We start from the raw sequence: 140,325 nt of genomic DNA, 5'->3' as shown, positions 1-140,325 counted from the left end.
TACAATTGTGATTTGGGGGGAACATATGAAAGTTGTAGCCATCGGGGTCCTTTACCCCTTACTTCTCCAGCATGCCGCTCCTAAGGGCAAGAACATTCTCTTGCATAATCGTGGGACGGCTCTTTCTATTACCTAATATCCCGTTCACATGCAAATTTTCCACTAGTGCCTCCACACGTGTACACACGGCTGCTTAGTCACAGACATAAATACATTTCTAAATGGTGAGAATGTTTATTTGCCTTTTTATACTTTTTAGAATTCTGATTTTTTGTTTCTTTTCTTCCTGAGGTCATAAAAATCACCTTCAGGATTAGAAGGGACCATAAAGGTATTGCCTTTCGGAGAAAATTATGAAATACAGCTCAGAGAGGGGAGTTTTTGTAAAAAAAAAAAAAGAAAGAAAGAAAGAAAGAAAGAAAGAAAGAAAGAGAGAGAAAAGAAAAGAAAAAAAAGAGAGAGAGAGAGAGAGAGACCAGAGGCGGCCATTAGGCCCTGTTCCTGCCCACACCCCTGCCCAGGAGAGCTTCTGGTCTCCCTTTCTTGGGTGGGTGGCAAGGGATCTCAGCAGAGAAGTTTCTTCCTGGCTCTGTCACGGGAGGAGCCCATCTGTTGTGCCAACCTCACTGAGCTAGACATGGAAAACTGAGGCTATCCCATTCCTGCCTGCATTCCAGCTTGGCCCACCTGTTCTGCATGTCAATGGAAGGACCCTCCAGCAACTTGAGATTACGGACTAGATAGAAGTCTTCTCATAAAGTATCTTTTTTTGACAGATTGAGATAGGATGTAGAAGAAAATTCCAGTACCTCCGATTCCCACCCAGGAGACCAAGGCGAAGTCTCTAGAACCACTGGAGAGGACAGGTGCGCCCTCCAACCCAACACTTCCATGCCTGGGTTGTTTCCTAGAGAAACTCAAGAGCACTTGCGCCAGGAGAGCTAGCCAAGAGTGTTGTTTTTATATAAGGCGCAAACGAGAAACAGCCCAGAGGCCCAGCCACAGTGAGATGGAGAAACGTAGTATCCATACAAAGAAAGTCTCTGCCCAAGGAAAACTGGGGTGTCCAGCCACCGGTAGACATGCCGGGGGAGCCTCACAGATAGCTTGTAGCAGGGGAGAAGCCAGACCCAAGGAACTCCTGGGGCATGGTTGCATTTGTAGAAAGTTCAAAAGTAAATGAGACGCTATTAGATAGGGCTCCCTAGTGCTTGGGGACACTTACAGAGGAGTTCCAACTATAAAGAAAAGTGAGAACATGATTCTCCCCATAGCCAGAGTAGTCAGTACTTGTAAGGAGAGAGAGCGGGGTCCTACGGGACATCAGGGGCGCTGTGTCCTGCATGCTGTTAACACTGAAGTCCACTTATCGGTTAAACTGTGTGTATCCTATGCAGTTATGTTTCCTGGAACAAGCCCAGAAAACAAAGCACGGTGCAAAAGCCTGAAAGCAGCCCCTGAATCCTGGCTTCCACAGCATCCCGGGAAGGGCGTCTGGCAGGTGCAGCTTTCCCGCTCATTGCCAGCTGCAAGACACAGAATGTCGGACCTCGTTTAAGTTAAATTGATCAACCACTCCGGAGAACGCCGTGGGCCCCAGGGTTGGCGGAAGGTTGCCAAAGCCACGTGAGTGAGGAAGACACGACTTCTGTCCACAAGAAGACTCCCATCTAGAGGGGCAAGGGAGGCACCACAGTATCACACAATGACACTTAGGATGGGGCAAGTTCAAAGAGCTGGGACACAGCCTTGAAGAAGAAACAACCCGATGAGAGCGAAAGAGCCAGCGCAGTGAATCCCAGGATAGAGAAAATGGAACCTGCCGCAGGCAGAGATAACAGTGCACAAAATTTCCAGGGACGGGGTGCAGGGCAGGGAAGGCAGGTCATTTGATGAGGCTGGACCACCGGCTGTGGGCTGTAGTGGAGGAGCAACATGAGAGACGGGAGCGCAGAGGGCAGGGAGGGCCCAGAATAGGAAGTGTTTAATGCGAAGGCAATGGGGAGCCATGGCAGGTGATAGAGCAAGGGGTGTCTGATGGGTTTAGGAGCAAGAAGTAGGGTGGTGGGGTGATTCAGATGAGAGATGACAATGGCTTGGTCTAAGGCCACAGAAGGAGATGGGGAGTCTGGGAAAGAAAAGGCAAAGGAAGCCAGTTCTTTTCTTCCTTTCTTTTTTTCTTTTTTTAAGATTTCATTTATTTATTTGACAGAGAGTGACATAGCAAGAAAGGGAACACAAGTAGGGGAAGCCTGCTCGGCGGGAAGCCTGATGCGGGGCTCGAATCCAGCTCCCTGCGATCATGACCTGAGCTGAAGCCAGACACTTAACAACTGAGCCACCCAGGCACCCCAGGAAGCCAGTTCTGAACATAATTCGAACTCAGCAGGGGAAGCAGGTTGAGAATTCCCACATTTACAGACCCCGCAGGAGCACAGGGGGAGCTCTCCTGCTGGTCCGGGGACCACACCTGGAGTCGCAGCTAGGTTCTGCACGACCTGGGCAGGCTGTGCCGGGTATCCTGAAGGTGTCTCTAGCACCACTAATCTCGATTCACACCCTGGCTCTGTCTACCAGCTCACGGCCTCGGTCGTCTCACTGCCAAGTTCATCTTCCGTGTTCTCACCGGTACTAGAGGCCAAAAGCACCGATCTCAGTGGGGTTGCTCCAGGGTCATGTTAAGTCAGGCCATCAGAACTTGACCAACAGCAGCCCTGGTGTTTGTTTCATTAGCTCTAAATGGCCAAATCCAGCTGCTTTTCGGTGGCCCCAGGGTCTCCACTCGGGCTGATGGGTGGCGAGCAGCAGATTCCTTAACAGACTAACAGCTAAGGAAAGAAAATATCAGCCCGTTGACCTCAACAAAAAAATAAATAAATAAATAAAAATAAAAAAGAATTCATTTGAGACTTTTGACTCTTGGGGGATTCTCTGCAATGCTGGTTCTCCTCGATGAGTGCAAGTGTATTTATATAAAGCTTCTGGGTTTATTAGCCTCAGCTGTGAGGCTGGATACACGCAGGCTTCCCTGACCACTTCTTAGGGGCCTCCCTGGGGCACTGGGTGACCAACTGTCCCAGCCTCGGAAGTGGGGAGGGGATGTCTGGTCCGATAGCCCTCCTCCAGGATTTTTTAAAAGACAAATTTTATTGGCTTTGATCTTTTCTTGTTAAAAAGAAAAAGTATACATTTCCCCCCCACACACACACCTTTTTTTGTATAAAGTAGGCTCCATGTGGATCCCAACACAGGGCTTGAACTCATGACCCTGAGTTCATGTCCTGAGCTGGGATCAAGAGTCAGATGCTTCCCCGCCTGAGCCATCCAAGGGCCCCCGAGAAAGAAGGCATTTTGATGAGATTGTTGCCATTTATGGAGCCTTTATTAACATGCTTTGTTTTCCATTTCTTACCTCTTCTAATCGTTCCAAATCCTCACGGTGGGGTCCCTGCATTATCATCTCATTTAGCAGATGATAGAACCAAGCTCAGAAGATGATCTTTGCCTATGTTCACCCACGGAGGGAGCTGCGTACTCAAGGCCAGGATGCCCCACCCCCACCCCAATTCCCAAACAGGGGCAGGGACCTCCAATGAATGCATCACCTGAGAATCCCTGAGACGCGTAGAAGAAAAATGAACCCTATCCAAGGACAACCCCGGGTGACATTTTGCTGTATTTTTTCCCGTGTCTTTGCATACACATTCTTTTAAAAATTAATTTGGTAGCATACGGTGTATTCAGACTTACTGAATATTTTTGGAGTTCTTTTAATATTATAAAAATACTTTTCTCCCCCCCTTCAAGTCAAAGAATATGCAAAAATATGCAAGTGAAAGAGAAAACTCACTGTTCCCTGACCCTCACCCCTATCCCCCCGGGGTGCCCTCACTGGCTACCCTTCTGTATCTTTCTTTCCATTGACCAGACAGATATTTACCTATGTTCATTGCCAGATCCTGCCCTAGACTTTGGGATCAAAAATGTGTAAGGAAGGTAAGGATCACAGGGCCCTTGCCTCTCACGTCCGGCCAAGACGGGAAGGTTCAGACAAGGCCATAACATGACCTTAACCCCAGGAACATGGATTAAGGGTAGCAAGGATAAAAATAAAAGGAAAATGAAAGGAACATGTCTTGCTGCCCTATAGGTAAGAGGGAGCCTATCAGTGGGTCCAGGGTATCTGGATGAGGTCCTCCCAGGGGTCAGACTCATGAACCAGCTCAAGATTCAATGAGTGATTGGTTCACCCCACAGATCACACACGGCTCCTTGGGAATGAGATCTTCGCCTGGAGTAGCGTGCTGGTTTTTTTGTGTGAGAGGATTCCCACCACCACCCCTGCCCCCACCCCCACCCCCAGCCAGGGGACATGTGGCTGTGTCTGGTCATGTTTTTGGTTCTCCCAAATGCGGGGGAGAGGGTGTTGGTGCTGGTATTTGGTGGGGGGAGGGGGGCGCTGTCAGCATCCTACAATGCTCAAGAATGATCTGGTCCAAAATGCTAAGAGCATCCAGACAGAGAAATCCTGGGCCTGGAGAGGTAGGTTAGGAGGCCAGGGTCCTCCCAAGGGCAGATGCATGGGATCAATCTGGGATGGGCCATGTTGTCCCTAAAGCATCTTGAGAAAACCTTCACTTCTTTAAATCTCAGTTTCCCACTCGGTATCACGGGACACAGTACCAGCACCCACATCCCAGGCTTGCAGGAAGGATGAACTATATGGAGAAATACTTAGTGCTTGGCACACAGTAGGCACTTGGTAGGTGTTAGGCATTTTTTTCAAAAGTGAAAGTGATGGACGTGTGGATTACAAAGATAAAAGCGAGATTTTTTTTTTTTAAAGATTGTATTATTTATTTATTTGACAGAGAGAGACACAGTGAGAGAGGGAACACAAGCAGGGGGAGCGGGAGAAGGAGAAGCAGGCTTCCCGCTGAGCAGGGAGCCCGATGTGGGGCTCAGTCCCAGGACCCTGGGATCACGACCTGACCCAAAGGCAAATGCTTCATGACTGAGCCACCCAGGCACCCCAAAAGCAAGATCTTCAAGTGCCCCAGAGAAGAGTCTAGACTTCTGTTTGCATGTTGAAGGTGTTTGAATGTGTGCAAAATTTTACATTCAAGAGAATTCACCTTATTTTATTTTATTTCATTTCACTTTTTAATGTTATTTTATTGAGTGATAGTAAAGTTCATTGAGCAACAGTACAAAGTTCCCAAAGAGGGAGGAGACCCGAGAGGGTTACCCAAATTTGCCCAATTTTATTTTATTTTTAAAGATTTTATTTATTTATTTGACAGAGAGAGACACAGCAAGAGAGGGAACACGAGCAGAGGGAGTGGGAGAAGGAGAAGCAGGCTTCCCGCCAAGCAGGGAGCCCAATGCAGGGTTCAATCCCAGGACCCTGGGATCAGGACCTGAGCCAAAGGCAGATGCTTCATGACTGAACCACCCAGGCACCCCTGAATTCACCCAATTTTTAAAAAGATCCTCTTCACACATGGACCCCTGTTACTCCAAGGAAACTGGAACATGGGGGGTTCTAATAACAAGACACACATTGCTTTTGCAGTTACAGGATATAATTTGGAGAGCATCCAATTATGGGGGGAAAAATCTTTAAATGGCAAAACCAAAAAAAAAAAAAAAATGCATTACAAATAAAATCCAGAGCCAAGATAAAATAAATAAACCTCTAAAGACGATTTACTTATCTTTCCAAAAGTCTTTTGGCCACAGCTAAGGACATCAATCCTAGAATCGTTCAGTGACAACACACACGCATATTAACTTTAATGGCTGCTTATAACGTATTTCCAAGAAAAATACGGGACTATACTTCTGTGGTTTTTCTCTGCCCAGCACTGAATCCATGGCTCATTCATTCACGTTTTGGTCATGGCTAAATTGACTGCCTTGCTGTTTTATGAAAAAAAATCTAGAGGCTCTTGCTGTGGAATCCATCCTTGATGGCGTGAAGAGAGATAGTATATATTCCCTAGTTACTTCCAGGTGGTTCTCAAGTTGGGTTCGTCCAATGTAAGCCAACCACCAAAGCACAGGAACCACTAGGGACCCTATCCTACACAGCTTTTCCCATCTCTCCAGAATCTTTGCATGCACGCCAATGCCAGGGAGGCTGGCGCCAGCACCACAGTCCTTGAATTCCTTGTCACCTGCCGACAGCTTGGGACCTGTTTTCCTTAGAACCAGCGAAAGGTGAAACAGCTCTTTCTTGAAAGTCCTGGTTTCCAACAGATTTTAAATACAAGACAATTTGGGGATGATGGTGGGCAGCAGGATGTGGGGCGGGGGCAGTCACACAGAGGACTAAGGACCAGAAGTCGGAACCCACTGGCTAAGTGGAGAAATTCTGGGCGTGTGTCCTGGTTCCACCACTTGACCTTGGGTGTGTTTCTTAACCTCCCTGAGCCTCGGTATCTTCCCCTATCCCAGGGGTCTACGGTCAGCCCCGGCAGGCTGTTGTGAAAGTAGCGAGAGACAAAGGAAGCTGGAGAGTTCTGGAAAATGCCTGCTAGGAGGTGATCACCGTCACACCTTCTACCCACTTTGCCCTCTGGGCAGGCAGGTTAGGCTCCTCAATCCCTTATCAGCCCGAATGCCGGGAACACCCAAAAGAGAGCTGGTTGAGGCTGTCTTCCCCCGCGTAGCTCACCTGGCGTTTGAGGTTTGGGACAACTGGGGGATTCTTGGATTCCATCTCCTTTGAAAGGGCTGGTGAGAGGCAGTGATTAGCTATCGGGAGCACCCTCTGCATATGCACATACTAGAAATTTGGAAAACAACCCACATTAGAGAGTCTGAGGTCAGGGCCCTGAAAATGCCTGTCCAGCAAGAAATTGAGAAAAGCCCATGAAACCCCAGAACATTTCCCAAGAGATGCCCAGGCCTGAGGGGGCAGAGCCGCAGAGAGGCTGGGGGAGGGGGACCCCAGAATCCTAAGACGGAGGCAAGGAAAGGCATGGATGAACAAGACTGGCTTTTATAAAAGCCATGCCTCTCGGGAGGACCATCTTGTGGTTTTCTTTGGGATTTTGACTTTCGGATGGCCTGTTAATCCCCCCGACCCCCTACCTTCCCACCCACCCCCACCACTGTCTTTTCCTTTCTCAGGGGAAGAGAAAATCCTTCCCCATCTAGAATGAGGGCACTCCGCTTACTTTGAGTAGCAATTTTGTGCAACACATTGTGCTTTCAATCTATTTTATCATTCTATCCTCATTAAAACTTCTGTCGGCGGGTGCCTGGGTGGCTCACTTAAGCATCTGCCTTCGGCTCAGATCATGATCCCCAGGTCCTGGGATCGAGGCTTGAGCGCCTGTGTCTGGAGCCCAGCAAGGAGACTGCTGCTCCTTCTCTCTGCCTCTCCCTGATCAGGCTCATGCTGTCTCTCTCAAATAAATAAAATCTTTAAAAAAAAGATTTGGCACAAAGAGAGGGAGAGATCACAAGCAGGCAGACAGGCAGGTAGAGAGAGAGGAGGAAGCAGACCCCCCGCGGAGCAGAGACCCCGATGCGGGGCTCAATCCCAGGACCCTGGGATCATGACCGGAGCTGAAGGCAGAGGCTGTAACCCACTGAGCCACCCAGGCTCCCCTCAAATACATAAAATCTTAAAAACAAGACAACAACAACAACAACAAAAACCCACAAAAAACCAAAACTTCTGCCCAGAAGGAGCATTCCTGGCTTCAACAAAGAGATGAGGAAAGGGTATTTACTCCTGGGATTACAGGAAGCCATTGCAGGGAGGGTATGGAGTTTCTGGGATATGAATTTCAATTTGGGGTGCTGGATGGGTGAAGGGGGAGGGGACAGGGAGCCAGACCCAGGTAGCTGGTGACCGTGGAGCCCCTCCGGGGAGAAAGTACCCATCTTAGAGAAAAAGAATGGGTGAGTCAAACGGAGAAAGTTAAACGTGTTGCCTTGAGGTCGTCAAACCATCAGAGGGAGCGGGAGATTCTTGACCTTGCTGGCCAATAATCTAACCCAACAACACAATTCGAACAGCTAATCTCTGTAATCTCCAGAGGCCTGCCGGAGTCAGGTTCTACATAAATAAATCCAAGTATCCCCTTCTGATCTCCAGGCAAACAAATGGGATTAGCACATCAAAAGCTAGGTTCTCTGTCCCGTAGGGAGTCCTGCCCCAAGGTGAGAGGTGGGCCAGAAGGAAGATTCAGGAATTCAGAAATTGTTTTCCCGGGGCAGATTTCTTGGGCCTCTCTCTTGACTCGCGGGGTGACCCGGGACGAGTTGAACCCCCGTACACCTTCGTTTTCTCCTCTGCGAAATGCGATCAGAACACGTACCTCCTAAAGTTGTCGTGAGAATGAAATTAAAATGACATTCTCGGGGCGCCTGGGTAGCTCCGTGGGTTAAAGCCTCTGCCTTCGGCTCAGGTCATGATCCCAGGGTCCTGGGATGGAGCCCCACATCGGGCTCTCTGCTCAGCAGGGAGCCTGCTTCCCTCTCTCTCTCTGCCTGCCTCTCTGCCTACTTGTGTGTCTGTCTGTCAAATAAATTTAAATAAATAAGTAAATAAATAACCATGATTAATATGTTCAAGAGACGCAAAGCCAAAGAAGGAGAAAAGAGTTGAAAAGTGAATTTTACCAGAGAATTGGAATCCATGAACTTCCTAGTTCAAAAGACTAGGACATAGAGAACTCACTTGAGTTTCTCATCGACAGAGGGCTTTTGAAAATGCTGATTCTGGGGCGCCTGGGTGGCTCCGTGGGTTAAAGCCTTGGCTCAGGTCATGATCTCAGGATCCTGGAATTGAGCCCCACATCGGGCTCTCTGCTCAGCAGGGAGCCTGCTTCCTCCTCTCTCTCTGCCTGCCTCTCTGCCTGCTTGTGATCTCCGTCTGTCAAATAAATAAATAAAATCTTTTTTAAAAAGTGATATTCTCTAGGGGGCGGTCAACATAGGCCAGATCCCGTTCCCGGCTCACTTCTCCTTCGGTCTCATAACGACCCGTGTATTAAACGAGTCATTACAGAAGGGGCGGGGGACAATGGTTTCATGATTAAAATGATGGCCTGATGGATGTGAACATTGTTTAGGGACACACACACACTGAGTAAAATGACAAAAGTAGTAATTGCAAAATCCAATGTACTCGAGGTCAAGGACTTCGAATTTCTGAAGGCCAGGACAGGAAACACGGAAAGGCAGACCCCCGAGTTTTTGGTAAAATTGTTTATGGGTCTCGGGTTGCTGTTAGGTGGTTGTTTTTTTTTTTTTTTTTTTTTACAAGAAATGAAATTAATGTGTAATATTTAGATTCACACATACCAATGAGCTGGATAAGGTCTAACAATTGCACACACACACACACACACAGCTCTCTAATTGCAGACCTATGTGTGTGCGTGTATATGTATTTATTTCTGAAACCTTGTCCAACAGCTCTTACCACTTTGCACTTTGAGGAAGTTTGCCAAGGGGCAAATTCTGTAGAAAAAATGTTGCTGGAATGGCTTCATTCCCCAGTTTGGGGCGTCGCAGGCCCTTTGAAGACCCCCAGGAAGGTTTGCCATTCTCCTCGCAAGAAAATGCCCTTTCTCAGAGCCCAGAAGATAGGGGGCCTCCCCTTCAGCAGAAATTCATAGCTATCACCCCCCAAAACCCACCACTGACCACCCTCCCCCCACCCCTCGGGGCTCACAAGTGAGGAACTCCTTCCTGCTCGCAGTTAGAAATTCTTTTTTTTTTTTTTCCCCTTGGTAAATGTTTATTGAGCACATAGTAGGCTCCAGACAGCGAGTAGGTCAGGTGCCGGAGTCCCCATCGGAGGGTCACCTGCTAGCATTCAGTATTCTTTTCTCCGTCATACTCCCCTGCTCACCTACTTCTGGCCGCCTTTGTGAACGCAGCAACCAAGATCAAAGAATAAGTAACATCTCAGGGAGACATCACGACTACAAGAGGACTCCAGGCAACTTACTTGACCTGTGGCAAGCCTGTGGGCCACTGCGTCCGTAGGTCTTACTTTTATCTTTGCTTAAACAAAAAGAACACAAAAACTCAGAGACAGGAAGGTGAATGACAGGTTTATCTGCAAGCAGAGGAGACAAAATTCTGAACCCAGGGGCTGGGTTTTTGACGGCGGAGATCACATGAGAGCTTATCGGTGAGGGGGTAAGACCAGAGTTTGGATTCAACTCCAGCAGATGCTGTGTGATCTAGATGGGCTAGTCTAATGCTCTGAGCCCATATTTCCTTATGAAGACGCGACATAATAGTGATGCAGGCTCATTAATAAGAACAACAAACACAATGGGAAGAGTAATAATATCCCCTAGCAGCAGGGGTGAGGGATTGTCATCTGTTTATAAAATGGTGACGGCCAGGACTTCAGCGTAATCCATGGCACCGAGCGCTCAAGATAGGATAGCAAAAATAAAGGTGGTGGGTGCCTTGGTGGCTCAGTGGGTTAAAGCCTCTGCCTTCGGCTTGGGTCATGATCTCAGGGTTCTAGGATGGAGCCCTGCATCAGGCTCTCTGCTCAGCGGGGAACCTGCTTCCCAACCACCACCCCCATCGCCACCGCCTGCTTCTCTGCCTACTTGTGATCTCTGTCTGTCGAATAAATGAAATCTTTAAAAAAATAAAGGAATAAAGGTGGTGAAAATCTCCCATCTTTGATATTTTTTTTTCATCGGTCCTAGAAGTCTGGGTTGAATCTTTGACAATTCCTCCTCTAGGCCCCTCCGCCCTAAAGCCCCATTATCATAAGACGTTTTAAATTAGTAAAATCTCTCTTTTTGTTGATCTGGATGTCATTTTGTATGTCTGAAATGGGGCCCATCTCACCTCTGGACAGAGGGTGGGTCCTTTTCCAAATGGAAATGAATGCTCGGGTATGAGGAAGATGGGGCTTTAGGTCGACTCGCCAAAACTCAACTTCATTAGCCACAGAAAACTGTATTTATTATGTAACGTGCACATTTTAAGGTGTGGCGTGAGGGTCCCCCCCCCAAAGCCAGAATGCTAAAAAGGTCTTCGTCCAAAGTTAGGATGACTGTAGTATCTGGTTGCTAGGCACTGGGGAATTCATTCTATTTGGGAATGTTTCAGACTTTCCAAAATGTATTTTAAAGACCCTTGTCCCCTAAATTCCAACCCCTCCCCATTCTTCCCTCCAAATGACCTTCAGCTTAGTGGAGTTTGACGTATTTCTTATTTTGGTGAGTCTCTTCCTCCGCTCCTTAAGCCTAAACACGGTTTGGGTTTGAGATCGCAGGAGACAAGAATGAATAAACAAATGTGTGTTTCTTCCTCTTTTAAAATTCCGGAAGGCACGAGGTGGCAAATGAGTAAATGAGGAGCCCTTTGGCAGGATGGGACTCAGGAGCAACCACTAGCCCCAGCAGCCTCTTACCTTTGTTTTTCTAAGACTCTGGGGCTGTCGTCCCCAGTCCCTTAGGAACTAAGCGATCCCACCCTTGTTTTCCAAGACTGGTGGTTGCATTTCAAGGTCAAGGAAGGTCTCCCCCCACCCTGGGAGACCCGACCCAGTAGCAACGCCTGTGCTGACAAAGACAGGAGATCATTAGCCCTAATTTAGTCCTCCCCAGCAGGCAGACTGATGGGGATCCTGGGATCCGAGGAAAGAACTCACTCCTTCCCTCCTTAGTAGGAAAAAGAGAATGAAGGGAGAAAGGTCTCTCTGGACAGGCTCTTCCTTTGGGAGGGTAAACCCGTGAAGGTCAGTTGGGTGAAACGTGTCATAAACCTTAAAAAAAAAAAAAACCCAAAACCTAGTATCTCACCTCCTGCTCTCCCCCACCTCTTGGGATTGATCCCTGGAGGGATCCCCTAGGTGGAACTGCCAAAAGGAAGCGGACAGGGGTTTAAAGAGGAGAAAAATGAATTCACTTGCAAAGTAAATACTATTCATATGGGTATAATACTTAGATAAAAGTCCTGATCTTGCCCTGCTTTGCAAGTGCTAAAATGATGGAGAGGGAGAGGCATTTGCAGGTGTGGACTTGGGAAAAAATGGTTTTATTATTCTAAAGAAACGAATTCAGGGCACTTGGGTAGCTCAGTTGGTTAGGTGTCTGCCTTCAACTCAGGTCATCATCCTGGGGTCCTGGGGTCTGAGCCCTGAGTTGGGCTCCTTGCTTAGCAGGCAGCCTGCTTCTCCCTCTCCCTCTGCCTGCCACTCCCCCTGCTTGTGTGCTCTCTCTCTCTGTCAAATAAATAAATAAAATCTTTAAAAGAGAAAAAGAAAAAAGGAAAGAAATTTGATTGCAAATCAGTAATATTTTTACTAAAAATAAACCATGCCAGGCTTGTACTAGGCACTTGCTGATGCATTATTTTATTAAACCTTTTTGTTTTCAGATTTAAAAGAAAGATCCTGAATGGCATTTTAATGACAACGAAGAGGGAAGTTATCGGTAAGGTGTTGTGATTTTGATCTGAGCCCTTCCCCTGGCTATCTCCTGTGGTGCGACATCACGTCCAACGTCATCTCCTCGAGGCCCTTCTGTGGGATTTGGCCCCTCCCTGCCTCCCGCCTGCCTGTTGACGTCCTGCTTTGCACTTATCACAATCCGTGTTTATCAAGTGCATTTTTCACTTGGTATTTCGCTCTCCCTGCCCCCTCTGCAGTGTGAGCACTGACCTTGACCATCGTGTTCATGGCAGAGAGTCCTGAGCCACCATATGTCATGTATAAAGTGATGAAGGGCGGTTTATTAACTATTGTAGGGTAAGTAAGCGGATGACGACACGAATGAGCACGTGTGAGAGAGGGAGCGGAACTGGACGTCGGCGGGACCCTCTGCACATCGCTCAGCGATGCGGGGCTCTCCCAGACCGGGTCGCTGTGTACGGGGACAGTCAGAACGTGAGGGACAGAGGGACATCCCAGGAGTCTGGAGCCCACCTCCCCAGGCCCCTCCACCTTCTTAGCTGACTCCGATGGAGTAATGCCAGTAGGAGCGGGTCTCTGTCCCCAAGGAAGAACCTCTCACCAGTGCTTGGCACACACCCCATCCTTCTGCCTTTCATGATGACTCTTGGGCACCAATGTTTTTTTTTTTTTAAAGACACAACAAGAGAAGGAACACAAGCAAAGGGAGTGGGTGAGGGAGAAGCAGGCTCCCGCTGAGCTGGGAACCTGATGGGGGGCCCCATCGCAGGACCCGGAGACCATGACCTGAGCCGAAGGCAGACGCCCAATGACTGAGCCACCCACCCCTCCCTGCTTGGGGACCAATATTATCACCCTTGTTTTAACTGATGAGGAAGCAGAGACCCAAAGAGGCAAAGTGTTTTGTTCCCATTCATGGAACCAACACATGGGCTCCAGGCCTGGCCTGTGTCTCAAGTCAGAGGGAGGAAGGGGACAGCTTTTCTAGAATGTTTGTCTCCTCTCATCCGCGCAACAGGACTTCTCACTTTCCAGCCACATTCGGGATGGAGGGGGAGAGACACGAGGAGCCAAGAAAGAAAAGTCTCAGGGAGAGAGAGCTCTGGGAAGCTCACAGTCTCTGAAAGGCTCAGGACAGACTAGCTTGAAGGGGAGATGAACAGACCAAGGACGCAACAGAGGGAAATGACCGGGAGTCTGCCCTCAGGGGTTCGGCCGAAACTCACACCCCATCACTCCTGCTTCCCTGTGACTCTGTGATCATCGGCGAATGACTTCAATTTGTCTGAGCCTCAGTTTCTCCATCTGAAAAATGAAACCCAAAGGCTGGCCTTGAGAGTTCACGATCCCAGAGCTCCCGTGTTCAGCACGTGTCTGAAGACGCAGGGGTTCGGTCCTCAGGAGCTGTCAGGGGCCTCCTGTGTCGCTACTGGGGAGTTATCGTCATTCTGGTTCAACTCGCTCATTCGGAGCCTGTACGCAAGACGCCGTTGTGCAGCGAGCTGGGGAACCCGGGACATCCCGGTTCAGATCTCGTTCGCTGGACCAGATGCGTGACTGCGGGGCCGGGGGCGGGAGGGGAGGCGTTGCCACCTCGCTTACCAGACCGTGTCCTCATCGGCGAGGTGGGGAGAACCCCTCGCAGGAAGTGCTCAAGCTTCCACGGGGAACATTCCCGAGGTACGGAGCCTGTCTGTCGGAGATAGTGGCCTGACGAACTGTATGCATATTTGTGCTTTATACATAAACGGTAAGATTCTTGCCCCCCAACCCCGTCCCGGCACCTCACCTGGAATCCATCAGTCTTCGACCCCACTGAGAACACATGTCCGGGCTCACTACCTTCACTCTTGTGCTAATGCTGGTTGGTGGGGAGCTGGGGGGAGGGATATTTTGGCTGCCCTGCCCCCCTAAAACATACAGACCCTCGTTAGCTACAGGTCCTGTCCCAAGAGCACATTTAGCCCTCTGTGTTCAGGAAGTGGGATTTGTCCCTAATACCAGACATTTATCATCTAAGTCTGGTCCTTGGCCCAAATGCCTCACGTCTTGAGATTTCAAGGGTGGGGAAGGGTGGTCATTAAAAAAAAAAAAAAAAAAGGGAACAGTGTGAACGCTTCTTGATTCCAAGTCAAAACCTCGCACCCTCAGGAGCCCTGAGGCGGGGCCCGAGCTCTCACCCCACTTCCCACTTGCCTTTCACTCATCTCTGAAGACTCCGGAGTCTGTCTGAAGTGGATGTCAAGAGCCTCGTTGAGGGGGGCAGTCCCAGGGGGCCCACTCGAGCCTCCCCAGCATGGACAAAGGCACAGCATTCTTAACCCCACTTCCGCTCCAGCCTGTGTCTCTCCTGACCCTCAGAAAAGGGACTGAACACAAGCCCCTTGGGGGGCAGGGGGATGACATTGTAATGCTGGCCTCGGTGGCCTTCCCAGTGTCAGCAGGATCTGCTCCCCTGCGCCCTCCCCGCCCCCCCACCCCTGCTCTCGGGCACTTCCTCCCCACTCCCATTAACTGATGTCAGTTCAGAAAGGATGGATTGTTCTGGGTCCCGCCTGGCGGCAGAGCACACAATCCAAGCCTGGGAGAGAGAGGGTAGGGAAGCAAGGAAGCACCCACCACCCCGAAGACGGAAAACTCATTAAACCTCCTGCCAAAGACGCCCCCATGTGCGGGCGCCAGTCCCACCATTCAACAACAAAGCCCATCCTGGCATTCCTGATGAGGGAGGGGACACCCCCCCACCCTCCCAACCCCCGGCAACCCCCGCTCCCGCCCGCCCCAACCCGCAGTCCTTGCCGGGCTCGTAAAACGAATACTGCCCCAGAAAGGAAATGGCACGGGGGTGTTTTTGAAGTCAGGAGGAAGGAGCACACGATAGTTACGGGGTTCCTTGGCTGTAAATGTGTGCCTTCCTTTTTCTGTCAGAGCTCCCATGGCGGGCAGCCAGTGAAACACAGAGCTCCGTGAGTGAGACCGGAGTTTGGGGGTCACTGCAGCAAATCTAGAAGCAGTAGCTACCTGACACGGGCAAGACACTTGGCCTGGAGTCTTGTCGCCAAGAGCTTTGGGAATCTCACTGGTCCAGTGTGCCCATTTCCCAGGGACAGAAATGGAGGCTCCAAGGAGAAGAAGGGCTTCCTTGAGGCTGCCTCCCAGAGCTCGGCACTTGGTACATTCTGGTTTCCCAAAGCACAATGCCTGCTTCCGTCAACAGGTGTTTCCTACCCAAAGCTCTCTGTCACGCTTCATGTTCCCTGTGGACAGAACAAACTCGGTCCGATGGTGATGGTGCCACAGAGGGAAGCAAGGTGGAAACAGGGACTCTGAATTTGACGCTGCTTTGTAACCATGTGGCTTTGGACAATCGATCTAGTTCTCCCAATCCCCGCCTTCTCCTGGAGACAAGAGAACTAACTGCTTTCCCGCCTTCACGGGGTCACTGGGAAGGCTAAGAGTTAGGGTGTGTGACAGGTGCTCCCAACACCCAGCGTGTTCATTCACAAGGGTGACTGTCACCAAGTCAGATGTGTCCATCAGAAATTATGAATCCACGAGGACCTTCACAGTTGCCAAGGAAAGAATCTAGGTCCCCTGTGCAAACCATCCTCTTCTTGGGAAAACAAACAAACAAACAAACAAACAAACAAACAAAAACAACTCCTGGGGGAAGGAGTTGAACAGTTGAAGTTGCCTGGTAATCGCACACTCAGAGCATGGAGTCAGGTGGACGAGTTGAGATGGCACCAGGATTCACAGGGCTGACAGCCTGGTCATCACCTTCACCTTGGACATATCCTCTAAGTCCAAATAATGAAGCTCTTAAGAAGCATATTTCTTTCTTTCTTTCTTTTCTTTCTTTTTAAGTCTTTATTTGAGAGAGAGAGAGAGAGCACAAGTGGGAAGAAACGGAGAAGCAGACTCCCTGCTAAGCAGGGATCCTGACACGGGACTTGAACCCAGAACCCCGGGATCATGACGTGAGCCAAAGGCAGACGCTTAACCAGCTGAGCCACCCAGGCACCCAAGAAAAGTATTTCAATATACTTAACCAAGTATGTGATTTCCTTTGAAACGCTGTGTATTCCATTTTGTCCACTTAAAAGCCTCTGTCTGAGAAGGGGTTCTCCAGCTTCCCCAATGTATCCAATGTGTTTATGGCTTTAAAAAGATTAAGAATTTTGGAGGCGGGTAACATTCCTTCCTTTAAGCAGGAACTGAAGAGGCAATGAGCCCCATCACTGTAGGGTCTGGTCATCACTGAACAGGGCAATGCACAGAGTAGAGGCTCAATAAACACTTACAGAACCAATAGATAAATGAACTTCATTCTATTCTTTTTTTCTTAAAGATTTATTTATTTTGAGAGAGAGAGAGCAAGAGAGTTGGGAGGGAAAAGAAAGAGAGAATTTCCAGCAGACTCCCGGCTGAGCATGGAGCCCAATTCAGGACTCAGTCTCACAACCCTGAGATCATGACCTGATCATGACCTGAGCCAAAATCATGAGTCAGATGCCACCCCAAGGACTTCTTGAGGAAACCTTCCCACATCTTCCCGGGATGTCCACGTTGATCTTGGACTTCTCATGCACACGCGTTTGTCCCAGGTGGGACTGTGAAGTCAGTCTGTTGTGTCTTTACCTGGGACCTCAGACCCTTCTCTCAGAGAAACTTACAGTATGATGGTCTGTAGCCATCTGTGTGTTTTCTTGCTTAAAGACTGTCTTCTGTGGGCTGTAAATGCCATTGGAGTGGAGATATATCGGCTTGGGGCAACTCTGGCTGGATTCCTAACCCTTCGCATAATGCCCAGCACAGAGGAGGGGCCCGGGAGGTAGTTCCTGGAGGGCTGGAAGGATGGAGGGGTACCGACCAACGATACAGCGAATACGGACGTGGACATGCTCGGTTCGGGGCAGTCGGCAGCACGGATATAGGATTCCGGTTGAATCTACTGCCATTAGAAGTATGATTGAAATGTCTAGGTAGAGACCGACAAGGTCCACGAGCCCGGAGCTCAGAAGAAGGGTCTGCCCAAAGAGGGACCAGTTTTGAAATGGCTGACATGCGGATGACTAGGGAGCCCTGGGAACAAGGAGGAAAGCCGAGGAGGGCTGGCTGAACGTGGAACTTTCCAGGCTACATCATGGAACAGATGGGCGAAGAGGAAGACCCCACAGGTGCACTCAGCAGGAAGGCGGTGGAGTTGGAGGGAGAACCAGGAGGCCTTGGGATCAAGGGAACAGAGAGGCTTCAAGGATGCATGGGGCCAGGATGATCAGAGAAGGTAAGGCCGTGGCCTTGAGCAGTTCGGACCCTGTGCTGGGCATGTCAGCAGTGGATTCGGTAGCAGGAGACAGAGTCTGAGCCCCCTCCCCAATCTGTTCCTGGAATATACTCACTCTGACTTCCTCTGGGTGCACTGACTTTGAAGCTTTTGGGGAGAAGGGCATAGCTTTCCCCTTCCGTTGAGCATTTGCTGAATGCCACGGGCCACCTTGCTAGAACAATGGACAGCTACGCATCGTCAGCAAACTAAGGCTCCAGGGTGTCGGGGACCCACTGAAGATAGACCCCAGGGAAGAAAAATTAATAAACATTAGGGCTAGGATTTCAGGGCTTCTCTCTTGTTTTCAGTGCATCTTTTGACTCGAAAAGCCGAAAAAAAGATTAATTTTCTGTTTTTCACTCCTAAACATGACTTACTAGACATTAGGAGTACCTGTAGGGATGACCAATAGCTCCAAATGGTTTAGCTATTCTTTGGGACCCTTTGGAGAGCTTTCAAAAAAAAAAAAAAATACTGAGGTCAGGGATTATCCCCCAAACCCCAATGCAACCAGCCTGGGGTGGGTCCTTGAGATGTATCTCGTGCCCAAGTGGGATACGAGTGTGGGTCCTGGATCGGAGGTTGGCGTGGCCATGAAGGGACCAGGGACAGTACACCTGTCTTGAGTTTACCGCAAAAACGTCTTTATTCACGCTCAGCATTTTCCTGCTCCTCTTTGCTTGCTGCGTTGACTCCGCGCTTACTGAGCGCCAAGTTCTCTGGTTGTGACATGAAGCCTTGACCTTCCCCGCCCTTCATTTCCTTATCTCTCATCAGGAAGGAGCCCTCCGACCTCCTGCAGCCCGGACTGGCTTGAGCAGCAGCAATAAATGAGAACAGAGGCAAGAAGCTTGTGTACTCTGGGCTCCTGGTTCTACTTGATGTCATCGGACACCGGTTTGCTTTTCTCCAGAGCCCGTTTCATTTGAACCGGGCTACTGCCGTCTATAAAACTTTAATGCACGGATTTCCCATTGTTCGGGTGTCCGTGGGGCACATGCCTTCCTGTTTGGTCGGTGGGCGTGCCGACCGGGAAAGAAGCCGGCTGGGAGGTCTGGAGGGTGGTTGCCTCGTTCCTGGAAATGCTTGTGATTACGTTCGCGGTAGCAGATGGGACCCCAGACCCCATCAGTTATAACGTATCAAGCTTAACAGGGTACCAGTCCCGGGCTCTCTGCGGGGTCTGTACTGTCTCCCAGCAACCCTATAAAGCCAGGGTCATTATCAGCCCTGTTTTAAGAGGACGAAAGTGAAGACCCCAGGAGTTTAAGCTTTTCTTGGGGTCACGGAGCTCATAAGGAAATTGGAAGCATGGGTCTGGGGGGGTGGGGGCAGGGATGGAGGGGATCCCACGTACCCGACTCCAAAATTCACTCTCATTTCCTAAAAAAAAGTTACACAAGACTTGATTTCAGTGTTTAAAAAAAAAAAAAATCTCCTTTAGTTGCTTTTTTTTTTTTTTTTTTACACAAACACACATGGGTACACACGTGCCCTCGCTTCTTTGATGTTTCCTACGTTGGGGGCATGTTCGGGGAGTTGGTTAGGGATTGAGTGTGCCAACTGGATGGGGTTTTTATGGAAACACAAAGGTGATTGACCTCAATCGCAAATTGGCTCAGCCCTCCGGAGTTCGCCCGGCCGCCTTCAGCCCTCTCTCCTCAGCTACTGGCCTTGTTCAACCCGGACAAAACAAACAGGGGTTGTCGTGGGGAGAATTGCCTCTTCAACCTCACAATGAGAAGCAGGAGTGGAAACAATTACTCCAATAATTCAGACACGGATGTTAAAACACTCACCACACAGCCCCAACGTTTACCTAAATTATCTGGGTAATTGCCTGCATTTTCAGCTTGGATTTCGGCTCTGGAAATCCTGGGGCTTCAGACGATAAATAAGGAGGCTCTTGTATAGGCTGAAGCAGAGAGGGAGGCGAAGCATCATTATTAGAGAAAGGACACGGAAGGGGAGACCCCCGCTTTGTGACGCAGTCGTCTTGGACGCAGAGCCTTGGGCCAGTCCTTCTGTTCTCTGAGCTCCCTGGAGTGATGGCCAGTTATCTGAACTAGGAAGGGAAGAAAGGAAGGAAGGGGGGGGGGGAGGGAGAAAAGAAAAAAATTTAAGAACATAGTTGTAGCCTCCTTTGTATTGTGAATTGCTAAAGCATTAGTAAAGAAATACCTCTGCCCCGGGCTCAGATCATGATCCCAGGGTCCTGGAATCGAGCCCCCCACATCGGGCTCTCTGCTCAGCAGGGAGCCTGCTTCCTCCTCTCTCTCTCTCTCTCTGCCTACTTGTGATCTCTGTCTGTCAAATAAATAAATAAATAAATAAATAAATATCTTAAAAAAAAAAAAGGAAATTAATAAATAAACACAACTTTTATGTTTTCTTTCATCCAAAAGAAAAGCGAATCCCCCAGAACGTCATCCCTGAGGGCTCGGCTTGCTTTCCTCCTCGTCCTGCACCTTTAGGCTTTCTGCTTTTACTTGGCGGAGAATGGGGTCCAGCACAAAGCTGCCTTCCTCTTGAGCGTGTCCGAACCACCCCCATTCACTGTCCTCTGACTCTGGCAGTCTGTCCTTTTTAACCTTGGGCGGAGGCATTTTAAATGGAAACTGCCTCTCTCTTGCCTTTTCTTCAAGATCCTGGGCTTCTGCCCTCAGAGGCGACCTTTTGTGAATGAACAACTTTTTTTTTTTTAATTTTTAAAAAAATATTTTATGTATTTATTTGTCAGAGAGAGAGGGAACACAAGCAGGGGGAGGGACAGAGGGAGAAGCAGGCTTCCCGCCCAGTAGGGACCCCGACATGGGATTCACCTGTGCGGAAGGCAGACTCTTAAACGACTGAGCCACCCAGGCACCCCTGGACACCTATTTTACTGAGTGCTGGATGTCTTCGCGTCCTGGAACTTGTCTGCATTTCAGAGCGACTTCTCAATGATCATTGGCTTCATTTAATGCGTTTGGAGTCCAGCCGTCAAGAAACTGGGCCCCCGTCTCTACTTTCTTTTCCCCCTCCATAGAACAGAAACTGGACCCCAGACTTTCTGGGGATGGGTGGCTCTTCTCCATTCAGAGAACTGGGCGCAGTAGCCACGCCTCCCCGTGGGCTTGGGGTGGGGAAAGCTGTTCCGCCCAAGGACGACAGGAAGCATGTTGGTTTCTGCAGCTCCCGCCGCTCACTCCAGCATCCTAGCGAGAAAGCCGTGGCTTGTATGTGTGGGAACGGGTGTAGAGATTCCGATAAAACTTCATTTATGAACACCAAAATTTGCTCAGCAGGTCATTTTCACATGTCATAAACCTCTGATTTTTTTCTCCTAACCATTTAAAAACATAAAAACCTTAAAATAAATAAATATATACACACATGCCTTTAAAAGATATATATATATATAAATATATATTTCCTATATTATTATTCCTATATATATTTCCTGTTATTTATATGTATAATATATATAAATTATATATATGTGTGTGTGTGTATATGCCTTTCCATGCTTACAGGCAGTATGAAAACAGGTGGCAGGCTGGACAGGGCCTGCAGGCCACAGTCTGTGGACCTTGGTGACATCAGCTTTAGACCATCGAAGCCTCGAAGCCTCAAAGGACATCAGAGAGAGGCTGGAGTGACAAGTGGAAAAGGTCCCAATTGCCCAGCAGGTGAAACTCTGCAAACACAAACCTCGAGGCCAGCCAGCCTTTATCAGTAGCACATAATTGTACCAGAAAGCCTTTTTTAATCGCCTACCATTTTCAAGGCTTCCACGGGGCTGAGGAGCTCCGTGAGTAAGGCCCCCCAGGTCCCCCTCTGATTGCTTACATTCTCTTAGGGGAGAGAAGTAGGAAAATAAAATCCGTGATCTACGTTGTTTTCTGCTCCATGGAAGAGGGCTTAAGGGCTCTGAGCGCCTGCAACGGGGTGGGGGGGCTAGTCTAGTCTGGGAGGTCAGGAAAGGCTTTTGGAAGGAGGGGCACTGATCTGAGTGTCAAGAAAAGGAACCAAGGAGACAGATGGCCAAGGCATTCAGGAGAAGGCAGCTGTGTTCTGCGAGAGGTGATTTCCTCCTTACCACCCACCCCCCAGGTCACCTAGCAACACCTGCAGACATTTTTGCGTGGTTTGACTGTTACAACTGGAGGACATGCTATTAGCTTCTAGTGGGTAGACTCTGGGGACACAAGCAGCTAGACATCCCAGAAGGCGCAGGACAGCCCCCTACCACGACAGAGAATTATCCAATTCAAAATGTCAGTAGTGAGGAGTGCCTGGGGGGCTCAGTCGGTTCAGCGTCTGCCTTTGGCTCAGGTCATGATCCCAGGATCCTGGGATGGGGCTCCCATGTGGCTTTGGGCTCCCTGCTCAGCAGGGACTCTGCTTCTCCCTCTCCCTGTGCCCCTCCTCCCACCCCTACCCTGGCTCAGGCTCTCTCTCTCTCTCTCTCTCTCAAATAAATAAATAAAATCTTTAAAAAAAAATGTCAGTAGTGAACAGAGAATTCCCTATTAGGGAACAGTATATGCAAAGACCTTCAGTCGGGTAGAAGGAGTAGAGTGGCTTGACCATTATAGCTTGATTTTCTTTTCTAAAGATTTTATTTATTTATTTGACAGAGAGAGGGATTGCAAGTAGGCAGAGAGGCAGGCAGAGAGAGAGGAGGAAGCAGGCTCCCTGCTGAGCAGAGAGCCCAATGCAGGTTTCGATCCCAGGACTCTGAGATCATGACCTGAGCCGAAGGCAGAGGCTTAACCCACTGAGCCACCCAGGGGCCCTGTGTGGCTTGATTTTCAAGAACAGGGCAAAGTGAAGTTGGGGAGATGAGTAGGGGTCAGGGCAGACATGCCTCTTGGCGTCACTGAATCTGAAGCTGCTGAGCGTCATTCATGAGATGAGTCCTGCGACCCTGTGGCCAGTGGATTTGAGGAGAGGCAGGCAGGAGCAGACATAAGGATTGCCACCAGGTGAGAAAGGATGGTAACCACAGCTGGATCTGTCATAATCACTGGGGACAACTCTCCATACGTGTGTGACCCGCAGGAGGGCTCAGAAGGAGGATGGGGAGCTGGAAGACCAGCTTCATCTCATTCCCTTTAGACTCTTTTAAACCCAGACCCGAATCCCCACTCAATCAACACTCGTTGAATTCCATTGCTGGTGATCATGCAGCAGAGGTAAGGAAGCAGTATTCTGGAACAACCCAGAAGAGAGAGAAAGTATATAAATAAACCCTGCTTTTGTTGAAATTTAGTCGCATGATTCCAAAAAGGGAAGAGAATGGGAATATGAGTGGAGCAGGTGCTTTACAAAAATGATTGATCCTTTGCTCTGCCTAGCGCACCTGTTTGTGCATATCATTATTCCAGTTTTACTTGGAGGAACTGAGACCCAGCAAAGTTAAGCTGCCTGGCCAAGAGGCACCCAGCGAATAGAGGGCAAATTCAGAATTCTGAGAAGTCCCACTTCTCCGCCTCTGAATTCCGGCTCTTTTCTCTGACACCTTACTCCCTCTGTATCTTACTTTCAAGGGATGGCCACGAAGCTTGCTTTACTGGAATGCAAATCTCAGGAGAACCGAGACCTCAGCCACGACTATTTGCTGAACGAATTAGAGAGAAAGGAACAAAGGAAGGAAGGATGGAGGGAAGGAAAAAGAGAGAGAGAGACAGGAAGAGAGGAAGGCAGGAAGGCAAGAAGAAAGGAAGGAAGGAAAGAGGAAAGAAAGAAGGAAATGAAGGAAGAAAGAAAGAAAGAAAGAAAGAAAGAAAGAAAGAAAGAAAGAAAGAAAGAAAGAAAGAAAGAGAAAGAAAGAGAAAGAAAAGAAAGGTCTTGCAAAACGCATGCACTTCCTCGAACAACCAGCAGATGGCGGCAAAGGAACGGCCAAGCAAAGGCGCAGGAGGCCGTTGGGGTTTAGCTGCGTTTATGGATGGATGTCCCTTCCCCGAGCTCTGCAAAACAGGTAGCTTGACTCCCCCCTCCCTGCATCCCCCCACCCCCCCGCCGCCCCGCGAGGAACCTAGCGTTACTGTTGATGGACTGCAGTTCCCCCTTCCTGTTTACGCTCTCTCACCTCAGATCTCTGCTCAGAGACCAGGATGGATCAAGAAATCCGGGAAATAACGCCAGAAGGGCTTTCATGTCAAATAAAACCAGCACAGAAATGGCCCATTTATCAGCAAACAGAGAAAAAGCGCCACGTCCTCGGGTCCCTGAGACAGACCCAGGTTGTGGTCAAACACGGGCCTCATCATCCTCCCGTCTGTCTTGTGATGTGCCTGCGAAAGCCCTGGGGGTGGGGGTGTGTGGGGTGGGGGGGTCTGGATGAAGTAGAGGCGGGCAGAGGCTTTGCTGATTTGGGCCCCCTCCCCCAGATGGTGGCGACCCAGAGAAGTACGGAGCCTCAGCTTACAACATCTTGTTTGAAATCAATCTTGTCTTGACGCCAGGAAGAAGTCCCTCCCTAAGTGGCCAAGGTCAACCAAAGAGGACTTATTTAGGCAGGACTAGGGGTGACAGGGGGCTTCCCCGGGGATCCCATTTTATCGGAGGAGAGGAAGGAGGGACGGTTCCCTCTCCCCTTGAATATTTTGTGAAGTCTAGGATGTCCTTTTGAGTGCTTGTGAATTTTCCCAGGCTGTGGAGGCGTCTGCCTGAGTAAAAACTGAAAGACATGAGAGGGAAGTGGTAGAGAGGCAGGGGGCTTTCAAAACAGACCTACTCCCACCTCTGCCTTCCAAGCTAGTGGGGTCCCTGAGCACCTTTAGACTTGACCCGCATACATGATTTGGGTAGCTGTCCACCTTGTTCTAGGCTGAGCTGGGCAGTCAAGTTCAAAAGAATTCTCAGCATCCACCAAGGTCCCAGCCTTCACCTTGTTAATGTTTGCCCTGAGAAAAAGGTCCAGGGGACCCTCAGATTCCAGAGCCCCTAACAACACATACACATCTGTATTCCAAAATTCAAGCCCCTGATTCCACCAGATGGGACTTTAATGGAAAAACTAAGTAAATCCTACAAAGATGAAACCTGACACATATATATATATATATATATATATATATATATCCGTATCATTGTGATGTCTGTGGAGGGGGTACAGAGATCCAGGAGCCCCCAGCCTGTCCACAAAGGGCACCCCCCACTGCTCCCCCACCCTAGATCTCCAGGTGGGAGGGACGTAGTAAAAGCTAATCGTTTTATGAAAAGTGGTTTCCTTTTATTGCCTGTGAGCCCATGGAGTGGGGGTAAGCCTATCAACAGGAGATGAACACAGACTTCATTAGGGGTGATAATGATTGTTCATAATCATTTGCCTGATGAGTTAATATCATTAATTAGTCCACTAATTAGACAATATCCGGCTGTGACCCTGGGGGTCTGGAAGCTTTGATTCAAAGAAAGCAAGGAAACAGTGTCCTTCTAGAAGGTGAGAGAAATGGAGTTAGTCCCTAAACTAAATTCGGCCTGGCCAAAACAAGGGTCTCCAGAGACCACCCCAGAACTTCCTGTCATTTCTTTTTGTCCCCAGAGCAGGGACAGGTCCCTCATCTGGTGGGGCTCACGCATCTCTGAGAACCTGAGCTTAACTGTAGGGTTCCCCCCTTGTCCCCAGATCCAAATGTATGCACAGTAACAAACCTCTGTGTGGGATTTTTGCCGAGTCAGTGAAGCCAGAAGGTCTGGCCTCGGTTAAGGGCACCCACCCTAGAGACTATCCAAGTGGGGCGCCACGCTGAAGGCCTGGAGGCCGGGAGGTGACTGGGATGATGGGGACACTTTTCGGCTGGCTCCCCTAACAGGCTCACGCCTTCGCTCTCAGCCTCGGCATTGGGAGGACTAAAGTAACAGCCCCAAGACGGCCGGCGCTGTCCGGGTGCTACCGCCAAGGTGCCGGCGCTGGGGACTGGGGCGAACCGCACCGCAAAAGGGGCGAAAAGGAAGTCGGCGCACGCGCGTCAGTTCCGTGCCTGGGTGTCCTTGACGCTTTGGGGACCTCGCGGGGGCGGTGTGGAGGGGCGCACTCTCCTGGGCCCACAGCGCCAGCGGGAAGAGCGCCTAGGGGAGGGCTGGCTGGCTCGGGGCGTGAGGAAGCAATCTTCATCTCCTGATGCGACTCCCCAACCCGAAACCGGACCCCGGGTCATTAGCGGGAAACCCGAAGTGGTCCGGGGATCGCATTTCAAACGCTCCAATAGTCTAGCTGACCGGGGACGTTGGACTGGGCGGCAGTGGGGTGGGGGCGGAGAGGAGAACCGGACAGCTCGGATGGTACCAATATCCCCCTCGCTAAGCCCTCACCGGTCCCCCGTTCCAGGGATCGCGCTCAAGCTGAGCGATGCAACACCCAAAGGCAGTTTGACTGCCTCTCAGGGGCCGGGCGGAAAGCGCGTGGGGCAGAGAAGAAGGGTCCCTGCTCCTCACCAGGCAGCGCGTTGTGCCACCGCTGCCCGGCCTGCCGCCCGACCCCGGCCTTGGCTCTCCAGGTGCGTGGGGCCTACAGCTGCCCAGGCCGCGGGAAACTGGGCCGCGAACCAGAAGCGGCATCCCCTTTCCTACGCAGGGCTGTGCTCTCCACACCCCTTCTTCCCGCTTCCCAGCAGAATCTGGCTCCCCCCTGGCCCAGCTCCCAGCTGAGGCCAGACAGTTGAGAGGAAGAGGGCAGGAAAAAATAAATTTGCTTAGAGTCCTGGAAGCTGGGCAGGGTGGAAGCAGGACAGAATGAATGGTCCTTGTGCGGGCAGAGTCCCCACTGCCGGCGGGGCCTTTGCTCCTGGCCAGATGGCACACCGAGAGTGGACGGACGTGGGGAAGGATCCGAGGCCGGCGGTGGGGTGGGAAAGGGGGCTCTCCCATCCCGCGGGAAAGGGACCCTCTGGAGTTAGCCCGGGTCGCCTTGCCCACCCTGGCACGCGCTAGCCCTTTTGTCATTCCCGCTCCCTCCCGACTCAGATCCCGAGGGAGAACGCTGTCTCGGCCCCAGCGTCCCGCCGCTGGCATATTGTCCCCAGGCCACCTCTCGTTTCATCTGCTTGGGAACAAAGGCCCCAAGCCTTGGGTCCTCGCCCCGACGGGTCCTCCGGGGGAGAAAAGGCCCCAGAACGGGGACGCCAAAATAGGAGCGGCGCTCTTCTACGGCACGACCGGGGTGGCCGGGAAAGTACAGTGTTCTCTTTTGCAGAGCGCTCGAGACACACACAAAAACCCGGAACGCGCCCTTAGATTTCTCTACATCCGGGACATACCTACTACAGGTACGTACGCCGCCACCTGAATTACGTATGGCGACGGTCAAGTGGCTTCTTGGCGCCCATCTCGGCTGGAATTCTGGCTCCGGGTTTCCCCCCGGCTGATCTCGGTTAAGCGCCTTAACGATCCGGTGCCTCAGTTTCCTCCTCTGTCAAACAGGGATAAAAGTCCGGTGAATTGAGAGCATGAAAAGAGGTCACCTTTGTGGGGTGCTTAACCGAGTGCCTGGCACGCGCACGCGCCTCTTTCACGCCAGCTCTTTTTATTATCGTTGTTACGTGTACTTTGAACGCCGACATCTGCAACATATACATCTTGATTATACGCATCTTGATTGTAAAACAACCAAATGCATCGACATCCGGAACTGTCTGGCGCGTGCACTTCTAGGGCTAAATTGGAAGAGACGTCTGCAGACGGAGCACGCACAAGTGCACGCACACACGCACACACACACCTGCAGGTCCTCGCCCTGGAGCGCCAGCACCCAAAGAGCTACCCCTGGGGACGCACATCTACGGCTCTGTATAGTAGAGCCCACGACGCGGCCCGGCACCCACACCCCCGCGGCCTCTCTCTTGGCTGGTTGCCGCGAGGTCGAATTTGGAAACCAGCGAGGCAGAAAGCGCGCGGACGCCAAGCGTGTCAAGCCTCTTGCAGCGCCCGAAGGCGGCTGCCTGTCTGCTGGCTTAGGGGAAAGGTCAGAACAAGGGTTTTCCTTCTTGGATGGAGGTTTTTTTGTTGTGGTGGTGGGTTTTGTTTTGTTTTGTTTTGTTTTGTTTTTGAGGGCCCACGCGCGGGAACTTACCCCACAAAGAAAGAGTGGGTTCCGGGACCGCGGAGACCCAGAGGGAGGCTGTGTGTGTGCGCGTGCGCGTGCACAGACACACACGCCCGCTTGCACACACCTCGCTCCTTCAGGCTTGCCCGATCCGGGAGGAGGGAGCGCACAGGGTCGTGACCCCTGCCTCTGCCGGAGCGCGCCCTTCGGCCCTTGCAATTAGCGCCGGGAGGTCAGCAGGAACCCGGACGCCTTTACCCGCGGCTCAAAGCACAGCGAAGGCGACCCCACCCCCGCCCCTCGGCCGGCCTCAGACGCCAGGGCGCAGCCGGGCTTGGAGCCGACCTCCCCCAGGGGCTGGGGCCGGAGGGCTCCGGCCAGCACCCGCATTTGTCACCTTAAATCTACAAATCACGAAGTCGCTCGGCCCTGCAGGCTGCCGCAGCTGACCCCCGCGCGGGCCCCTTACGGACTGCTGCTCCCTCGAGCCGCGGCCTTTGTCCCTGTAGACGCGGCCAGGATAAAAACCGAAACATTCCAGAGTTCTAAAGAAAGAAAGAAAGCGCATCCAGGCAAAGGGAAGTCGCATCCAGGGTAGAATGTGAATTATGTAATTTGGGGGAGGCGGGAGTCCTTGTTCCCTCCATCTGCCCACCGAGATCGCACAGGTTATCCCCTGCCTGGGTCCGGGCGGACTGCGGGGGATTTCTACGCCAAGAAGCAGGGTGCTTGGCCAGAAAATGATGAGAGGGTCCCCTCCCGGAATTTCCTGACTGTTTGGAAACCCAAAGACGGGAAGGACTGTTTTTCTCATCTGGGGCCCAAAGAAGAGTGAAAGTGATACCCAGGAAAGACAGCCCGGCTTCTTCCGATGCGGGGGGCTGGGGAGCAGGGGTCCGAGAAGGAGGAGAGCGCCGGCTGGGGTGGGGAGGATGAGAAGGGGCAAAGGTGAAAAGCCCAAGTTCCGGAGCCCGGGAGGCGCTGGAATGCCGAGCCAGCGGCGGCGGCGGCCTGGGCGCATTCGTGGGCCAGACAGATAGGTGGCACTCGAAGCCCGGAAAAAAGCCGAAGGCGCCGGCCCCGAGTGGCCTCCGTGGCGGCCGCCGCCACCATAAAGCCCGCGGCGAGATTGCGACCGGCGCCAGGTGAGTAATAGGCAACGAAATCCAGAGAGATTGCGAGCGGTTCACCCCCGGTCCATCAGCGCCACAAGAGTTATTCATTAACATCACTACATACAAATAAGATACACAGGAGATTAAGGGGCGGGGGACAAGGCTCGCCACACGTCTGAGCACTGTCCGAGAATTTCGGGGTGGGGGGAGCAGATATGGGCTGAGAGAAAAGCCTTCCCTCCCTCTCCCAGGCCGAGGCTCTCTGCTTCTGCCCCCCTCCCCCAGAGGCAGAGCGCGCTGGGCCCACCCTGCCCCCGGCCACCTTTCAGGGGCGCAGGCTCCGCCCGGAACCCCTGGGCCCGGCCCGCCCCAGTGGGCCCGCGCCCTGCCATTCTGCCGGCTCTCAAAGGTCCCCGGTTCCTGCAAGAACCCCACCCTCCAGCTCCGACCCTGGTTGGTTGCCCTCTCACCCCGGGGGACAGCCCTGGAGAGGGTGTGGGGCTCCCCATGTGCCTGGATGCAGAAGCAAGGGGCTCGGCCCCCCTCTCCAAAAGGTCCCGACCTCGATCCCCTTCCAAGTACAGGAATAGGGAGGGGAGGGCGATCCTCCTCGCAGGCCATTCAAGAGGCCCGAAGGTGACAGGGACTTGGGGCCGGGCTGGCGGGCTCCAGGGAGGGGGGGAGGGAGGCAGCCGCCAGGCAGGCTCCGGCTGGGTCCTCACGTCACGGCCCCCAGGGCCAGAAAAGGCCGCGAGAACCTTCCCTTGCCCCCTCCCCCCGCACAAATACACCTCCGCCGGGGGTGGGGACGCTAGGAAACCAAAAGACGGTCACGGCCGCGCTCTTCTTTATTGAATGTTTCAAAAATAAATTGAGCTTCAAAAGGCAACTGCCCAAACAGCCCGGAGGCTGGCTGGAGGGGAGGGCTGCAGGAGGGTGCCTTGTCCCCGGGAGGGGGTGTCAACTATACTTTTCCCTTGCGGGGAAAACCTGCCTCCTCTCTCGCGTGACACAGCTAAGTCTGCGCGGAGCCGACCGCACTCCGCAGGCACGCCGGGGCGCCTAGGGTCAGCGGGGTCCAAGTCGCGACACCGGGGACCTCGGGGGGCGTTCGGGCCCGGCCGTTTCTCCCACAACCCGGAGGGTCCCTGCCTTGCCAAGCCAGGTCTGGCAGCGAAAAGATTTTTTTTTTTCTTTTTTTGCACACTGGTTCAAGATAGCTTTGCCTTGCGTTTCCCATACCGACGTGCGAAGGGAGAGCGAGCCCAAAACGAAAACGTCCGGAGTCCTCAAAACTTATTCTTGGTCGGATTCGTGTGGGAACCACGGACTTAGGGGAGCAGAGCATTCTTTTTCCATTAGAACTTAAGTATCTGAAATTGCTGTTCTACCCAATTCTAATCAGCCCTCTTTCCGTCTCTCGTTTTGCTCCCTAATTTAAAGGAAAAGTAATTTCAGATTGAAGCGGCTCCCTTCGCCCCAGTAAGGGACTTTTGTTTTTAGCTTTGCCACTTGAGTGACAGCTCATTTGGGTTCCGTGGGGGCGGTCTTAATGACTTAAAGGCAAAGCAAGGGGGGGGGAGAGGAAGCGAGCACCGACAGAAAGACTCCTCTAGCAGCAAAGTTTTCTCAAGAAAACACTTAACACGAGGCCCAGAGACATTTCAATAAAAATTTATTGAAATTTCAATAATGTTTTAAAGAGGGAAGAAGAAATACAGAAAACCAAAGAACTCATCCACAATTATAACACAAAATATACCTTCATGAATTTGTCTTTAAACCATCTCTCAGCACCTGACTTGTGAACTGTGACTCTCTATAGGCACCAATTCAAAACACCACCAATACTGAAGACAGTAGTCAATCCCACTCCGTTTTGAAGAAATCAGACTAGCAAATACAAATACAAAAGAAAAATTAGAAAAGTCAAACCACAGCCTCTGCACTCCCCACCCCCCCAAACCCACCCCTAAGCAATCTCAGAACCACACTTGGGGTGTTTTAAGGAATTTAAGGTGAGCTGGGATGTGGCATCACCTCCCCAGTTTGGGGTGACATAGGCAATGGCACCTTCCACCACTCTTGGACATTAAAAAAAAAAAAAAAACAGCTTTTTTTTCCTTTTCTTTTCTTTTTTTTTTTTTTTTTTAGGCAACTCTTCAAAGTGTGTTGGTGTCGGTGCAGGAAAGTGTTTTCTGGTTTTAAAAGCGATCCTTTACCTTGAAATAAAACTGACGAAAGCAAAACAAGACGACAAAACCTGACAGCTGCGACCCTATTTACATAGAGCTATGTACAACGTCAATAAATTAAAGGTTTAATTTTCCGAGCATTCATATTCTACCTATTTACAAGAGTTATCAAATAATTACATAAATACTTTGTCTAATAGTCTCGCTGCTTCTTTATTATTTTTCTTAGAACCTTGTTATTGCATATACAGGAAAGAGAACGAACTGACAGAGGACATAAATCCTGCTACATAGCTTAGATAAAATAAATTCATTTTTTGTGTTTTCCCCACCCCTTCCCTTTAAATCCTCCCCCTTGGGATTGCTGTTGGGAGGGCAGAGAAGGGGGGAGGGGAGAAAGGTGTGGGGTCATGTTTTCTCTCTAAAAGCAAGCATTTCAAAATAAAACCCACAAATACATTACTGTGGAACATGCAAGGAGAGACCTATAGCGGCTCTTTAAACATCACAAGAATATTAAAAAGACACAGATTTCCTTAATAGAGACCAAACAGGGTGGCAATGACTTCCCTCCGCACACAACGCTGCTCAGTCATTTATTTAGAACTGATACGCAAGTCACTATAAAGTTTTTAATCTTCACAAACAGAATCATGTTTATGTATTCATTTGTCCCCAGTATATATATATATTTTAAATTTTCTTTTTGTTTCTACTTGACACGGTGAAGGAAAAAAATATATAAATCTGCACTGGGGGAGAAACCTTTCAACACCTCCCCTCCTGGTGGGCCTGGTTACCTTTTGCTTCCTTTCCATAGCTGCCAGACCAGCCTGGCTGCTGGAGGTGCTCTGGTCATAAAACGCTTTTGCTCCCACCCCAAACAGCTCCACGAAACAGACATTTCTGAGCCCCCGAATCTGAACCAGATCCCGGATATATAAACCACGCCAAGACGACAGGGCCTGTTTCTAGCACATTCTCTAGAGGGAGTCCGGCACCCCTTCCCAGGCAGGACTGCACAAAGCAGCGGCCAACCCCTCTGAGCGCCCGTGGTTTATTTTACATCCAACAAAGTGCACGGCAGACTGGACTGGGCTGGAATGAAGATATTTTTCTAGGGAGGGGTTTACGGGGACCCGCTGCGGGACCTGTCCGGCTTGGCTTCCAAGCCGCTGACCAACCGCTGGATGTTCTGCAGTTCGCTGGTGGCCGCCTCCTTCTCGGGGCAGAGTTTGGGCGACAAGGACACAGAGCTGGAGGAGAGCGTGGAGGAGCGGCTGTTGAGTTCTGAGCCTGAGTCCACGGCCACCGAGGCCGGGCTGGCGGCCAGCGCGGCGGCTTTGCCGTCCAGGGGCCCCGCGGCCGCGGCCATGGACGGCAGGGCGGTGGCGAGCAGGCTGCTGCTGTCCGGGACCGGCATGGGGATGGAGTAGGGGCTGTAGCGCAGCCGCGGGCGCATGGTGTTCAGGTTGAGGAAGGGGTGACGGTGCACGGAGCTGGAGGCCGCGGCCGAAGACGCAGCCGCGGCGGCGGCCATGTACGTGTAGGGGTAAGGGAACAGGCTTCCGAAGGGCGACATGGCCAGGCCCTGCGGGGAAGGGTGGGGAGGAGGCAGGAGGAGAGAAACGCAGGCGGTGAGCAGGGGTTGCGCGACGGGGAGGAGCCAATCTCCTCCGTCCATATACCCACCCCCAACCCCCAAGCCCACCACCTCCACCCTGGGACCTCAGGCAAATCCTTGATCTCTTGGCGCGGTGGTTGGGGGGGGGCACTCAAACTTCCTTCTCTAGGTCCACCTGACTCCCTAGGCCTCCGCGTTCTTGGGGGGGGGGGGAATCCAGAGCAATACTAAATAGTTCATGCAGTGATTGGGACTCTGGATATTAAATGAGCTGAGGCCTGCAATGTGCTCCACGGGGCACCTGGCCAATAGAACTGCTAGAAATTCTCCCACTGGGGGGTCAGCTGTTGCACCTGTTAAATGGGGCGGCAGTCTAGGCCAGCCACAGCTAACGTAGCTGACTGAAAACTGCCACAGGGCATACATTATGGGACATACATTTCTTTCATTCTTCCTCCCCTCCCCCAACACAGCCATCCCACTCCAATTCCAGAAGTTTCTCAAATGAGGGAAAAAAAATCTAGAGATGATCCTTAAGCTAAAGGAAATTGGGGGTCGAGGGTGCAAAAGGCATTTGCTCTAAAGACAAAGAAATCACCCAGCCTGATACTGGTGTTTCAGATGGAGAAACTGAGGTGAGCCCCAGAGGAGCAGAAAGTCCCTCCCTCGGTGGCAGAAGAAGAATTTAAAATGTAGGCACCCCAGCCTGGGCTGGGCTAGTTCTCTCTGACCCTGGCCTTGGGGTACCATTAATACTTGTGTGCCCAGGCAGCCTCTCGCCCACCTGTCCACAGCCCACTTAGGACAAGGTGACCCGGGAGGGGCTCACAGACAGGAGAGCAATGGGAAAAGGCCAGAAGCCAGCCAACCCTGTTCTCAGTTCCCCCATCCCCCCCAAGAGGGGAGGACAACATTGCTTCTTGGCTCAGAGAAGGGAGACGAATGTACTCAGACAAAACAAAGGAAAGGACGTGCAGAAAACCCCACAGAACCTCGTCGCTGGGTTCAGAGCGTTTCCAGAGGCCCAGGACTTTTCCCCAGCTGCCCTGCACCCCAGCACAGCTGTCTGAACCACACAGAGGCTGCCAGGCCTGCCCCTATCCTGACATTTCCCTCTAGGCACAAACTGTTAACCCTTTGGGGGACAAGGTTCCCACTGGCAGGAAAGGTTCAGGACTCAACTCCCACCCTAGGAGAGTCAGCTCCCCCCCCCAGGCCATGGTCCCCCCCTTGTCTGATTCCTGGTGGCTGGTTGGCTAGGAGCCATTTAAGAGATAAGAGACATTCCCACTTTGAAGCTAGAATCAGAGACCCTGAAAAAAGCCCTAGGGTAGAGTCTCTGCCCCAGCACTTACCAGCTGTGTGACTCTGGATAAGTTACCCAACATCTCTGGGCCTCCGCCACCTCCTCTATTAAGTGGAGGTGACGGTAGGGCCACTGAAGTCAGAATAGACCACATGTGACCTCAGTGCTAGGTACAGCTTCACTATCATTACTACTACCCAGCTACTCTACCGTAAACAGTCCTGAACTTACGAAAGAATTTTTTTAAGCTTTTGGGGAAAGTGTGAGATTATGCCGAGTCCGTGAGGTTAACTCTTGGCCTTAACGATTATTACCAGTACTACTATCACCGTTCTTCTTCAAAGCTCCTTACCGAGGGGCTCTGGGTGAGGGTCTGGGAAACCATGGAGAACGGGGGTAGAGCCCTCATTATTACCTGGGAGGCCAGGACATGCTGCTGGAGGTGGAAAGGCAGGGTGGCCGCCGACGCCCCCGACAGTCCCTGCGCCGCGGCGGAGGCCATGGCCGTGGAATCCAGGCCCGAGACGCCGGTGGAGGCCCCGGACACGGTGGCCAGCAGGGGCCCCATGCCCGCCGCCATGCTGGAGAAGGCGCCCCCCATGGCGAACTGGCCGGGGTGCAGGAAGAGCGGGTGCCCGTTGAAGAACTGCTGGCCGGCCAGGCCCGGGGCGAAGCCGAGGCCCGGCAGGGGGCCCTGGCCCAGGTGTGCGGCGGCCGCGTCCGTCTGCACCGTGAGCGGCGCAAAGGCCTCTTTGCCCGGCAGCGCGCGCGCCTCCTCGGCCTTGGACGTGGCCGCGCCCTCGCGGCCGGGGCTCCGGCGCTCCTCCGCGCCCAGGCCGCGGGTGCTGGACGAGATGGTGGCTGGGCTGTGGCGCGAGTCGGGCGACGCCTTGTCCAGCCGCCCGGCGTCCCGAGGACGGCCGCCGGGCTCGGCGGCGAAGAGGTGCGCCTTGACCGCGGGGCTGCCCTTGTCGCGGCAAGGCTCCTCCGACGTGGTCGTGGAGATCTTGGCCGCGTCGCAGGCCTCCGGGCCGTGCTCCTCTTTGCTGTCGGCCTCGGCGTCGCTCTCACCCTCGCTGGGACACAGATCTACCAGAGGACACGGGAACAAAAGCCAAGCGGAAGGACGTGAGCTCCAATCGGGGCCAGTGGGAACTCCAGCCCGGCCATTTACAAGCTGGGTGGTCCCTCCGCACACCCCTTAAGCTCTCTGTGCCTCAGTTTCCTCATCTGCAAAGTGGGAGCGATGATAGCTCCCAACTTTAGTGGGATGTATCAATAAACTAGCAATGAATGAGTTTAAAATATTTAGGTCGAATGAACCCCTTCTCCCAATCGCTAGTGGATTTTCCTATTTTTTACAATCATCCATTGAGCTCCTCCTGTGTCAAAGCTTCCCCGCCCACCCCCGTCTTTCCCCGACTCCACTGCATTTCCTTTTCTTAAAAATTAAAATCCTCCTAAAACTCACTTTGGGAACACCTAGTTACTCTTCAGAGTCTTTGTTCAGTGAGTGACCAAGAATGATACCTTCCACAAATTTGTGAATTCTTTCAGAAGGATTCGTTTGAACCCTGGCATCTGAATTGGTAGTGGCAGAAATGAAAACCCTCCCCTCCCCCAACACACTCTGCGGAGCCTTCTGTGTGCCCCTGTCCCCGCAGACAGAGATGGGAGCAGCCTGCTGCTCACTGCCCAGAGACAATCACAGATTCTCTTTTGCTGTCACCACACCCTCTGTGGGTGTCCTACCGGAAAAAAAAAAAAAAAAAAAGAAAAAAAGAAAAGAAAGAAAGAAAAAAGGATCCAATTTTATGTGTAAAGTTTAAAAGGATGGCAGTCATAATGGGCTTTCATTTTGATTAACTTAAAAACAGGTTTCCTCCCCTTGAGAGGGAGAGAAATAAATAGTGCTTGCTCTTTAAATACAGGAACTAACTGGGGATTTGAACCTTCTTGTCCCCTCCCCCTCCCCCCTCCCCCTACTCAGATCCCTAGGGCTCTGATTGCTCTCCCAGTGCCCACTGCTGCTCTGGGGCTGGATGTTTTCTCAGCCACCTTCCTTGTTCCAGGTGGCACAAAGAATCCCTTGCCTCTCCCCCTATGTGCCCCCCAACACATTTAAATCTAGAGCTCAAAGATAGTTAAGACGTCAGCAGTTGCTTGGTTGGAGACAGTGGAGGGACAGAGACCTAAGTGCTTGACACAAGTTTTCAAGGCTGGCTCCACAGAGTTGAAACATGCAGACACCCCACCCTCAGCCAAATCAAGGTTTGGGGGAAGGGGTTCTGAGCTCTCCTGTATACAATTTCCAGAGGGGGACATACCTGGCCACATTTTTGGAACTTTGGCTCTTGCTTAGAAGCTTCTAGAAGCACCTGACATTTTTGAAGGGCCGGTTCCCTGGTGGGCGCCCTGCCCCCAACTCTCCCAGATACCCACCCCTCACTCCAGCACCTCCCCTCACAGACCTGGAGTGGAGAAAACCAGAGGTGACCAGGCCTACCTTTGAGGTTCGAAGTCCCTACAGTGGAGACAGCGGGAGATGAGGACTGAGCGAAGCAGTTGAAGGCTGCCTGTTCGCTGGAGGACTCGTCTGAGGTGCCATTCTCCTTTTTGTGTCTGTCATCGAACACTCTCATGGACTGTAGGGTGAGCTGTTTTCTGTGGCAGAAGCCCACAGCCGTCATTACAGACCAAAGGTACATCTAGATCCCTCCCCCTTGTTTGCCTCACCCTCTCCAAAAACCCGGCCTGCGCTCGCGCACGCACACACCTCACCCTGCCCACCACCCATGGACAACACATCAAGTGGTCTCGGACACCTGCTTGCTCCAAGGCAGCCACAGAGACCCAAGCATGGTTCTTGACGCTGTAACTAGGCTGAAGAGTGTGGCACAGGATGGGGAGGGGTGGGGGTTGGAGGAAGGGGCCTTTTTTTTAGGGAAAAGCCATGGGCCAGAGACAGGTGAATGGCAGGCCTTACAGAAGGAGGGGACCTGGGTGCCCAAACTGGTGAGCACCAGCAGCCTACGCACTCCTGACTCGACTCCTTGCTGAGACTGGGAGGAAGTGGCTTCCTTCGTGGCCCACTTTAATTGTTTTACCAGCGCATTAATTAATCGTAACCGGAGTAAAAAAAAAAAATCCATTTAGATGTTAGAAATTCTTTTTGCCATGCTCACCCCGACCCCGCAAGGGGATAGGTTAAAGATCTAGACTGATTTACTGGATTTTAGAAATTCTTTGAAAGCTGGTGGGGGAGGGGAGAGCGTCTTCCATACACTCCCCAGCTGTCTGCTTCATGCAAAATGATACATATACCCATGAAGGAGGGAGCCACAGACTTCTCAAGGGGCCTCAGTTCTGTCTGATGGTATTTGCAAGACAAGACTGCAAAAATTCCCAAGTATTTTGTGAATGGTTTAGTCCTTTCCTGGGACCTGCCTGGGATGAACCTCAATTAATTAGGAATTAACAGGCATCTCTATATAATTTGTTATCCCTGACACTTTTCTTTCCAGAAACGAGAATGGCGTGGCCTAGTTCATCTCCTTTAAGGTAACCAGTAGGAGGCAGGAAAAGTACAGTGTCTTGAGGTCCACAGGCAGGGGGAAGGGTGGGAGTAAATTATTTCCCACTCTCCCCACCTCCAACTACTACAGATGTGCCTGCATCCCACTTCTAAAGGATGAGATCTGGGCCCCAGAAAAGTGATTCTCCAAATTATCTGAGAAAATAATACAGAGTGTCCCCACTCACCTTTTTTCTCTCCTGCCATTTCCAGTGTCCCGGAAACCTTTTGCAAAAGGGTTGTTGTCTATTTTTAGCTGGGTTATCTAGAGAAGGAGACACAAGCAAGCAAGAGACATTGGCCTCATTTTCCAGAATGTGGTGTTGCCCCCCAACTCTTTCTACTAGAGATCTGACGGCCCGAAGAACTCACCCGGCTATGCCGGGCTGAAGACAAGATAAGAGGACATCACAGTCTGCCAGTCAGAGGGGACCAAGAGAAAAATCAAAGCAACTGTACCAATGGCTTGCATGTCCCGTAGGAAGCCAAACCAGGGATTCCAGACTGAAATGAGACTGTCTAGGAAATGCCTCATTCTGTTCTGTAGCAGCCTTGAGAGCATGCACTGAGAAATGGAAAGATTGTCAAAAGCTGTCCACAGGACAACCTGTAGATCTTAAAATTGTGCTTTCATTTTTTTTTAATATAGCACAATTAATCATAAAATAGGTTATGGCATATTTCCTACCCCCCCCAAACATCCCACAGCACGCACACCAACTTTTTCTATGAAATCTAATTAAATGATTTATGGGGTTTTCACTACCCCTGTGCCAGAATGGGTTTGATTTTTTTGCTGGGTTTTGTGGGGAGGGGGGAGGGTTGAGGAATTACAATATTGACAATTACAGATGTCGAAGGACTGAATGACCACTGGAAACATTTGCTTTCATTTATCTGCTCTGCCACCACCATTAGGTTGGAGAAGGCCTCTGGCTTCTCTGTCTGATCAGAAATGGTACATTTTATTATTACATTAACAACTTACATTCACAGGGTTCTGGGTCTAGAGGAAGCATGTTATTTTGTTTGCATGCTGGGGCAAAATGCCATAGTATGTAATCTTTCAAAGCCCTTCCCTTTGAGGGGGGTCAAAAAACACATGATATACACAGCCTTCCCCAGAGGTGGGAAAAAGGCCCCTTGGATGGATTCTTGTTTCTTGGAATAAACTCCTGTATTTAAGACTGCTGGTGTCTCAGTCTCCGGATTAAGGAAACATACCTGAATATCCCCACAGGGCCAGCCAGAGGACCCACCCACGGTGACCCTGAGTTCAAGATACAAGGTGTTGTCAGATAACCAAGAGTCACTTTCTCTCTGTGTCTCTGTGCACATGCCCATGACCTTCAAACCACCATAACTTTATATACCAGGGGCTGCCTGCTGTTCCATTTGGGGGGTACTCCTAATCCCGGGTCTGAGGCCCAAGGGAGGAAAAGCCTTCCAATGAAGTGATTTTGACTTTGGTCATCTCATAAGCCTCAGACAACTCGATTAGCATGACCCCTGTGATCAGAGAAGGTTTTTCCAAACACACACACACACACACACACACACACACACACCATAAAAAACACAGCAGCATAAAAAGTAATAAAAACCAGACCAGCTACTCGGGATTTCTGGCTAGGGGGGAAAAGCTGCTCTCCAATGGGATTCTCCTTCCAAAATCCCAAATGGCTTTTACCTTCAATTTTTAGAGGGGTTCCTTTAGAACCTGGAACCTGATATTTGATCCTTCCTCCTGGAGGAGAAGGGGCTGAGCCTCAAAACAAGAGAAAGCCCCCCCTGGGGGAGCGGATGTCAGCCCAGAGGAGCAAAGTTAGTCTGACCTCTTTTCGCTCCGTGTGGGATTCCTAGCTGGTCAAGTTTTTTGTTTTGCTTTGTTCTGTTTCTTCCCTGCCTCTTGGGATGGCCCAGACCCCCTTTCCCCAAAAGCTCCATGGAAGAGCCAAATCACGGAAGAAAAACCTCGGACTGCCATCCCTAATCTTTCCTAACTTTCTCCACCTCACCCCGGAGCGGCCTTTGGCGGGAGGGGAAAAATACCACCCTTAAAAAGAAAAGCGCCTTTGGTTACCTTATCGTTCTGGTATGCCGTCACAGCGATGAATTCGGTTTCGGGGAACAAGTAAGTCCGAAATGTACTATAAGGAAGTTTCAAGATGTCATTGGCTCTCACAATGTGGAATCGAGGCTGGTATTTGTGCATGGAATTCAATATTGTCTGCGGGGAGAAGAGGGGAGGCAGGGACGAGGGGAGACATCAGAAAAAAAAAAGGGGGGGTGGTTTAGTAGGACCAACGGGACCTCAGGACCCCTGCCAGGCTGACGTCTACCCCACCGACGGCTTAGGCCAAGCCCACCTCCTCGGAGCACCTCTTTGGGCACATTCCGCTCCACAGACATCCTCTTCTGGAGAATCCAAATTGCTCTTCAATTTCCAAAGGGTACCCCCCACCCTCACCACCTAAGGTCCGTTCATACCTTGAACCCTAGCCTACCTGAGTACCAAAACTATAATTCCCCTGCCACGTTGCGTGATCACTTGGGAAGGCCAAAGTCTTAAAAGATAGAGAAAAACATGCATTTTAATTTACAAAATGATTCAGTCCTTTAAGCGCCCACTAATTGACGAGCCCAATCCACTTAAAGCCCTGAAAGGTTGAACTCTAGAGAGGGAATATTTATGCCTTAATCAAATCAAGGGCTTCAAAGGCAATCCTGGCCCGCTGAAGATACTTCCGTGCCATTCACTCTTCTGGGGCCTAATCTCTCTGCTGATTCCTCCCTTATCACTCAGCTTTATTTTACTGAAATGTTGGGGAGAGGTAGGGGGCTGAGGGCAAAAGGTGTTTTGACTTTTATAAGCAATTCTGGTCTCCTAAAAGTTTCTAAGGACTCTCCCACGGAATCGATTTCTATACACTCCCAATACACACAGACACGCACAGCAATTTATCCTGGAGAACTCCAGCCTCATTTCTAGTAAACCTGACTTCCACCTCAGGCCCATATACTTTTTTTCACAAAAGAAAGAAATCTTTCAAAAAATGCAGTCACCCCTTTAACAATTGTAGCCCTTGGTTAAAACTCCTTAACCTTAAAACTCCCGCGAGAAATAATATGGCTGGGTTCAAAACAGAAGTTTTCAGAGAGCTCAGCACCAATCCCTGGAGAACACGGAACTTTAAAATGGATTTTGTTATCTTAACTGGTTTTTAACTTCACTGCCAGCCATTTACCAAGATCTGGGACTGCCACAGAACGTGAGCGGTCAGTGTTCTGGCCCTCGATTCTTTCTTTCTTTTCTTTTCTTTTCTTTTTTTTTTTTTAAAGGAACGCCAGGCCTTCCATTATCCGAAGAGAAACACTCGGGAATCCTCTCTCTGGCTGTTTCGGATCGAACAACTTTGCTATGCTTAGCAACAGAGAGCAAGGGAGAGGTCTGAGCAGAAACTGGTGATTTTTGCAAGGAGAGGGGAAGCACTGCCTTTGCTAGGGTGAAGAAAGAGGAAATTTTACTGACTAGAGCGGGAGCGGTGAAAACTTACAAATCCGTGTTTGTCCGAAATGTTGTTGGTGAGTTTCAGTTTGTGGAAAGTGACAACTTTGGACATCCACTGTTCCCCCGTAGCAGGGCTGTCTGGGTGAATGTACATTCTCTTTGGCATTTCAGGGTCAGCCTTACCCGCCACCATCCACCGAGAATTATGAAATTTATATCGACAGTCATCAGCAGCTATAATGTCCATCAACAAGATATATTTGGCCTTTTTATCCAACCCAGAACATCTTACTTTAAATGGAGGAAACATTCGCCTACAATTGGAGGGAAGAGAAAACAAGAGAAAAGAAAAAGAAATCACTCAGACTCTGGGGTCGGATTCCTTATTTACCCTAAAATGTTTAAATCAAACTTAAAACTTTTCTATTGTGATTGACTGATGAGGCTTTGGTGTCAGAGGAGGGCTACTCAGTGCAGAATCGTATCCCTTCCACGTCCCAAGCATTGCATATGCCCAGTTTCTCTATCCGGGAATACCCCAAGGTTCAAAACAAGTGAATATTGCCCTACAATTCTCTGCAGTGTTTAATACTTTCTCCACAATTTTTTCCTCTTGTAGGACTTCACAGATGGCCCTCTTTGCAGACAAATTCTTGCCTGTGCTCCTCCCCTTTGAGTGTCTACTTCTAAACAGCTTGGAGTAGCATTTTAGTAAAGTTGAGGTCAGTCAAGGCTAGAATTTTCCACCACTCCACTGATGAGAATATGTTAAACTTATCAAGGAAATATACCGCCAACCTCCCCTACGGAACAGGAATCCCGCCGCTGGCGAAATGAAAGCGGCCGTCAGTGAGTTCTCAAAACGAATTTTGTAGTGCAGGCTGGACTCCTGGGCCTGATAACTAATTCGCCTAACACGCGGGCTAACCGCGTTTCTCCCATGGCTCAGATCGGCCCCAAACTGACTTTTCCTTCCCAGGAGTGTTGGCCTTCTAGAGTCTCGGCTGAAAAGGAAGCACTTCGATGTGAAACTGAGGAAACGTCTCCTGGGTTTGAGAAATTTTCTGCCAAACGCTGGCCTCCTTTTTAGCTAGGATAGACACTGAAAGTTCAAGACAGGAAGAGAGGAGTTTTGTTTTTATTCTTGTAATATTGAGCCTTCATATGGGCTTCAAGGCCATAAAAAAAGAATCAGTGATTTTAAGGGACAGGCAGGTTTCGGTCAGGCAAGGACCTTGTGAAAGTTATATGAAATATGGTTGATAAGATTCACACGTAAAAAACCAGCATGTGTGTCTCCACTGGCTCCTTGAATCTGCGAACCTAATCTTAATGATCCAAAATTGCCTCAACTCTCCCTCGGATTACAGACACGTGAATCGGTGTGGACACACAAACCCAAATTTCTCTGTGACCCTTCCAGAGGCACACTCAGGTGCCCCTGCAGACCCAGAGGCTGGCTGGAGGGCAGAAAAGGCAAATAGAGAGCTAGTGTCAGGTCTCCCACGACCACACTAAAGAAAAGGGTGTCCAGTTGTTCTCTCTGGGAACAAAATGAGACAAACCAAACAGAACATCAACAAAAATATAGGCATAGAAAGGTTTGCCACAGTGAATTTCCTGGAGTGGGGTGGTTTTCTTTCTTCCTGCAACCATGTCTGTGCTCCCTTGAAGAGAGTCTATCCAGCCTGTTGGGAAATCCAGGATGCAGAGCTAGGTAGGAGAAACGACCCCCCTGCAGACGTCCAGGTAAGCCGAAATTTCCTGCCACAGAAACAGGGCCGCAGAATGTCTACACACAGTTCGGAGGACCTAAGTTTTTCTTTAAGCCCAAATTAACTGGCAAACCAATCGTGCTGGGAACAGATAAAGGGAAGGGGTGGGAAGGGGGGGGGGGAGTGCAATAGTTTGGGGGGGGGTCTGCCACTTGCTTACCTTCCCGACTTGGTAATGACCATCTCGGTGCCCCGCTTGTGGAACTGATCCCAAAGTTCTTTGGCCTCGAGGTGCACCTTGGGGTCATCCTCCACTTCTTCTTCGGGCTCCATGGTCTTCAGAGGCCTCAGATGCGCCTGGGGCCCCAGGGACGAGAAAGGGATGCCAGTCTCAGCCGCCCCCACCAATTGATCCATGATCGGCTTGGCCAGGGCGCCCGGCAGCGAGAGCGCCGCCGCGCCGTTGGGAGGCAGCGTCAGCGCGGGGAAGAAGGGCGGCTGGTGACCCAGCACCGCGCTCATGGCGAAGTCCGGCGCCCGGTGAGGTAGGAACGGATGGTAGGCCATGCTTGTCCCAGGAATGACCGGATCTCTCATGGAGAGGCTCATCCACTCCAGGCGGGGCGCTGGGCTCCAGCCGGGGACAAGTCCTCAGCTGCTGTTTGGTTTTGTTTTTGGTTTTTAACAGCAGCACATAGTTTGGAAAAAAAAAAAAAAAAAACAAATAAAGAAAGAAAGAAAAGAAAAAGAAAAAAGAAACGGGGGGATCACCACTCTAGCACTCTAGGGAAGAGGGAGGAAAGTGTCTTTTGGGGAGGGGGATGCCGCTTTCAAAGAGGACAAGGCGAGAAGTCAGGAGACATAGTCGCTTGGGTGACTGTCCTTGTGCCTTGCGTTTTTTAAAAAGCCGCTCCTGGAAGTCGGTTTCACGCGGCGAGGGGAGCGAGCAGGGTCTCACCCGCGCCCGAGCCCCGCGGCTTCGCCGAAAGAGACACCGCAGCCCCAGGTCCCGGGAATGGCTCCCCAGCCCCCAGTTCTTTGTTGCAAATGCAAACCGCTCCGCTCGGAGACTTTTTACCTTGTCTTCTCCTTCTTCTTCCCCGCCCCCCTGTCTGTCTTCCTCTCCCTCTTTTCTCGCTGGAGGCGCCCGCAGTTGCGCTACACCCGGCTTCCCCAGCGAGCGAGAGAGCGGAAAAGTCTCTCGCCTTAAAAAAAAAAAAAAAAAAAAAAAAGCCAACAACAACAACTCTCTGATTTAAGCTCTCTTCTACCAGCGCTATCAAAACTTGAACAGCAAACTAGCTTCCGTTCGCCCTCCTCCTCCTTCCTCTGCGCCGGAGCCTCCGGAGGGTGTCTGGGTTGCAATCCGAGTCCTGCCGTGCTCTCCTCCCGCGTCTGTCTTCCTTGTGCTAAAACGTGAGCGAAATCGCTTCCTAAATCTGCGTCCGGACGCGCAGGGCAGGGAGGATTTAGTGGGGGGAATGAAAGGGGGAGAGGGGGAGAGAGAGAGGGAGAGAGAGAGAGAGAGAGAAACAGAGTAGAGAGAGAGGGACGGAGTGGGAGAGGGAGCGCGAGCAGAGGGAGGGAGCGAGGGAGCGAGCGAGAGCTCCGCGCCACCCTCCTCCGCCTCTAGAATTCCCCGGGCGTCTGCTCGGCGGCTCTAGAAGGTCGGGCTCTGCTGTGGGCTGCGGGGAGCCGGAGGCCTCTTGATTGGCTCTTTGACGCTTTCGGACCAATTGTGTTGCTGCATAGGCGTGGTTTTCACAGGTCGAGTGCTGGGGGATAGAGCCGAGTTATAAAAAGAAGGTGTCGGAAACTGTAACGTCGCAGCGCCGCATCGGTACTACTGCCTGTCCTGTGAATATGTCAACATGATCAGAGGGAGGGCGGGGAGCCACAGGGGAGCGCGCGCAAAGTCGCCTCTAGGTGGCTTATCGAGAGATCGCTGCAGCCCCGGAGCTCGCTCGCCGGCGCTGGCTCAGCCCACGTCTGAAATGCCTCAGTCATCCAGCCCGGGATCGAGGGAGGAGGCAGGGCCCCGGAGGAAGGGGGAGGAGGAGGGAGTGAGTGCGCGAGCGAGCGAGCGAGCGAGCCAGGCCAGGAAGGCGGAGAGCGCGCCGGGCGCCGGGCAGGGGCGCTCGCCTCTCGCGCGCAAGGCTCGCCTCTCCTCTCCAGGCCGGCACCGCCGTTTCTGCGTGCGGCTCACCCGCTCACGGCGGCCCGGGGAGAGCCAGGCGGGCGGCCGAGTCCCCCGCGAGCTGCCATTCCGCCGCCGGGCGCCACAAAAGGCGGCAGCGGCGGAGAGGCGAGCGCCGAGACTCCGGGCTTGCGTGCTCCCCAGCCCCACGTGGAGCCAAGCTCCGCCCGGCCGCCGCTGAAGGGCTCCCGAGCTCGGGTGGCTCTCGGCGCCGGGCTCCCGGCATCTGGGCTCGTGGGGTTCCGGGGCACAGGCGTGCTGGGGGGGGGCTCCCTCTTCCCCCGTCCCCACCCGAAACTCTGGGCGGAGACCCGAACACCCCGGCACTCCTGCACGCGGACTCGCGCCAGCACCCTGGGACCCAGCCACCCGCGGGAAAACACGTACACGCAAACACGTACACAGCCTGCGCCGCTGGCCCTGGCTGCGCTCCCCCCTCCCCCGGGGAGGCGGACTCGGGGGTTTTTTGGAATGGATTTACCAGCCCTTTTAGGTCTCTCTTCTATCTGAATCCGGGCTCCCCGGGAGTTCCACCTGAATGTGTGCTTGAGTGTAGAGCAGAGAATGGAGACCCGGACAGAAGGAGCGCAGCACGCTACTGGGCTCCGGGCCTGCCCCCGCGGAGCCGCTGCCCTCACCTCCCAGGCCGCGGGCGAGCTGGTAGGGGGAGGTACGTCCTCTTTGTATCTTCTCCAGGCATCCCACTTATCTCTCCGGGCACCCGGGGACTTATCTCACCAGAAGTCGGGGGTGAATTTGTAAAACAAACCGTGATACGCCCCCACCCCAGAGGCGAGGTGGCTGTTCCAGTTCAGGTAGGGTGGGGGCGTCAGCGAGGGTGGAGTGGAGGGAGGTCACTCACGAATCAGACCTGTCGCGGAACGGATACTGTTACCGCAGGCAGGTCCCTGTCTGGGTCAGAGGAGTCCCCCAGACCCGCATTTCTCGCTTTTGGTGGGGGGGGGCAGTGAGTTGGGCCCTCCCTGCTTAGATGGAAGGAAATCTTGGGGAGAATGTTCTTTTACCCTTCCTGAGTGGAGAGCTTCCTCGAGTGGAAAGGAAAGGAGGGCTGGTTTCGGGGCCTAGGGGGTTACGAAAACCAAGGCTTGGGGTGTGTGTGTGTGTGTGTGTGTGTGTGTAAGAAAACCAAGGCTTGGTGTGTGTGTGTGTGTGTGTGTGTGTGTGTGTGTCTGTGCGTAGACAGCCAGATCCGTCCTTTCTCAGTTTGCCTTGCGGACCCCCAAACCCTCAGCCCCCAGACTCCGAAGTGGGAGCAAGTGGAAGGTGAAAATGCACTTCTTTTGTGAGCCAACCGCCTCGAGATAGGGGCGGAACTTTCGAGGCGACAAGCTTTTTCAGCCTCGCATTTTTGACGCACATGGTTAAGAGCGCTTGGCGTCAGCGCTAAGAATTCCCTGAAGTCACCCGAGAGAATGGAGTGGTTCTTCGAACTCTTGTCTGGCTCGCCATCTCGCCACCTTTTTTCTCCCCTTTCGGCCTGTTTTTTTTCTGGCGTCCTCTCGGGGTCTCTCTGCCGAGAGAGAGAAGGCCGCAGGCGCCCACGGTCTTGGCTCACAACGTCCCCCCCTCCCGCGTCCCTTAGCGGCCGGATCCTGGAGGGTGCCAGAGGCCAGGCCTTCCCCCTCATTACGCCGTCCACCGAGGTCACCGCAGGGTTTCGCGAGTCTCTGGAGGCCCAAACCCACCCCCTCCCCCACATTGCTCGCTGCCTGAGCCCCGGGCAGCCCCGCGGCGCTTTCAGGAGCGGCCCCAAATCCCCGAGATCTGGTTTTGCCTGCGCTCGCCAGCCAGTCTCTGCCCGGCCGCCCAGAGTAGAGGGAAAGCAGTTCTGGAGGCACAGTGTGACTGGACGCATCCTCTCTCATTGCCCCAAGCGTCCAGATGCTCAAGGGAGAGACGTTTTCACCAAGTCCTCGGCTTCCAGGCCTCCCTTCGGTCCTGGCCGTGGGAAGGGAGCTTGCTAATTTCACTTGTAAATATCTCCACTCGCCTTTGGCCCCAGAGTGGACCGAGCGAGATCTCTGACCCTCACACCGCCCCCTCCCTCCATTGCCTATTTTTTGCCCGTAGTTCTAACTTAACCCCGGGGTTACCCCAGTTGCCACTCCATATCCCCACTCCCATTCTTGCTCGCAAGTGGTGGGGGGAGAGGAAAGTTTGCGGGGTTCTGATTCGAAAATGTCCACGTCTTGCTAATGGTCTGCAAACTTCCGCCAATTATGACTGACCTCCCAGACTCGGCCCCAGGAGGCTCGTATTCTGCGGGGAGGCCGCGGTAACTTGGGATCAAAAGCAGGAAGGTGCGAACTCCTCTTTGTCTCTGCAGGGCCGTCGCGCCCCCCTCCCGGTGGGTGATAAACCCTCTCTGGCGCCGGCCATGCGCTGGGTGATTAATTTGCGAACAAACAAAAGCGGCCTGGTGGCCGTCGCATTCGGGTGAAACATTGGCCAGCGCCTTCTGGAGACTTGTGCCAGGCCTGGCAGCAGCGGCAGCGAACCAGGCTAGTTGGGGCCCCAGCCGGCGGCTTTAGGGTCCAGGCGCCGGGTCTACACAGCCTTCTCTCTCGGTTTGCAGACTGTAGTCTCTCTCTCCCCACCTCGAGCTCAACAAAAGACATTCGGGGAAACACTGCATGAGTCTGCCCCTGGGCAGAGTCCGAGGAGCCCTGCCTTAAGGCGGGAGAAGGGAGCCGGGGGGCTAAAATTTGGATCACAGGGGACCCACAGAATGTCTGATGTCCTCCAGATAAAATCGCGCCTTTTTGCAGGCCTGATTTTTTTTTTTTAAATTAAAAAAGCCCCGCGTCTCCCTATCTGTAATGCCTGCAGTGTTTAAGGCCAAGCTGTGTGTGTGTGTGTGTGTGTGTGTGTGTGTACGCAGTTGGTAAAATGGGGAAGGGGCAGAGGAAATTTCCTACACACACACACACACACACACACACACACACACACAAATGCGAAACCAAGCCACTGCCCAGGCCACAGATGCGGCAGAGAGGCGAGCCTTGCCAGAGTTGCCGGGGAGCCTCTGCTCCGTTCTCCTTTTCCCCCATGGCACTCCAACTGTAAAGGGGACCAACCGACCCTTTGGTGACTGAATGGTGTTTATCTGCAGTTTACAAAAAGGGGGGGGAGGAGGGGGGTAAGGGGGGTGGGTAGGCGGGGAGGTTTACTTTGGCAAGTTTGCTGTAAATATTCTCTTCAGCATGTGTGAGGTCTGGCGAGGGACTATTACACGCTTATTCCCTCTTCAACTTTCGCCCCCGTTTGCCGCGGAGCTTTTTTCAGTCCGAGGTGTCACTAAATTGGAAACTCTGTTGACATAAGGACATCCGTGTTTCTCCAGGGGTCTGAGGCCTAATTAAGAAGTTTCCTACGGTGGTCGGTCAATACATAAACTTTTCCTGGGGAGGGGCTCTCTGGTCACCTGGCGGAGTAGGGAAGTCTCCGTTTATGCTCAATGGCCCCCCCTTTTGGATCTAGGTTTTTTGTTTGTTTGTTTTTTAATTGATCAGCTTTGAAACTAAGTTTCTGCTGGAGGGCGGCGGTCCTCCTTGGCTCTCCATTCTGCTAACTTGAGACTTGATTTTCGGACCCCGGATCTCGAGGAATCTGCTCCCCCCACCCGCCCCACCCGGCCGAACGCGTGCCTCCCTTACTGTTTGTGAGTCCTGCGAAATGCTGCTAGCACACCCCTCTCACATTAGCACTACGGTGCACCCCAAACCTTGACTCTGCTATATGCAGTTCTGAACCCAGTGGAGGACCTCTAGACAGACCAGGGAAGCTAGATTTTCCTCCTGGAGCTTTACATTCACGGCACACTCCCCCCCACCTCTAGCTTGCTTTAAGAGCTGGGTTCCTGGGGTGCCTGTGTGGCTCAGTGGGCTGAGCCCCTGCCTTTGGCTCCGGTCATGATCTCAGGGTTCTGGGATCGAGCCCCACATCGGGCTCTCTGCTCAGCAGGGAGCCTGCTCCCCGCCCCCCGCCTGCCTCTCTGCCTACTTGTGATCTCTCTCTCTGTGTCAAATAAATAAATAAAATCTTTTAAAATAAATAAATAAATTCAGCAGGATTAAAAAAAAAAAAAAAAAAAGACCTGGGTTCCTCCCTGGCCAGGAGGCTGCCCGATCATTAAGTTTGATGGAATTAGCCTCCCTATCTTTCCTCCCTCTGGGGGCAGGTACCAGCCCTTCCTTGGACCGGACTGAAGACCCAATCTTTTGTTTCTTCTTCTCTTCAATTTTTTCCTTCTTCTTCTTCTCTTTTCCTTCCTTCTTTCCTTGGTAATGTCCCTGTCTCTCTGTTCATCTTTCAGGACTCTGGGACTGTAGATCTGTATGATCTCTCTTGCCCTGTTTCCTTGAACTTTCTCTTCTCTCCCTTGCATCTGTCTTGTTCTGTTTCCTCTTCTTGTCTGTCTCTACCCCCCTCCCAGCCTTTCACGTCTCTTGTCCCTTCTGTTTCTGATTGACTCTTTCCCACTTTTTCTGCTTCTTCTTTCCCCTTTTCTAGTTTGTCTGGCTTTCTTGGCCCTCTCTGAATTCTCTCTTGCTTTTCTGTGTTTCTGGATTCCCTCCCCCCCCCCCCATCTGTGCCAGTAACCAAGACAGGCTGGAGATACCTCTTCTTGGGGTTCAAGCTGACACCTCCCTTCCACGCCCTTGGCTAAGAAGAAGATAAGGTGTCCTGAGACTAGAAATTGGTTGGGGTGCCTGGTGTAGGTTGGAAGTATCACCGTCTCCTTTTGGGATCCCCAAAGTCAGCCACCCTAACCCCAGGATCTCTCCCCCTTCCCTTTCGATCTCCTTTGGAAGGCGGGAGCCTGGAGTGAGAGGAGGCACGTCTGCCCTCAAGCCCGGGCTCCTGGTCCCTGCCTTGCCCCAGCAGCACGGGGCTTTCCTATAAGGCACATTTCCCTGTCCTCTGACAGCCCTCTAAATTATTGATCAGGACGATTCAGGGCAAGAATCTGAAGGGTGTGTGTGTGAGAAAAGATTGTCAAAGTTGTCTAGCTTGGGGAGGCAGTATTTTTAGTATGGAGACTCAGTTTGGCGCCAGTTGGTTTATGCTGTTTCTAGAGCGTCATCTGTTATTCCCTTAATCCATGCTTATCGTACCTCCTTCTAATGTAAATATGGTTTTGGCAGAAACAAAATGGAAGGATTTCACCCTCTGCATCATTCTTACTAGCACCTACCTTTCATCAAAGCCGATCGCTCTGGAAAATGGCAAATTTGTACATGGCTAGTGATTTAGATAAGTTGGAAAGGAAACAAGGGGGTAGGGGATGAAGTGTGTGTGTGTGTGTGAGTGTGTGAGTGTGTGTGTGTGTGTGTGTGTGTGTGTGTGTGTGTGTAGTGCCTTTTATACATCTGTGAAGGGTTTCTCTCTCTCTCTCTTTCTCTCAGGAAAAGGAACTAATTGTGGTTTCCTAATTTCAAACCAATCTGCATCTTCAATGTTCTCTTTGTGTGTTTTACCCGATTACTTAAAAAAAAAAAAGAAAAAAAAAAAAACGCATGGACTTTTCCTAGTCCAGCAGAAATGAATTTGCGAGGAAGAGGCTGGGGGAGTTTTTCCTCATCTTATCTGACTCAGAATCAGCAAGACGCAGGCCAGAGCTGGCTTGGCCCTGGGGCACTTTTGACCACCCAACACCTTTGTTTATCCAACATCCTCTTTCCAGATTTTCAGGCGAGACAGGTAAGGGTGTCAGTGGTCCCTCAGCGACTCAGTCCAGGAATCTGGCTTGTGGGGGGTCTAAGGGACAGAATACTTTAAAAAGCTGGAGGAAAACCACCACAGGATACTCTCCAGCCCCCGACGGCGGCAGATGGGGGGGTTTCCTCTGACCTGGAAGAGCAGACTGTCATCTTTCCCCGCTCCTTCCCGGTTTTACACACACGGGTGGTGTTGCTTGGTGCCAGGGGTGCGTGGGGCAGTGGCACGAGGGGGTGGTGATAGGGAAAGTGGGGTCTTGCCCTCCGAGAGCAGATGGGGCCCAGGGAACAGGGAGGTGTGTCAGCAAGGTGGGGCATGGCTAATGACATTCTGCTACTGCCAGGAAGGTTGACCGGGCCAAAAAAGCTGGGCTCCTGCAGATCTGCTGAACTAACTGTCCACTCCTAGCCACAGACACGTTTTCTCAATTGGAACACAATATCCATTACCGTTTCCTCGTACTGGATTTCGATTAGAGAGGGTGGGAGCAGAGAGGGAAGGCGGGAGATAAATGAAAAGGAACAGTGGACACAGAAGAGTGTGTGTGTGTGTGTGTGTGCACATGCATGCGTAGCTGCTCCTTGCCAGCCACACCTGTAGTCAAAGTCATGTTTTCATGTCTCCGCAACCCTGTAGCAGATAACACACTCAAGAGAGTCTTTTCTATCCAGCAAAGCCCCCAAGAAGTAGCTGTCCCTGGGGGAGCTACGGCTTTGGGCAGGGGTCTGCCTTCCCTCTGTGGGCACGGGCTTTCGAGGACTGGCGGGGTGTGAGCGTTTAAGGTTCCAAGCCTTCCTGTCCCGGTGAAAGTTGCTAAAACCCCTTCTCCCTTGTACAATTCTAAGGAAAACGCAACTTCTCCTGATTCCAAGACACAGGCTGGTAGGGATGATTTCACCTCCTCCTCGGGCATACCCGGGGCAGGTAGGAGACTCTGAAACCTGCTGCTTAGGCTAGGGGGTGAGCTCTAGATTCAGGATCCTGACTGCAGGTCTGGTCTGTCCCTGAGCAGCTGCCCCCCACCCCCCGCAGGGAAACTCTTTGACCCTACAGGCTCCTCACAATCTGGGACCAAGCACCAGCTCCTTCAGTGTTCGATCTTCTGTGATCACTGACCCTGGACCAGGGCCGCTCAGGAAACGGGTGTTTGGGGGGAGGCATCGCTGAACCCCAGTGTCAGTCTTCATTACCTGACAATCTGGGTAGCCGCCGCCTCCTCCATGGGGGTAAAAGAAACTTGAGGCCTCAACAATGTGTCTTTAAGTCAGAGGTGCCTTGCTCCCAAACAGTTCACCATCCCCCCCCCCCCCCCCCCCCCCCCCCCGCTGCAAAGGGTACACGAAAATCTTTTAGACTGGATTATCAGGGAGCTATGGGGGTTGGGGGGTGAGCTGGAGGGACCGTTTGTCCTCTGTCTCCCAACCTGAGCTCCAGGTTTGGGAGACAGGCTGACCTTGGCGACCCCAGAAGCCTTTAAAGGTCTCCAGCTTGGGATCTGACTACTTGAGGACTAGAGAAGTCTCTCTCTCTCTTTTCTTTTTAAAATTTGATTTATTTTTAAGAGGAAGGAGAGAGAGGCAGACACACACATACATAGAAAGAGGGAATGTTTGGAATTGTCAAAGCGCTTTTCCTAAGCGCTGCTTTTGCTGGCTCGCAAACCTCAGTTCATTTCATCTCCAAGCCAAATATTAAAAATCCTTCTGGCAGGCGGGCGGGAGGGCAGAGAGGAGCGGCCTTTCCAGATCTAGGAACCTTTCCTGGCAATGTCCTTTCCAACTTTTCCCTGGAAAAGGAAAACTTGCGCCCCCGCCCCCACCGCCCACCCCCATGAGGGGTATGAGGCAGAGACCGCCCAGAGCGCCCCATCAGGTCCTCGTGGCGATGGATTCCGCCCGGGGGTGCTTCCCCTACCGCCGCACCCGCCTTACCCCGGTTCCAAATACGGAAGCTGGACGTGTTCCGTGCGGCTGCAGGCCTCGCCCAGCGCGGAACCCGAGGAGAGGCTTGCTGCCTCGGATTACATCCGCACCCGGGGGTGGCGGGGTCGAGGCTCAGGTCCGGCCCGGCCCGGCCAGCGGAGGAGCAAAAAGAGTCCCCGCTCTGGCTGGCCTGCCCCGGCCCTCGGTCGCGAGGAGGTACTGCCAGGCCCGGGAGTCCCCGAACCAAGCTCCCCGGCTCCCTGCGCTCGGGTTACCTGCTCTCCCTCAGCAGCTCCCGGGGCGGGGCGAGCAGGCTTCGGGTGCGGGTGCAGAAGGCGCTCCCGCCTCTCCGCGGAGCGCAGGCCTTGCTCCTCGAGAGCTCAAACTAGGGTTACCGGGGTTCGGTGAGGAGCACCCCCGCCCCAGCACCCAGCGTCTTTTTACAGGGGTGATTCCCACCTCCCCCCCCCTCCAGTCCGCTTGCAAAGGACAAAACCGGGGTGGTTGGCAAAGACCTCCAGCGCAGGGGGTGCGGGGGTTACCAAAAATAAAGGACTAGTATAGCCCTCTCAGGCTCTCTAACTGATGGAAAAACAATTGCAAGGAGATAGCCTCCTGGGGAGAAAAACAAGGCCACGGAGCCGAGTCCGGGGAGAATCTTCGCGTACAAAGAGAGGGTGGGGTGCGAGGGAGCGTGCTCCTCTCCCACCGCTGGGGTGTGTTTTTACATGTTTTCTTAACAGCAAGTTCTATAAACAGGTCAGCCCTACACTGCCAGCCGAGGGAGTTTGAGGCTGTGTCTGGTTACGGGTGCAGACGCCTCTCTTTCCCGCTCGCCCCCCTACAAGCGAACGGGGGGCAAGGCCGGGGGGGGGGGGGGGTGGAGGGAGCTACTTTCCACTTCTGACTTGGAGAGTATAGTTGCTTCTGAAAAAGCTCCTCTTGTCTTCAGACGGTAAAATATGAGTTCCCCACATGTCTGACTCTGGTCTTCTGGTACCTCAAGCAGGGTTTGGGTAGTGGGGAGCAGGAGGGGCTGCTCTAATTACCTCTGCGCTGAGTGGGGGTGGGGCGGGGGGATTCTCTCTTTGCAGCCCGGCCCTGCTGGGGTGCCGGGGCACATTATTAAACCCAGACGCTCCGTCCAGGAATCGGGGCCATGAGGAAAAGATTTACAATTAAGCCAATTGGGGCCGAACACAGCAATCCAAGTTTGCAGGTGTAAATAATGCCCTTGCCTTTTTTTTTTTTTTTTTTTTACCCTTTCCAAGCGACTTCATTTCACCGCTCCCCCCTCTTCCTGCTCTCCCCAACTCCAAGACTCTACTCCTTTAGAGGAAAGTGGGGAGGAGGAAGACCAGTGAGGCAGTCAGGATTTTTCTATTAGACAAGTTAAAATACGATGTTGCACTCACTTTTATGTCCGTGTATTAATGCCGTGAATACCCAGGACAACTCCTCTGTTTCATTTCTCCGTCTAGAATTGGAGAATTGTTGGAGTCACTGAAAGGCCTTTTGAGTGTGGGTTTGTGATTTATTTTTTTATTTTTAGGGAATGAGACGGATTTCAATATCAGGGATATTGGAGTTGAGTTATTATAAACTTTTTCAGTTGGAGAGATTAGGTGAAGGAGAGGTAAGAGGCCAAAGAAATGTTGTGTAGTTGGGGTATCAGAAGATTGCCCCAAACTGAATCTGGAAGAGAGGAGGGCCCCGCTTTCCCGGCTTTCCAGGGCTTCATTTTAGATCTTCCTAATGTTTGGGGAGCTTGCTGAACCATGTATGGGCCCGACTTAAAGGCCATATTCCACTGCATTATTTAAATGTAATAGAATATGCACGTGTGGTTCCAAATTGTCCTATGTGGGTACAAGTGTGTACATATGGACCTTCCAAGTAGCCCGAAATATGAAATTAAATATCAGATTAAAAAATGCATTGCAATCACACCCCACGGGCAGACTCCCATTTGATCAATATAGACAGAATTAAATTTGTTTTCCAGCTACACAGCTACTCCTTTTCTCTCTGAGCAATCAAGTCTGCCTGTTACAAATTACCAGGGAATTGGAGAATATCCCCCCCCCCACCATTGTCGTTCGGTATTCTTAGTCTTGCACTAACCCGCTCATAATATATGTAATATGTGTGTACACAGGCACTTTTCCAAAAAATTAGCGATAACATTCCGGGTGTATGAAGAATGTTTTTCTCCCTCTGCATTTAAGATTCCGTGCGTGCTGCATTGCCACTCTGGGACACCCATTTTTTTTGGGGGGGGGACAGATGCCCATGGGGGTCGCGGGGGAGGTTTCCAGGCTGGGTTGCATGCAAGGGCAGGGAGTCAGAGCGCCTGACTCCAACCAGGATAAGGTCATAGGTGTAGAATTAGGGAGGCAGGACTTAACACGTCGGTTCTCAGCGAACGGAGAACAAGAGTCACCAGGTCTGGGATGAAACCCCCTGAGCCGCCACAGGAAAGTTCCCAGGCAATGGCGGTGCAAACACCTTTTTAATTTTTCCTCCTTCCTTCTTTTCTTTCTGCTCGCCTTGAAAAAATTCCCTGTCCAGTGCATATGTTGGGCATAAATAAAAGGGGGAGGGTGGTGTTGAACGCCGGGTGAACCCGAATCGGCCAAGCAGCGCGGGAAGTACCTGGGGAGGCAGAGGAGAGAGACGTGCCCCTATTTCGGAGGCGGGGGGAGGTAGTGGGTGGAGGAAGGGGCTGCTTCCCACTTGGAAACCTGCGCTCCTCGCTCCTGGAGAAGTTCGCCCGGAACCTCGCGGAAGGTGCCCCTGCCTTCTCGCCGCTGGATGGCGCTCGGGGGGAGACGCGGCGGCGGACCTCGGTCCTCGGAGGACCCCGCAGGGCCTGAGCGGATCTCCACCGACGCGCGCGGGGTTGGGACCTCAGTTTTGAGCTTCCGCAGTGCCAATTCCGGATGCGCCGGGAGGTCAAGCCTGTTGCTGCAGGTTGGGGCGGGAGAGGGTCGCTCACAGTCTGCCGAACTTGGAAGTTGGATCCCGAGAGGCTAGGGTAGAACCGGGATGCAGGGGATGAGGGTTCTCAGCGCAAACTGGCGCCTCGTTTCTTAGGCGCCACCTGTACTAGCTCTTGTTTACCGGGAAAAGTGTGTGTGTGGGGGGGGGGGGGTCGTATCTGGAAAGGAGGACGGCCAGATAGGTGTGGAGATGCAAAACGGGTACACCCTCTTTTGCAAACCGGGCCCAGACATGCTCGGTTGAAGTCGGAGGGGCTGGCCTTACCGGCCTGAATTACCTGGAATTGGAAATGTGAGGGTTCGAGTTGCGCCCGGATCTAATGGAGCCCTCATCTGGAAGTGTCTCTGAAGGCACCAAAGAGAGAAGACCTCTCGCACCAGCCAAAGGAGGAGTGTGGCTACAGTATTGGGAAGAATAAATTCATGTGGCGCTTGCTGAGCCCTTACCGTGTTCCAGGCACGGTGTTAGACTTTATGATCTGGTCAAAGTTACTTAGAAAGGAAAGGGGAAAAAAAAAAAATCCACCATAACCAAAGAGGTTCGCTGGCCACATGGTCCTGCCAGGAGTGTCTAACATTAGGTCTCTATTTTGTAAGCTCCTGGAAGCAGAGGAGTGACTCATCCTATCTCCAACTTCCATCACAGATTACAGTGCTTGGCAATTGATAGGTGCTCAGTGAATATCTTTCAGTAGAGGCATAAAAGTCAATGAAGAAGGGGAGAAGGACTAAAGGGGTTTCTTCGTGCATTTGGAAACAAATGATCACTCCAGAAGTGCATTTTTAGAAAATCAGCATCAAACTGAGTGGCTACAACACAAACAGATTCTGATATGTAAAGCGCAACAGTGTAAGGATGGTAGTGGGAAGGGGAGTTTGGGAAGTTTGGGGTCATGGACAGAAACATCCACCAGATCATCCCACAGATATTGACTAAGGGGCTTCTTGGTCCAGGTACCCTGCTAAGCGCTGGAGACCCTGGGTCCTGGCTGGTTTGATGCCCATTATCCTGAGCCTTATTCACTGTGATCAGTGTACCTGCCTATACATTTCCATTTTAAAGATGAGGAAAGTTGAGGCCCAGGAAAGGTGCGGTGGGAGAGGGATTCCGTTCAAGGTCTCTGACAGGAAGGCCAAATTCTGTCCAGCCTCAGCTTTTCTGCCTGCTGGGGTTGGTACAGCCGTGGTTTTCTGTTCCCTAGAAGAGGAAGCTGTGATCTTGGGCTCCCATCAATTTTCAGGAGTAAGGAGCCTACACCCACTCCAGGCTTCGCAAAGGACTTCCCCAGATCTGCTCGCAGCAGCTCCGAGCCCCGGGCTGTGCGGAAGGATCTAACTGACTTCTAGACTCTCTTATCCGTTTCTACCACGCAGCGCCTACACCTTGTCTAGGACTAGACGGTGTTGTCGCTCTTCATGGGCAGAGAACTGTGGGACAGATACCTAGGGAGTCGTGCCCAAGGTCGCATTTGCTAAAAAGTGACAGCAGAAAAGCCTTTACAACCCATTCCTAGCTAGGATTTTATGCTTTTGGGCAGACCCCCCCCTCCCTCATTAGTACCCCAGTGACCAATGCAGTGAGGCTTAGTCGGTGTGTTTATCAAGTGTTTGTTGATTGAATAAACTAATCCTTTTTGTTTTGTTTTGTTTTGTTTTTAGTATAACACAGAACTAAAAAAATGAAACAATGATCGAATAAAGGGGAGTGAGGTGAGAAGCTCCGACGCGGTGACGGAGGGTGGGGCCGGCTTGGGTCCCCCGCGCGCTCTGGCACAGCGAGGCCACTTCCCACTAACTCTGCAAATACGGCTGTGATTTCCTTGCGTCTATATTTTAGTCCTAGACTTCGTTCGGTTGATCGATGAAGGAGACAAGCTGACCTACCGTGAGGTCAGTACAATCGCTGAGGCCCCCACAACCGCTGGGAAATCACCGCCGGCGCGGCGCTCTGGGTTCCAACCAGAAGCTTTCGGGATTTGGAGTTTCTGGATCCTTGCAGTCGGTATTGAACTGAAGGGAGGATGGGGGGAAGGGAGAGAGGGGGTAACCCTCCAGCCCCCTCCGAGTAAGCCTCTGGGTCCATCAGACCGGGAGAGCACTCCCCACTCGCACCCAGCCCGCAGAGTGCTGGAGAAACCCCCTGGTAGATTTCGTTCTGGAGCGTCTTGGCCTTGGAATCAAGCACCAGGATCGTTACGCAGCAGGTCTGTGTTCCGTAGCCCCGGTTTCTTCATCAACAAAATGGGTTTTTTTTTTCTGAAATGCTATTTATTGAAAATGGCATTTGTGAAATGTTCCGGTGGATGATAATGTTCTAAGACTTGCCCCACCCATCAGCTCATCAAATACAGCAATTGGGAGGAGGCAAGAGTCTTTTCAGTGAGCTCCATTCTCCAGATGAGGAAACTGAGTCATGCATAGAGATAGTTCGGCAGCCAGTTAGTCTCTTCTGGAGCTGGGATTCCCCCTGGGGATTGTCTGTGTTATCGTCTGGATTTTAACTGCGAGGCAGAAGGTGCCTGGCGCACACACAGAGTAGGCACACAGTGGCCACCTGTCTCCTTTACTTCTTTGCCCTCTGCGGGGAGAAATTCCATGTAACCCTTTCTGAGGCTTATCTGGAAACTGCCTTGGCCGGTGGGTCCCTTACTTCTGGAAGCTAATGCAATCGGTTAGGTGGGAGGAGGGATTGTGAGTCTGACAATCCTTAAACTCTGGCAATCCAGCGCTTTCAAGACTTTTTTTTTTTTTTTTTGTACGAAGGAGTGTGTGTGTGTGTGTGTGTGTGTGTGTGTGTGTGTGTGGAATCAATATGGTCCAGACAGCCCTTTACAAAAGGGCTCCAGGCGGGCGCCTCAGCCTCAAGGCCCCCGCCCCACCGCCCGCGGCGAATTAATTGGGCCCTGAAAGAAGGGGCGACGTAGCTTCCAGTTAATTAGTCAAGAAACGACTCAAGCCCCAGCGGCCTGGCAAAGGCCCCTGGGGCGCGGGTTTTGTGCAAGGCAAATTGGTCGGCGGGGCGCTCCCCTTGGGCTCGGTAGGGCGCGGTGGGGAGCAGAGCTGGGGCGCCTCTGGCCGTCCAGCGCCAGGCGCCTTGCTCTCGAGCGGGTTCGCTCACTCCCTCAGGCTCTCGCGTCCGTTGTCTGCTTCCCTGGTTCTGTGTCTCCTCTCTCACGGCTCCCCCCTCCCCACCCCGTCTTTTTGACTGGGCCAGAGCCTTCTCCGGTTCTCCCCTGCTCCCTGAATTTTACTCGGGTTCCCTACGCCGGCTCTCGCTTCCTCTTCTTCGGCCGCGCGCTTCCCAGGTTCTCCGTCCGACACCCGTCCTCTCTCTAAAGTCTCGGTTTTGGGGCATTTGGGTGGTTCAGTTTGTTTAGGGTCTGCCTTCAGCTTAGGTCATGATCCCGCGGTTCTGCGTTGAGCCCCATGTAGGGCTCCCTGCTCAGCAAGGAGCTTGTTTCTCCCTCTTCCCTGCCTCTCCTGCTCTCACTCTCTCATAAATAAATAAAATCTTAAAAAAAAATAAAAAAGGTCCCAGCCTCAGCCTAGCAGGATCTGGAGCTGGGTGGTTTGGGGACAGCGCTGGGGATGTTGAGAATCCTTGACTTAGGGAGACCCGGTGGAAATGAGCCCCTGTTTTGGATCCCTGAGGCCTGCTGTGGGTTCCTGGAGACACAACTCTTCATCCTTGAGTCACCTTGGATCGGGGCTCTTACTGGTGGTTAGGAGGGCCCTCTAGGTGGTTTTGAAAGGGCATGGTAACCAGTCATCTTTGTCCGCATATGATAGGGGATTAAGGCAGACCTGCAATACCTGAGCAATAATTGAGCGCCTGCTGTGTACGTTCCTGGTCCAGCATCTCCAGTCATTCCCTGTCAACCCCTGGGCGAGGAAGACCAGGGTGTTTTCATCAAAAGCAGTTCTGTTGGAGGGAAGGGAAGGGAGGCACAAATCTTAAACCCAGTTATTTCAAGGTCTTTTTGCGCCGCGTGCCGACTTCCTTGCACTTAAGGTGTGGAGGTATGGTACTCAGGGCTCAGAGTCGCGAGTGGCTTTCCTGGGGGCACTCCGCCAGGGGGAGGCAAGGCTGAGGGTGCCACCTTCTAGGGAGGCACTGGCGGGCGTCCGAATGTTTATGGACAGGCCGAGGGTCGCCAGAATCATCTCGCCTACCCCGCTTGGCTCCAAGGCCCGGAACCTCTCGGTCTCTGTATTTCTCTCTCGTCTTTTTGTTTTTCTTGCTCTGTCTCTGCTTTAGTCTTTCACTCCCCGAGTTGCACATGGAATCGGACTCCCAAGCGGAGGTCAGAACGTCCACCTGTCGCCTCCTGCCAGGATCCGAGCGGCTCAACAAGCCCACGTGGACCCCGCGCCCTCCCTGCCTCGCCCACCGCCCAGCTCCTTCCCAAGCCGCCTCCGGGAGGTCCTAGACTCGCTCGGAGGATTTCGGCGAACGCATGCGTTCCCAGCGGCGGCCCGGACTCGCGTTTTTTCTACCTTCTTTTGCCGACTTGGCCGACTTTGGCTTCACGCGAGGCGCCGAGGCGCCTGCGCCGTGCTTGGCTCGGCTCCCGTCTCTCGCAGGAGGCCCGGCACTGTGGTTTCCGCTCGCCACATCCCTGCCTGGCGCGGGCGCAGCAGCTTGGCGAGCTTTCCGCTCGCGCTCCGCGCCAGCCGTTCTGGGCCTCAGTTTCCCCGCTGCTTTCGGGTTGGAGAAGTGACGGCCACACGGCTGGAGGAGGAGGAGGAGAAGGAACAGGGGATGGATGGATTGTTTGGTGGTGGGAGCACAGTTGCTGCGTGTGAAGGGAGGGGTGCAGAGGAACCCTGCTTCCTTTTGCGCTCCCTTTCACCGCGGACTTTTACCCACTTGCATGCACAGAAGAGGAGAGGAAACGCTGGTGCTGTCTCGCTTGCCATCCTCGGAATGGAGCCCGCCAACGCCAGGACCCCAGTCTTCTGTAAGGGCCACCCACAGCCTGTGTGCCTGTGTGCCTGTAGGCGAGGACAAGCCTGTCTTAGCCAGCAGGTGCACGCTCGGGGGTGCGCGGAGCATGTGCCTGTTTGCCTGCCTGCTCCGCTGGGACTGCTGCTGCTCCTGGCTTTGGGACATTTGCAGATCCAACGCTGGTTCACGGGGTTGTGTTGACACACCTCCCACTGAGATTTGAGAAGTGCCCTGTCAGAGCCTTAGAACTTCCCATGAGTCCATTAGCCCTTCCGAGCCTGAGCCTCGGTTACCTCCTCTGAAAACCAGGGAAACAGGTCCTGCCACAGAGGACATGGCACCGGGTAAATGTCATCGGGTGTGTACAGTGCTCAGCCACAGCTTGGCACCTAGTACGTTCTCATTAAACATGAGCTGTTTGGACGCCTAAGCTCTCTCTGCTCGGTGTATTTATCTCATCTACTCTTGGTATATACTTAGTATCAACCATATACACATACTCAAAGCATACACTATATATATTTAGAGTACTTAGAAGTATTTCTCTGTATATTCTTAGACAACTAAGTGGCGTATATTAAGCCCCATCTCTATTAGTATCATTCGTGCCCAGTTCTGTTCCCAGATCTGCCTGTAGGTCCATTTCTTGGTCTCCTCCCAAGAAGACACTGCGGAGAGATGCTTTCTCAAGCTTCCCATTCAAAGCTTAATGCCCCTTTCCCAAATCCTGGGATCCCAAAACTGTAAGCGATCCCAAAGGTAGAGTGCCCCCTTCCTCCTCTTGCCTGGGAGTTGGGATCCCAGATGTCCTGAATTCAAATCCAGACCTTCTCCACCTGCCCCCCCCCACCCCAGGTGAGAGAAGTTTTCTCAAATCTATTGAGCAGAAAGATTTTGCGCAGCGTGAAGGAACAACGTTATGGGAGGCTTTGCCCCCCCCCCCCATCAGTGAGGCAGGGCTGCCTGTGAAGGCATTTCAGGCTCCAGGTGAGGCCCCAAGGCCTCTGGGCTGTCAGTGTGGTGGTGTGACTGAGGTCCCCACTCCCAGGCCCAGGCTTATGATCAGCAGCAGGAGCCCGCCGTCCCTGTCCCCAGTGCTCTGGGGCTCTGCAAACCATGGCAGGGGCAGCACACCTGCCTGAGACCTGGGGGTGGATGGGTGGGGAGGGGGAGGAGAGAGAAGAGAAAGAAAAATGGGGAGAGGGACAAATGGAGGACAATGCCCTGGAGAAGTGGGGGAGCGGGGAGGGACCTGGGGGGGAGCCAGGGAAGGGAGAGAGGGGGGGGGCACAGGGCGAGGACAGAGAAGGAGTTGGGGGGGGCGGCCAGGGGGGGATGTGGGAGCCAAGGAAGGCAGGGCCACAGGGAGACAGAAGCCGCACAGCCCACCCCGCCCAGGCCGCCCTCCTGCTGTATTACTTAACATTCGGAGATCATCTAGCACCATATAAATGCCTCCATTAAATCGCGATTGAGCTGCTCCAACTGACCAGTTCCCGAAGTAGCCTCCAGCCCTCAGGGAATATGGTTTTCAAAACCATATAAAGCATCAGATACCAGCAACATAGCAGATAAGTTATCATTCATTAGGGGGCTTCCAGGGGCCCCCTACAAGGGCTTGGCAGTGGAGGGTGGGAAGCTGGTGGCCAAGAGCCTGCTGGGGCTGCGTTTCCCTCTTTTGCTCGCTAGCTTGGCCTCCAAGCCCCTGGGCTCCCCAGCTGCTCAAACCCACAAAGAGGGTTGGGTTGGTGGGGTCTAGCCGGCCAAGCGGAGGAAGCATTCCTCCTCCGGAGGCCTCCAGATTCCCAGAGCGCATTTGTAGAGATGGAGAAGGGTATCGCCATTTCCTAGAGGCTTCCTGTGGAGAGGGTGGGGTGGGGGTGGGAGCCAGGGGCCCCCACGAGTCCTGGGAAGGCAGCTCTTTGCTCATGGGGTGGGAGGCCCAGGGAGAGAGGAGGAGGAGGAGGGTTCACTAGCCAGAAGGCCGGTTCAGGTGAAGTGCCCTCTCCGGGACTCATCACTCTGTGGGCTGCCCACACAGCACAGCTCTTCCTCCCTGTAACCACGCCTCCTCCCTAACTGGCCTCCCAGTCTGCCCGGAAAGGTATATTAAAAGAACATTTTCATGGTAGCAAATTCAAAAAATTTCTTTTCCTTTCCCCCGCATCTTTTCTTTTCTTCTTTCTTTTTTGTTTTTTGTTTTTTGTTTTTTGTTCTTTGTTTTTGTTGTTGTTGTTGCAGAGGCTTGTGTTTGCTTTGCTTTAACAAACAGCTGATAGGGTTTGCTTTAAGGGAGCTAAAAAAAAAAAAATGTACCCCCAGGGCAGGCCGAGCCTTAACTGTGAACACGCACAATCCTGCGTGTGTGTGTGTGTGTGTGTGTGTGTGTGTGTGTGTGTAGGCCTCTTGAGCCGGCTTGCAGTAATAAATGGGACCTGCTTCAGGTGCAGAAAGATGGGAGGGGTATCGGGAAGGAATGCATGGACAGATTTACACCTGTCCCTACAGCTGCCATCAACAACACTTACAGCCTCCAGAAGTGACCCTTGGTGCCGACTTGTCTGGAAGCCATCAGGGTTAGTTTTGAAGCAGGAATCTTCAAGTGGACCAGAGGGCGAGCCTTGCCCCCCCACCCCCCTTGCTGTCCTCAAGTGCTGCCCAGTGGAGTAGTCTGGCTGCCGCTCTCATCCCTCTCTGCCCACCAGCCCCTCCCTCCCATTTCCTCTGTCAGACAAATACATCATTGACTTTCAGCTGCCTTTGGTCCTGCCGCCTAATGAGGGCCGGGCAGCGTGCGGGATTTGCAGCCCTAGTGCATCGTGGCCGCCTCTGTCCTCCGTCCTCCTCCCTGGGCGTCAGTCGGGTCTGGCCCCAGGAATCCGTGTGGGATTTCTGACTCCACCCTCCAGCCAGTTTCTGCCCCCTGCCACCAGCCCCACCCCACCCCACTGGCCCGACAGTTGAGTGACTGATACTGTCCAGATGCCTCTGGAATCTTGCTCCCAGTCTTTCCAGCACTCTGCCTGGTCTGCCCAAGTGGGGAGCAGTGGGCAGCAGACGTCCTGCCCTGAAACTCGTTGCCACCTCTCAGAGGCTGATGAAAGCCCCACTCAGCTGGGCCCTTCAGGACGGGGGACCCTGGAGCCAGGACACTCAGAAGGCATGTTTGACACCCGTGCTGGGAACTTCGAGTCCCTGGCTTCTCTAGCCTTGGCCCCGCAGAGATCTAAGAGGATGAGAAGGGGCAGATGGCAGGCCACCAGCTGCCAGAGAATGCCACAGGGAAAGGCCTTGCGCTTTGCTGGGGGAATTAACAGGCACTGGGCAAGCCTCTGGCCTCAGTTCCCTTGCTGGTAAGACTGGGGGTGGGAGGGGTCGTTGTGACATAGCACACTCATATTTTACAGACCTGGTACCATCTTCATAACGATTTCCTTAATTTGTATTTTTATAATTGACTCATTTTTTTCTTTTTCTTTTTAAAAAGATTTTATTTATTTATTTGAGAGAGAGAGCGCGCACAGAGGGAGAGAAAAAGGGAGAAGCAGGCTCCCCACTGAGCAAGCAGCTCTGTGCCAGCACCCTGGGATCATGACCTGAGCCCAAGGGAGAAGCTTCACCGACTGAGCCACGCAGGCGCCCCGGGGGGCTCACTTTTTCAAAATAGCCAGTTTGTTGAAAATGAAATCTTTAGGTAGTGTAAATAAAGTCCTCCTGCCTCACTTTCCAGAAGTAGAAGGGAACCGGACCATGATAAGCAGTGAGAAGAAAGCAATGTTCCCGGGGCTCGGCTGCTAGAGGCTCTCTGTCTCCTCCATGATAAAGCAGGGCTCCCGTCGGAAGGGCGTCCAAGCCCGGTTAGCACCCATCTAAGACTGAGCTTAAAGGAGGGTCTGGGAAGAGACGGAGAGGGTACTTGTTTTCTTCCCCATGATTCAGAGCCAAACAAAACCACATTCTGCTCCTACACGTGGACCCCCATGGACATTTTGGGGAACACCTCTCAGTGGGCTTTCCTAGAGCTTTTTTTTTTTTTTTTTTAAGATTTTATTCATTTATTTGACAGAGAGAAAGAGAGAGAGAGAGAGAGATATCATAAGCAGGCAGAGCAGCAGGCAGAGGAAACAGGCTCCCTGGGCTGGATCCCAGGACCCTGAGATCATGACCTGAGCAGAAGGCAGAGGCTTAACCCACTGAACCACCCAGGTGCCCCTCCTAGAGCTTTTTAAAAACACAGAAGCATTAATGGTCATTTCGTGTTTCTGGGCTCTGCTACCGTCTTCCTCGCCATCATAGTCAAGGCTTTGCTTCATTTATCCCATCGCCAAGAAGGCTTTCACCACCTTGTGGGGCCATGGACCCCTGGGGCTATCTGGTGAAGCCTGTAGATGCCTCCTCAGCCTGAGATTTTTAGAAGGTGTAGAATTACAATTTTCAAATAGAAGCAGTATTAAGCATCAAAGTATAGTAACACATAGGCTCCTTATTGGAGCATTCAGAAACGCCATCGGGCAGGGGCTCTGGCATGGTACTGTTGAAGTCGGGATGAGGAAGCTGGCATTTCTCATCACACCTCTAATGTCACATGAAAAGAAGTACTTGTGGCTTCACTGGTGACCAAGTCGCCGTCACTGCAAAGCCTTCTGGGTGCGGTCACCTGTGTTTATCATGGAAGAAAACCCTCATTTCATTTTGAGTTGAGGAACCATGAAAATGGAGTGAAATCCCAAGTTCACAGACGCCTGAATTTTCAACCCATGGGCTCCCGCGCTCCTGTAAGAGTCTGTTGGAGGACACCAGGGCAAGAAACCCCGAGATGTAGAAGGAATGAATTGGGCTTTCAGTCTTTTGTGGGGACAGAGGAAGGTTCCCATGAGAAACAAGCTTTGAAAGCTGGCAGGACTTGCTGGTACTCTGAGCAGGGAGGAGAGGAAAGCCAGGATCAACATTTTCAGGGCTATTTCTCAATGGGCCCAGGAGGGAGGGAGGTCTGGCCTGGGGCAGCTTTGGCTTAGAGAGCTGTGCCTGGGTAGGGAGGCTTCCCAGAAAGTGTCCATCAATACCCCCGTCCCAGCACATCCTCGCCCCTCCTCTGGGGGGGATGTTGTGAGCAACTCTGGCCCTTCTAGAACCTTTGCCTGGCCTCCTGGATAAAGGATCCTGGGCTGCTTCCTTTTCTCTGATCATACCAGACACATTTGCGGCTCTGTTGCCCCAAAGAATCTGTGGACAAGACCCACCTCAGCATTGGGTAATCCCTTTGTAAAGATTAAGTCGGGGTTGCTGAGCCACTTAATCTGCCTTGAAACAAAGCTCTCAGTCAAGCATCTTTGCAAATGGCCTCAGGATAGTGGCGCTCACTGTCCTTGGTGAAATACAGCTTCTAGACCTCTGAGCTACTGGGACAGGTACTGGAAGGATGATTTAAGGGAGAGCCAGAATTAAGAAAGCTGGAAGCTGTTAGAACTCCCTCAGGTGGATTGGGTTTTGCTTAAAAGTGAACAAAGTAAAAATAAAAGTGAACAGAGTAACCTCAGCGGATTCTAAGGTCCCAACAAAACAAGTACAGAAGCATTTACTGACCAGCTACTTTGTGGAAGACCTATGCCCTGTTGTTTGCTTGCATTCCAGGGTACCAGATCTCATACTCATGCATTCATGAACTCATTCATTCATTCATTATTCAACAGATGTTTACCAGGGGCCCACGGCGTGTCTCAGGCTAAGAAGATACCAATGAGATACCAAACACAAAAATGATTGTCTGCAAAGACCTTTGAGTAGGGGGCAGAATGATCACCAACAGGTAAAATAAATGTTTGATGGTGATGAGTCGTTGGGAAAACAATCAGGGAGTAATGAATGGGGGCTGGGGGAGTGTTAATTTTAGGGGGAGGTCAGAGAAGGCCTCACCGAGAAGATGACATTTCAGCCATGACCTAGGGGAGAGAGGAACAAGCCTTGGGAATGACTGGGGAAGTGTTAAGAGAGGAGGCAGGTACAAGAGACCCATCCTTACTGGAAACACCTGCCCCAACTGGACTCTGAGGTGGCCATTCTCTCTCCGCTGTCTTGATCATTCCAAGGGTGCCCAGAGAGAGATACTGTTTCCTTCCCTAGTTTATGGTTGGGAAAGGTGAGGCTCGGAGAGATTAAATGACTTGCTCAAGGTCATTCTAATAGCAGATAGCAGAACAATAATTGGAACCCAGGACCCAGTTGCCCTTTCTTCCATACCAGGCTATGGCACATTCCTGGGAAGACAGAAAAAAATAAAAGGGGGATGGAAGTATGGCAGAAAAAACCCTACGAGTAAAATTTGCTTTTGTGAATCATTAGCCCAGCCTTATAGCTAGGTAAAAGGAGACCTAAGAGGACAAGTACTTTTTCAAGGTCACAAAGAAAGACTTAATAGCTAGATGTCCTAGCTCATCAGCGGCTCTTCTTCTTGTCTTGGCACTGTGCGGCAAGTCACTTTGGTTCCCTGAGCCTCAGTTTCTTTATCTATAAAATGGTCATATAGTGGTCAAACCAATCATATTAATCTTCCACAATTGCTGAACAAGAAAGATAAGATTAGAGGCACCTAGGTGGCTCAGTGGGTTAAAGCCTCTGCCTTCGGCTTGGGTCATGGTCTCAGGGTCCTGGGATTGAGCCCCGTATCAGGCTCTCTGCTCAGCGGGGAGCGTGCTTCCCCCCTCTCTCTGCCTGCCTCTCTGTCTACTTGTGATCTCTCTCTCTGTCAAATAAATAAGTAAAATCTTTAAAAAAAGAAAAAAAGGAAAACCCCACTAACCATAATACTGTTATAACACACACTCCAAAAGACAATGATTGCACAGTGTTATGAAATACTCAGTTGGTCTCAGTGTTCTCTGATTGTTTCTACTCTTCTTACGATTTCATTACAGCTGGCTTGTTCTAGTCACAATGAGGACAAGGTGTCTCCACTGTGTTTGAGGATGAATCTCTTACACCCTCCTTCCACTTATTATTTTCCCTTCAAAAAGTTTTAAATTGAAATCATGGATCCGTATGGCTCTTACCATTTGCATCTCTGTGGTGTCCATTGGTTGTGTTTCTCTATCCCCTGTATTTCCTACAGTCTCAGTTTAGACAGAGAAGTGTGAGGGCTCAGACTTGATTCTTTTGGCAAACCCTCTTTAGAGATGGCGGTGTATACGTCCATCAGGAGGGGTATAATGTTACTTCTCGTTCTTCTTGATTTATGAGTAGCTTCTGATGACCATTTTCTGGATGGATCCAACGTGTCGTTAGGGGTTTGTAAGACGGTGCGACTTTCTTCTTTCATTTCTTCTCTGTTTATTGATGGACTACTCCCAAATCTCTTTGGAAGATACCACATCATTAAAAACCAAGATTGAAGGGGTGCTTGGGTGGCTCAGTCGGTTAAGCATCGGACTCTTGACCTCAGCTCAGGTCTTGATTTCAAGATCGTGAGTTTGGGTCCTATGTTAGGCTCTGTGCTATTGAAAAGAAACCCAACAAACAGAAACACTTAGATTTTAGTAGAATGTCTGATATCTATATATTCTCACATTTCTATTTCATGTAGCTCTTCTGCTGAGTTAACTATGGACTATATATTGTTGAACTGCTCTGAAATGGAAATCAAAGAGGATAGCTTAAAAAGAAAAATAGATGCGTATGGACATTCTTCCCAGGCTCGGTGGTTGTGGTTTATTTGCACAATCCTGGGGCGTGTACAGCTTTACTTTTTTTTTTTTTTCCTTAAATAAGTCAGTATGTCTCTTGCAAACCAAATGAGAAAGGAGCCTGTGGAAACTGTCACCGCGCATCCTTTTGCTCTCCCCAACTGTTCCCCGATGCCTGTTGGGAGAATGAAAGGAAGATTCTGCCAAACCTGGGTCCATTTGGGGGGTCCTCTGCAATTGGGCTTTACAAACTAGAAAGTGCATTAGAGGAAGGTGTGCGTGTTTAATTTTTAATTTTAAAACCTTCACTCCCTCTGAGCAAACGGGAGGCAGGCAGGTCAATAGCCCAGGAGAGAGACTTTAAACAAACCACATCGCCGGCAGGTCGGCTTTGTAAAGGAGGGGATTTACTCTTCATTCCTCTGCCTGAGGAGTGTTAGGAGTGTTAACAGCAGAATTAAGGCTGGGGAATCTGGCAGGCTCCCTTGCTTCAGGGGAGGTGGGTTTCTGCCTCTTTTGGAGGCATTAATCACTTGTTTATAGAGGGGGAAAGGGAAAAAAAAAACACAACAGGAGGAGGACCGTGTGGGCTTCTCCATCTGAGGTCCCCTTCGCAGGTACCTCCCCATTCCTTCCCCCACCCACACCCACCGCCTGGGACCAGGTCGACTTGCCTTTCTTTGTCCTGGGTTCCAGAGCAACATGGGGTGGGGGGGTGCAGTGCCTGGGGAGGTGGGGAGTGCGGAGGGTACGGGAGGTGTGCTCAGGGTGATGCCCACAGAGCTGGGCAAGGGCTCTGGGTGGTGATGGCGGGGCTGCCCCCACCCCCTGTCTGGGCTCCCTTGAGTATTTAAATATATATTACAGTATAATGTACCCCTTCTCTTAACTTCCTCCCCACCTCACATGCACACCCTTTTCCCTCTGTTTAATCACTGTATTTCCCAAGATCACACTCTGTACCCACGCTATGGGGAAAAAGACAAACAAACACCCCAAACTGTTATTTTCACATAAATATTTATCTGGAGATCCTGGTTTCCAATGGGGAGCTGAACTTGGAAACCTGGGCTGGAGGTGAACCTCCTTTCCACTATAAACAATTTGGAATTGCACGACATACGTGTGCATTTGCCATCGATAAAGAAGCAAATAAGCATGCATTTTTTTCTGATTAAAAAAGTCAACAACAACAAAAAGATCAACAAAAGCAAAAGCAAAAACAAAAAATAAATAAATTGAAAAAGTCAATAGATTCATAGTGTAAATGTGAAATGTACAGAAAACCTTAGTCACAATTCTAATAACAATCACTTCCCCTCTTCCTCCCCCACCAGGCATATAGTTAAAAAAAAAAAAAAAAACTTTTCCTCTTCAGTAGGTTATAATGTGTACAAGGTCTCAAATCTAAGAGGTACTAAACGATAAAAGAAAAGTAATTGTCTGGGGCGCCTGGGTGGCTCAGTGGGTTAAGCCGCTGCCTTCGGCTCAGGTCATGATCTCAGGGTCCTGGGATCGAGTCCCTCATCGGGCTCTCTGCTTGGCAGGGAGCCTGCTTCCTCCTCTCTCTCTCTCTCTGCCTGCCTCTCTGCCTACTTGTGATCTCTCTCTGTCAAATAAATAAATAAAATCTTTGAAAAAAAAAATGAAAAGTAATTCTCCCTCATTTCTTTCCCACTTCCATTCCTTGTAAGCAATCACTGATCTCAGTGTGTTTCTTTATAGTTATGTTAACATATACATTAATATATATGTATCCTTCTGGTTATATTAATATATAGTATATAACATACATACTATCTGTTTATATTATATACAGTGTATATAAAATATTTATAGATACACGTGTGTGTGTGTGTGTGTGTGTGTGTGTGTGTGTGTATTTCTACACATACATATACAGTTTCACTGATACATTACTTTCTTTTATTTCCTGGAATATATTATTCATGCCAGAATGTATTACGTTTTATATGAAGGATGACTTTTTATTGTGAATTGATATACAGGGAATATATTTTTAATAATTCATATTGAATTTGACATTTAAGGAATCATCGCTCTAGAAAAAAGAGAGACCAGGTCAGACAAAGTGGGTACTCTGCCGAGAGATGGTAGCACATGGCATCTAGGGGTAAATCATGAATATCCACTACATAAACAGTAAGTCTGTCGGGCCAGGTGTTACCCAGACACAAAAGCCATTTTTCCTTGGCCTTTATCAATAATAAATGCACTACCCCATCAACGGGACCTCAAGACTTTTGCCTACACTGCAGGCAGATCTTGCTAAATGGACAGAAAATGCCAGGCTGAGCAAGCGTGCTGAAAACATTTACGTCTTGAAACCCTCAGCAACTTGGCCATGTGTTTTAAGAGCATTGGCCTTCGAAGGTTCCAGCGGAATCTTTTGTGCTCTTTTCTGGCAAGGAGCACCCCTTTATGGTGCCCGTGCTGCTGGATGGGTCTTAAAATGAGCCTGCCACGGTCCCTCCGTGGTCAGTTCAGCCCACTACTCTGCTGTCTCAAATCCATTTGCAATGGCTCTAAATAGGCTGTCAGGCGAGGCTGGCGGTAAATCTTTCCCTCCTGTCCTGAAAGGCTGACAGGAGAGAAGCTGCTTGAATTTTCACCCCAGCTTTGCAAACTTGCAGCCCTGCTGTGTTGACCTTGTTTCTTGTGTTGCACTAAAGCAACTAAGCGTGCTTCTTTATCTCCGCCACCCCCACCTTGATGGCCTGCTGCAGAACTGAGACGTAGAGCTGATCTGTGGTTTCACGGCTGGGGAAGAAAGAAGGTCAGTCTCTAGTCCTTGCTCCTCCGGCTGATGGCTTTTCTCATCACATGGCCCCTCTCTTTCTGTGTCTTAGTGAAAACTAGTGAAATTTTGCTGGCAAACAGGTTTTTCTGGCTGACTACGCTTAAGACAGATGTTTCTCTTGACTGGGGGAAGCCAGGGACTTTCAGGAATGTTTGCAGGGGAAGGAGGTCCAAAGGTGTTTGCAGGAGTTCTGGGATGTGTTTCTGAACATACCTCCTGGGTAGTCACTGTCCCCGCTGGTCAAACAATTTTAGAAAACAGAGCATCAGCTGGATTTACCGATGTAAGTTTCAGAGTTTCAGGACAGACAAGCTGGTGGAAAAGCCAGCTTGCTTGGGTTTTGAGTGCAGACGATGGGTTTTAGACTCATTGATTCCCGACATCACGAACAAAGCCAGTCGGACAACTTCTTGATCCCTTAGTACCCTATCCAGGGGCTAAAGCTTCTTGCTCCATCTCCTGGGGCCCCATGGATAAAATCCGCGGTGAACTTGAAAGTACAGAATGGTTGGAAGTTGCATTGTTATGCTGGACGTCATGGCGATAAGGGAAGCAGCTGGGAGTGAAGTCCACTGACATCTGTCCAGCACGCAGAAATCTTCCTGTGCTCCATGTTGGAAAAGTGTGAAATTCTGGGAGTTCCACAGATGCAGCAATAGAAGGGTTGGTTCAGTTGATATGCAGATAAGCTGCTCTTCAGATGTGTGGAAAGATAAATCCTGGGGAGCCACATGCTCCAAGGGAGGACTGGGTGTACAAATGTGCGAGCATAAACACTCACACGCGCGCACACACATACACTGAAAATCTGTGCAGAACTGGAGCTGCAGGGCATGTGGGATTTTCAATATTATTTTTATGATTTCTTACTTAGTATTTCAGGGTGCTCCCCTACAAGCACCCAGAGGAGGATTTTAGAACCCAGGTCGAATCATCATTCGCCACCTCGCTATGCACCTTCCGTAGCTTCCATCGCTCTTCAGGGAAAGACCACATTTTAACTGGAGTTTCGAAGTTCTGCGGGGTCCGGTTCTGCTCTCTGATTCGATCTGCCTCAAGCTCGTAGACGTTTTTCGCTCCTCTCGCCTTGTGGCAGATGGAATGGTGGAACCCACACCTTCACTCTGGTGTGTCTGCTTGGCCTTGGGCCTTGGAAGTCCCTCTCACTTGAGACCGAGGTCACTTCCCTGACCTGTGGCTTTGGGCTAGGTCAGATGACCTGCTTTGGCTGAACGAAAGTGGGCAGAAATGAAAAAGCGGCCAGTTCCAACCCCAGGGCTCCTCCCATTTTCTCCTGGTTCTCTTGTGCCTCTGCTGCTACCCACTGAGGAGGTTTCCCTGAAGAGCCATTGCCCCTGAAGCCTGGGTCCCACCTGGAAGGAGGGCACAGGGAGCAGGCTGGATGCCGATTCGCCTCTGGGAGCTAAGCCCCGATGGACCCACAGCTTGCAGCACAAAAGCCTAGCTGAGCCCAGCCAAGTTCAACCAACCTGGGAACATGTAAGAAACAAATGCTTCTTCTTATAGCCCCTGAGGCAAGATACTTGCTTGTTTCGCAGCGGTCACTGACTGATACAAGACACCCTGGTTTGGGCGGGGGAGAAGTATTCATTCTTGCCACGCTTCCTCTAACAGGGCCCAGGATGCTGCCTCCTCGTCACTCGTGTGACTCCTGTTCATGCTTCAGAGCTCAGCTCAAAGCTTACTTCCCTTGAGAAGCCTTTCCTGGCCCTTCAGAGTAGGCGTGAACCCCCATTCCACACCCGCTACAGCACCTTGTCTCTCCTTCATGGCCCTTATCAGAGTTGTACCTTTAGGTGATGGGTCAATTGTTCATCTGTCTTCCTCCCTAGACTCTTGTGAGGTCAGGAGCCCTCTGGGTGGTTCAAATTTGTATCCCCAGTGCCTAGAACACTACCTCTCCAGGAACGTAGCAGACACTCGAGGTAGTTTGTGGAATGATCAACAAATGAAGGGGTCGACAGCAATTTCTCAGGGTCAAAGATATTTTGAGTCTAAGATGAATAGCTCTTAGGGTCTGAAAGACCAGTATGGAATAAAAACATGAAACAGGTGGGGAAACACGGGCACACAGCAGCAGGTCCTCAAAGGTGACCGGATTCAGGTTGAGAACAAAGTAAGTCTGGGCAGGCTGCCATCATCACTGATCTATTCACGTACACGCCAGCCCTTAGAGTCTCCACACGATGCCAGGAGAGACTTCTAGAGTGGGTAATCCTTGGGCTGAATCTTTTTCTTAAAGTTTCATTTATTTATCAGAGAGAGAGAGAAGGGAGGGAGGGGGCAGAGGGAGAGGGAGAGAAAATCCCAAGCAGACTCTGCCCTGAGTCTGAAGCCCCCCGATGGGCTTGACCCCACAGCCCCCAGGATCCCAAGATCGCTGCCCAACTCACTGTGCCACCCAGGTGCTCCTCTTGGGCTGAGTCTTAAGGGCATGGAAAGGGGTATAGCCTGTTAGAGCTGCGTAGCTTTGAAGGGGAATCAATGGCTAGCTGCAGGGCACGGAGGGAGGCGTCATGGAGGAGGGGACATTCGAGCTGGGCCATAGAGAGGAGTCAAATCCCCCAAGTGGTATGTCGTGGGGAGCGGAGATATTCAGGACAGAGCAGAGGGCACAAAGAGACACCCAGAGACGTGGACAGGAGCATGAAAGTATTTAGGGGATGGCAAATTGGTTGATGGTGCAAGCCAGGGAGGGTCAAGGCCTAAGCGCCTGGCTAGCTGGCAAATAACGAGGGTTAATATTTATCTAGCACTTACCCTGTGTTGTGTTAAACACTTGACACATATTATGAGTCTAATCCTGGCCTCACCCACCCCTACCACGAAGGAAGTTGGTGCTTTCGTCTCCCTAGTTTACAGATCAGGAAAGCAAAGCACAGAGAAGTTGAATAACTTACCCAAAGTCACAAGGAGATGAAGAAGTGCCAGGGGCAGGATTTGAACTCAGCCCGCCAGGCTGCAGACTCTTGCGTCTGAGACGTCAGTCAGTTCTGCTCGCAGCCTGTGGACGGCCAGGCTCAGCCATTGGGATGTTGTCCTTCAGGGAAGGCAGATGGGGAAAGACCTTGGGGGCAGTGCGGCCGCCAGCTGTTGGAGCCAGGTTAGGGACAGTAGCTCAGGGGGGACATTGACTAAAACAGAAACAAAAGAAAGGGGTTCCTGGCAGAGCGGGGTTGATGAGTCAACCAAGTTAGAGGTCAATTTAACAAGCAACCACAGCTCTATCGAGAAGTTCTCCGAAGCAGGAGAGGGGACCTGCAGCTGCCAGAGAAAATGAGAGACGCAGAGAGATGCTCAGGAAGAGATAAGGAACATCTAAGTAAATATTTCGATGCGGGGGTGGCGGAGGTGGTTAGGGGAGCCCGGTGACTTTTTATGCCCAGACCTCAATGCAGAAGCTAATGGGAAGATATGTAACCCGGGAATACGGGCGAGGAGAAGTCAGATGGAAAAGATAGACGGATCAGAGGGAAAGCTAATGGAACCACACGGGAGACATTAAAAGGCAATAAATCTGGCAGCCTGGATGGTATTCGCCCAGGAATTCTGTGGAGGATGGTTAACTCTTGGAAACCACTCACCTGGGGCTGGGGCTGAACGTGGCCAGGGTAGGGGGTGGGGGTCCCCTGCGGCCTGGAAACCAGGGCTTTGGATCCATCCTGAGAAGAACAAGATCCCAGAGATGTGTGTCCAGGCTGGGCGCAGCCTGGAAAGTGTCTGGAGACGAGAAGGGAGCCCCGGATTGTGGGAGGCTGGGCCGGCCAAGGGTCTCCAACACCTCAGTCGCTGGGGAACATTTTCTGGGAGAGTTAAGGAGCCCGTGGGGAAGAGAGAACCACAGGACATAATTTATTTACCTACTCCCTGACAAAATCCTTCCCAGAAGGCTGTGGATGGTAATTCTCTGTAATTATATCTCATTCGAGGTTCTGCAGGCTCTTAGACACATTAACTCATTAGTGCTCGCAGCATCCCCGGGGGAGGGGAGAGAATCGTGAGGAAGGGAAACCGAGGCAGCTCTGGTGGGAGGCACAGGGTCAGAACTGTGACTTCCTGGATATGGACATCTAAAGGGAGGAGAGAAAGAGATCAAGCATGGGGCCCAGGTTTAGTCTCTTCTTCCTGGGCTCTCCTGTGTGATCCGAGGAAAGTCACTCAGTCTCTCTGGACCATGGTTTCCTGATCTACAGATTAAGAGAGCTGGGTACAGTGGACTCGCTGGTTCCTGACTCAAGAGCGTGTTTGGAAGGTTCACGTCCCACCGACTTACGGAGAGATACCAAGTTTGTTGTAAGACGATGAGTGGATTTGGGTTAGCCTGTGAGTTGAACATCGTCACGCTGTCCACATGAGACACTAAGATGAAGACCTCCAGACCTTCGGAGGAAGGTAAGTCTCAGAACAAGCTTACAGGTTTGTTCTTTTTTTTAACAGTATCTTTCTTTTCTTTTATTTTATTTGTAATTTTGTTTTTAGAAAGAGCAAGAGAGAGAGCACGAGTGTGTGTCGGGGAGAGGATCTTAAGCAGATGCCCCGCCCAGCGTGGAGCCCAACGTGGGGCTCGATCTCATGACGCTGAGATCGTGACCTGAGCCGATACCAAGAGTCGGACGCTCCACCGACTGTGCCACCCGTGCACCCCTAAACTTATTGTGCACTGAAGCTATCACTTCTGAGGCGGTTCGTTTCAGAGCAACCGGTAATCGATACGGTGAATAACTGAGGTTTTCTTATTTCCAGAAACCCTGATCTTTCTTGCTTTTGATCCAAATGTTGACGGCTTCTTCTCTTGATCCAGTTGGCTGGAGACATTTGAAAGCTAGGTCCTTTCACCTGTAAGAGTTCCAACTTGCCTAAAGGAGCGAAATAAGAGCCATGGACGTTCTCTGTGAGTCATGAAGCAATCCTAATGTATTGGCGTGATGGTTATTATTTTCTTGCCTTCTTACTTATTAAGGACAGAATTTAGGTAAAGGAAGAGGGAAGTGTGGGGAGAGGAAGGGACCAAGAATTTACTGAGCATCCATTATGGCTCCAGGTACTACGGGATGGCGTTCCATCCATTGTCCTGCCCACTCAACAGTCCTGGGCAGTAGGGAGCCCATTGTGCATATGAGCAGACTGAGTCTCAGGGGAGGTAAACAGTGGGGTTAAGGCCTCCTAGACCTAGACCTCTGTGACAGAGTCAGGATTTGAATCAAGATCTGTCTGGATACAATGGCCAGCCTTTATCCATTGCTCTGAGCTTGTATGAAGAGAGATGGTGTCTGAGGCCGAGTGAGATCTTTGATCTTTCTTCTTCTTTTTTGACTTCACTTTGGCCTGAAACTGGTTTTAGAGAGACAGTTAAAAATCTAGGATCTTTTTTTTTTCTAGTTCCACCACAGGATTTATTTATTTATTTATTGTTTTTGTTTTGTTTGTGTGTGTGTTTTTAAAAAAATGTTATTTATTTATTTATTTGACAGACAGAGATCACAAGGAGGTAGAGAGGCAGGCAGAGAGAGAGAGGGAAGTAGGCTCCCTGCTGAGCAGAGAGCCCCGAAGTGGGGCTCGATCCCAGGACCCTGAGATCATGACCTGAGCTGAAAGCAGAGGCTTAACCCACTGAGCCACCCAGGCACCCCGTCCACCATGGGCTTTAGATCAGGGAGGGCCTTGGCAGGAAACAGCTTCATTTCACCCTATTCAAGCAGGAAACGTTTACTTTCCTATAAGAGCTACTCACAGAGGGGGTGAGTGGGGTTAGGGAAGCCAGCCAGAGAGGCTGGCGATCTCTGGGGCCAGCAACAGTGGGAGCCAATACTGCCCCTTGGGTTGCAGGGGCGAGGTGCGGCGTAAACGGAGCCCATGAGGGCTGGAACCACAGAGACGAGTGAGTCCAGCATGAGGGAGTGAACCACAGAGAGAATCCAGCGTGAGGGTCATGTTCAGAGAGGGGTGAGAATACATATTGTGACATGATCTCTCAATTCACGCTCCCTCCTATCTGCAGCCAATGCCTTCCATGAGCTACGCCCATTCAGGAGCTAGAGAGCAAGGGGTCTGGTCAGGTTCAAGAGGTGAACCTCCTGAACAAAGAAAGTGAAGCCCAGGTGTGTGTGTGTGTGTGTGTGTGTGTGTGTGTGTGTGTGTGTGTGTGTGTGGTTTTGGGAAGGGGGGTTGGGAGGTGCTGAATAAATAGCACAGACTAGGCCCCATCCCCTGCCCTTTATAAGCCTCCCATTAGGAACATATTCTGTGACCTTGAGACTGTTTTCTGCAGAGAAAGGGGACTCTTGGGTGCGTTTCAGTAGGTGCGCTGGGAATTTCCTGGAACTGTGGCGTGCTCACCGAATCTTGCGCGAAACACTCTCTCCACCTGTCAGCGCCCAGATAGGGCTCAAGTGTGTGGCTGTCGCACTTGGAGAGGAATTTGGAGCGTGTGTGTCTCCGGAGCATTCTCCAGCCCCTTTTTATCGGGAGTCTCATTTTAAAGGTAGTGTGCATTTGCTCAATCCATTGTTTTTATTATTTCCCGGCTATGTGGCTTTCAGGATGTTGTGTCACCTCCCTGGGACTCTGTCTTCTCATCTGTAAAATGGATTCTAGTGGGAATCGAGTAAGAATGTCCACGTGCAGCACTTAGAATCGTTGGTGTCAGACACCTATTGAGCACACAGGGATTGATCATTTTTTTCCATTCTCTTTTTTTTTTTTTTAAAGATTTTATTTATTTATTTGACAAACAGAGATCACAAATAGGCAGAGAGGCAGGCAGAGAGAGAGAGGAGGAAGCAGGCTCCCCACTGAGCAGAGAGCCGGATGTGGGGCTCGATCCCAGCACCCTGGGATCATGACCTGAGCTGAAGGCAGAGGCTTTAACCCACTGAGCCACCCAGGTGCCCCGATTTTTTTTTTCCATTCTCTTTCATATCCTTCCTACCCTCCTTCCTCCTTCTCTTCCTCCCCCCCACCCCCGTTATGGAGGCCAGACAGTGTGTAGCAGAGAAGGCCAGGCTGGCGTGCAGGGAGAGGAGGTGGTCACTCGGATCATGCTTTGTGCAGCCATCTTTTTAGGACATTTTTACTTTAAAAAAAATTGTATTCATTTGCTCGGGCTGCCATAACAAAATGTGACAGATGGAGTGGCTTGAATAACAGAAATGGATTTTCTCACAGCTCTGGAGGCTGGAAGTCCAAGGTCAAGGTGCTGGCAGGGTCAGTTTCCTCTGAAGCCTTTCTCTTCGGCTTGCAGGTGGTCATGTTCTTGTTTCTCTTCACACGGTCATCCTGCTGGGCACCCGTGTCCTGCATCTCTCTGTGTTCCTCATCTCTTCTAAGGACACCCGTCAGATTGGTTTAGGGCCACCCTAAAGACCTCCTCTCCTGTAATCGCCTCTTTAAAGACCCCACCTGCAGGGGTCCCTGGGTGGCTCAGTCGGTTAAGCATCTGACTTCAGCTCAGGTCATGACCCTGGGGTGCTGAGATCGAGTCCCGCATCAGTCTCCCAGCTCAGCTGGAAGCCTGCTTTCCCCTCTCCCTCTGCCTGACCACCGCACCCCAGGTTGTGCTCTCTCTCTCTGTCTCGCTCTCTGTCAAATAAATAAAATCTTTAAAAAAAATAATAAAGACCTTAACTCCAGATACAGTCACATTCTGAGGTCCTGGGGATTAGGGCTTCAACATAGGAATTGGGGTGGGGGGGGGACACATTTCAGACCATAAACATACTTAAAATTTTTTTTTAGTTCCAAAATTATATGAGGTTGAACCTTACAAGATTGCTGATAGTCAATCATGTTCAATCTACAGCAAGAACAGTTCCCTTGGAAGTCTGTCCTGTGCTGCCCGCAAGGGGCAACTGTGGACAAACCTCCTGGCTCTTGCTGTGTGAACACTACGGACGAATGTTCAAGAAAAATGGCATGTGGGCAGTAGCTCACATCTTGAACGGGGTCTCGCTTGCTGTCCCACAGGCCCGTTCTTCAGGCTACAGATCTCCCCGCTCTTCACTGACACATGCAGGCCGTGCACACTGTGGATCCAGCCTGTGCTTCTTGCCCTATGGAAATTCCCTTTCTTCCTCCTCTTTCCTTCTCCTCTTCCCTGGATAATCTGCGTTCCAGAGAGCATCTCATTATGGGAAAAACAGGCCAGCTCACCCCATAGCCTTGGCCGTCAGGGCCTAAGCATCTTACATGTACAAATAACTTGATCCTTAGGTCAGCCCTGTGGGGTGGTGTGGATTATCCCCATTTTACAGATGGGAAAAGCGAGGCACGGAGAAATTATGTAACTTCTCTAGTGTCCTACATGCTAGTAAATGACAAAGCTGGGCTTTTTGAACCCAGGCAGATAGGTTCTAGATGCTACGCTCTTGACAGATCACGATACTCTCCTGCCTTTTGCAGGACTGATGAGTCCAGCCGGGGACATCAGAGAGAGAACCTGCTGAGCTCTGGTTCAGAAGGTCACAGGGGACAGCAGTCAGAGTTTCCTTTTCCAGGGTCCATCCAAGGGACAGGACTCCGTGGCTTCCAATAGGATATCCTTCGGTTCTTGCTGTCTCTTGGGCAACCTGCATATCTGTGGTCTCTCTCCCTGGGGACTGGAAATGACAGCTGGGACTTGCTTTGTGACATCACGTCATGGGAATTTGAGAGCCCGGAGGCTTTGAGGTTGGCGCAGTGATAGTAATTACGGGCTTCTGAGCATGACGGGGAGGATGAATGAGATAGTGCATGGAAAGAGGCTGGCACAGTGCCGGGCACTCAGAAGGCAGTCCGTGGGGCCGTCAGGCTGGGCCTCGTCCATTGTTCCATAGTCTGATAATTCCTAAGCCTGGAATTCAGATCGGATGGTCTGGGGCATCCCTGAGAGAGCTTGCTTTTTCAGGAGGGGAAGGGAAAGAAGAACTGAGATTTGCAGGGTCCTTCCCTAAGCCAGGCACCCTGGGAAGCCCTTGACATACATCATCTCATAATCTTCGAAAACAGCCCTAAGGAAAGATACCCATTCTACAGATGCAGAGACTGAGGTCCAGAGACGGGCTTGTTCAAAGTCACTCAGCTGGTAAGTGGTGCATCTGGGCTTCTGATGATTTCCTTCACTTAACCTTTTCTCTGAAGCATCACTCATTTCTCCTTTTCTACAGTGTCCCTTCTTGCAGCATGCAGGCATGTCTTTACAGTTCTAGAACTTTTTTCTTTTTTTAATTGAAGGGTAATTTATATGCAGCAAAATTCAGGTTTTGGTGTTAGGTTCTAGGAGTTTGATAAATGCCTACAGTCAAATCACTGCCACCGGGATCAGGACCTAGAGATTTCTAGTTCTATCAGCCCCCCAAGTTCCCTTGTGCTCCTTTCAAGTCAGCCTTGGGGATACCCCGCCGTGTCCCTGTTTTCTTCCACCTCTTTCTGTTTCCTTTGGATGTTTCTTGCTCTCCTCAATCTCCCAACATTGGGAGATCTTGCAATATTTTCCAGTTCTCTTCTCAGTAGTGTGTCCCTACTAGATGCCCCACAGGTTCTATGACTTTTGGTGACAACTCTATGCTAAATTGTGAGTTCCCGTCTCATCTCCTATTCTGGGCTTAGAACTTCATTCAGCAGCCCACCGGCCCCTCCAACAGAGCTGATATTTCAGATGTCCAAAGCAAAACTCTCAGCACTCTCCTTCGGAAACTTCTTTCTCAAGTATGGCAATTTCCTGAGAAGGACTCACTTCCCGTGGAGAACAGAGGTCCCAAATGCTGACTTCTTCTCTTCTGCTCTGTTCGCTGTAATCCAAACTCTCACCTGATTCGGTCGAGCTGGCCTTCGAACTCTGCCTTCGGTAAGTCGGTTTCTTTCCAACTTGACAATCATCCTCGCTGCCTGCTTGGAGACTGCAAGCCTCCTTGTGATTTCCTGCTCCTGTCATATTCCTTTTCAGAAGATCTTGAGACTATAAATGTGAGTGATGTTATTCTCCTACAAAAAAAACACAAAAAACAAAAAACAAAAAAAACCCTTTGATAACTTCCCAGTGAACTTAAAATGAAATCCAAGGTCCTTCCTGGGGCTTGTGATGCTTTCCGTGGGTTGGCTTTTGGCTCTCTCTTAGGCCTTACCTCCTGTTTTTCTGTCCTGCATGTGTAAGTTTAAGCCACTTAATCTTTTACTTTTCTCCCTTAACTCTGTGCATTGTATCAGTTAGCTACTGCTGTGTAACAAATTACCCTTAACTTCAGGTTCACAACAACAGTAAGGTTTTATGATCTCACATGATTCCGTGGGTCAGGCATTGGCATAGCCTGGCTGGACAGATCTGGCTCAAGGTCTTGTGAAGGTGTAAGTGAAAGTGGACAGGGGCTGCTGTCATCAGAAGGCTCCGCTGGGGCTGTGGGATCCAATTGCAGGATGGATTCACACCGGGGATGAATTTACATAGGTGCCGGCTATCAGATAGAAGCCTCAGTTTCCCCTGCATATGTATCAGCTGGAAGCCTCAGTACCCCCCCCCCATATGGGTCTGTCCACGGGCTGCTTGAGTGACTTCATGAAAACACCCCCTGAGTAAGATTCAAGATGAAGATGGTAGAAGCTGCAATGTCTTTTCTGTCCTAGTTTTGGGAGCCACGATTCATCATTTTTGCAGTATCCTATTAGTAACACAAGTTGGTCCTATCGGATGGGGGAGGGGGCTACCCGGGCTGTGACTACCAGGAGGCAGAATCATTGGGGCCACCCTCTGTTAGATGTCCTAATCCCTTTGTCTCTTACCCACCCTTTAAACCTCAGCTTTTGAGCGCATCTCATTGAAAAGACTTTCTCCAACAGCCCACTTGATTCCTTCTGCGTCCCTTTACTGAGCACCTGCCAGTGGTGCCCTTCTCCCCCACTGCAGTGGGACGGGTTCCTTAGTCTCTTTCTAGCCTTTGCTCGTATCCTGGGGTCTTCGCTGTGCACCCCATCCAAAAGTGCAACCCTGTCCCTCCCATCTCTCCTGCCTTGCTTTTGTCTTCATCGTGGCCCCTCTTGCTTTGTAGGGAGTCATTTCATACCTTTCCTTACTATGCTTATTTAAAAAAAAATTTTTTTTTTACTATGCTTATTTTAAAAATTATCTTCCTCTTCAAATTAGAATGGAAATTCCGTGGGCATTTTTGTGCGGTCTGTTCATTGATGTGTCCCCAGAACCCGGTCTTGTGACCAGTACGTAGACGGTTTTTAAAATAGTCATGGACTATGTGAACCAATCGGCTTTTTCTCCCTCTGGCCTGGCTGCTCCTTTGGTCACACCTGACTGCTTTTCTGAGCACCACTTCCTGTCTCTGATCCATGGGGATGGATTACATCATCCCAGGCTACATTGCCGGCTTTCTCCAGGGTCAACAACACAGTAATGGATGTAGGGGCATCGTCTAACAAAGGGTTATGCCACTGGCTGTGAGACTGACCCGTGTTAATCCTTCCCCCAATTTCAGAGAGGGACATCCCCCCTTTTCCCCCTTTTTGTGATCCTCTGTGTGTCCTCCTGGCTGGTTTTCATCTCCTTTCCCAAAGTTTTCCCTCTTCCCACCCAGGGATGCCACGTGGTGCCCCATCATTTATACTGAAGGCCAAATAATTGAATTGTTATTGGTTTGGAAGGGGTGAGGAAGGGGGAGAGATGTTGGCTAAATTGTTCCACTTTGGATAATGTTCATGTGCTTTCCAGTCGTGATTTATTTCTGCTGTTGGCAGGCTTGCCGTCTGGACATGAAATCCTTGATGGGAATGCAAAGGGAGGTTGATAGCACTGGGGTATCTGCAGTGTGGGGGGCTCCTTTTGGGCATGAGATCTAGGGGAAGTTTTGGGCGAGTTTCTCTGGGTGTCGTGACATGGAGGAGGTGGTCCAGGTGTCTAGAATCTCAGGGTCCCCAGCTCTCTATGGGCTGTACAGCGTGTTCTAACCTCATAAATCCAGTGGGTCTACGTGCCTGGTTATTGGCTATTTGTATGAACACGTTTACTTCCAGATCACCTGTTGCAGAGTGGGAAAGTGGGGCTAAAATTGGGGAAGGCCACTGTACTGGTTATTGGTTACTGGTTATCTATCATTATGTAACAAACCACTGTGGACTTGGTGGCCTAAAGACGTTTCATTTATATTATGCTCACAAATTCTGTGCGTCAGGAATCTGGATGGGGTACAGCAGGGATAGCCTGTCCCTGCTTCATGGTGTCTGAAGGGCTAGGAGTGACTTGAGCAGTTCGGGGACAGTTCAGACACCTGAAGGCTGGCTCGTTCATGTGTCTGGACCTGGAGCTGGCTGACTCAAAGGCTGGGCTGAGCTGGGACAGTTGATTGCAACAACTCCCTGTGGCCTGTTCGGGCAGCTTGGGATTTCTTGCATCACGGCAACGGGATTTATTACAGGAATTGATGCCTGTGGTTATGGAGGCTGCGAAGTCCCGTGATCTGCCCTCTGCAAGCTGGAGACCCAGGGGAGCTGTTGGTGTGGTTCAGTCCAAGTCTGAAGGTCTTCGCACTAGGGACCAATGATGATGGAAGTCCAAAGCCTGAGACTCAGAAGCAGTGAGGCCTGAGGGCAGGAGATCACGAATGTCCCAGCTCAAGCCAAGAGCAGATTGGCCCCTCCTCCTCCTCTTTGTGTTATGGGGGGTCCTCAGTGGATTGCATGGTGACCGCCCACATTGGTGAGGACTGTCTTATTAAACCAATCCACCATTCAAATGACAACCTCTTTTGGAAACAGCCTTACAGATACACGGAGGAATAATATTTTACCAACTATCTGGGCATCCTTTAGCCCAGTCGAAAAATTAGGCATCATTCTACCTTCACCCAGATCATCATGCCGGTCTTTTAACTTTTTTTAAGTGCCTTAAATGAATGGGGACAAATCTCTGCTGGGGGCTGAGGTTGAGAAAAAACGGAAATGGGCTCTGAATTCATTTTGTTACCCAGAAAGGAGTGGCAGGTGCATGTTCTAATGTGGGTAAACAGGTCAGTGGGTGCTTTCCTCCTGTGGGCAGTCCCCAGGCAGGGGCATCTCTCCCCAGTCCTGGTTGGCTGAGAGGGCCACACACAGACAACAGAGGTTTCCCGGAAATGGATGGTTAATTGTCTCCCGGTCAAGGGAGCCTGCAGAATTAGAGCTTCCAGGTCTGAACCAGGTCACATGGGAGCAGAGGCCCTGTCCCCACCCCCTGGCCGCTCTCCTTTCCTTACCAGTTCTCCAGAAATCCAGGTCAGTTTCAAAGCCTGGGGCTCCAGGCTGCCTGAGCAGAGGGTGGCTGCCAGGGTCACTGACTGAACAAAGAGGTCAATTTCAGCAGGAAACCTACCTGTAAGTGATGGGGGCCACATTCGGTCTCTGAAGGGGGGAGGCTCCAGCCTCTGCAACAGCCTACCCTTTCCCTTTCTCTTTACACCTGGGGAGCCTGAGTCCTCCAGAAACTAACATTTATCATTTATTAAACAAACATGCTTAATAAATCTGTCTATCTATCTACTATCTGCCTACCAACCCACTTTCCAACCAGGCCCAGTGGGAGGTGCTTAACAAAATTACTGTTATTTGCAAACCTTACAATCATGAGAAGGAGATTTTTTTTTTTTTTTTTACAAATTCCCATTTTAATAGATTTTTAAAAAAAGACTTTCCCATTTCATAGATAAGAATAGTGAGTCCCAGAGCGGTTAAGAGGCTTCTTCAGGATCACTCAGCTGGCTACCATCAAGGCGGAACTTGAACTCTTCCCCTGTGGTCCCTGTGCTCTGCCCTCTTCTAGATTTAACTTTGTACCTCTGAACCCAAAGGCCTGCCTGACAACAGGTCCCCTCCCTTACCTGGCTTCTCAATCAGGAGAGGAGGAAGCTTGGGCCCTCCCTCTGACCCACCCAGCCACCCACCCAAGGTACCATTAAAGTTAATTGTTTTTACTGCCAGTTTAACATAGTCTTGTAAATTTTTTTATGATGTGGCCCAGGAACGCTGAGCTGTGTGCAGAACTCAGGGACAAAATACAGTTTGAATACAGAAGCATGGCCCCAGCACTAGAGGGGGAGGGGGGCCTCCACCTGGAGGTTGTAAGAGGGGGTGCCCTCAGCTCTCCAGGGGACCCTCTTGCACTCACCCTTGTATTACCTGGGTGATGGTTTCCTATTGAGGCATAGCGTCACTGACTGGATAGATAGTTAAGCCTCTTCACCTAAACTGTGGAATCCTCTGGTGTCGAAACCCCTACAGTGCTTGGTAGAGGGTTCTGGAACTTTTAGAAAGGTTATGGGTAACTCTGGCACAGAAGGTGTGGCTCCAGGCGTGCTGGGTGCTTTCCAGCCTCGGGATGCACAGATAGGCTGGTCCAAGCAGGTACAAGGTGGGTGCCAGGGGCGCATATTCTAGGGTGTGGGGAACTTTGATCGGTTCAGGACTTCCCTATTCTACTCTTGCCTGCCTGGAGAGCCCAGCCTTCCCGGACTGTGCGTTTAAGATGCTTAGCCCCCCCGGTTTGTGGAGAAGACAGCAGTTGCTAATCACTGGGCAGCGCTTGGCTTCCACGTGGGGACTTTCTGGGTGCATCTCCATCCTAAGGCTCTGTTTTGGGATTTGCCCGTGGTTGGTATTAAATCGCTACTTCTAATGCACCCAGAAGAGTGCCGCCTGGCACACTCAACCTCTGTAATGGGTGACTTTATGGGGGCATTCCTGATGAAGCCCAAGTATTCATGAGGCACCTACTGCGTGCAGAGCCTTGTGGTAGGTACTAAGAAGCCTGACGTCCTCGCATTGAAGGGGAGTAGGCAAACTCCGCAGACTTAGGAACGGAGGAACCGAGCATCAAACCCACACAGGTCGAGCGCGGGTTCTGAAAGCGTATTCCGAGAGCCGCCGCACCTGCATGGCCCGCCCCGGGAACCTGTTAGAAATGCAAATTCTCCCGCCGCACTGCAGACCTACTGAATCCCGCGCCTTGGGGACCGGGCCGGCAGTCTGGTTCTAGCAGGCCCCTCAGGTGACTGCCGTGCTCACTGAGGCTGAGAACCTGCGATACAACGGACGTAAGCGCGGGCTTTGCAGGGAGGTTTGAAGTTTCTGGTTAGTTTCGAGGTTTGGGTCAAGAAATTCTAAGAAGCTCAGCGGGGGTTGGAGGGCATGGAGGGGATGGGGAGGGAGTGGAGTGTGGGTTGGAGAAATCCGCTCCAGCCCGGCGAGGATGAGGATGAAGGGCAGAGCAGCCCTCTCGCCCTAGAGCCTCCTGGGTCAGAGCCTCCGTTCTCTGCAGGATGGACGACCGCGCACGACCCAATTCGAGCAGGTCAGAGAGGTGCCTCAGGACGTGCCCACTGCGATCTGAAACCTGTAAACCCTGAGTTCAGGCCCACTTCGTCTCTCCCGGGCGGCCTGCTTTGGGGGCAGCATGACTTTCGCCAGCCTCAACTTCCCCGACCTGGCGGGATCACTGCGGTTCGAATGAGGCTAGAGGCTTGTAGAAGCTCCGTGAAGTTACGGAGTCCCGCCTCAGGACCAGTTTCCAGCGCAGCTCAGGTCAGTAGCCCGTGGAAAGTTTCTCCGGCGCGCGGAAGATGAAGCCCGAGCGAGAGGCGAGAGACGTAGGCGGGGGCGCACGCCGGCTCGCGACTGCTGGGGATTCGGGAGCTGGCGCCGCGCATCTTTTATGAGAATACTCCGCTTGGGGTGACATGGGGTAGTGCGAGCGGGGGGTGAGGTTCACGTCCAGGCTTTTCTGCAAAGCGTGCGGGAGTGATCGAGGGTCTGTAATGCTAATGAACTGCGCAGGGGGCTGAGCGTCGGGGCAAACGGGGGAGCAGGGCCGGTCCGCGTGGACCTCGCCGGGCGCCGGTTGTGCCAAGCACCCGAGCGCAGAGCGCAGAGCGCATGGCGCACCGCCCGCCGCGTGAGGCTAGGGCAACCGCGGCCTTCTCCCAAGTGGAAGCAATCTGAGGTGGGGAGAATCAGCGGCAGGAGAGCATGCTATTCCTCTGGAAGGTTCCGTAGGTTTTCCAAGTGTTCTTTGAGTAAAACGCAAACAATGCCAGACCTCCAGCGAAGAATGAAGGACCCAATGATCTAGCCGCTGCCTACGGTTCAGGACTCAGATTTAACTAGTACACCCCCCACCCCCACTTTCGCCGGGGTCGGGTCCACCCAGACCTCAGGCTCTGCTTCTGTTGGAGCTCGCACCACTCTCCGCAACCCCTCCCGTTCCCCGCGTGGAAGCACAACGGAGGAGGGGGCAGAGGAGAGGGAGGCCTGGCCAGTTTCTCCCTTTCAGATCCGGGATGGGAACAGCCCAGGGGGCCGTGGCCTTGTCCCGAGGCCACTGCCCAGCCCCTCCCCCGCACCCCGGCCAGGCTTTGAAGAGCGCGTTTTACGAACTTTTCCATTTTCCTTCTGGAGGCGTGTTTGTTCTTCTCAGTCACCTCGCTTTTTTTTATGAGCTTCAGAGCTGATCTGCACGTTCTCCACTCCGTGTAATTTCAATTTGAACTCTCCCCGGAGCGGCCTTTTCCCTCTTGTGGCCTGCCAAGTCGTTTGAAGGCCGCGCAAACATTCTTCCTCCCTCCTGTCCCCGCGAATCTCGGTCTACACCCGCGAGGGGAGGCGGAGGCTGTTCTGGTGGATCAGAGCTTTTCAGCAGGCGCCCTCAGACCCTTTTGGAGAGCGAATTGGGGGAGGGGAGGTGAAACGTCCGAATAACTGCCTCCCTCCGCGACCCTTTTTAAAAGGAATAGTGTGTGTGTGTTCCTTGGGTGTGTGTTCCTTGGAGAGCGCGCAGCTGAAATAAGCTTACTGAGTGTCCAGTACTGCTCTCTGCATGGGATTCCTCATTCATTTTTCAGCCAGTTTCCTGGGCTAGGAGGTGTTATGGTCATTTTGCAAACTGAGGTCAGTTTCACAGCTTCCCATTTGGAATTCAGTTTCAATTTTGAGCAAACCTCCCCCCCCCCCAACAATAATTATTAGTGATGACTTAATGTAAGATTATTAAATACGTATCACAATGGCCCTTTGATAAAGCAGCTGTTATAGGCTAGCCACTGTTTTAAGCCTTCTACTCATGCATCTTTCACAAATATTTTTCATAATGCCTTTATGAATTACATACTTTTCACATGGCAGATAGGAAAATGGAGGCACAGAGAAGTTGTCTCCTGCCCAAAGTCACACAGCAAGGAAGAGCTGGAGTCAGGATTTTTATTATTTTATTTTTTTTTAAGTAGGCTCCACGCCCAGCACGGAGCCCAACACGGAGCTTGAACTCACAACCCTGAGATGGAGACCAGAGCCGAGATCAAGAGTCTGTGGTTAACGGACCAAGCCACCCTGGTGCTCCTGGAGTCAGGATTTGAACTCAGGCACAGGCACTCCTCACCACCACTATTCATGCCTTTGGAGAACTTTTCCCAACATTATCCCAAGTCATGTGAAAGAAATCCCAGGCTTACTAACCCTGAGCTTTGTTTTCTTCCCCAAGGTCACCCTGGGAACAAACAGGAAGATGGAGGGGGGATGCCAAGAGTTAAGTAAGGTTGTGTTTTCCAAGGGGGCCACCATGGAGGTACATAGCCTTGGCTCTGGGCACCAGCCCCTGCAAGCGAAGGGCTTTTCACCCTCCATCTCCCGATGGGCGATGGACCCTGTCTCCTCTTAGTCCAAGGGCTGAGCTGATGGTGGAGCAGATCTGGGAGGGAATTCTTGAAACTGCAGATGGGAGAAATGGATTACAGATATTACAGGTATTACTACCAAGAATAAAAATAATAATAGTCGCCAGCATTTTATTGAGCACCTACTATGCTATGTCTGCTGCATAGTTCTTTTTGCATGTTAATAACCCCGTAGGCAGGGACATTCAAAAGTTCGTGTCTTTAAAGAACACAAAAAGATTAAGTCATCTGTTCAGTCACAGAGCTAGTAAAGTCGTGGGTCCAGAACTCTAGGAGGGAGGAGATTCTCAGTGGGAGCTCACTTTCTGTAAATCTGGCACATTCTGATGGCGGTCACTTCTGACTGCCTCTGATACCAGCTGCAAAAGGGAATGAGTGGATCTTGGGACAGTCATTTCCGGCTACCCTGCAGATGGGGAGACTGAGGCCTGGTGAGGGACTGAGCAGGGCTTGATGTCCCCCATCAAGTCAGGAGGGGAAACAAAAGTGGAACCCAAATGCTCTGCCCCTCACCGTCTCCCTCCTGGGCAAGGGTCCTTGCTGAAGCTCTGAGGGATGAAGCGAGGCAGTGCCCTGAGTCAGACTTTGGTTTTTCCTTCTGTGCTCAAATTGTGCCGGTCAGTCACCTCTCTGGGCCTCAGTTTCTCCAACTGCAAAATCATTGTGGTTCGAGGTTAGAGTATTTTGAAGGGCAAAAGGGCTTGGCTGGAGGAATTAGGCTCGGCCTGGGAGATTGCCTGCTTATGCCTGCATAAGGATTCATTCACAGCAGCCCATGCGAGTACTAATTTGAGACCCATATAGACACGGTGCAACCCTACTTAACCCCCCCTTCTTCATTGTTATTATCGTTGCAGTTTAAGGACTGCACCTCCTCTGGCCCCTGCTATGTAAGCAGGTTACAATACTGCATCTCCCTGACCTGAATCTGGCCCCGAGCTGGACCATCCTTGCGGTGATCACAGATACCCAAAGCCAGAGTCCTGGGCGGTGGATTGTTCCTGCAACAACTGGTCTCATCTGCGCTCCAGCCGATAGCTCCAGAAATGTGCCGATGAATGTTCTGGGGCTGATTTATTGAGCTAATTCTATTCCTAGTGACTCTGCAGAGGGGGACAGAACTTTTCGCTACAGAAATGTCAGGTCTTCCTTACCTGCTCCAGGAAATGGGAGAGGGTGGGTAAAGGGGACTGGTGCCCAAGGCAACAGATGGAGGCAGCCTGAAGGCCGAGCCAGGAGAAGCCTCTTGGAAGACCTACTGTGGATATCAGTCGGCGTATCACCTACCTGGAGGCTGGGTATTGACTGGAGACAGGGGCGGACAGCGTGGATAAACCATTGTCTCTTCACTTACAGTTGGATGGGCCCTGAGAATTATTTTACAGAGCCTGAGAAGGGCATTCACTTGGCCAAGGCCACTGGCGTCAGGCCTCCCATGGCCTTGAACTTGACCTTACCCGTGCTGCAGGCTGCCCAGTGGAGCTGTGAGCAGCAGGGGTCAGGGACTGTGGGGTGGTGGAAGTGGTGATGGGAGTTGTCTCCCTAATGGCCCCAGGGGTTGTGTGGGGGTGGCCCAGCTCTGACACCCATCCTGGGCCTCCTGGTGCCTGAGCCCCAGAGACGGGGCCACATTTTTCCACATTTTGGGCTGGAGAGCCCTGCCAAGCTTTGGGGCCTGGGAAGGAGGAAGAGAAAGCAAGGCCCGGAGGGTGGGCAGCGAGGGGAGGGAGCAGTGAACAAAGGGGCCGGCGCTGGATCGGGCAGGGCCGCTGAGTGATGATCCCCAGGCCCCGAGGTTGGGGCGGGCTGCCAGGATGCACAGGGGGCGGGGAGGGAGATTCCCTGAGACCGAGGCACATGGAGGAGACCCAGACAGAGGTCGGAAATAGATAGTGAGAGAGAGAAAAACACACCGGAGAGACGGAGGCAGGTTTCGAGGTTGGCAGTTGAAGGGAGAAACAGAGAGAGAGAAGGGGACGAGGCACATGGGGAGACATGGGGAGACAGAAAGTAGGGACAGGAAGGCTGCAGAGAGGGAGAGACAGGGAAACAGGCAGACCCAGAGAGACAGAGGAGGAAGCATAAGCACAGGAGAGAGAGAGACAGAGAGTGAGGGACACAGAGGAAGAGCACAGGTGCTTAAGACAGAGAACCAGAGGGTGGGATCTGTAGCCAACAGCGGACAAAAAACCAAATCGATGTAAAATCATTCATTTCAGGGCAGGGATTTGAGATTATCTGACACGTGGGTCCCTGGCTGTCATAGTAAAGGTCTTTGGCTACAATTTGTAGTGGGCTCAGTGTCCTTTCTGGAGAAAGTGGCTTTTATAAGTGTTTTTTAATGACCTCCCCATCTTCAACTTTCCAGTTTCTCTCCGTCTGCCCTGGGTGGGAGCCTGGGTGTGTCGGGCCAGGATCTCTGCGGCTGGGCAGAGCTTGATGTCTTGTTGTAGGGATGTGTGTGTGTGTACACGTGTGTGCGCGTGTGTGTGTGTGTGCACGTGCAGTCACACAGCCTCCCCGCATGTGTGCACACACACTGCTTGAAAGTCCACCAGACACACATACATGCTTCACTCACTGTAGCACGCATGTGTGGATACACAGGCATTCCACATTACTGGAGCAACTACTGGACTCCGAGTACTGGGCTGGGTATTCAATAGGGAAAGAAAAACGAAGTGAAGGTGCTTCTCTAGGGCTCCCCCTAGAGGCCGGGCTGCCCCCGCGCCCTGCAGTCGGGGTGAACCAGAGGGAGGCTGCCCTGGAAGGGGTGTTGGGACCATCCCTCAGGGTCCAGGGCACACGGACGACCCCTCTGACTTGGGGAATATCTAAATTCAGAGTCTGTGGCGTGGTAGAGATGCCCAGCACCTCGCTGTGGTCAGAGTCAAGAGCCCCCACCTTAGTGCCCGCGAGCTTGGGGCCGGTCTGGGATGTCCTTGTCCACACTGTTCTTTCTTCGACCTTGACCACTGATACGAGAAATCAGAGGGCTCAGGGGGTCCTGTCCCTCCATCAGGTGTCAGCATATCTTTGGGGAGTCAGACATAGGGGCCTGCCTGTCTTCTATCCCAAGGTGGGGACCCCATCATCTACCACAAAGGGCATCTGCGGGGAGCAGGGAGAGAGGTTTGGTTTCCTCTCGTGTTTGCCCCCACGTCCAGTGGGGAGATGAACATTTCCTTCGATCTGGGCTGTGCGCAATGACGATTCCAGTTGCTGCTCCCAGTACCAGCTGGCCTTTCTTTTCATTTTGTTTCAAACATCCCAGTGATTGTAGTAACAGCTAGTGTTTATGGAAAGCGCACACCACACACGGGGTGCCGGGCTCAGCGCTTTGCAGAGATCGGGTCTCCGAACAGCCCTGGAACATGGGGGCAGGGCAGTGGATCCCACTGCACTGATGGAGAAACTGAGGCCAGGGGAGGTGAAGGCCTTGACCCAAAATCATACGCCAAGGATTGATGCCCAGGCAGACCGCCTCCAGGAGTCGAGCTTTTACCCAACATCCATCCTTAACAGCAAGTAGTTCTCATCTATCCGTACAGACTCCGAAATGGACAAGACGTGGGGTGTGGGATATGCGTGTCTGTGTGTGTGTGCACGCTGTGCGCACACGCATGGATGTTGTTGTGGGCGGTGTAGTTTCCAGAGGTCAGCCAGGAGCTGCCTCGGGGACTCACACGGCAGAGGCCCAGGCCAGGGGAAAACGTTCTAGAAAAGCAGCCATTTCCTGACTGCAGAAAGGGCCTTGCCCGAGCCCACCAACTCATTTACGCTGTGCTTTGGTCCTGCTGCAGGATTGCAGAGCGGCCCGGCTCAGTGCCCAGCCTGCCTGCAGTGTAACAAGATAGTTTATATTATACCGCTGAGCAGAAATAAAACTACTGAGTCAAACATTGCAAACAGATGCCGCCGGCCGGAGCCCAGGGTCCGGGGCCGGATGCTGTTGTGAGCACCCTGGCGGGGTAGAAGCCGGGAGTCTGGTCCCTCTGGACCCTGCAGGTTGGGGTGGGGAGTGCTGCTGGAATTAGAGGTTCAGAGGCTGGCTAAGGGGGATTCGGAAGTGGAGAGGGGAGGGAATAAAAGAAGGAAAGGGGGGATGTCTTTCCTTTTTTTCTGTCCCCACAGCCATTCCAACCTTGTGATCTGCCAATTTCTTCATGTTCATGGCCCCTTCTCCCACGAAGCGGTAAAGCCCAGAACGTCTCCCCGAAATACCCCAAATGAACATACTCTAAGTCCCCTAGAGCCCCTTCTGAGCAGATTCTGCCTCTAAGCTCGCAACAGAGTTCTGGAACTTCTACCGTCACGCTGTCTCCCAGCCCATCTCTCCCACCACTGCCCCCCTCCTCCCGCCAACCCCAGCCCGGGGTCCACCACTTCACTTTCCAGACCACAGCCCTATTTAAATCCTGCACTGATAAAGTCATGCTGTTCTTGCTCACACACCTTCCGTGGCTCCCTACTGTCCACAGTGGAACTTCTTAAAGAGGAGCCCGTGGAGGGTGTGCATCAGAGTCCCCTGGGAGTGTGGTTAAAATGCAGATTCCAGGGCCACACCCCATTTGCTGCTTTCAGGCCTGGCCATCTGCATGGTAGACAATTTGAAAACCTTTCTGGCAAGAGGTGAGGTGTTACTGTCTTTTTGGATGAGCACAGTGAGGGTTTGTCAGTACAGGGCTCGTCATTGGGGTCTCCAACAGCTGCTGAGGGCACCTACTGTGTGCTGGGCGCAGGGCAGCGGGGGAGACAGCACGCCCAAAGTCGGCATGGTTCTGGCGATCCTTTATTTCCAGTGACTTCACAGGAGCTTGGGGTTGTCCGGGTGGTTCAGGAAGACAACTTGGGGAGGCATCCCAGGGCCCCGTGAGATGGAAAAGTAGATTAGCCTCCAGGATTCTGGTCTCTGGTCTGGGAGGAAGGCTGGTGTTAGCAAAGGCTCTGAGGGAGGCGGTTGTAAGACAGGATGAAAGGCACGGGTAATTGAGTGGCATCGCAGACTCGGATGTGGGAGAGAAATGTGAGGAAATGGGAAATGCTCGCTTTCTCATTCGGCTTCTCTTTCCTGGAAACTCTTGAGTGTGTGTGTGTGTCGGTGGGGCGGGTGGTGGATGGACGTTATCTGGTCTTTCCTGGAAGCCCCGGGAAGGAGGTGTCTACAGCACTCGGGAAGTGTGGGTTGAATGAATGAATGAAAGAAGGGAAGAGGAAGGGGGAAATAAAAGACACAGAAGAGAGGGAAGGAAAAAGAATGAATAAGGAGATAGGGGAAGGAGGAAGTAGGAAGGAGACAGCCGGGCCCACTGTGTGGTTGATACGCACTGAAGCTATTTGGAGTTGGGTAAAAAAATTGTGTGTGCACATGTGTGCGTGGACAGGTGGAGGCTGAGGGTCTGTTCTGGGAAGCCAAAGCATCTTGGGGAACACAGGAGAGACTCCTACCTACCCTACCTTCCATTCTCTCATGGGAAGGCAGGGAAGAAGGCAAGGGAGGCAGATAGAAAAAGGTGTTGGTGACTATGGTATACAGAACTGGGGAACAGGAAGTGGGTATGATGATGGGCAGTCACAGGGGCTGCGGAGAAAAGTCAGTGTGTGTGTGTGTGTGTGTGTGTGTGTGTGTGTGTGTGACAGGCAGAGGCACCGAAAACAATCCAAATAACTCTGATTAACACTCTCTCCCACCCTCTCCCTCCCCAGTGCATTTCCTCTCAGTCAAGGCCCAGGGCAGACACGCCTGACTGTAACCCTAAGAGGCAGGGGAAACTTGAGCAATTATTTTTACACTAAAAAAAGAAAAATTAAAAAAAGAAAAAAGCCCTCCAAGACACGAGCGTGCTCCGGGCCCTGCGAGCCGAGCTCCTTGAGAGCCGGGCGGAGGCCCTCACCACCCCAACCTCGGGCGCCCCTTCTCTCCCAGCCTCCATATGGTCTGGCCTATGTCTTCTGCCAGCCTGTGACAGACAGCCCAGGCCAGGCACCCCTCCCCCGCCGGGGGGCCTGTCCCCTCTGAAACTGATCCCCGGCCTTTGGATCTAATTTGTTTCTCTGTCTGCGGGGCTTGGGGGGGGTCTCGCCTGGAGACGCGGTGGTCACAGGTGACATCAATCATGTCTGCGTCTTCCGAGGGTTGGGGATAGGATATCAGAGAGGTGACCAAGCATTTGCCACATGATTCAAATCATCTCAGCATTGATTAATTGGGTTCATCCTGAGATTCTGAATCATAACAACTGTTTTTCTCCTCACCTCACGTCAACAGGCCCTTAAAGGGAAAGGATCCATTTCCCCAGCGCATGTGGTACACGGAGTTGATGAGCTCCTATTAAATGTTAAATGCTAGATGCATTTTAGACAAACTCGATTTGCTCAAGATACTTTTCAAAGGTTTTGTGATGATTAGACATCTCTCTCCCTGCCTCGCCTCTTCCTCTCTGGCTTTTCCTGGGACGTGTTTTGGCTGCAGCCCCTGACAGATGGGATGAGGGAACGTGTGGGCTCATGGAGAGGGTCCTTTGGAGAGGGGTTTGGGGGGCAGGGGGAGAGCCCCCTAGGCTGTTTAAAAGTGATACAGTTTCTGAAAAGTTTAACAAGGCAGAAAACAATCCCGGATGCCAAATTTGCCTTCCAAAAGTTAAATCTCCGGAATGCCTCCTTTCCCCTAAATGGAGGAGAAAACAGTACTTCCAAGCCAAAAAAAAAAAAAAAAAGGCAATTTTCTAGAGAAGAGAAATTCAGTTTCTGCCTTGGTATGGGTTCTGGAAACGGAAATGACTGAATATGCTTGGCATGGAAACAAACCCAGTTTTAATGCAAATCAGTGAAAATGGGGAGCTGATCACCAAAAAAAAAAAGGAAGAAAAAAAAAATCAAAATCCAGGCAAGTTTCCTACTCTGTCTTTCCTGCAAGCGAAAAGGCTGCTCAACAGGGTGTTCTTGGTACCAGCTGTGTGACCTTGGACAAGTCACTGTGTTGATCTGAATCTCAGTTTTCTGGTTTATAATCACAGGATAAATACAATTCACTGGCCTATGGAGAAATGACTCAAAGAAAGGTTAGGAGAACGGCTTAATGGATTCTGGGTGGGTAGATAAATGTGTGTGCTGGGGGTGTTGGTGCTGCTGTGATGGGGAGATGTGTGGATACATCTGTGGATACATTTGGTTCATAAAGTTTCATAATGTAGATGAGCTCCAAGATTTAGCCAAGGAAACATTTTGGGCTGTGATGAATGGTGGAAAAAGGATCGTTTAGAGCCAGTTTGCAAGCGAGGGCTCGGCAGCCCCCCCCCTCCCCCGGCAGTGTTGGAATAGTGAGTTGGAAGTTGATTAGCACGTCTGGAAGGTTCTCAGGGACAGTGGAGGCTGTTCACGCCCGCGCAACAAACCTCCCCAGACTCTCCGTCAAGCGGCGTGTTCTCTCCCAGCAGTGCGTTCAGATACTGGAAATGACCTTGGTCCTCTGCAAGCCCAGATGTTCTTAGTGATGGAGAGAACGTGGCTGAGGCTTTGGACCAGGTCACCCAAAACCTGAGTGCCTCAGGTGGGCTCTGGGTTGGGGTCCACCTCAGCACCCCAAGCCGTATATCCGTGGCTGCTCCCGCCGCCCCTGCTGAGCTGATCTGTGGAGGGACTGGGCTCTCCGGGTGCCCTCAGGGGACAGAGAAGGGGCCCAGCAGCGCATGGGGGCAGAAAGAGAGGCATAGGTGGGGTGAGAGGAGCCCCAAAAGAGATAGAAGGCGAAAGAGAGAGAGAGAAAGAGGGACAGAGAGCTACAGGGAGCTGGACAGAGAGGAGGGAAAGAAACCAGAGATTGAGAGTCTAGGACAGCACGGAAGGGACAGCAGGGGAGAAGGGGCGGGACAGGGGAAGGAGGGAAAGAGTCAGCAACCGAGAAGGCGGGAGCAGGAGAGGGTCAGGCACACCACGCCAGGCATGTAAAGAGAAACAGAAACACAAAGACAGGGTCGCAGGCAGAGAACGAGGACCAGAGCAAGAAATGGGGAGTGAGCGGGCCGATCCCATGCTTGAGACGTAAGGATGCGGGCTTTTGTTCTCCCCCAGCACCTACAACTCCCTGCCAGCGTCACCGGGCCTTCAAAGTCCCCCGCTAGCCAGGCACCCTGAGGGACCTCAGGGACGCTGGGCTATCACAAATGAGGCATCGGGGCTGCCGGGCTGGATTGCGTCAGGGAAGGGATGGTCCCTGGAGAGGATCAAAGGGAACCAGGGTCCTGGCTTCATTGGCAGGACTCCCGGTGGGGCCTGCGGGCCTGAATTCCTGGCCAAACCCCCAGGAAACATTCTGATGAGCAGATAGAGACGCTCCAACCACAGGCCCCCTCCTCCCTCTCTCCCTCCTCCTCCTCCTCCTTTCTCTTGTGGGTTGAAATCAGCATCATCTCGAGGGTTGGCCCGTGCTGAACTGAACTCCAGACGGCAGGCATGCTCCTCTTGAACCTTAGGACAACAGCTGGGGGGAGGGCTGCCTACCGGAGCTGTCCAGAGACCCCCATGCCATGATGCTAAGCACTAGGGAGCCAGAAGGTGCAGGTTTGGAGGGAGGCACCCTTGGGATGAAATCAGGCCGCATAGTCCTGGACATTTAGTCTTCTCGTGTGCAAAATGGGGATGATAGGAATACCTCCGAGGGCCCTAAGTGTGATCCCCAGTGTCAGAGCTCTGAGAGCCCAGCGCCCGGAGCATAGTAACCCCGGGCACATGGAGGCTCTCCGGTGTCTAGAAGACAGAAGCCAGATCGCTGTCCCAGACAGGGGCTAATATATGGCATCTAGCTCTGGCCGAGAATTGAATTCAACCTCAGCTGGAGAATTAGAACATCGTGATTAGAAACGAGAAGAGAGAAGGGACAAAACAACCTGTCTTCAAGTGCACGATGACAGAGCACAGACTCCCCTGGCAGCCCAGGGGGCTGGGGAAGGACAGGGCAGATCATATTAATATCAATAAATTATATCTGCACATGATTTATGGCTCTGATGCGCTTCCCATTATGTTATCTTCCAGCATCACGGAAGGACGGGCTCTCCTGATGACTGTCCCAGCCGTTTTCACGTAATCGCTGCTCTCGGTGGCCGTGGTGTTGTCTGGGTCACGGTTGCTGGGATTCTCCTAGTTTCCACATAGGAGAAACTGAAGCTTGTCCCAGGAAAACAGCTGGAGCTGAGATTTAAATCCAGGCTTTGTCCTGCTGGGTCTTTTCCCGGGTGTCCCCCTCATCTTATCCTGGGAGTGAGACAGTCTCCTTCTTATCTCGTCATTTTGTCACTTGAATGGAGTCCTGCTTCCTTCCTTCCCATGCAGATGACTCCCGTTTTGTCTAAGGGTGAAGGACCTCAAGGGTCCCTCCTGTCCGGCCCGAGGTCCTCCATCTGCCTAACCACCCCGCACTACCTCCCCGCCCCTGTGCCCACGGGAAGGAAGAACTCCCCGCAGCAGCGGCTCAGTTGCCGGCCAGGCAAGGGTGACCCGGATGTAGACTTGAACTTTCGGGCATCCCCCGCCCCCAACCACCACCTTGGCTGGTCTCACCTCTGCCTTTGAACGCAGCCGGCAGCCTGGCTGGCACGTTCACCCCACCCTCCTTCTCCTTTTCCTTCAGGAAACCCACAGCCCGGGATCAGGGCTGTGAGCTGATTTGGGGACCAGGTTCATTTAGCATTTGCAGAGTAAGCTATTCCAAGAATGTGCAGATTTAGTCCTGGAAGTGGCCCTAGAAGGAGACTGGCTCGGCTTCTGAGCAGGAGAACAAATGAGCCCCCTCCCCCTCCTGCCATTTCCTTTGTCTCCATCCAAAATCCCCCTTTACACGATCCCGGAGGCTTCCTAATAAAATAGAACTGTAACTTTATCTAAGACGAGCGCAGCACATGTCAAATGGATAAGGTGTAATTAATAACAGAAAATAATGTCTCTCCCCCTCCTGACCTTTCACCCCCATATAAGTGTCTTAAGTTTTATGACAGCTAAGCACAGAATGAGTGTGTGTGTGTGCGCGCGCGTACGTGAGTGTGTGTGTGTGTGTGCGCGCGCGCGCGCATATGGGAGGTGCTTGCTCTGGTGTGTGCATTCGAGCTGAGTCTTCGAGGGGCCGATACGTCTGTCTGGTAAATATTCACCTAGCCCTGGCTGGAATTGGTTTACGTTTCTGGCTAGACTGGCCTCTCGCTGAACCCAGGCACTGCCTGAAACCGATCTGATCTCTTGAAGTGAGGATTCCGTCTAGATCTCAAAATACCCTGTATCTATTTCCATGCAAAACTTTGGGCAATGCACGAGCTGGATATTCAAAAAAAAAAAAAAAAAGAAGGGGTAATGCGTGTGCCTGTGAGTGCACACACACGCCATACACTCTTTTGGAATCCCCAGCGGCTGCTCGGTTGCAGGGTACACAAAGGGTCCCCAAATCAGCTCAGTCTGTTATATTTCAGAACCAAGGTGGGTGCTGGGGAAGGGGGTATGGATAGTTATTTGGGCCTGCAGCAGTGCACGGGAAACTGAGGCGAACATTTCTTTGGTCTGGATGATGTAAATACTTGGGCATTTGCAGAATTCATTACGGACAGTGTTCTAAGCAGTTGTGGTCCCCAACCCCAGTGTGGCATCGTCCTTGTAGTTTTTCTAGGGGAGAATGAAAGACCTGTGCTTGGCACAGCAGGTTGAGGCTGGAGGAAGCAGGGGAAGGGGTGAGGAGAGCCAGCCTCCCAAGACTCTAGACTGTTTTCTGCAGTCGAGATGGGAGGGCTCTTGAACCAATACTGTTTGTCTTCACGGTTCCACAACTATGTTCGTTTTGAGTAATATTATCTTGCTTTAAAGGTCACCGGGCTGGCCTGAGCTATTGGTTTCTTGTGATTCATTATGTTTGATATTCAACTTTTCAAGAAGTCCGCAGCACCAGCCTCTGGGTTAATGGAAGCCACACCAGCGACGAAGCCAGTAGCTTTGAATCCTCCCCGGATGGGGAGGCCTGGGCCGGGCGGGGTGGGATGCTTCCTTTTGATCAGCAGCGCTGATGTGAACCAGAGGTCATGCATGTTCGGGGACCGTGTGTTAGTTCTACTAGACAGCAGCAACTGGACCCCCGACAATACCCCCCTACCCCCTGCCCTGGGCCCCCACCCCAATCCCGGGGAGTTTTGTTTTCCATGGTTGTCCCTCTCTGGGCTGACTTTTCCAGGACCCCTGGGGCACCCGAGAGACTTCGTTTTGGAAGATCTGGAGCCCTAAATCATGAGAGAAGGGCCCTCTGTCCTCTCCTGGCCTTTCTCCTTCCGTCCCAGGCTCCTTCAGCCGCAGAGAAACCAACTGCTGCTCCCCCCTGGGGCATTCCTGCTCACCGATGTTAGGTGACAGGCTGGATTTGGAGGGAGATCTCTTTCTCCCAGGGGAGTCATTGGGTTGTTGAGGTCTTTTATGGGCATGCTTGAACTCTGGAGGGCCCCCACACTGACAGTCACCTCCGCTAAATTGATCGTATATTTTTCTGTCCTTACGTCATTCCATCATCCTTCTGCAATGCTTTGGCTGGCCATATTTTTATAGCTCTTCTTCCAAGAGGTTCCACGGAGGGTGGGTCAGCGTGATTTATCTGCAAGGGGAGGGAAGGAGAATTTCTTATCTCTGGTATCAGAAGGTGGGATTTCCCTCTTATCACCCTCTCTTTTGCTTTGGGGTTTAAAGGCAACACCAACGGTTGGATTAAGAAGTTTAGGGAGTAAAGTTGACAATGACCAGAAATGGGGGACTCAACCGTCTCCTAATTTCACATCCTCCGAGATACTTAACATCACAGCACACAGCCCCTGAGTTTGTTGCCAGGACAAGACGAGCTTGATTGGATTAAAATATTTCCCAGTGGAGGTTTTGAGGCTTTGGCAAACGGAATGAGATGAGCAGCTCTTCAAAAACAGAACTTGAAAAATTAAACAAGTCATATATATTCATTATCAAAAACGTAAAAAAAGGCAGATAAGGGAAAAGAAGAAAATGAAAATCACCTGTAATCCTACCACATGGGGCTAAGTATTCATATTTTACTGTATATCTTCCCTGTCTTCAGTGTATAGTAAATGCACTTTAAATGAAAATAAGATCGCCTTGCATAGTGCATATGATTGTTTCCATTAGCAAAAATTACATATACTCATTGTAAAATATTTAAGTAATGACCGACAAGAACAGTTACAAAGAAAACCCAAATTGCAACCCTCATTTACTTACAGTGAACATCTTGCTGGAGAGGTCTTCCCATATTGTTAGATAACCTGCTTTAAAATAAAAAACAAAAAACAACAAACCTTAAGGACACAGCATGGGTTTCTCCATGTCAGCAAAGTCGTCTCTACATCATTATTTCTTGGGAGCAGAGCTGGGGATTCCATTATCAGGAGACACTACGATTTAGCTAATACATCCCCTCCAGCTGGACAGTTCGGTTGTTCCCCTGACTGTTGTGCATAAAGTCCTCATCTCGTGGCTCAGTCAATGCATTGCCAGCACTTTATCAGGTGGGATTTGTGTCTCGCCCACGGCTGGCTCCTCAGACAAAGGCGATCCACGCCTGTCAACAACTCTGCAGAGCAAGACAGAAACGAATCTGCCGAGAACTGTGTGAGCCGCGAGCCTGAACGGACAGTAGTTTCAACAAGGGAGGGTTCCTTTCTCTCACACAACCAGTAGTCGGAGGCAGGCTGCCGCTGCCCTGTGAGGTCATCAGGATCCCAGAATTTTTTGTTGTCACTCTACCTTAGCATTTTGACACTTTATTCTTGGGCCTGTCTTCCTCATGTTCAAAGATGGCTGCTTCAGCTCCAGGCATCATGTCTGCATTAAGACAGGAAGGAGAAAAGACTGGCACCAGGAGGCTTTCTCCTGAGGCTTTCTCTTTGAAAATAAATCAAAACTCCCCTCCAAATCCTACCAACAGTCCTCTGCATACGTTTTGTTGGCCCAAATTGTGCTGTACAGCTTACTCTTAACTGCTACGAGGCTGGGAAAGTGAATCTTTTTTTCTTTTTAGGAGGCAGGAGGGGAGAAGGATGTTAGGAATGAATGGGTATTTGGATCAGTTAAACCCATGGCTTAGTCATAGCATCTAAACCATTTTCACCGACAGCCAGAACTGTTTCGGGGCATTGTGTCCACTGCCCCACCCCCAGCCCCATTTGCTCTGACTTCCTGGGTCTCACCTGTCTCTTAGCTGTCTCCAAACCCTGCCCTTAACTCTTTCCATTTTGGTCTGGGCTCTTGGTTTGGGAACCACATTTAGACTCTGCCCTGGGCTGGGTTTTTTACTCAAACTTTTGCCCTTGCTGTTCAGGTGCTTTCTAGTCTGTAATATGCTGGGTCATAGAAACTACTTTTGCTGCTGTGACATGGATTCAGTGCTGGGCTCTGCAGGGCAGAATTCCCAGCCCCCAGTAAGCTGCCCATGAAACCTGGTTGTGGGGGTGGGGGGCAGAGGTGCATCTTCTTAAAACCTGGTTATTCCACAGATCTGATAGCCGCAGGGCTGGCAAAGATTGGCCGGGGGTGGGGGGGCGGGGAGAGGCATTTCTTTGGTGGCCTGTGGCTACTACATCTTGACTTAGAGTCCTTTTCCCTAGAGAAGACGCCCTCTGTGACATCAAGGTCCTGCCTCCTTGAAGATTCTGCTTTTGACTCCATGTCATAGGATACTTCTGAATTGATCGACAGTCTGTCGCTTCGTGGGAGGGCTTTCTTTGCCCTGCGGCCCCACAGATCACGAGCTGGGTGACATCTGGAGCCACAGGGGAGCTTCTGTGGTCAGGCTGGCCATGGCTCTGCAGCTTGGAACCGGATCTCGGTTCACGATGACCATGTTGCGATGCCCCTAGCTCCGCATCACCAGGTGGTAACAGGAAACAATGTCTCCAGACACCACCCGGCGTCGTCTAGGGGCTCAGACTGCCCCTGGTGGAGAAGTGGCTTAGCCACTCCTCCAGTTCAAGTCCTGCCTCTGTCACTTAATTACTCCCCCTAGGTAAGTAAGCTTCAATTTCCTTGCTTGTAAGTTGATCGTCATAAAAGGATCCATCTTGGAGGATTATTTTGAGGACTCATTGGGTGAATACTTGCAAAGGGGAACAAAACAGTGCTTGGTGCTGAGTAAGAGTGACCGCTATCACTCACTCTGGCCCCTTCTGTTGCTGCTGGAAGGCAAGAAATGGGGGATCTTTGATTTTTCCACATTCAGTGCCTGGTATGCATGCGCACTGACATTCAGAGAGTGTTTGTTGAATGCGTGTATGACCTTTAAGCATGTCTTCCTTGTGCCAACAGTAGACACCAAGTGTCAGCCTAAGTAGGTCTGAAATCCCACTTCTCGGCCTGTCCATGGACCTACGTGTCCCCGGGAGGTGCAGGGCATAAAGGTGGCCCCCCGCTTGTGGCATGGAAAACTTAGTAGAGGTACTTTCTGGGTCCAGACCGCATCACCCCCGCCCACCACCTCCTGGGCAGAGAAAAGAGAAGAGGGGAGGCGAACACAGCCTTCAACATGGCAGTGAAGTCAGCTGGTGTGTGGGGAGTACAATGTTCCAAACACAATTAAAAGCCAATCAGGGTCCGGAAAAGTGCATTAATGTCCCTCCATCAAGCGTCAGGGCACATGTGGTGCGGGCATGCCTCTGGGGGCCATTTCTTTAAGGCTTGTCACGATGGTAGCAACCAGCCCCCGTCGAACCTGACCTTACCCAGACCCAAGCCCTGGACTCTGGGGTCCCTGATATAGGGAGGGAGCCCAGGACCTGCTCTGTCTGTGTTTAAAACTGTTGGTCTGTGTAGATGCCAAAGAGGAGAAATCAGGTGAGTCTCCCTGAGGGTCCGCTGATTTTCGGGAAAGCATGTGTGTGGTTCGCTCGTTTAATCCACTAGGATTTCAGTTGGGGGATTGCTTCTGCCAGCGCTGGGCTAGATCAACATTTTTTTTTTTTTTAATTTTATTTATTTGACAGACAGAGATCACAAGTAGGCAGAGAGGCAGGCAGAGAGAGAGGAGGAAGCAGGCTCCCTGCTGAGCAGAGAGCCCGATGTGGGGCTTGATCGCAGGACCCTGGGATCATGACCTGAGCTGAAGGCAGAGGCTTTAACCCACTGAGCCACCCAGGTGCCCCTAGACCAACATTCTTGACTGCAGGCAATGTCTTCAAGGGACTCTGGGCAATGTCTAGAGATGATTTCAGTTGTCATGACTCTGGGTTGCATTTAGTCTGTTCAGGCCAGAGATGCTGGCCCACGTCCCATAATGCACAGGACAGTCCCTACCATTAAGAATGTGGTTCCAAATGGCAGTTGTGCTGAGGATAAGCTCCTAGCTGAGGCCCGAGGGCTGTATGGTTATGGATAGAGAGGTGACCGAGACAGATGTGGTTCCTGCCTCTCGGCTGGATTTTCACGATTGAAGTCATCTTAACTGTTCCTTTAAGTAGCCGGACTTGGACAGAAGTCTCTTTAAGAATAACATTGGTCTTTTCTTTTGTCCTCTGTCCAAGAGGTGGCCTGGGGGTGACTGTGTGTGCGTGTGTATGTGTTCAGAGCTGTGGGGGGTATATGTTTGGACTTGTGTGGTTGTCTGTTTATGTCTGTGCGCATTGGTGTGGCTCTGTTCATAAGAGAGGGTCCCCCCTCCCCACCCCCCGTCATTTCCTTCCTCCGCTTGCCAAAGAAGCATGGGTGGCTTGCTAGGACCTTCTGGGGTTGGCTTCGTCACCAGACAAGATGAAGAAATCGTTAGGGGACCACCCTTCTCTGCCTGGGTCCGTCTTCCTCCTCGTCTCTCCCCACCTCCCTGATAAAACGAGAGGTCAAGAAACTTGCTTCTGAATCAAAGCTTTGAACTTGAAGTTTGGTTGAGGCTAACTTAGCTGTGCCTGCATGAGTGTCCAGGAAGCTCGAAAAATGGCGTTTCAGAGGAGTCAAATCATACCCATGAGAACAATTGACCGACAAGCGTTTCCCACCTCGGCAACATGGACATCCTGGACCACTCGATCCTCTGCTGGGAAGGGCGGTCCTGCGGATTATAGGGTGTGAAGCCACATCCCTGACTTGGACCCACCGGACGCACCCTAGTTGTGACAACCCAAAATGTCCCCAGACGTTGCCCAGAGTCCCCTGGGGGCATGAAATCCCACCGTTGGCTGGAGACCAGTGACCTCCCAATGCACAAAGCTACACGGGAGAATCCCACACACATATTTTTGAACAGAAGCAGTCAGCTACTAAGGTATGATACTGTGTGATTCCATTTATATAAAGTACAAAAGAGGCAGAACTGAGCGAGATGGTGGCTGCCCTTTGGGGAATGAGGATACACAGGAACTGGACAGCCCCACGAAGAGACCTTTGGGACATTGCCTCTTTTCCTTTTTTGTTTTTGTTTTTGTTTTAAATCTAGATGCTGGGTACATGTACGATCTATGTGTGTCTCTGTATGTATTTGACACTGTACTGAAAGCTGTGTATGTGTTGCGGGGAGGGGGAAGGTAGGGGGAGACACCTATTAAATGAACACATTTGGAGAATCAGAGAAGACGGTCTTAAAAAAAACAAAAAGCAAAAAAACCCACAAAAAAACCCAGTCGTGTGGGTTTGATCTCCGTCCCAAACCCTGGAGCGGACGGTGTATGAGCAGCTTTATTTAAACGATTCTTATACAATCCCTCTAGCTGTTTCTAAAGCTGCAGGAACAATAAGCCTGCCCAGCAGTGATCTGATTGTGGAGAACACGTTGTCAGCCTCTGTGCAAACACACACTCACTCACACACACAGGCACGCACCCACACACCCCACCAGACAGAGATGTCACCAGGCCTGTGTTGAATCAAGTTTCCTGCCATTGTGTTCTCCAGGCAGCCCTTCGGAGGGGAGCACACCACAAACGGACCCACCAAATGGACCCATAAGCCAGGTTGAGGTTTAGGCAAACAAATGGTCCTTTTAATCTTCTGGAAGGGGAAAAAAAAAATAATCATCACCGGCAACCATACCAGCTTGCCTCTTTACACTTGTTGCAAGGCAAGGCTCAGCCTGAGCCCTCTGTCCTGAATCCTTATCACCCGCATCAGCCCCATCTCAGTCCGGAGAGCTCTGGATTGTTACCCGTCTGGCGTGTTAGGTCTTAATGGACAGCAGCACAGTCACGTGGGTGCCCGAAGCAAAGGCTCTGGGTATTCCGTATTTTTTGTTTTGTTTTGTTTTTGTTTTTTTTAGCACTCCCCTTTCAGGGAACCCCAGAAAAGTTTCTGGAAGCAAGCAGGCCGCAAGATGTGTCTGAGAGACCCCCAGTCTCCCTCCCAGAGGCCTCCTCAGGCATCAGCATTTGGGAAAAGCCGTGTAGATGCTTGCCTCCCCAGCTGGTCAGCATTTATAAAGTGGGGCACATCTGTTCCTCACTGTTAGCGTGGCGAAGGGGAGGGATGGAGGGAGCAGAGAAAGCCCAAACACTGGGATCCATCCCACCTAGTGCCAAGAGAAAATTGCTTCTAAGTTGGAATCGTGGGGAGGCTTCATTACAGGGCAGAGACTTCCGCACAATGCCTCCCTTCCCCGCCCCCTTTCTGCTTTCTCTCTTTTTAAAAGTCTCCAGGTTCGAGCCCGTCTTGAGATTTATGAAGTGTTTGGCTTTGCAAACATGCTGAGATCGTATTTGGGTGACAAAGAGCTGAGAGGTCGGCAGATAGCCTGTTGGTTGAAAAAGAGAGTGCCGTGTGTAATGAACACGGGATATTTTGCAAAGTCTCTTCCATGCACGTACATCAAATTATAAATGCCCCCCCCCCCCCGCCACGCGTGTGCAAAGCCCACAGCCACAGGCTCAGGGGCGGCACTCCTCACCCCTCCCATCACATGCACAGAGAGGCATGAGGTGTCTGCAAACACACGCAGAAGACCCACAGGCGTGCAGAAGCGTGTTCATACGTGAGCAGACCCACATCAATATAGCACAGGGAGACAGACCCCGACCCACTTCCGACATCAGAGCAGGATGGCCGCACGCACCCCAGACGCAGGCCCCTCCCAGGGGTCCCTCTGAAAAGTTTTACAGGAATGGTCTTGGAGGGACCTGTTTTGCTTCCTCTTTGGCTTCAGTTTTCCTCGCAACACAGACATCTTCCGAAATGCAGTCGTGGGGCCCCCAAACCGCGCTCCCTTCTGCTTTCTTAATGAGACCTCCAGGCCCCTAACAAAGCCGAAAGCTCCAGGAACGGCATCTCACCGAGCCCTAAGCAGGGACCTGGCCCGAGACCGCTTGGAGGCCGCCGTTCCTGCCTGGCCAGCGGCTGCAGTGAACTTTCCAAGGGGGACCTGGCACCACCAGAGGGTTCCGGGGGACCCTGGTGGAGAAAGGGACACGGAGATTGATGACCCAAGGCCACGTGATGGGAGAAGGCTCCTGACAGCCAGGACCGGCAATGACATGGGGTCTTGGAGAGACCGAATAAAAACTGGCCCGCTGTCTTCCATCCTTTCCTCTAAGATCTAATTACAGATGTCTTGACATTCCTTCTGCATAGAGTTTCCTTAAAAGATTTGCCAAGAAGGAACATTTGGAAACCGTGTTTTAGGTATAATCCCGTCTGGGAGTCACTCTCGCTGGCTCCGCCGTCGGATGACAAGACGCCGTTCGAGGATGACGAGTGCTGTGGACTCCGCGTTTGGAAAACTGGATTCTGGACCCACAGCACATATCCCCCGTGGACGGATGGCCTTTTGGCAGAACTTGCCTCTGTGATCTCACATTCATGACGACGCAAACACACTTACCGTGGGTACCGAGTTTATGTGGCGGAGCCTTCTTGACACATGTTCACAATAAAAACCCATTCTTTTTTTCCCCTTCCCCTGACCCTAGGCGGGGGTGAAAAAAAGATTAACATTTTTCAAGACGTTTTAATGTCTTGAAAACTGTCTGAGTGTTCACTCTGCTTTTGTATTTTTTTTCCTTTTTTCCTTTTATTAAAAAACCCTTTTAAACGCGAACATTCCTGGCCCGTAATTCCTCTTTACTTTTTTGCTTTAATGCCGAGGGAGAGACAGATTAGATTAGATTAAAGACCGAGGGACACCTCGTGAAATACATTCCATTGAGAAACAGCGTCGTTGCTAGGGTCAGCGTGCGCGCACGCGCGGGCGGGCGAGCGCGTTTCTTCTTGCGGCTTTGCTGATGCTCCTTCTGCGAACATGGTGTTCTGGTTTCGAGGAATGCATTTCTTCCTCCAGCATCTTCCTTCAGAAGTCTGCAGCCTTTGATTGTGGCCTGACTTTTAGGGGTCTGTGGCGTTTGAGGAGGGGGCAGGCAGTAAATCTTAGTCATTCTTCTCTTTAGCTTCTCACTTCTCAAAACTTTTTCCAAAACCGGTGGCAGTTTCCTCAGGGGCTGCAGATGAAAGAGATTGTTTCAAAGACCTTCTTCTGCCCACCCCCACCCCCACCAGGCCCCCAGGTTCGCCGGATGATGTCATAGTCTTAACCAGGGTAACATACTGTGACATCACAACCTAAAGGCTACTGACCTTGGCCTGGAATTCAAAGGAAAAGCGGCCCATAAACTTCTAAAGCAGGCAGGAGATAAATATCCTTAGTCATAAAAGAACAAACGAAGTTTGGGGTGGGAGGGGGGCGATGCTGGGAAAAAAAAAAAAAAAAGAACTTCTTCTTCTTCTTCTTCTTTTTTTTTTAAAGAAATACAGTAAAATGTTCTGCCAAATATTCCAGGAAGCGCCGGTGGCCATTTTGATGATGCGAACTAGACTTTAACAAAGAAAAGAGGAAAAATGAATGAGTTGAAAAAGGGTTGTTTACAGTATTAGAAATCACTGGGCACAGGTTCCCCCCAACTAGAATCTGCCCTGTAAATCCGAGTAGAGGAAAACAAGAGGCAAACATCCGTGTCTGAGTGACGGGGACGGTGGTTGACGACCAGGAAAAAGGAGAAACCCAGGAAAGGTATTTATCAGAGGGAGAAAGCACTCCGGGCAACAGGGTATCCTGGCTGGATCCTGGAACAGAAAAATGGGTGAAATCAGAATCAAACCCGGAGTTTAGTAACGTCCCAGTGTTGATTTCTTTTCTTTCTTTCTTTCTTTCTTTTCTTTTTTTTTTAAGATTTTATTTATTTATTTGACAGACAGAGATCACAAGTAGGCTGAGAGGCAGGCAGAGAGGAGGAAGCAGGCTCCCTGCTGAGCAGAGAGCCCGGTGCGGGGCTCAATCCCAGGACCCTGGGATCATGACCTGAGCTGAAGGCAGAGAGGCTTTAACCCACTGAGCCACCCAGGCACCCCCTGGGTGCCTGGTTAGCTTTGAGCTGTGTCCTGTGGTCATGCAAGATGAGAACATCAGGGGAAACTGGGTGAAGGGTATAGAGAGTTCTTTCATCATCTTTGCAACTTTGTCTCTGAAGTAAAACATTTATTTTTTTGAAAAAAAGCGGAGGGGGGGGGCGACATGGCATCATGTATGTCCTGGTAGGGCTTCCATTTCTCCATCTGGAAATTCTGCTCATCCCTAAGGGGTTGCAGCCAGGTAGCCCCACGCTGGATTCCTGTGGTGGTGATGAACACATGGCAGCCAGGTGGCTGGTTAGAGACACAGGGAAGAGGTAGACCCTGGAGTTACCTCTGGGCCACTTAAGCAAAGAGAAGGAGAGAGAGTCTCTTGGGCCATCTCCAGTTGTTCTTGTCCTCAGAGCTTTCCATGGGACACCTAGCCCCAGTTTCATGGGAATGGTTTTTTTCCCCAGGATGTCCAGAGGGTAGGTAGACTACACAGCAGGAGGAGCTTGTCTGCAGAGGCTGGGAAGGGTAGGAGAACAGTACTGAGCTGGGAGAGGGAAGAGCCTGTCCTTGTCTTCACATGGATTTGTGTGTTATATGGGGAAAGCCAGTTCTCTCTCTAGCCCATCTTCCTTGCCTGCCAAATGGGGACGTTGGGCGACAGATCACACGGGCAAATAGACTTCATGTCAGATGCTGCTTTGGATCAACTGGTAGAGACTGGCAGGGGGCCTCCTGAGCCTGAGATTGGTGAGAAGCAGTGCTGTGATCCATTAGTAATGTCTGCCATGGATGTGGGCAGGGGAAAATGAGGCAGGCTTGTCATCTAGGTCCTTGTCTTGGGCCTGGACTCTCCGGGACCTGCTAATCCAAATAGACTCTTGTGTCTTCACCAATATCTATGTGGGATAGTAGAGAGAACACAGACCCTGGAGTCAGCCAGCAGTAGCTTCCAGTTCTGTCTTTCCTCCATGCATGGGTGGTTTTTGACAAATATGACCTTTGACATTTGACATGTCAAATTTGGCAAATGTGGCACTTGATATTTGACAAGATGAACCACACAAGCCCTGTGCCTATCCCCTGCCATCTGGGGGAGACAGATGAGTTAACAGGCAACAAAAACCGTCTGTGCTATGATGACATAGAATGTTTTTGGAGTACTGAGTTGGGTGACCTGCCTCACACCTAAGGGGCAGGCAAAGAAGACTTCCTGGAGGAAGTGGTATCTAAGCTGGATTCTGAAAGATGAGCAGATATCAGCCAGGGGGAAGGGAACAGGGAGAGATGAGGATGGAACTTGGCCAGGCTCAGATCATGTAGGGCCTGATTGGCCTTGTTGGGGGAACTTAGGCTTTTTTCTGAGGGTAATGGGGAGCCACTGAAGAGTTTTCTACAAGGAGTTTGATTAGCAAAAAAGTGTCTTTCTGGCTTTAAAGCTAGATTTAGGATGAGGGTGAGACTGGAGGGCATTTCTGAATCTAAGTAAGGAATGATGACAGCTTGTAGTAGAAAATGAGCAGAGTTGGAGGACCGTTGAGAGGTATTTGGGGATTGACTGGATATGGGGGACTCCAGTTACAGAGGTCGCCGGGCCTCCATTTCACCATTTAATGAAATCTTCTGTTCCTACAGTCATTGTGAGGCTTCGATGAGATGAAATAGGTACAGTGTTTAGTGCTGTACTCTGTAGGTGCTTGATAAATGCTGACCATATCCATTACTTCCCAAGAGTTCGGTGATTCAGCTGGGGATGGACATGGTGAAATCAGGGCCCAGAGGAAGGGATTGAGAGGAATGCGGAGCAAGTCAGGGGCATACTTGAGCTTTGAACCCAGCTTCTCCACAATTCCTAATCTAAGGTCCTAATTCTAGTCTCTTCCTCTCCGAGCTTCCTTCTGAACTGCATTATTTGATGTTAGAAAAAATAAGATCTCTGTGTTGGGTTGAATCATGTCCCTCAAAAAGATAATGTTAGAATGCAAGGCCAGGTACCTGTGAATGTGACCTTATTTGGAAGGAGGGTCTTTGCAGATGTCATAGAGTTAAGGTGAAGTCATACTGGATTGGGATGGGTCTTAATCCAATGATTGGTGTCACCCTGTGGGTGAAGTAGAAGCAGAGAGACAGTGATGCAGCTTCAAATTCAAGGGGTTCCAAGGATCGCCAGCAACCACCAGAAGTGAAGAAAGAGGCATGGAACAGAGTCTCCTTTGCAGCTTCCAAAAAGGAGCCAACATGGTCAATACCTTGATTTCTGACTCCTTGTGTCCAGGACTGTGTAAGAAGAACACATTTCTGCTGTTCTGGGCCCTCCAGTTGGTGGTCTCTTGCTACAGAAGCCCGAGGTCACTAACATAGTTCCCTGAGAGGGGTGTCTCACTCTCGAGATAGCACCAGCTGCTGTCAACATATTGGACCTGAACTCTAGGAGGACATTTGGAAAGGAGGGCGGGGGCCTGGGAGCCTGGGGGTGTCAGCAAGGGTGTTCTTAGAGTTACCTTGACCATGACATGGTTTCCTGAGTGTGTGCGTCAACCGTCAGCAATGTCCAGCCTGTGATAACCTTGAGGGATGACCCAGCAGAGAAAAATGTGGGCGGTGGAGAGGGGAAATGGTCCACTCATCTACAGATGAGAGGATGCCCCGGCTTGTGGAAGGACGAGGCAGGAAAGCAACAACAATGACATAAAAATAATAATCACAACAGCAAATATGACTGCTGGCTTCCTCTGCCTTGGACTTAGTTACCTTCATCTCCCATCTAGATGACTCAGTGGCCTGCCTCTCCTTCCTATCCCCATTCTGGATACATTCTTCACTGGCCTCTGTTTGGCTCTTTTAAAAAATTTTTCAAGGCCATTTTGTTGAGGTATAATTTATATAAAATCAAATGCACCCATTCCAAGTGTACAGTTCAATGAGTTTTGATAAATGTATGCATCTGTGTAATCACGAACACAGTCAAGACATAGAACATTGCTCACTACAGAGTTTCCTCCTGCTCTTTCCATCACCTGCCCGCCTCCATCGCTACAGTCTGGCCCTGGGCAACGCTGATATGCTTTCCGTCAATGTAGTCGAGCTTGGTCATTTCTAGAATTTCAATTAATGGCATCATCCAGTGTGAACTCCTCTATGTCCGGCTTCTTTGCTTAGCGTCACATTTTTGAGATCCATCTACATTGTTACATGGATCAATGGTGGGTTCCTCTTTATTGGTGAGCAGCATTTCATTATATGGGAGCACAACAGTATATAAATTCACCTTTGGATGGTCATCTGGATTATCCCCAGTCTTTGCCTATGGTGACTAATATAGATAGGAACATTCAAGCGTAAGACTTTGTGGACATACATTTTTTTCCCCCTTGGGTAGTTATCTAAGAGCGGAATTGCTGGGACAGATGGCAAATGTATGTGTAATGTTTTAACCTAATGTAAACAATGTAAGATCTGAGTTACAACTATGTCATTTCTAGAAGCGAGCACCCTAGGAAATATTTGTGACATTGGACTAGACAGAGATTTCTTAAGGCACAGAAAGCATATAAAGCGTAAGATGCAAATAAATGATAAAGGGGACTTTGTTAAGTCTTTAGTATGGCCTCTCTGTGAATGACCTTGTTGAGAAAGGTGATTCATGGAAGAGTTGAATCACTATATTGTACACCTGAAACTACTATGACACTGTATGTTAACTAACTGGAATTAAAATGAAAACTTAAAAAAATAATAAAAATAGGACCTCGGAAAAAAGAAAATGAAGGAAGGAAGGAGAGAAGGAAAGAAGGGGAAAAGGAAAAGGAAAGAAAAAGAAAAGAAAAGAAAAAAAAAGAAAAGGAAAAAGAAAAGAAAAATAAACCTTGTTGAGAAAATGAGAAGGCAAGCCATAGTGTGGGACAAAATATAAATCGCTGATGTGACAAAGGGCAAATATCCAGAACACTGAAAGGAGCCTTAAAACTCATGAATAAGACAGCGAATGACCACACTTAAAAATGGACAAAAGAGGGACGCCTGGGTGGCTCAGTTGGTTAAGCAGCTGCCTTCGGCTCAGGTCATGATCCCAGCGTCCTCGGATCGAGTCCCACATCGGGCTCCTTGCTCGGCAGGGAGCCTGCTTCTCCCTCTGCCTCTGCCTGCCATTCTGTCTGCCTGTGCTCGCTCTCTCCCCCTCTCTCTCTGATAAATAAATTTAAAAAAAATGGACAAAAGAGTTTAACAAACACTTCATAGAAGAAGGTATGTGAGCAGTCAAAATTTCCTTAGAAAGCACTCAACACAAATAGTCATGGGGAGATGAAAATGAAAACGATGCAAGATGCAGCTGTTCACCCACTCCAATGGTTAAAATCAAAATGCATCACCAGTCCAAGGGTGGTCAAGGATGTGAAGCAGCTGGAATGCCCAGACTCTGCTGGTGGGCACACAGAATGGTGTGGCCACTTTGGAAGAATGCAGATGTCTTTGTTTCTTCCTTCCTTCCTTTCTTTCTTTCTTTCTTTCTTTTTTTTTTTTTTTTAAAGATTTTATTTATTCGACAGAGATCACAAGTAGGCAGAGAGGCAGGCAGAGAGAGAGGAGGAAGCAGGCTCCCCGCTGAGCAGAGAGCCCGATGTGGGGCTCCATCCCAGGACCCTGGGATCATGACCCGAGCCAAAGGCAGAGGCTTTAACCCTCTGAGCCACCCAGACACCCCAGAATGCAGCTTTCTTAGAACAACTTGCTCTTGTAAAAAAGTGAGAAAATGTTCTTAATCACCCCCAACCTCCACAGTGGCTTTCTGTGGCTCTGAAAGAACATCCAGGTGTCCTGTGACCGACATGCTGTCTGTGATCTGGTCCTTGCCATCTTCCCACCTTGGCTTGAGGTCTTCTCTCCTGGGTTCAGTCCCTTTCAGCCATGCTGACCTTTCTTCTGATCTTGAAGCACAGGGTGCTCCTTTGCTGTTCCCTCTGCCTGGGTGCTCTTCCGGTCCTTCGTATGGTGATTCCCATGACCACGTCTTTCCGCAAATGTCCTCAGAAGACCTTGGCTGGCCATCCCATCAAAAGAGGTGGCCCCCGCCCACCATGGCCCAGCCTTGTACCTTATTTTATGTACCTCTGAAAAATCTCCTATGTATTTGCTCTCTCTTCCCCTCCCCTCTTCCCATTCTGCCAGCCAGAAAGAAAGTTCCAAGATGGCATGTGGTAGGGACCTTGCTTCTCTGTTCTACACTGTGCCCCATCACACAGCTCCCGTTACCCATGAAGACCTTCCTAAGTGTCGAATCCCGAAGTGTCTTCCATGGCGACAAGGGAAATGCGGCTAGTTCATGATAGTACTGGTTTCGAACTCAGCTCTCTCTGGCTCTAAAGGCTTGGGTGTACTCCTTCTCCAAGCTCACAGTCACCTGATGAGGCTAAGTTCCTGGAGGGCATGACTCTGATTCCAACATCAAGCTCTAGACTGTGATGCTAGTCCAGAAAAGGCCAAGGTAGGGCCCCCAGAATGGGAGTGGCCTGAAGGGGGCGCTGAGGTGTGTGGGTGAGGGCCCAGAAGGGGCCCAGGTGTGACCGCAGTCATTTTCTCTTGCCCCTTGGAAGTCAGCAAGAGAAATGGGGTGAGTTTGTTGAAATCCTCCCCTGTTCCCACATGAAGAGAGAAATGCCCCAACGAGGACAGAGGCCTGGAATGGGACCCGGGGCAGGACACTGCTGTTTCTGTGTTGGATTGCGGTTGTCAGCGTTTGAGATGGATCTAGGTGCTCACCTAGTCCGGTTCCCTATTCCACAGGTGGGGACACTGAGGCTTGGGTGTGGAGGTGGAGAGGGCAGTGCAAGCCTGGGTTGGGCCTGAGGGTTTGGCAGGGCAGGATTTTACTGGAAAGACCTTGGTCCAAGTGTGGAGACACAGAACCAGTCCATGTGTGGACGTCTGAGAGCTTGGGGCCAGCCAGACAGAATTTCAGCTTTGACTCTGCCATTGGCTAGCTTGTGATCCTGGGGGACGGTTTTCCCTCTATAAGCCTCAGTTTCCTGCTCTGTGAAGTGGGGTTGGCGATACAGACGGCCTTAAACTCATGATCGGAGGAAATCCGTATTGCTTGCCTTGGTGTCTAGTGCTTAGCAAGAGCTCAATCAATGGTGTCCGTTACGGTGATTATGGTTGTGATCATACCTTCTAGAACCCTGGTGAGGTTAGCGTGATCAAGACTAGAAGAGGACTAGAAGTTGGAAGCTTCAGTTAACTGTCCCAGTAGCCCGGGAGTCCCCAGAAATCCAAATTCAGCATTCAGAGCAAAGACCCCCAACCTGGAGGCCCCCATGGGTCCTGAGCCTCCCTAGGATGCTTCCTCGGGTGCCAGGTAAACTCATTCTTGGAGTGGAGGGAAGGGACTTATATCGATGGAAGAACAAATACCTGGGTGTGTTCAGAGTCAAGATTTCTGTTCTTCTACTTCCCGACACTTGGGGCAAATTACTGAGTTTCTCAGTTGATGAAATCTGTAAACATGGGAAGATTACTCCCTCTCTCACAGAATTATGGGGACGCACAGATGGAGAGGGGTGTTGAAAAGCACCAGGCCGGGTGCCGGCACTCCAGAGGTCTTGGAACAGAGGCCGCGCAGAGGCTGCACCAGCCAGTGCCTTCCCTCTCTGCCTGAGCAGTGAGAAGTTTCTAGAGCTGCCCACTTGGCTCCAGAAGAGAGAGATTCCCAGACAATTTAAGCGCCCCGGACATGCCCGAACTTGCAGGTGCCATGTTGAATCCGAGAGGCTGTTGAGTTACAGGAGTTCAGGGAAAATGCATCTGGGCAACCCTATCTAGACCCACGCAGGTTTCCTCCCCGGCTGAAGGAGGGAACAGGAATCCTGGGCTTTTTACAAGCCCCAGAGACCTCACCCACCCTTTATCACATCTGCTTGTCACAATAGTCTGGGAGATAGCCCAGGGAGATGCTAATGTCCCCGAGATCCCAGGGAGAGATAGCTGCTGACTTCAAAGGGACTCTAGGGGCCTGGTGGGATGAGGAGGAAGGGTTGCAGCAAGCTTGCAGAGCCCGAGGGACCCCTGGTCAAGGGGACTGACAGGTCTGGGGCATTGGCTCAGAGGACCAATGGATCAGAGACGACGATGGGGTTTTTTGGCCTCTTGCAAGTCTGCCAAGATGTTAAGTGAAACAAGGGAAGTTGAACTCATTAAAGATAATTGGGAAGGAAGAAGGAAGCTAAGGTTTATTGAGTTCCAGTTCTGCAGGACAGGCCCTATGAGAGAGGACTAATGATACCCATTTGACAGATGAAGAAATGGAGGCCTACAGCAGTGAGAGACCTTGTCCAAGGGCCACCCAGCTGTTAAGAAGGTGGGGATGGGCCCCTGTAAGTGGTGACACTTACAGCTTTCACTTTTAACTCCCACTGAGTTGCATTTAACACCTACTGGGGATGGGGAGGGGGGAGGTCCCAACCTCCCTGAACTCCTGTTTACATCTCTAGCTACTCTTGACCTTGTCCTCTGGGTTCTAGCCACCACCCCCTCTTTCTCTTCTTTGGATAAACCCTGTCCTCTCCTCTCCTGGCAGCTTTTGCTTAAAAGACCCCTTCCTCCCCAGGGCCTGCTTATCGTTCAGATTTGCACATCCGGGGAAGTCCTCGCCAACTCTCCCAGTCTTCCACTTTCTCCCTGACCCCCAGAAAATTCCAGATTCCTATTCCCATGCCCATGGTACGTCCTGTACTTCTCCACCATGAAACTCACCACTGCTCAGAAACACGCTTGTTGGCATCCTTGATTAACATCTGTGTTCCTCACTGGACCCAAGCGCCACACCAGACCCAAGTGGACAGCTCACCTGTCTTGTCCATGTCTACACCCAAATACTGGTGGGAGGGTATAGAAGTTTGCAGGAAGACCCCAGCCAAGCGAAAGGATCAGTTCACACACAGATGAAGAGGAAGAAAGAAGAACCCAGAGGTCAGGAGCCTCCACGATGCCTTGGAAAGAGTCTTCTCATGCCTTCTGTCCCAGCAACTCAGATTCCAGGCAAAGGTGAAGGGCCAGACATTCTCCAGGGCTCCCATTACGAAGCCAATATGTATTTTGTATGCCATGTGTTTATGTTTTTCCCTTTGAAGATTGCCTGGAAAAGGCTAACAGTCATGGAAGTAACAAACACTTTGTCTTCTCTTCTCTTGCCAAAAGCAATCTTTAATCACCCCACCAAGTAATGGGCTCAGAATAGCATAATGGAAACAAAGTACTTAAAATACTTTCTTGGGTGGATAAACACTGCCGGGGGGGGGGGGGGGGGGGGGAAGTCTTACACACCCAGCCCCATCCTTTTCACCGTATACACAGCGAGGAGACGTGGAGGCAAGAGAAGAAATCTTTCCCAAACAAACAGGTAATTGTAAGAACCAGAACACGCGTATTTTTCATGCTAGCATGGTGGGTCGTCCATCCTGAGGATGATGTCCTAGTATTTCCAGAATCCTTCTCCCTTCCCCTTCCCCCCCTTTTGTAACTCTGTCACCAAGCGACAAAAAGTAGGTCTGACATGACCAGTCCGTGGGAGGGGTTCTCCAAGAGTCTTTGAGCGGGGTCTGTCTTTCTCAATCTCTTTAGATGTGGGGACATTCCGGGAAGGGGATGGGTGGTGTTAAATGGACGTCCTCGTGAATCTGAATGGTTTATTTGTGTTTAGAAGAGGGAATCTTTGCTGATTGATACCCACTTTGGCAAAAGCCAAAGCTGGGAAGAAAGTCACGAAGCTGTGGGTTATGGAATCCAGGATGCAGATTCCTCGTGGGATGCCAAGTTTGGTATGAGAGGAAACAGATGTTCGTGCTGTGCAGATCAGCTCTTAAGATGACCATCTCCTCCAAGTAGCCTTCCTGGATTTCCTCGCTTGGACTCCAGCTCTCTCTACCAGGAGACAAGAACTAGGTGACTTGGGAAACTTCAAAATGCTATTAAATGCTTGGCCAAGTTACTTATTCTCTCTGACCTTTGGTTTTTCCATCTGTAATAGGGAGATAAAAATAGCTCCTTTGCAAGTATCCGTAAACATAGGAATAAATAGTTTGTCTTGCTCAGAGCACTTAACCCAGTCTGCCTAGAAGTCAGAGTTACTTAGGCACGTCTGAGGGTCCCCTTGAAATGTGGAGGCGCAGGGTAGAAGGAAGGAGGTGTGGGAGTCACATCTTTTTCCTGAGCGCTCGTGTGCTGGTCACTGTGTTAAATCCCTTTCTATAGATGGTCTCTTGCATTCCTCACGATTGTAACATTTTCAAGAAGGTGTAATTGTCACCACTTTTCAGATGAGGCAAGTGAGTTTCAGCGGGTTCCAAAAACTTGGCCAGGGTCACATAGTAGGGCTTGAACTCTGCAGGAACTTAACTATACTCCCCACCTCCCTCCCGGTCCCCTGGTGCCTGGTACTATGCCCATAGGAGGGGCTCAGTACATACGTGTGGTGACAATTGAGATGTCCTTTTCTCCTCGAATGCCCGTTCACTGACAGGTCATCTGTGAATCATTGCAAACATTTTGACATCTTCCGCCCACCCCCTCATATACTGAATCTGATTGTCAGATACGAAGGACTTATTCACGGAGAAAAATAACATTTTTGAGCACTTAGAAGAATATTGCATACTGGACATTCATGTTCCTGGAGGAGAACTGTGATCTGTTCGCTAGGAAGCTCTCTGTTAAGGTCACTAGATAAACAGCCTGTGTATCTAGGAAAACGCTCAAGAAATGCACAAGAAAGATGTTTCATGAGGGGTTTAATAAAATTTTTGCAACTGAGAGGCAACTGATAGACACAGACCATGGCACAGAAGTACTAATGAGACTGGAAGCCCAGTTGCATTGGTCAGTCCCTTTGATCCTTACAGATGGGGGACAGGGGATACCAGGTGTCGTTGGATGTTTTATGATCGAGTCTGACACATTCTTCCCCATCAGCCTCCCTCTTCTACACCCTCTGTGCCCTCTGGCAAGGTGGAAACGTTCTGAATTTTGGCACCAAAATAACTGGTTTGGGCTCTCGTGTCATTGCATAAATCACTTAACCTTCCTAGGCTATGATTTTCCTCGTTCGTAACAATAATAGTAGTCTTCTTGGGAGGATGGAAGCACAGGATGGAAATAAATGGCTTAGCACAGGGCCAGGCACTTACCAAGTGCTCCTGTGAGTGCTGTCTCCTTCCAGGGACCATTCCAGGCACTGGCGTACCACGAGGAACCAGGCGAAGTGCTTGCATTGCTGTGCGGAGGAATAGATGAGGAAGAAATGAATATTCGCATCGGTGGGTACTAGGAAACCAGGCCACCTGCAGCCAGGCCACCTACAACCTTCCAGATGGCAGGAGTCTGGAAGTGCTATTTTTTGGTTTTTTGGGTATTTTTTGTTTTTGTGTTTTTTAAAGATTTTATTTATTTATTTGATAGACAAAGATCACAAGTAGGCAGAGAGGCAGGCAGAGAGAGAGGAAGGGAAGCAGGCTCCCCACCGAGCAGAGAGCCTGACACAGGGCTTGATCCCAGGACCCCAGGATCATGGCCTGAGCTGTGGGCAGAGGCAGAGGCTCAACCCACTGAGCCACCCAGGCGCCCCAGGAAGTGCTGTTTTATATAGAGTAGTCAAGAGACAGCCTGGGGCCAGAGACCTGAAGAAATCAGGGAATCCAACTTGGGAGATTTGGGGGAACAGTGTTGCAGCCAGAGGCAACAGCAAGTGCCAAGGAACACGGTTGGTACGTTTGAGGAAGAGCAAGGAGGCTTTGGTGGCTGGAAGTACTGTGGCAAGAGGGGCTGACTGCCACCGGAAAGGACACTATTCAAAAGATGGTGGGACATGAGGCTGGAGAAGTGGGACTGGGGATGGCTCAGGTCCCATAGACCTTATTAGAGCTTGGCTTTGCACCTGCCTGAAAGGGGACGCTATTTTAAAAAGCAGGAACTGGGTGCCTGGGTGGCTCAGTTGGTTAAAGCCTCTGCGGTCGGCTCTGGTCATGATCCCAGAGTCCTGGGATCGAGCCCTGAATCGGGCTCTCTGCTCAGTGGGGAGCCTGCTTCTTCCTCTCTCTCTGCTTGCCTCTCTGCCTACTTGTGATCTCTGGCTGTCAAATAAATAAATAAAATCTTTAAAAATAAATAAATTAAATAAAATAAAAAAGGAGGGACCTATCTCCCTTTTCTGCCCTGCTTTCCCCCCAGAATTGTGTTATGGAAAATTTCAAGCATATAGAAGAGGTGGGGAAAAAAATGTATATGAAACAGCCTATATACCCAGTGCATTCTACACTCAACACTTTGTTCTAATTGCTTTACTGACATCCGCTCCTTCATTCGCCCCTCTACCCATCAATCAACTCATCTCATTGTTTTGTTGCATTTCAAAGTAAGTTGCAAGAATCAGTTACCTCATTGCCCAAACACTCCAGCAGGCATATTACTAACCCTGAGCTCAATATTTGTTTACAGATTTTTTTTAAAAGAGAAAATTTACACACAGTGTAAAATGCACAAATCGTTCAGTGTCTCATTCTTTGAACTTTAAAAAAAAAAAGATTTTATTTATTTATTCGACAAAGAGAGATCACAAGTAGGCAGAGAGGCAGGTGGGGGGCGGGGTGGGAGGGAAGCAGGCACCCCACTGAGCAGAGAGCCCAGGGGCTCGATCCCAGGACCCTGAGATCATGACCTGAGCCGAAGGCAGAGGCTTAACCCACTGAGCCAGCTAGGCGCCCCCTCTTGTTCTTTGAATTTTGATGGATTTTTGACAAACCTGTGCCCCCCAAATTCCCATCAAGGGAGAGAACTTTATCTTCACTTTCTTCTCCTTTTGCCCTCCCCCAAGGCAACCACGGTTCAGATCCACCCCCCCCCCCCCCCCAGTATGTTAGTGTTGCCTTTTCCAGAACTTTATATAATGGAATTGTTCAGTGTGTCCTCTTGTGTAAGGCTTCTTTCACTCAGCATTTGGGATTTATATATGCTATTACTTGTATCACATTTTAATTTTTTTTTTTTCCCCAGAGGGATGGTTTTGTTTTGTATGGACATACCACAGTTTATCCTTTCTTCTGCTGCTGGACACCAGGGCAGATTCTAGCTTTTGGCTGTCTTACCTTTATAAAAGGATCCCCCTACCCCGAGCCCAGCTGCAGGGCAAGGCGGGTGGCGGTGGCGTGGCGGTGGGGGGGGGGACGTGGGGGGGGTACGAGGCAGATTCCCGGGTGCAAAGACTGAGGCAGTAGACCATTTTGTAGGGCTACTGCAATTGTTTAGACAAGAGATAACATGGTGGTAGCGTTGTTTTGACTACAGCTCAAGCTTTTTATATACAGTATCTCAGTTAACAAACATTCTGGTTCTTTGAAAACTCCCTTCCCCTGGAGATAACCCGTTCCTCTTTAAGGAAAGACATGATTGATAGGCTTTTCTTTCTTTTTCAGTTATGTTAGTTGCTTGGTTAAAGGTTTTCCCAATCCTGCTGGTTACAAATTTGCAAAGAGGAACTTTGTAACCGGATTCTATCAGTTAAGGCACCTTGTAGGCGAGGATGAGTAACAGAAGCTCCTCAAAGCATTATGTTAAATGGGAACTGTCCAGAGGGAGATTAAAAGCCTAAGTAGCTTTCGATCTGGAGGACTGGGGTTTGGGGTGGGGTGAGATGGAAAATACTAATAATAACAGCTTATGGTTTTGAATACTTGCTACAAGCCAGACACTGTGTTCAGCACTTTCCATACAGTTTCTTACATATGAGGCATGAATTATGAACGCTCCCATTTTATAGAGGGGAGCAAGGATTTAAACCCTCTGCCCCTGCTTCAGAGCCGGCATTCCCCCTGTAACTACACCCACCAGTGCCCTTTCCATTGGAAAAGATGGGTGATCAAATAGATGTAATAGAACAAGTTGATTTCCTTTCCTTCCCAACAAGGTTGAGCCCAAATTGGTCAATGATGTTTTCTGAAATCACCACTGAAAAGGACACCATTCAAAATGGTGACGGGAGCTCAAAGGGGAGCTCAGGGGTTGGGGTTGGGGGGAACCTCTCATCCTGGCTTGCCTGGAACTTTCCCTGTGTTAACATTGGAAATCCCTGACACACTGTGATGGGCAGGCCTCTTGCTCAGGGAAGACAGTCAGTGTGCGTAGTGGAAGATTTCCGTTTGTGATCTGGATTGAGTGGTGAGTTCTTAACTGACTCCAGGATGACCCACCATGGTACTCTTTTGAGTTTCTGCCCTGCCCAGCCTTAGAACAGTCTGTTTGGATGAGTTCCCCTGGAGGAACAAACCTAGCAACTTGTACTGTCCATCAGCTGGGATCTGAGGCAAATCCCAGATCTGGCAAATACATGTGCCTTTTGCTAGAAGGCAGAGGACCACTAAGGGGCTCTTCAATATCACCTGGACCCTTTGGAATCCTGCAAGTGATTTGTTCTCTCCTCAATGTAGATTACTGTCTCTCTGTTGTGGCTTGGGTCTTCCTGACTTCACGGCCATTGGCAGCATCCAGATCATTTCCTTTCTTAAGGACCAGAAGGCTGAGTTGCTAACTGCTCTAGAACCTTCAAAACATCATCCCTTTCATTCTTCCCACCTCCTAAATAGGTGGGAAGTAATACTTCATCAACAAGAAGTATTAAATGCATCCAATCTCCTCCAGCTTCTAATGAAGACCTTAAATAATACAACCACACCCAGTCAGCCAGATTTCAGAGTCTTACAGCTGGAGCTACACCCAGGGCAGCGACAACAATAGGCACAGGAGAACTTAAGAAGAAAAAGATGTGAACAGACCCCAGTGTGTGGTGAGCTAAAGGGAGGGGATGGTTTAGACTAGCTCTTCCCAGGGAGGAGCCTTTTTAGGTGCTCAGCCCTTGTCTCCTCAGCAGGAAACTGCCTACCTTTCTAATCCTATCTCTAGAACCCTTCTTGGAGCTGTGGACTTGTCTCCATTCTTCTCCAAAAGTCTCCACTCAGGCCCCCTCCCTCTGTTAACCTGGATTTCCAAGGAGCCTTCTGATTGGTCGCCTCTTTTCTTGCTTGCTGCCCCCTCCCCCCATTCCTTCTTCCTCCCAGCCTGACTGTTCTCCCGAAATGCAAATCTGACTGGGTCTAAGGTCTGCAGTGGCTCCCATATGTGCGTGTGCGCGTGCATGCATGTGTGTGTGTGTGTGTGTGTGTGTGTTAGTGTCCAAATCTTTCCAGATCTGACCCATGTTTCCTTCCTCAGGCTCATCTCTTGTTGCCACTGGCTTGGGAGATATTTTAAGTTCCCCATTCCCCCCTCTTCCTTGAGTCTAATTGATCTAAGCTCCTCTGATTCCATTTCGGATTTTCCATCCTTGAAGGCCCCATCGGCCCCATCCTTTCAAGGATATGAGCTTCTGGTGCATTAACTACAGACTCCGGGCTTTGCTGTCCCCTGTCCCTGAAGCTGGTACTGTGGTGTTGCCCTGCAAGGCAGGAGGGAGAGTCCTACCTTGAGGCATGTGGGTAAGGTGACCTGGGGACCAGGCATGGTAGAGTTCCACCCATACCTTTAGCCAAAGAACCTCTGGATGATGCCAGTCTTCTGCCAGCGGGGCTTTAAAAACCAGCTCACCCCTAAAGATCGTCATAGATTAGACTTCTAAGCTAGGCTTTGGAGGTTCAGGGAAGTCCCTGAAATTGTGCTATGCTCTCAACCATTGGCCAGAGATAGCATCAGCCCTTTGCCCACCACGGGCCGGTGTCCATTCAACCACATACCACTTAGGATGCCAAATCACAGCCTTCCCCCTGGGTAACCAATCGTGGCCTCCAGCAGCGGCCACTTGAAAAGGCAGTAGACCTGGGCTCTGCTTAGGGAAGTCAGCGTCTAGGTCAGACCCTCAGGGCCTGATCCCCAGACCTCCTACTGCACTCTGGGACCCCGGGTGGGGGCCCCGAGTGGCTTCAGTGCTCACTCTTCCTGGTACATGCAGACTGACGTCTTAGCCAACTCTTGTGGGAAGACGGGCAGGAAGGGAACGCAGGAGCAGATCCAACAAAGACGGCAACAGCAACAACAACAAAAATGCCTTGGAGAGAAAGAGACAGGGGAAAAAAAAATTGGAACAAGGCCGACAGTAGCCTCAGCCTCCGCTGTCACTGAGCAAAGTCAATTTCGTTGGTTTTTGCTCGGAGACATAGCAGTTCTTGACAGACGTGCTATGCATCCTGTCATTAGGGCTAAAGCAATGTCTCCAGATGATTGGGAAAATTACAATTTTAACATCCCCTTTCCTCCTTCCAGCCTTTTACGTATTTTCCACTACACTAGCCTCTGGTTGCTCACAGTTAGATATAAATGAATTTTCCTCCTCTCTTTCATACGTGCGCTGTTATTTGGGCTGCGCTGAGTGTGTACGCGTGGATCAAATCTATGCAAGGGAAAGAAAGGCAAAGCAACATATAAATGGGGAAAAAATAGGACAGCGAAAGACAAGAGATCCCCCTCTGGAAGCCGGGAATGAGGAGATTTACAGGCCCTGAGAGCTGTGGGTTTAACCATTATCTGCTGTTCTTACCACCTTCTATATGTCCCATGCCCTTTTATAATTGTCTTCTTTTTAATCTTTAAAATCTGGGCTGATACTCATTTTCTCTCCACGTTGCAGATGAGAAAACTGATATTTAGCGAGATCACTGTTGGCCCAAGGTCTGGAAAGGGGGTGGGGGCAGGTTCTAGACCCGTCCTTATGACTCAAGTCTGTCCGTTTAACTGCTGCTGTGTCGCTGTGGGTCCGCAGGGCACAGAGAGCGGGCAATTTGGCCTGCTCAGAGTCCCCCTTCTATGTAACTCACCCCAATTTCCCCTCTGGATGCTGCTCCGCTGCTGTGTGTCTATGATTAAGGTGAGGCTCCCCCCACCCCCATCCCAAAGGCGCCCAGGTAGGCACATTGACCAAGGCCTGACCAATCCGAGCATTCTGACTCCCGGCCAAAGTGATGGGGTCCTGGATGGCTGTGTGAGGAAGCAAGGACTAGGAGGTTCATTTCTGAAATTCTAAAATGGGACGGTTAAGGAACTGGAGCACCTTTCAGGCTGGGGTTGCTAAAGGAGGATATTAGCTTCAAGCTCCGGGAGGTCTTGGCCAAAAAGAGGGAGAAGCCTGCATGGAAGACAGTTAACCAGATGAGAGACAGGAAGGGAGATTCTGCATGGGGTAGTCTGTATGCATCCAGCTCTTCCGGAGGCTAGAATCCCCCTCCAGACTTCTGAGCTCTCAGACAGGAGGGCTACCTATCACCCATGAGAAGGAGGGCCCCCCGGGGAGGCAAAGTGAGCCGTTGGTGACTGTGATAATTGTAATTCAGAAGAGGAAATGGGTATTTGGTCTTTGTCCCTGTTTCTGGCACAGAGCTACTAAACCCCTTGGAATTTCCTCTTTTTTTTTTTTTTTAAGACATTTTATTTTATTTATTTGAAAGAGAGAGAGCAGGAGTGCGCACAAGCGAGGGGGGAAGGGGCAGAGGGAGAGGGGGGCTCGCCGCTAAGCAGGGAGCCCAACTGGGCTGGGCTGGACTCAATCCCAGGACCCCCAAGATCATGACATGGGGCCAATGGCAGATAGCAGAAGCTTAACGGAGCCACCCAGGCACCCCAAACCCTTGGAATTTCCTAACTGATGACAGCGATAAAGGTGTCTTTTGTAATGTGAATGCGGTGACCTTTGGAAGTTCTAAGGATGGGGGCTGGTGGCCAGGAGAGCCCAGTTTGGGATTAGAGGGTTGGAAATTTTAGTCCGCTGGACTCGCGGCTGGCATCTGAGTGTGCATGTGTGTTTGTGTTGGGGGGCAGAGTTGTGGTTCTGTGCCCTCCACCTGTGGGATCTGACACCATCTCCAGGTAGACGGTATCTGAATTGAGTTAAATTGCAGGGTACCCGCCTGGTGTCTGGAGAGTTGCTGGTAAGTATGGGGCACCCTCCCATGAATTGGGTTTGGGACCTGGACACGTGTCGTATGGTATTGCCAATAGATTGGCCCTTTTTTCACCTATCAAGTTTGCAATTCTCTGACCGCATGCGACAGAAAGTGACTTTCAAAAACTTAAGCAAAGAAAGAATATACTAGAAGGATATGAGGGAGCCTGTAGAGTACAAGAATAAGGTTTCTGAAAAAAGGGGGAACAAGAGCTGGGGGAGCTGGGTGGTGGGTTCGCAGGCACTCAGCAGCAGACCAGAATGAGCTGCAAACCTTCATGCCTGGCCTGGGGTGCAGATTCCCGGGAGGGAGTGTCTGATGGGCTGAGGCCTGCCCTTTGGTGGTGACATCATGATCGACAGCTCGACCAGGAGTGTGTCCCATGAAAGGACATTTGTTTTCTCAAAGCCACACTGAGCAGCTGGCCCCTGATAAGGAATATTGACGCAGGGATGCCGGGAGATCTGAATCACCGCTTCTCTGTCCTTTGCATTGGTGAAGTTTGCTTTAAGATTGTTCTAGATTCATAACACAAGGGATTGGGTTATCAGATCTGTAGGAGCCTGCTCAGACATCATACTCAGAAATTTTGAGTGGGGCCCAAGTGAAACTAGAAAAAAAACACTTTACTGAAACCAAGATTTTGCAGTATTCTGTGTGGGAAAAGCAAAAGGATACAACACGATTTTCCCTGCTCAACCCCCTTGCTACCAGGCAGACCAGAAGATGGGGAGGCTCTGGCATCTAAGGGCTGGGGTCAGGTGGCTGTCACCAGACCCCTCCAAGATTCATTTTTCTCATTTACAAAATGGGGATATCCACTGCAGACTTGTACGGTGTGGTTAAAAGAGAAACATAGTTGCAACAGTGTGGAGTGCTTATGTCCGGGTCTGTGCTGAGAGCTCTTGACATCTTCCAATGGCAGATAGGAAATAGGCACCCAGCACCCAGCAGGGGCTTAATATAAATGATTTTCCCTTCCCTTTGCTTTTGGGCAGTCCTGTGGCTCCCTGAGAGCCATTTTCCCTGCCCTGCCCTGTCCACCACCCACAACTTCCTGGTCTCTGCCAGCCCAGCTGTTTGGATGCGAGCTGAAGATTACAGGTGCTGGAGGCAGAAAGTGACAGGTCTATCAATGTCCCTCTCCCTGTCCCTCTCCCCTGCAGCCAGTCTGGACAGGAGATCAGATGTCAGATGTGAGTCCAAGGGTAGAGAGGGAAATTCAGACTTTTGGTGTGTGGAAGGTTCTGGAATCTTTCAGATAATCTATGGAGAAGGCAGATCCCTCCCTTTCCTTTTCAAAAGTCCTACGGTCAGTGTGTTTGAAACCGGCCAGCTGCGGGCTGCCCAGCTGACAGAGGCCACAGCTGGAGCAAGAGCATGGCTGGGTTTCTTCCAGCTGCAAACGAAGGGGTCAACACCTTGAGGGAACCCCCATGCCCCCCACCCCTTCAACCCTGCCAAAATAGAGGCCCAGGCATCAGCTGGTGGACATGGTCCTGGAGTTCATCATCACTGAAAGGAAGGCGGGGGGTGGGTATTATTTTAATTGGCAGCTGTGTCTGGATTTTTGTTTACGATAACCTGGGGAGGTGGGAGTGTGAGAGTGAGAGGGTGTGTGCGTGTGCCTGAGTGCACGTGTGTGTCAGGGAAGGCAGAAGGAGCGCGTGAGGGAGTCTGGGGGAGTGGCAGAGTTGGGGCCACCAGGGGCAGCTATGGCTGTGTTGGCGGAGAGTGGGAAGGGCAGTGGCCGTCTTTGGGCCGCGGTCAGGGACCGAGGGACCGGTGCAGAGCGGGAAGGCCAGCAAACGTCTGGGGGTGGGGGGAGAGGGCGGCAGGGGCACTCTGTACTGTGTGTGCACATGTATCTCTGACAATGGAATGTTCGGGAACCAGGAGCGGGACCAAATGCAAACGTGAGGCCATGGAAGGAGCCGGCGCGTGGCGCCCACGCGGGCAGGGGACAGAGCCTGAGCCGCCCTGGAGTGAGCCAGGGCACCAGCAGCAGACCTCCTGCCCGGCCAGAAATAGTTTCCGGGAACGGTGGTGTTTTCCCAGCTCTCGGCCAGCGGGGAGATAAAGCCGCCCGCATCGCTTGTCTTGGCTGCCTCTCAGCTGACACTGCTGACGGGCTGCTTTGATCTCAGGCTATCAGGGTCTAACCCTGCGCCCCGGGCCTGCTCTGCCAGCTCCGCCCGCCCTCACCTCTGGAAAGGGCATTCCATAAGGTCACTGCCAGGGGGACGGGGCCCGGCCCAGCCCTTGTGCCTGGCTGGCCTTGGAGCCCCGGCGCTGGGTGCCATGAGGGCACGGTCTTTGATTCTCCTGTAGTGATGACAAGGGGCACCTGACTGGGGAAAATCCGCTTTGGAAGGGGAGACGTGTGACATGGCCCCCCCACTGAGAGCCCAGGGACCTTCCTGGGCTTGCCTTCCCTTGCTGGGACGGCCTTACGCCTCTGGTGGATGGAAAGAAAAGAGGAAAGCCCCCCAGAGAACTTGCTTTCTTGTCTTAAGGCTGTGGCTGAGTCACTGGCGACCCTAGGCAGGTCTGATTTCTATCTGGACCTCGGATTCCACCTCCCAGCTCATAAAAGGCAAGCACTTTTCTAAGTACAGAAATCTCTCTTCAGATAAAATTACCTGCAGAAATCCCATACGTAAAGCAGATTAATGAGGAGTGGAACTGGAGGGGAAATGGTGACCTGGAACCCAAATGCTTGGCTTTGCCCTTGACCTCTGTTCTGTTTGGCGTCCTAGATTCCTAGGGTTCCTGAAATGATGTACCACAATGTGGGCTGCTCAAAACAATGGAATTTTATTGTCTCTCGGTCCTGGAGGCCAAAAGTCTGAAATACAGACGCTGGTAGGGCCGTGCTTCTTTTGGGACCCAGAGGGGAAGAATTCTTCCATACCTTCTCTTAGCTTCTGATGGTTCGTCACAATTCTTTGGCCATCCTTGGCTTGGAGATGTAGATGTGTCATTCAGTCTTCCCCATCTTTCCATGGTCTTCTTGTCTTCACATCATCTTTCCTGTGTGAGTATGAGGGTGTGTGTCCAGATTTCCTTTTCTTATAAAAAGGACACTGGCCCTATGGACCTCCTTTTACCCTGATGAGCTCTGTGAAGACTAGTTCCCAATCAGGTCACATTCAGAGATACTGGGAAATAAGGAAGGCCACAGCCTAGCTTTTTTTTTTTTTTTTTTTCGTCGGGACACCAGCCAGCTCATAATACCCACTATAACTTTTCCAAATTTCAGATTTCTGACTCACAGGATCTGTGAGCATAACGAAATGCGGGTTGTTTATCATGGCGAGTTTTGGGGCGATTTTGTGAGTGCGATTGTGAGTGCGAAAAGTGTTTGATGAAAAGCGTGCATCAAAAGGTGCTCCAACTCACACCTTCCTCTGTTCTGCTGCCTTCTCTGAGCCTAGTCTCCTCCTCAGAACAATGGGAGATTTTTTTTGGCTGCAGAGATATCTGCATGGACACTGACACCCCTAGTAGGTTTTCCATAAAGGTCTTTTCTCGCCATTCTCTTTTCCTCAATCCTTCTCCACTGCAATGCTCCTGAGAATTTGTGGAACGGATCTGAGTTTCTGAACTCTGTGGGAAGCGCCTGGGTCCCAGGAACCAGATCCTTATTTCATGCCTACTTGGGTGAGGGAATGCGTTGCCTTGGCAAGTTCCCTCATTTGGAGTCCCTTCTCTGCTCAGACTTTCAAGACAATTTAGTCTGAGCTAACCTTGGTTTCTTGTTACCCACGAGAACCAAGGCTCATGCAAAGGCTGTGCGGAGTGCCTCTGACATCAAACAGCAAGTACCCTGCTGCATTCTGAGGGGCTGAGCGGAGAGAAATTAAAACCATACCCACTCCCTTTCCCTGTAAGCACACATACATAATTTCATTACAGCCGGAATGAAATGCTGCAGGCCAAACGTGTTTGGGGCTTGGCTGAACCCAGAGTGCTCTTGGAAGAGCTGGGTCTGCGGCCCCAACCAAAGAGGGAGCTTTGTTTGGTTCCTTTCCCTCCACCCTTATCTCTGGGTGATCCAGACACGTGGGGCTGGCGTGAGGGCCTTTGATATTAAACGTGTGTATGGGTGGGTTTTTTTTTTTTTTTAACTTAAAAAAAATGTAGTTAATGAATCATTGAACATCATTAAAGAATATAGTAAACTATATGTATAACCTAAAATTGATCATTTTCATTATTTTTAAGCATACAGTTGGCGCCCATTATATGCATTCATATTGTTGGCAATCGTCTCCACTGTCCATCTCTAACACCTTTTCATCTTCTCAAACTGAGACTCCCAGCCCCTGACAACCATGACTCTTCTATGGCATCTCGATGACTCTCACAGCTCTAGTGCCCCCCGTATCAGTGGAATCATACCATGTTTGTCCTTTCGTGACTGGCTAATTTCACTCAGTGTAATGTCTTCAAGGTTTATCCACGTTGTAGCAGGTATCCGAATTCCCTTCCTCCATGAAGATACCACTGTATGTAAAGACCATGTTTTGTTTATACATTCATCTATCCATGAACTTTTGGGATGTTTTCCACACTATTGGCCATTGTGAGTAATGCTACCATGAACATTGATGTACAAACACCAGTTTTGAGTTCCTGCTTTCAGTTCTTTGGGGCATATACCCAGAAGTGGAATGGCTGGAACAGGTACAGATGGATATTTTGAGAGTGCCTAGGAGAACTAAAGATCTTGGATGCCCTTTGAGAATTGGACAATAGTTCTATGAGCTCCCCTTCTCTCTCAATGATGCCATATGCATATGCTCTCCAAATTTAATACAATATTGGTCCCCCAAAGTCTTCCTGAAGCTCAGTCTGAAAATCTCATGAATTGAAAGAGCCAGAATATTTTTTAAGTGATTTAAAAAAATAGTCATATAGTATAATAATAATAATAATAACAACAATAATAAAATCTAATATGCATTGAGCACATTATGGTTAAGGCACTGTCCAAAGTACTTTGCATTTACCATATAATTTTATCTCTACAATGATCTTATGGTGCAGGTACTGTTAATACCTCCATTTTAGGGGCATCTGGGTGGCTCAGTGCATTAAAGTATCTGCCTTCGGCTCAGGTCATGATCCCAGGGTCCTGGTATCGAGCCCCGCATTGGGCTCTCTGCTTGGTAGGGAGCCTGCTTCCTCCCTCCCCATACCGCCTGCCACTCCGTCGACTTGTGGTCTCTGTCTGTCAAATAAATAAATAAAATCTTTAAAAACCCCTCCATTTTACAGATGAGTAAACTGAGGCTACATGACTTACCCAAGACCTAGGAGCTAGGAGTTGGGATTGAAACTCACATCAGTCTGATTCAAGGGCACCGTCTTTGAAATGCTGAAATTTGTAGCTTCCTTTATGATGTCAGGGGTGCTTTCATGAAACTGTGAGTTGACCTGATATGTTGAATGTTGAGCATCACCATGAGTCCCACAATTTCATTCAATAACATTCATTGGCAACTTCTACATACTTAACCTTGGGCTGTAGTGATGAATGGGACTTGGTTCTTGTCTTCAAGGCACTTAAAGTCTATTAGGGAGACCAAGATGCACAAGATCAAGTTATTTTAGCTGCAAGCAATCAATATAAAAGCAGATTCCACTAGCTTGAGCCTGAAAACTGCTTACACACCTTGAAAGGGGAGTAGAATACCTTACCTAATGGAAAGAAGGAAGACAGGAATCAGGGCCAGAGACTAAAATAAGGATTCATTGCCTTCTCCTTGTTCTCTGTTCCCCTCTTCCTCTCTACCTGAATTATTATCTTAGGCTCCCAACATAGACACCTCCCAGGTGGTGGGAGAGATGTCCTCATGCATCTTCAAACAGCATCTTGGTCCACAGATGAAGCCCAGGGAAGGGCTCTGATTGGCCCATTTTGGTCATGTGCCCTTGGTTGTCCACTCGTTGTCATAGCCTGTAGTTCTGTGATAGACCAGGCATAGGAAATGTGCCCATTCCGTGGTCAGAGGCCCACAAAAGATGGGATGGAAATGATCCCTGAGCAGACATAAAGCTATCACAGTCTGTTCCAGAAATCATCATTAATGTTGTCATCAAGATTTCTTGTTCATAAGAAACAACCCCTACAAACTGTCATCGGAAGGGATGAGAATGGGGAACCCGAAGACCAAGGTTAGATGTTACTTTCTCTGTCTTCCTAAGATCATATGGTACCTGACCTTTGTTCCTCTCTGTGTGTCTGTTCCTTCCTTCTTGTCCTTTTGTTGAAGAATAGTTTTCTCTGATCAGCCCCCAATGGATGGTAGTGGCCACTCCAGCCCCAACCGTACATGGCTGCTTTCAGTTCCAGCATCTGGTACACACTGACCAGGGTCTCCATGTTTCTGGTTTTCTGGGAGAAAGAGTGGATTGATCCAGCGAGGGTCGAAGATCTACTTCCATTCTGAATAGCAACGGGCTGATGAAATAGGGTTACATGGTACTACTAATTAACTAATGATAAATACACCTCTCCCACAACGTTGTTAGTAATGATCGTGTGGACACAGTGGGACTTCTAGAAGATGTACATTCTTAGGATAGAAATAGTGGGCACCTGGGTGGCTCATTTGGTTAAGAATCTACCTTAGCCTCAGGTCATGATCCTGAGGTTCTGGGATTGAGACCCACATCAGGCTCCTTGCTGAGTGGGGAGTCTGCTTCTCCCCCTCCCTCTGCTCATGCTCTCTCTCTTCCTCAAATAAATAAATAAAAATCTTTGGAAAAAGACGGGGCGCCTGGGTGACTCAGTGGGTTAAAGCCTCTGCCTTCGGCTCAGGTCATGATATCAGGGTCCTGGGATCGAGCCCCGCATCGGGCTCTCTGCTCAGCAGGGAGCCTGCTTCTCCCCTCTCTGCCTACCTGTGATCTCTCTCTTTCTGTGTCAAATAAATAAATAAAAATAAAATCTATAAAAAAAATCTTTGGAAAAAGAATAGTAATTGAAGTATCCAAAAATTTAGAACATGGAAGGGGGAGGAAGTAACTTTTTCAGGAGGATTTAAAGAAGCCCTTTGTCCAATGAGAGCCAACGTCTGGGTTAGGTCTTGAAGGATGAAGAAGAGGTTTTCTCAGGTATGTGTGTTAGTCAGGGCCGGTGAGGTTATGATGGAGTAACAGAGAGACCTCAGAATCTTAGCAGCGTGACACAACAAAGTTGGCTTTTTGCTAGCCCTGTGTGTCTATCACTGATTGGTGAGGACTCTGCTCTACACCATTACTCAAGAACTCAGCCTGATTAAAGTGCTGCCGTCTTGTAACCTTGCCATATAGAGATCTGGCCTTGTAGGTCCCTGTGACAGGAGAAAAGAGAGGCTGGGTGATCTCTGGTGGACTTTTCATTGCCTCAACCTGGAACGTAGCTTCTACCTGCAGTTTGTTGGCTAGAACTTGTCCCATGGCCTCAGCCATCTGCAAGGGAGTAGGAAATGTAGGGGAGTGAATGGAGTATTTGGGGGGCATGACTCTGTCTGCTTCCCTGGATAAACAGTGAGATCATTTTCAGTCAAGACAATGGTTCTCAACCAGGGGAGGCTTTACCCCTCTACCTAACATTTGACAATGTCTGGAGACAGTTTTGGTTGTTACAATTGGGGGTACTCTTGGCGTCTAGTGGGTAGAAGCCAGGGATGCTCTTAAATATCCTATAATGAACAGAACAAGCCTTCCAACAAAGAATCAACAATAGTCATTAGAATGATCAATTATCAATAATTACCAATGATCGAATATCAGTATCAATGGTCCCTCTGACCAAAATGTCAGTAGTGCTGAGGTTGAGAAGTCTTGGATCAAACGAACACCTTAAACAAAGGGACAGTTATGAGAACACATGGTGGCTTGGGAGAAGTGACATGGCAGAGTAGTTAGAAATTGGGCTTCTGGAATCTGTCAGTCATGGGTTCAAATCCAACCTCCTCTGCTTACCAGCTGTATGACCTCTGGTGAGCTGCTTCCCGCCTTAGTAGAATCCCCTTAGTCCCATTGCCTGACATTTGGAAAGTCTCAGCAATGGCAGCTGCGTTATGACAATTACACCATTTTCTGGAGGGGGGTTCAGATCCAACTAAATGTGTGCACAAGAGGTACATCTAAATTAAAAGTATGCAGGATTGGCATATAAAAGTATATGTGGCGAATATAAACAAAATCAATCTGGCTTAACTCTATTGAGCATACACGTAACAGACTTCGTAGAACAGGTGTTACTAGAAATGGAGACGGCCACCATAGAGTGTCTAACATGCAAAGGAGATAAGGGGTAGCCATGGGAGGTGTGACTGGGAAGACTGGGAACCCCCAGAAGTTGAGCCAGCGATGGGGCCAGCTCTTGAACACGATGTATGTGAGCTAACTTTGTGAAATTCAAGTGAAATTCACATAACATGCATTTTAAGTGTACACTATTTTTTTTTTTAAGATTTTATTTATTTGACGAAGAGAGAGAGAGATCACAAATAGGCAGAGAGGCAGGCAGAGAGAGAGAGAGGGGGAAGCAGGCTTCCCGGCAAGCAGAGAGCCTGATGCGGGGCTCGATCCCAGGACTCTGAGATCCTGACCTGAGCTGAAGGCAGAGGCTCAACCCACTGAGCCACCCAGGTGCTCCTGAGTGTACACCATTTTAAGTACACAATTCAGTGGCATTTGGTAAACCCGCCACCTCTGTCTAGTGTCAAAACTTCTTCATTATTCCGGAACGCCCTATGCCCATTGAGTACTCACTCTGATTCCCCCGTCCCAGTCCCAGGAAACTGCTAATCTACTTTCTTTCTCTTTAGACTTTCCCATCTCCAACATTTCATGTAAATGGAATCATACAAGACGTGACCTTCTATGCCTGGCTTATTTCACTTAGGAAAATGTTTTCGAGTTTCGTCCATGTTGGGGTGTGTTTACCGTCTCATTCCTTTTTATGGATATGTAGTATTCCATTGTGTGGCTGGACCACATTTTGTGTATCCAAATCATTGACACTGGGTTGTTCCCACCTTTTGTCTACTGTGAAGAGTGCTATCATGAACATTCATGTGCAATGAGTGAGGATAAGTTTTCATTACTCCTGATACTTACCTAAGAGTAAACTTGTTGGGCCATATGATAATTTTATGTTGAACATTTTGAGGAACTGTCAAATTATTTCCCCCAGTTTTTGAGCTCATTCTCTGCTAGGCACCGTGTTCAATGCTTTAGATCAAGTTACTCCATCCTGGCAACAACTCCGTGAAGTTGGTTACTGTTAACATCCCATATTCTAGTTAAGGAAACTGGGGCAGAGAGAGGTTAAGCAATTTTCCCAAAGCCACACAGCCACTAAGAGAGACAGAGGCAGGAAAATGGGACCCGTGGAAGGGTTTTGATCAGAGAAACTGATCAGATTTAGTTCTTCATTTTCCTCTCACTTTCTCCTGCAGCATTTTCGAGGACCAGCTCTGGGGCGGGAGATGGTGGAACTGGTTGGTAGGAGTTTGATGGCAGGAAAAAAAATCATGTCACCACTCCCGGGAGAGTTTCATTTCCTCTCATGTGCTGGGAGATGGACACCCAGGAGGTGTGGAGATAAACATGGCGAGAACTTGCTTTCTTACTACATCACCAGACTGTTTGACAAGTCTGGGAAAGAACCTGGGGCTGGGACAGCTGGGACAGAGCAGCCTGGTTGGGACAAGCTCACTCAGGGAAGCAGTGACATCACCAGTACCCCATTTTCTTCTGCCTGTTTATAGTTTCCCCCCAAGAGCCCCCAGGGTGTCAGGACATTCCTCAGCTATGTGGAGTTCAGTGTGTGGATGTGTGCGCAGATGTGGGCAACAGGGGCACGTGGGAGCTTGGAGTCTAACTCTTTCCCCCTACGTGCACGACGGTGGGGTTCAGGGTATGTTCATCCGCTTCATGGACATACCCCATTCCCTCTTTCCTCCGCAGGACAGAGCCATCTGTCAGGAAGAACAGGTTAGACTCTCCATGGTGACGTCAACCATGAGTCACTTGCAAACTTTTATTGAGCACCTACTGTGGGCCTGCCTTGTTCTAAGCATTTGGGAGTCAACAGTGAAGGAGAAGCAAAGTCTCTGGCTCTTGGCATCTCTTCTGTGAGACAGACTGATGGGAAGCAGGCAGACAGAGCTACAGGATGCCAGGGGTGCTGGGGGATGTGAAGGGCAAAGGGTGATAGACAGGGAGGATGCTGGTTTGGATCAGGTGCAAGTGTCCTGCAAATAGGTCCCCGTCCTAATCACTGAAACCTGTGATGATGTTACCTTCCAGGGCACAGAGGACTTCACACGTGTGATTAAGTGAAGAACCTTAAATGGGGGGATTATCCTGGATTATGGGGGGAATGATGTCATCATAAATCCCTTGTGGGGAACTTAAGGGAACTCCTGTCCCCTTAAGGGGACAGGAGTGTCAGAATCGAGGAAGGGAATGTGATGACAGAAGCAGAGGTCCCAGTGATTGGGGGCCAGGAGGTGAGGAGCACAGGCAGCCTCCAGAGGCTGGAAAAGGCCAGGAAACAGACCGTACCCTAGAGCCGGTAGGAGAAATGCAGCCAGGACAACCCATTTTAGACTTCTGATCTCGAGGACTGTGTGACAATAAAGTTCTGTGTGTTTTAAAATATTTTACTTTTTTACTTTTAGAGTGACAGTGTGCGCAGGAGTGGGGACCTGAGGGAGGAGGGGCAGAGGGACAGAGAGAAAGAAGAATCTTTTTTTTTTTTTTTCAAGATTTTATTTATTTGAAAGAGAGAGAGAGAGAGCATGTGTGAGTTTGAGAGAACACGAGAGGGAGAGGGAGAAGCAGACCCCCCTGCTGAGCAGGGAACCTGACATGGGGCTGGATTCTAGGGTCCTGGGATCAGGGAGATGCTTAACCAACTGAGCCACTCAGGCACTCTGTGAGAGAGAGAGAGAGAGAATCTTAAGCAGGCTCCATGAGATCATGACCTGAGCCGAAACCAATAGTCGGATGCTTAACCACCTGAGTCACCCAGGTGCCCCTGAAACTGTGCTGTTTTAAGCCCCTAAGTTTATAGTGACTTGCTTTGGCAGCCATAGAAAACTAATACAGGCTTCAATGAGGTAAAGACCCAAGACTCTGGAGAAGAGCATTCTGGGTAGAAGGAATAGCAAGTGCAAAGGCCCTGAGGTACAAAAGTAAGGTAGTGCAGCAAGTGCTGTGATAGCGATAGTGTCTGGCACACTGTGGGAACACACCGGACAGCCAGCGCATTTGAGAATGGGTAACCATGGAGGAATGGCTGGAGTGGAGAGCCTGCTTGGACTAAACCCGCAAAGGCTGGTTCTTGAGAACACTGGTCCTTGAGTCCCATTGACCTGGGTTCCGATCCTGACTCTGCCACTTACAAGCGATGTGGCGAGTTTCTCTTTTCAGATCTGCTTCCTGATCTGTTGGAAAGGTTAACAGTAATACCTGGTGGCGTTGTGAGCAAATCTTGTAAAATCCTCTGCCCGGTCTGTGCCACCTTTTAGGTGCTCAGTTCGTGTTTGAAACGATGATGACAAGCATGGAGAATAGGGAAGGCATCTTGGTTGCGAGGAACAGCTTGGGAAAAGGCCAGGAGGTCTGACACTGCCCTGACGACCTGACGCACCGTTATTCCGTGATCACATAAACTTATGAGGCTTCTGTAGATCTTTCTTCTCTGCCTTCCCATTGGGTGTTGCCTGTGGGGTCTGAGGCCACTGCCCTCGTGCACCTGTCCCGGGAAAGAGGTTTCTGACCAGTGGTGTGATTGGAAGACCAGCTCCTGGCTGCCCATCTTACTTGGAGCCAATCCCTAGAGCATGGGTGAGAGCAGGGGAGTGATTCCTAGCAGGCTGGCCCGCCGGTGAGTGGAGGGCCTTGGAAGCCAGAAGCAGAGGTGGTCGAACAGGCTCTTCTTTCTTTTTTTAAGATTTTATTTATTTATTTGACAGACAGAGATCACAAGTAGGCAGAGGCAGGCAGAGAGAAAGGAAGGGAAGCAGGCTCCCCGCTGAGCAGAGAGCCTGGGATCATGACCTGAGCTGAAGGCAGAGGCTTTAACCCACTGAGCCACCCAGGCACCCCCAGGCTCTTCTTTCATAGGCTGGTCACCTGCCCCATGCCCGGCTCTGCCAGCCTCCAGGCAAGTTACAACTGTGACCCTGCCCACATAGGGGGCAGTTTGGGTCCCATCACAGGCCTGCCAACTGTATGCAAACATATTTGCCTGAGCACATCTTTCAGCCCTTTTGCCGCCTTTGGGTTTCTGTAGGCAAATGCTGTGCCTTGATCCTTCTTTTCTTTGCAGGTTATGCAAATATTCTTTTGAGATATGCCCCAGCAGTGGGGCTGATGAGTCAGGACCGGTTGTTGAGGGCAAAGGATGTACGAGGCTCTCCAGGTGGGCATCCTGGAGGATGACTGTGTTTGGGAAAGGGACAGTGTGAATGACCTGTATGTGCCCTGGCTACTCAAAGTGTGGGTCTCAGCACCCCCGGGAACTGAATCTGCACTTTAACAAGATGCCTAGAAGTTGTGGGCACGTATAAAAGGTCCCGAGGCACTGCTTTGGCTGGTGGATCTCACACGTCACCGCTCATTAGAAATCCCCCAGGACCTTTGAAAAGTGCTCACAGGTTCCATCCCGGAGATTCTGACTTCATTGGTCTGAGATGCGGCCTTCACATCAACATGCTCCCCAAACTCCCCAGATAATTCTGATTGAGAATCACTGATTTTACTTACAGCAGTGGTTCTGAAATCTTTGCAGGCTTCAGAGTCACTTGGAAGAAAGCTTAAAACGCAAACCGTTGGGCCCCTCCCAGCGGCGGGCTGGTAAATGTTGCTGACCACAGGCTCTCTGGAGTGGGCACAGGGCCAGGGGGAGGAGATCTGACCTGAAGCTGGTGTCCGTGGTGTACTTATTCCCACGGTGGCTCTTCGTGATCCAGGGCAAGTTGGCTCCATGGGCCACATCCACAGGTTTCTGGTTCTGTGGGTGGGTCTGGGGACCGACCTGAGAGTTTGCATTTCTCACCAGTGCCTCGGCCAGGTCCAGGCTACAGCTCCAGGGACCCCTGGAGAACCAGAGACCAGAGAACCAGAGACCCCACTTTGAGAACCACCGGGTTAGGTGAACGGTTGGAAGCACGGACCCTTGAGAGCCAACGCTAATCAATTTGTAGCTGCTTGGAGGGCAGTGTTGAGTAGGATCCTGAGGCTGTGTCAGGCGTCGTGAGAAAAAGCGCCGTGATCCGTTAGTCACGCCTGTCATGGGCACAGGGTAGAGGCATTGCCTGGATCTCTGAGTGCTGCTTTATGGTTCCTTCATAGAAAATAGGAGGAAGGAGTGTAGGCTGGTTGGAGTTCTGGTCTACGGCCATACCACCCTGAATGCGCCCGATCTCGTCTGATCTCAGAAGCTAAGCAGGGTCGGGCCTGGTTAGCGCTCCGATGGGAGGATGGATGAGAGTTGCATCTCCGGAGGACACAGGGCAGTTGAGAAGGACAGCTCGGTGTGCGACAGTCTTTCTTAACTTCCTGAGCAGTGCTCGGGAATATCTGAGAAAGTGGGCACGGAAAATTCAGTTCCGAAGGGTCCCTGGGGAGATCTATTTTAGTGAAATGCCTTCATTTCAGAGAAACAGCCTCCCAGAAAGGGACAAGCTGTACGTACACACACACACACACACACACACACACACACCCCTCCTCTGTTGGGACTCATGTGGGCAAAGCTCTCCTATCTCGAAAACACATCGGAGAAGACATTTGCTGGGAAAGGTCGGCAGGCCTTCAAGGGCACCTGCCGAGGAAGGGAGTCGATCAGGCAGAGACCGTGAAGGAAGTTTTCTCCAGCCCCATCGGGCACGCCAGCGGGCCGGTCCTTGAACTCCTAAAGCATTCCAGGAGCAGAGAGCTGGAAAAACAGAAGGGAGGGCCCCTGAAGGTGGGGTGATGGGAGATAAGAGATCACCACTTCCATCTCCTAATTTCCTCTGCTTCCCCAGACCCAGGCTGTATATAAACTGTATGCAAATGTGTTTACTTTACATTTTCCTTCAATCCCAGTCACTCGGCTGTCCAGAGCTGCCTCAACATGTCAGTTACGTTAAAGAAACAAGCGTTTTGAGTGGAAATAGTTCAGATAAACAGACACGATGTTATGACATATCAA

The 140,325-nt window shown here is 50.8% G+C and overlaps 3 protein-coding genes and 1 long non-coding RNA gene across 7 annotated transcripts; 1 reads left to right on the top strand and 3 right to left on the bottom strand.

Annotated features, from left to right (window-relative positions):
* Positions 1–26,631: 26,631 nt before the first annotated feature.
* Positions 26,632–29,246, bottom strand: LOC116571522. The gene is made up of 2 exons (XM_032309474.1): positions 28,178–29,246; positions 26,632–27,147 (listed from the first exon to the last, which is right to left on the bottom strand). The coding sequence occupies exons 1-2, from the start codon at positions 28,799–28,801 to the stop codon at positions 26,632–26,634; spliced, it is 1,140 nt and encodes a 379-aa protein (XP_032165365.1). The 5' UTR covers positions 28,802–29,246.
* A 1,778-nt stretch (positions 29,247–31,024) lies between these two features.
* TBX3 (T-box transcription factor 3) lies at positions 31,025–43,455 on the bottom strand. 2 transcript variants are annotated; one of them, XM_032311549.1, is made up of 8 exons: positions 43,041–43,455; positions 41,152–41,419; positions 40,102–40,161; positions 39,678–39,824; positions 37,783–37,859; positions 36,527–36,684; positions 34,436–35,109; positions 31,025–32,681 (listed from the first exon to the last, which is right to left on the bottom strand). In XM_032311549.1, the coding sequence occupies exons 1-8, from the start codon at positions 43,427–43,429 to the stop codon at positions 32,220–32,222; spliced, it is 2,235 nt and encodes a 744-aa protein (XP_032167440.1). In that variant the 5' UTR covers positions 43,430–43,455; the 3' UTR covers positions 31,025–32,219. The 2 variants fall into 2 exon arrangements, with proteins under 2 accessions (XP_032167440.1, XP_032167442.1); XM_032311551.1 differs by lacking the exon at positions 40,102–40,161.
* Positions 41,415–91,106, top strand: LOC116572466. Of its 3 annotated transcripts, XM_032311552.1 has the most exons (13): positions 41,415–42,854; positions 57,346–57,396; positions 59,945–60,647; positions 66,325–66,440; positions 75,346–75,544; positions 75,896–76,043; positions 76,194–76,292; positions 77,421–77,633; positions 79,115–79,290; positions 80,162–80,210; positions 86,415–86,677; positions 88,629–88,890; positions 89,679–91,106. In XM_032311552.1, the coding sequence occupies exons 6-12, from the start codon at positions 76,031–76,033 to the stop codon at positions 88,803–88,805; spliced, it is 990 nt and encodes a 329-aa protein (XP_032167443.1). In that variant the 5' UTR covers positions 41,415–42,854; positions 57,346–57,396; positions 59,945–60,647; positions 66,325–66,440; positions 75,346–75,544; positions 75,896–76,030; the 3' UTR covers positions 88,806–88,890; positions 89,679–91,106. The 3 variants fall into 3 exon arrangements, 1 of the variants encoding a protein (XP_032167443.1); XR_004278344.1 differs by lacking the exons at positions 41,415–42,854; positions 57,346–57,396; positions 59,945–60,647; ... (3 more) ...; positions 76,194–76,292; positions 88,629–88,890 and adding an exon at positions 76,713–77,250 and having other exon boundaries at positions 77,524–77,633; positions 79,115–80,972; positions 84,804–86,677; XR_004278343.1 differs by lacking the exons at positions 41,415–42,854; positions 57,346–57,396; positions 59,945–60,647; ... (3 more) ...; positions 76,194–76,292; positions 88,629–88,890 and having other exon boundaries at positions 77,287–77,633; positions 79,115–80,972; positions 84,804–86,677.
* A 9,258-nt stretch (positions 91,107–100,364) lies between these two features.
* LOC116572467 lies at positions 100,365–102,420 on the bottom strand. The gene is made up of 4 exons (XR_004278345.1): positions 102,330–102,420; positions 101,596–101,673; positions 101,071–101,117; positions 100,365–100,438 (listed from the first exon to the last, which is right to left on the bottom strand). It is a non-coding gene; the product is annotated as an uncharacterized LOC116572467 (long non-coding RNA).
* Between the last annotated feature and the right edge of the window lie 37,905 nt (positions 102,421–140,325).

The sequence above is a fragment of the Mustela erminea genome, chromosome 13 (assembly GCF_009829155.1).
Source record: "Mustela erminea isolate mMusErm1 chromosome 13, mMusErm1.Pri, whole genome shotgun sequence".
Lineage (NCBI taxonomy): Eukaryota > Metazoa > Chordata > Mammalia > Carnivora > Mustelidae > Mustela > Mustela erminea.
Note: the sequence above shows the minus strand (reverse complement) of the source record. Positions and strands in the feature narration are given on the sequence as shown.

What these genes read in the sequence shown, in the direction of transcription:
- LOC116572466 (XM_032311552.1), top strand. An exon ending in TGTTCAAAGTCACTCAGCTG is followed by an intron (nt 80,211 to 86,414) that starts GTAAGTGGTGCA and finishes CGTTCTCTGCAG; the next exon opens with GATGGACGACCGCGCACGAC. An exon ending in CAGTTTCCAGCGCAGCTCAG is followed by an intron (nt 86,678 to 88,628) that starts GTCAGTAGCCCG and finishes TTCTTCCCCAAG; the next exon opens with GTCACCCTGGGAACAAACAG.
- LOC116571522 (XM_032309474.1), bottom strand. Translation starts at nt 28,801, where the DNA reads ATGCGCCCAGGCCGCCGCCGCCGCTGGCTCGGCATTCCAGCGCCTCCC. An exon ending in TCGTGATTTGTAGATTTAAG is followed by an intron (nt 27,148 to 28,177) that starts GTGACAAATGCG and finishes CCTGTTTGACAG; the next exon opens with AGGAGGAAACTGAGGCACCG.
- TBX3 (XM_032311549.1), bottom strand. Translation starts at nt 43,429, where the DNA reads ATGAGCCTCTCCATGAGAGATCCGGTCATTCCTGGGACAAGCATGGCC. An exon ending in TTTCGGACAAACACGGATTT is followed by an intron (nt 40,162 to 41,151) that starts GTAAGTTTTCAC and finishes CTATCTTTTAAG; the next exon opens with ACTTTGGCCTTCCCAAGTGA. An exon ending in AGGGACTTCGAACCTCAAAG is followed by an intron (nt 35,110 to 36,526) that starts GTAGGCCTGGTC and finishes GTCCTCTGGTAG; the next exon opens with ATCTGTGTCCCAGCGAGGGT.